General features: G+C 43.2%; 1 protein-coding gene across 1 annotated transcript; it reads left to right on the plus strand.

The window, feature by feature from the left end:
* The first annotated feature begins 40,121 nt into the window (after positions 1 to 40,121).
* LOC126455429 (cytochrome P450 6k1-like) lies at positions 40,122 to 82,723 on the plus strand. The gene is made up of 6 exons (XM_050091179.1): positions 40,122 to 40,241; positions 49,509 to 49,801; positions 60,701 to 60,882; positions 71,288 to 71,539; positions 75,079 to 75,330; positions 81,873 to 82,723. Exons 1-6 carry the CDS (start codon positions 40,122 to 40,124, stop codon positions 82,034 to 82,036), a joined length of 1,263 nt encoding a protein of 420 aa, XP_049947136.1. The 3' UTR covers positions 82,037 to 82,723.
* The last annotated feature ends 61,456 nt before the right edge of the window (positions 82,724 to 144,179 follow it).

Here is a 144,179-nt window from a genome sequence, read left to right on the forward strand (position 1 = left end):
TATGAGACAGCGGCTACCACCTGTTAAGTGAAGCCTGCCGGGGTGGCCGAGAGGTTCTAGGCGCTACAGTCTGGAACCGCGCGACGCTACGGTCGCAGGTTCGAATCCTGCCTCGGGCATGGATGTGTGTGATGTCCTTAGGTTAGTTAGGTTTAAGTAGTTCTAAGTTCTAGAGGACTGATGACCTAAGAAGTTAAGTCCCATAGTGCTCAGAGCAATTTGTTAAGTGAATCGTAGATGCTTCTACTTCAAGATGAACTGCAATTGCCGGCCGCTGTGGCCGTGCGGTTCTGGCGCTGCAGTCTGGAACCGCGGGACCGCTACAGTCGCAGGTTCGAATCCTGCCTCGGGCATGGGTGTGTGTGATGTCCTTGGGTTAGTTAGGTTTAAGTAGTTCTAAGTTCTGGGGGACTTATGACCTAAGATGTTGAGTCCCATAGTGCTCAGAGCCATTTGAACTGCAATTCGGTAATCACTCTCTGCCGTCGATGTGATGATATTGTCTCTTGCAACATGTTGGATATCAGCAAAATGACGATAACTGTTTTGATAATTAAATGAAGATCACAAACTGAAATAGAACATAATATACAGGTGCTCCGAAGTACTGTTTCTTGGCTAAGCACTCACTAACTTTACGAACTGCGAGACAGGTTGCATTGCGTCATTTTTGTGAAAACAGACTTTCAGTCTTCACAAGGACGACTGCTTGATCGAATATTTGACTAGCGTACTGCCAGTTTAGTAGTACTTTTAAATTAATTGTTCGGAATCTTGCCCTAACAGTATTGAGATAAGGTTTAAAACAAAATAGTCCAAAATTTAGTTACATACTCCACCTATTCACAGCACGAAGGCGAGTGATCTTTCTACACTTCCAAGACACATTTTAAACTACTTAAGCTTGGTAACCTGCACAGTCAGTCCTTCCTAACTCCTCCTTGTAGTCGTACTGCCAAGAAAGATTTATTTCTACAAAAATGTATTGCCTTTTCCACCAATTATTCAACATGTCACATTCGAACGTCTTTATATTGCTCAGTTCCGTTATGAATGCTGTCCTTATCAGCTGTGAAATTTTTACAGAGATGATATTATCCTTAATGGACGAAGGTCAGCAGAAAAAAGTGTTAGTCCACCTCTCGCCCATTTACATGCAGTTTTTCGGCTTGGCACCGATTGATAGGAATCAGCATGGCTTTCTAAAAGGACGATCGTGTGAAAACCAGCTCGCGCTATTTGTCGACGAGACTCAGAGGGCCATAGACACGGGTTCCCAAGTAGGTGCCGCATTTCTTGACTTCTGGAAGGCGTTTGATACAGTTCCCCCACAGTCGTTTAATGAACAAAGTAAGAGCATATGGACTATCAGAGCAATTGTGTGATTGTATTCAAAAGTTCCTAGCTAACAGAATGCAGCATGTCATTCTCATTGGAGAGAAGTATTCCGAAGTAAGAGGTGTACCGCAGGGGAGTGTCGTAGGACCGTTGCTATTCACAATATGTATAAATGACCTTGTGGATAACATCGGAAGCTCACTGAGGGTTTTTGCGGATGATGTAGTAGTATACCGAGAAGTTGTAACAATGGAAAATTGTACTGAAATACAGGAGGATCTGCAACGAATTGACGCATGGTGCAGGGAATGGCAGTTGAATCTCAATGTAGACAAGTGTAATGTGCTGCTAATAGATAGAAAGAAAGATCCTTTATCGTTTAGCTACAATATAGCGGGTCAGCAACTCGAAGCAGTTAATTCCATAAATTATGCATTAGGAGTGATTTGAAATGGAATGACCATATAAAATTAATCGTCGGTTAATCAGATGGCAGACTGAGATTCATTGGAAGAATCCTAAGGAAATACAGCCCGAAGACAAAGGAAGTAGGTTACAGTACACTTGTTCACCCACAGCTTAAATACTGCTCACCGGTGTGGGATCCGTATCAGATAGGGTTGATAGAAGAGATAGAGAAGATCCAACGGCGAGCAGGCTGCTTTGTTACAGGATCATTTAGTAATCGCGAAAGCGTTACGGAGATGATAGATAAACTCCAGTGGAAGACTCTGTAAGAGAGACGTTCAGTAGCTCGGTACGGGCGTTTGTTGGAGTTTCGAGAACATACGTTCACCGAGGAGTCAAGCAGTATATTGCTCCCTCCTACGTATATCTCGCGAAAAGACCATGAGGATAAAATCAGAGAGATTAGAACACACACAGAGACATACCGACAATCTTTCTTTCCACGAACAATACGTGACTGGAATAGAAGGGAGAATCGACAGAGGTAGTCAAGGTATTCTCCATCACACACCGTCAGGTGGCTTGAGGAGTATGGATGTAGATGTAGTTGATAGAGTTGTTGAATGTCCTGCTGAGGGATATCGTGCCAAATCCTGTCCAACTGGTACTTAAGACTGTTAAATTCCAAGCTAGTTAGTGAGCCCTAGCCATGCTGTTCCCAACTTTCTCAGTTGGACACAGATCCGGCGACCACGCTGGCCATGGCAGAGTTTGGGAAGCACGAAAAGAAGCAGTAGAAACTCTGGCCGTGTGCGGGCGGACACCATGCTGCTTGACTGTGGCGTCTCATGAAGGACAGCGAAACTGGGCGCGGAGTATCGTCGAGGTGTCGCTGCGCTATAAGACTGCCGCGAATGACAACAAAAGGGATGCCGCCGTCGAGCCATATGGCAGGCGACAGCTAGGTTGGTACTCCGCCTTCGCGGGCGTCTCCAGGCACGTGTTCGATCTGGAATCCCACTGACTGGAATAGAACTGTCTTCAGTGATGAGTCTCACTTCGAACTGAGCTCTGAAGATCAGCAAACACTTTTCCGGAGGCGTCTCGCACAGGCAGATTGGACAGAATTTGGCAAAACATCTCTCAGGAGGACATGCAACAACTCAGTCAATGAGTGCCAAACCGATCGACTGCTTACATAAGGGCCAGAAGTGGACCAGTGTGTTACTCACCTGATCAATTTGTGAAGATCTTCCTCTTGAATATATCAGCCAGTTTTTCTGACATTATAATTTGTTTGTGTGTAAATTCACACCACTTGCGCCACCTTCCGTCCTGTTAGGATGCCTCGTTTTTTTGTCTTAGAGGATATAAACACTGAAATAATGTAACCATGTAACAGAGTTAGACACCCAGAGACCAAAAATAAAGTAATAAAGTTCACAACGAAGAAAATAAAGAAGATATTTCCAATTTTAAGATCCTTCCTGCTAGATACTGAATTAGTGGGGAAGCTGTTATATAAATACCAATGGGAACTCATATTTGTTCATCTCAGTCTCTTCCACGGTGCAGATTCTCATTTCAGTACATTTCTACTAAGTTTCTCTTCATCAGTCAAGGAGTATTGAAATATGGACTGTTTGTTGATACACCAATGCACGAACTGATGAAGGATCGCGAATTTACGAATAGAAAGAATGTTATAGAAAATTTACGAGGAATACCTTTTGGCCTCTTACCGAAAACATTTTAGAAAATAAAAAAATTCTAATTACGTCAATATGTCTTAATCATGGTGCAAAATCTTAAGAAATCGCGTTTTATCATGAATATAAAAATCTGCTTCCTACGCTCACGTAATCCTTGACAATGTTGGGCATTATAGAGAAGAGCAAGGAGAACAAATGTTCAAATGTGTGTGAAATCTAAGGTCATCAGTCCCTAAGCTTACACACTACTTAACCTAAATTATCCTAAAGACAAACACACACACCCATGCCCGAGGGAGGACTCGAACCTCCGGCGGGATCAGCCGCACAGTCCGTGACTGCAGCGCCCAGACCGCTCGTCTACTCCTGCGCGGCCAAGAACACATCAACGAGGATATTTAGGAGCTAGACAAGAGGTACCAGGGAAAGTGTCATGAAAGTATGATGGCCTATTATTATTGGCTGTTGAAGAGGAACTGGAAAGGTGAATGTTTTATTAGGAAATAAAAAATGGAGTAGTTCGAAAATTAGATCTATCAGAGTATTTGTAATCTTGTTGAGGCAGCTGTCTGAGGTATTCTAAATGTGTCTTCGAAAAATAACACAATAATTACAGAAATGTAGACTTCGATTTTAATTTCATTTCAAAATTTGTGCTTAAATTACTACTCCGTTCTTCAGAAAAGTATCACGGCAGGTTCTTTTGTTTCTGAGTCTGCAGTACTACAAAGGAACAAACGTTGTTTTCATGTTACCTGGTATGTGTGCGTCCTTGAAACGATCTTGGCCATTTTTCTGCGCAAAGTCACTAGATGGCAGTCCTGGTCTGAACAACACACTGTTTGGGTTCATGGGGCATTAGATATGGTGACCCAATGGATGCTGGTTGTAAGCAAAGAGTGAACATTAAGTTCTGCGTTAAGCTCGGGAAAGCCCCTAATGAAACGTGGGCAACAACTGAGTATTCATATCAGGCAAGCATTAAGTCGTGTTTTCAAGTGGAACGAAAGGTTTCGTGAAGGCACTCACTCAGTCCAAGACGATCCCAGATACTGCAAGAAGACCGCCAAGTAACTGTGCGTGCGATATCAGAAAAACTTAATTTCAATCGTGATGTGTGTCATAAGATTTTAAGCGAAAGTTTAGCTAAACGGAAACTTGATGCAAAACTCGTTCCTCACAAACTAACAGACGAACTGAAAGAGGAAAGACGAAGAATTTATGCTGACCTACTGGATAGAGCCAGAGGTGATCCCATATTTCTGTCAAAGACTATTGCTGGGGATGAAAGTGCGTGCTACTAGTATGACCCTCGCAGGAAGCACCTCACATGACGCATCAAAGTGTTGAATGGCGGAATCCTGAATCAGTAGCGTCACGAAAAGGCAGACGACAGCCTTCGAGAACAAAGATAATTTTGGTCACATTCTTTGATAAAGTCCTCCAGATCAAACAGTGAACCAAACTCTTTACCTCGAAGACCTGAAACGTTTGCGATAAGCAATTCGACATCACCGCCCTATTTTGTGGCATCCTCACGACTGGTTCCTACTGCATTACAAAGCAATCCCCAAACTGCTTTATCTGTTACCGAGTATCTGACCAGACCTTCTGTTGTTGTCATCCCACATCCGCCATATTCTGAAAGGAAAGCTTCATCAAGATATCGCAGATAACCAATGGGCTGTTGCAGGTCAGCTTACAAGCATCGCAGTTGAAAATTTCCCTGCTTGTTTACAAGACTTCCACAAATGTTGGTAACTGTGTATAGATTGCCAAAGGAACTAGTTCGATAGAAGCTAGGATCATTACTTGGTAGAGCAATTTTCTATTTTTAAAGAACCTGTCTTAGAACTTTTCTCACAAAGGGAGTAAAATATTTAAAACTAGTGATATTATTTTGAGACAAAATCTTACAAGATAAAAGAAAATGAAAGACGTTTTCAAAACTGGCTTTAAAAATTGAGTCTAGAACACATTTTTTTTTTTGAGAAATCAACTGACAAATATTTTAAAAATGCATGCTGGTGCAAACTCTCGTTCCATTTGTTTTAATCCCGATAACTACAAAACTCCAAACAATGTATTCTACACTGAAGAGCCAAAGAAACTGCCTATTATCGTGTACGGACCATGCGAGCACGCCGAAGTGCAGCAACACGACGAGGCATGAACTCCACTAATGTCTGAAGCTGTGCTGGAGGGAACTGACACCATGAATCCTGAAGGGCTGTCCATAAAGTCGTAATAGTACGTGATGGTGGAGGTCTCTTCTGAACAGGACTCTCCAAGCCATCCCAGATATGCTCAATAATGTTCGCGTTTGGGGAGTTTGATTGTCAGCGGTAGTGTTTAAACTCAGAAGAGTGTTCCTGGAGCCCTTCTGTAGCAAATCCGGACGTGTGGGGTGTCGCATTATCTTGCTGGAATTTCCCAAGTCCGTCGGAATGCACAATGGACATGAATGGGTGCAGCTTATGAGATCGGATGCTTACGTACGTGTCACCTGTCAGATTGGCATCTAGACGTGTCAGGGGTTCCATATTACTCCACCTACACACGCCCCACACCATTAAAGAGCCTCCAACAGCTCGAACAGTCCCTTGCTGACATGCAGGGCCATGGATTCATGAGGTTGTCTCCACACCTGTACACGTCCATCCGTTCGATACAATTTGAAACGAGACTCGTCCGACCAGAAAAGATGTTTCTAGTCATCAACAGTCCAATGTGGATGTTGACGGGAACAGGCCAGTAGTAAAGTTTTTTGTCGTGCAGTCATCAAGGGTACATGGGTGGGCCTTCAGCTCCGAAAGGCCATGTAGATGATATTTCGTTGAGCGATTCGCAAGCTGACACTTGTTGATGGCCCAGCATTGAAATCTGCAGCATTTTCCGGAATGGTTGCACTTCCACCACTTTAAACGAATGGATTCAGTCGTCGTTGGGTCCGTTCTTGCAGGATCTTTGCTGGCCGCTGCGATGTCAGAGATTTGATGTTTGGAGGATTCGTGACATTCGTGGTGCATTCGTGAAACGGTCATACGGGAAAATCCCCACTTCATTGCTACCTCGGAGACGGGTTGTTACATCCCTCGTCCACCGACCGTAACAGCACGTTCAGACTCACTTAAATCTTGATAAAGTGCCATTGTAGTAGCAGTAACAGATCTAGCAACAGCGCCAGACACTTTTGGTCTTATATAGGCGTTGCCGACCGCAGAGCCGTATTCTGTCTGTTCACATAACTCTGTATACGCATGCCTGTACAGTTTCTTTGGCGCTTCATTGTAGTTAACATTGCTTATGACACTAAGCAGAATGAGAAGGATGTAGGTTGCAGTAGGTACTGGGAGATGAAGAAGCTTGCACAGGATAGAGAAGCGTGGAGAGCTGCATCAAACCAGCCTCAGGACTGAAGACCACAACAACAACAACAACAACATGACACTATCATTACGTGCCCAGATGCTTGCAACGCTAGGAAATTCCAATCGTACGAAGGGGTGGGAACTTACGTATCTAATAATACCCGTTTCAAACTCAAGTAACAGGGACTCCACTGAAGACGATGCCACTGCATGCGGTGTCCGTGAAGTGCGCAGCCTCCTCAAAACTTTGCCAGTTTCAAATTCGAGTTCCTTCCTTTCGCCAGGTGGGGGACCCGAGGAGCTGTCTACACATCTGCGCCAGCTATCGCGTCAGGTGCAGACGAGGCCGGTGGCCTTCAGCGCATGCGCGGTGTGCACAGTGGACGCCCGTCTCCTGGCGGGCTTCGCGGCCACTGTGCTCACCTACACCATCATACTGCTGCAGTTCGCTACGGGGACGAGCGACGCCGTCGAATATCACACGAACTGCGGCTCATCTGCTGCTCAGAGCAATGGCGGTGCACAACTATGACATCTTGCTGGATAAATGTTCTCAAATGCTCTCTCTTTCAAGAATAACGCGCTGCTGTGGTTTCTCTCAATCAGAAATACTACATGAAATAGCACAGTGTGTTTAAAAGTGAGAGTCGTTCTTACAAGGAGAACTGTTTGGAGAAGATCAATATTACTTTACTACTAACTCATGAGCTGGGTTTAAAGGCCCTTCATGTATAGCTCTCTTGCCAATATCATTTTCTTTGTTCTACGTAAAATATGAATTTTCATCGTAAGTTATCATTTTGTACTAAATACACTCTGAGACAAAAAAGCGACACACCGCGAAGGAGTATTGGGAATTGATCACAAACTGATATTGCCGGCCGGGGTGGCCGAGCGGTTCTAGTGGCTACAATCTGGAACCCCGCAACCGCTACGGTCGCAGGTTCGAATCCTGCTTCGGGCATGGATGTGTGTGATGTCCTTAGGTTAGTCCTTAGGTTAGCTAGGTTTAAGTAGTTCTCCGTTCTAGGCGACTGATGACTTCAGAAGTTAAGTCCCATACTTCTCAGAGCCATTTGAACCATTTGAAGAAACTGATATTCATCGATAGCGTGGGACGATGGATGAATGTGTGACGCTGCAGTACAGTTCCATCGCGCAATTGGCAAAGATAGTAAGCAGGGACAAATCGATACCAGGGCACAAAGATCTTCCGAAGTTCATTCCGTGTACTTAGTGGGGCAGTATCTACGCCTCGCAGGTAGATGCGTGAACAATACACGTAGATGCTAGCATTTGAGAGATTACGCGCAGCTGGACTCAAAAAAGTCGATTAGGGTAATCGGCGAATCGCTCGACATTTGAACTGGAGTAATGCCACTATTCGACGATGTTGGCTGAAAATTTGTACGTCAATCTGGTGATGCGACCTGCTGTGCTACCATTCACAAACAGCATTCCAGGGGGTGTTTTCCAACAGGATAACGCCTTCCCACATTCGTCTATTGTAACCCAACATGATCTATGGAGTGTCGGTATGTTGTCTTGGTCCGCTCGGTCACCAGATATGTCCCCAATCGAGCACATATGGTACATCATCGAACCACAATCGCAGCGTCAACCATGAATAGAATTAACCTTCCCTGTATTGACCAACCAAGTGTAACAGGCATGGAGCTCCATCGAAAAAAACTGACATCTACATCTACATATACATACATACTCCGCAATCCACCATACGGTGCGTGGCGGAGGGTACCTCGTACCACAACTAGCATCTTATCTCCCTGTTCCACTTACAAACAGAACGAGGGAAGAATGACTGCCTATATGCCTCTGTACGTGCCCTAACATCTCTTATCTTATCTTTGTGGTCTTTCCGCGAAATGTAAGTGGGCGGCAGTAACATCTGTACAACACAATGCATGCACGTTTGCATGCTTACATTCAACATTATAGGGGTTACACAGGCTGTTAATGTACCAGCATTTCACATTTGCAAAAAAATGGCTCTGAGCACTGTGGGACTTAACATCTGTCATCAGTCCCCTAGAACTTAGGACTACTTAAACCTAACTAAACTAAGGACATCACATCCATGCCCGAGGCAGAATTCGAAGCTGAATGGGTGAATCACGCCATAAGACAGGGTCAGGGAGGAAGCGGTCGAGCTATAGAGACGGTAGACCAATCAATCATCAGAGACGCTCTCAGAGACTCGGATTTATATTTATCGTAGATTCGAGGTGGAACTGGCGCTTCGGTGTTCACAAGGGCCATTAATAGGCGGTTCACAGAAAGGAGGCCGAGCTCATGGCGTACCCTATCATCGACTACTGTTCGCCTCTGTACACCAACAATCCCGTCTGCTGTGATGTCGAGTAAATTCGGCCCGAAGTCTCACTGGCTGGAGTAGAGTTGTTTTCAGCGATGAGTCACGCTTCGAACTGAGCCCGATGACTAGTGAAGAAGTGTTTGTAGACGACCACAAAGTAGTGGGACACCTTCCCGGCTGGCGACGACCATACGGACTGACAATCAGGAGTAATGTTCTGGGGTGCCTGCCATGTCATTTCATTGCTGGACGCCTTTCGTTGTCATCCACGGCAGCCTTACAGCTCACTGGTGCGTCGACGATATTCTACGACCCGTTTTGTTGCTCTTTATGGCGAGCCACATTGGGCTTACATTTCAGCAAGATAATACCTGCCGCAGAGAGCGAGAGGTTCTACTGCCTCTCTTCGTGCAGATCAATGTAAATTAATGCAGATCAGTTGGAAAAACAAATTCATAATGTTCGAATACAGCAGTAGTAGTGTGCTGATTGACACATTCATGTCGATTAAATAGCTTGGCGTAAATTGCAAAGCAATATGAAATGGAATGAGAATGTAAGGATTTTAGTGGGGAAGGTGAATGGTCAACTTCGATTTATTGGTAGAATTTCAGCAAAGTGCGGTTCAGATGTAAAGGAGACCGCATACAGGACATTATTGCGACCCATTGTTGATTACTGTTCCAGTATTTACGATCCGTACCATGCCAGATTAAGGAAAGACATTGAAGCAGTTCAGAGGTGGGCTGCTACATTTGTTACCAGTAGGTTCGATCAACACTCAAGTATTATAGATATGCTTCGGGAACTCGAATGGGAATCTCTGGAGTGAAGGCGACGTTCTTTTGGAGGAGCACTACTGAGAAAATTCAGAGAACCGGTATTTGAAGCTGCCTGCAGAACGATTCCACTGCCGCCAACGTACGCTACGCATAAGGACAACGAAGATAGGAAATTACTGTCTGTCACTTCCATCCGCTCTTCTTCCTATCGAAGAATAACCTTGTCGACATCGAGGCTGAAGCATAGGGGAACGGCACAATCAGACGCCTTCATTTAGTAGACTGGATTGTATTGGGTGACGTACGGATAGTATAAACTTAATATAGAAACTTACGGATGCAATTATGAACATTTTGTTTCAATATTGATCTTCAATATAATGATTCCTAGCATTCTTTGACTGTGTGCACTAGCTATTCCTTAAGTTAAATAACTAAATTACGATTTTACAAATGTTCGATTTATTTGTATGCGTTGATGAATAAATGACGCTTCACACTCTCATTCACCAAACCAATAAAAATACGATACAATGAAATTAAAAATTCATTTTAATATAACATCAGAAAATTATGGTATGTTATGGATTTTCTCTTGACCTACAATGCCACAAAACATCCACTGGTGGAAAAATTAGTGGTATAAGTTTTGTGAGTGAGTAATTTATGTTTACACTTAAACAGTAAGACGATATACGTTTGGAGTACATACTCTGCCAAAGTTCTTTCATTAGGACTGTTTTACGATGGATAGTCCTATTGCATAGACAGCAAACAACTGATGTGCACTGATCTGAGACGCTTTAGAATGAGATTTTCACTCTGCAGCGGACTGTGGCTGATATGAAACTTCCTGGAAGATTAAAACTGTGTGCCGGACCGAGACTCGAACTCGGAGTCTTTGGCATTTGCGGGCAAATGCTCGACCATCTGAGCTGCCCAAGCTCGACTCACGACCCGTCCCCACAGCTTCAATTTTGCAAGTACCTCGTCTCCTGCATTCCAAAATTCACAGAGGCTCTCCTGCGAACCTTGTAGAACTAGCACTCCTCGAAGAAAGTACATTGCGGAGACATGGCTTAGCCACAGCCTAAGGGATGTTTCCAGAATGAGATTTTCACTCTGCAGTGGAGTGTGCGCTGATATGAAACTTCCTGGCAGATTAAAACTGTGTGCCGGACCGAGACACGAAATCGGGACTTTTGCCTTTCGCGTTTTAGTTTGATACTGTGACAAATAAAGGACATTTTACAAATTTGTGAACCAAGCGATGAGATGTTTCCAGATGAAATGTATGAGCAAATATTCCCTTTAACGGAAACTTTTACTGCTTTCGAAATTAAGTGTATGAAGAAGAATTAAGTATAGATCAAATGCCACTATGGAACGATAAATGTGTCACAAAAAGATAAACGTTTCAGAATCAAAGGTTAGATAGCTCAGTTGGTAGAGCACTTGTCCGCAAAAGGCAATTGTCACAGGTTCGACTGCCGGTATGGCACACTGCTTTAATTTGCCTGGAAGTTTCAAAAGATAAGACACATTGGAAGCCATGAAATGCCCTCAGTCTGTAAATATTGCGCCATACCAACTCCAACAAAGTAAGTGGAACTCCTCACAAATTGGGCAGTGACCTCTAGAGGGAGACGCCAGAGAGTCCTCAGTTTGGTCCAACATGAGAAAATGTTTTAACTCAGTTACTCTTTCTAAACGTAAAATAACAGCAGGCTGTAAAACTATTTTGTAGAATCACGTGTTTACATGAAACAACAAACAAAAAAAGAACACTATCCGAACAAGCCTTGAAGCCCTAATGGTAGCGACCGGCCGCCGTGTCATCCTCAGCCCTTAGGCGTCACCGGATGCGGATACGGAGGGTCACGTGGGCAGCACACCTCTCACCCAGCCGTTGTCAGTCTTCGTGACCGGTGTCGCTTCTTCTCAGTCAGGTATCTCCTCAGTTGGCCTCACAAGGGCTGAGTGCACGTCGCCTGCCAAACGGCACTCGGCAGACCCGGACGCTGTCCCTTCCATGCTCTAACCAAGCTTCGGTAATCTGACGGGAACCGGTGTTACCATTGCGGTAAGACCGTTGGTATATACGTTTAATAACAGGTTTTCAATTCTTTTGGCTCACCTTCTTGTTTTTGTATCTCGTTTCTTGATCCGTGATATTGTCCATTTCTCCTCATCCCCGTCAGCCAGTTGGCTGTCCAATTTCCAGTATTAATAAGTTTTTCTTACAAAATCACAAAGTCACATTAGCTTTTGAAGCGTAACCATGGCGAAAGCAATACAAATAAACAATTAGTTTGGAAAGCAAAACATACATAACATTGAATGCTTACTTACTAACGTTCGGATCAGATCTCTTCCTTTAAACACCGAATTACTTAACATATTCACCAAGTTTAAGTAATCCTAACTGTGCATGGCATATACAGTTATGAAGAGCTTAGAAAAACATTTTTCGGCACCTCTGTATATTCAATGAGAACATTGCGTACTAATGTGCTTTTACTTCTAAAATTTTGTATTTCTTAGCTGCATGCAGTAAAACAGTTTTAAAATATATCATGAATTTAGGGGTTGGTTGCTGTTTCAAAACGTATCTTATACCGGGGCATTGTCACTGGCTTGTTACTGATTCCGAATAATGAAGGAATGACGAGAAGTCAGTGGCAAGATGAGGCCTTCATTGCACTGTCGTCGGAAGGCGAATTGCTTATTTCTAGTATTCGTCGGTTCGGCACATAGTCGTAACTTATATGTATCAATCGCATGTTCACAATGAAACTTCTAGAAGACGATCCTTTCAAGTGCAAAGTGTTTAAAAAAAGATTAATCTTCTGCATTAATGAAAATAAGAGATTGCCATGAATTTTATCTTACACACTAAACAGAGGCACAATCTCTGTTACAGATTGCATTCCCAACGGCTACAAGGGGAAACAAAGATATGATTTGCAGTATTTCACACAATTATTGACAGAATGTATAAACGTAAATACTATCATACCCCACTGATTAAGAGCTAGAGTCAGGTGGCTAAAATGAAGGGATAGCGATTTGCACGTACATAGATGGCGATAGTAATCGCGTACACAAAGTATAACACTGCAGCGCATTGGTGGAGCTGTCATTTTTACTCAGGTGATCTACGCGAAAAAGTTTCCGACGTGCTTATGGCCGGACGACGGGATTAACAGATTTTGAACGCGGAATGGTAGTTCGAACTATACTCATGTGATATTCCATGTCGGAAATCGGTAGGCACTTCAGTATTCGGAGATCTACAGTGTCAACAGAGTGCCAAGAACATTAAATTTCAGGCATTACTTCCCACCACTCTGGACTCTGACCACTATCTATTGGTTATGACCTGTAGATTAAAACTCAAGAAACTGCCAAAAGGAGGGAATTTAAGGAGATGCGACCTGGATAAACTAAAAGAACCAGAGGTTGTACAGAGATTCAGGGAGAGCATAAGGGAGCAATTGACAGGAATGGGGGAAACAAATACAGTAGAAGAAGAATGGGTAGCTTTGAGGGATGAAGTAGTGAAGGCTGCAGAGGATCAAGTAGGTAAAAAGACGAGGGCTAGTAGAAATCCTTGGGTAACAGAAGAAATATTGAATTTAATTGATGAAAGGAGAAAATATAAAAATGCAGTAAGTGAAACAGGCAAAAAGGAATACAAACGTCTCAAAAATGAGATCGACAGGAAGTGCAAAATGGCTAAGCAGGGATGGCTAGAGGACAAATGTAAGGATGTAGAGGCCTATCTCACTAGGGGTAAGATAGATACCGCCTACAGGAAAATTAAAGAGACCTTTGGAGATAAGAGAACGACTTGTATGAATGTCAAGAGCTCAGATGGAAACCCAGTTCTAAGCAAAGAAGGGAAAGCAGAAAAGTGGAAGGAGTATATAGAGGGTCTATACAAGGGCGATGTACTTGAGGACAATATTATGGAAATGGAAGAGGATGTAGATGAAGATGAAATGGGAGATATGACACTGCGTGAAGAGTTTGACAGAGCACTGAAAGACCTGAGTCGAAACAAGGCCCCCGGAGTAGACAATATTCCATTGGAACTACTGACGGCCGTGGGAGAGCCAGTCCTGACAAAACTCTACCATCTGGTGAGCAAGATGTATGAAACAGGCGAAATACCCTCAGACTACAAGAAGAATATAATAATTCCAATCCCAAAGAAAGCAGCTGTTGACAGATGTGAAAATTACCGAACTATCTTCTTAATAAGTCACAACTGCAAAATACTAACACGAATTCTTTACAGACGAATGGAAAAACTAGTAGAAGCCAACCTCGGGGAAGATCAGTTGCCCGCATCTCGTGGTCGTGCGGTAGCGTTCTCGCTTCCCACGCCCGGGTTCCCGGGTTCGATTCCCGGCGGGGTCAGGGATTTTCTCTGCCTCGTGATGGCTGGGTGTTGTGTGATGTCCTTAGGTTAGTTAGGTTTAAGTAGTTCTAAGTTCTAGGGGACTGATGACCATAGATATTAAGTCCCATAGTGCTCAGAGCCATTTGAACCATTTTGAAGATCAGTTTGGATTCCGTAGAAACACTGGAACACGTGAGGCAATACGGACCCTACGACTTATCTTAGAAGAATGATTAAGGAAAGGAAACCTACGTTTCTAGCATTTGTAGACTTAGAGAAAGCTTTTGACAATGTTGACTGGAATACTCTCTTTCAAATTCTAAAGGTGGCAGGGGTAAAATACAGGGAGCGAAAGGCTATTTACAATTTGTACAGAAACCAGATGGCAGTTATAAGAGTCGAGGGACATGAAAGGGAAGCAGTGGTTGGGAAGGGAGTAAGCAGGGTTGTAGTCTCTCCCCGATGTTGTTCAATCTGTATATTGAGCAAGCAGTAAAGTAAACAAAACAAAATTTCGGAGTAGGTATTAAAATTCATGAAGAAGAAATAAAAACTTTGAGGTTCGCAGATGACATTGTAATTCTGTCAGAGACAGCAAAGGACTTGGAAGAGCAGTTGAAGGGAATGGATAGTGTCTTGAAAGGAGGATATAAGATGAACATCAACAAAAGCAAAACAAGGATAATGGAATGTAGTCTAATTAAGTCGGGTGATGCTGAGGGAATTAGATTAGGAAATGAGGCACTTAAAGTAGTAAAGGAGTTTTGCTATTTGGGGAGCAAAATAACTGATGATGGTCGAAGTAGAGAGGATATAAAATGTAGGCTGGCAATGGCAAAGAAAGCGTTTCTGAAGAAGAGAAATTTGTTAACATCCAGTATTGATTTAAGTGTCAGGAAGTCATTTCTGAAAGTATTTGTATGGAGTGTAGCCATGTATGGAAGTGAAACATGGACGATAAATAGTTTGGACAAGAAGAGAATAGAAGCTTTCTAAATGTGGTGCTACAGAAGAATGCTGAAGATTAGATGGGTAGATCACATAACTAATGAGGAAGTATTGAATAGGATTGGGGAGAAGAGAAGTTTGTGGCACAACTTGACCAGAAGAAGGGATCGGTTGGTAGGACATGTTCTGAGGCATCAAGGGATCACCAATTTAGTATTGGAGGGCAGCGTGGAGGGTAAAAATCGTAGAGGGAGACCAAGAGATGAATACACTAAGCAGATTCAGAAGGATGTAGGTTACAGTAGATACTGGGAGATGAAAAAGCTTGCACAGGATAGAGTAGCATGGAGATCTGCATCAAACCAGTCTCAGGACTGAAGACCACAACAACAACAACAACTTCCCACCACAGACAACACAGTGGCTGGCGGCGTTAACTTAACGACCGAGAGCAGTTACGTTTGAGTAGAGTTGTCAGTCCTAACAGACAAGCACCACTGCTTGAAATAACCGTAGAAATCAATGTGGGACTTACGACGAATTTATCCGTCAGGACGGTGCGGCGAAATATGTCGTTGATGGGCTGTGGCAGCAGAAGAGCGACGCGAATGCCTTCGCTAACAGCACGACACCGCCTGCAGCGCCTGTCATGGGCTTGTCATCGTATCAGTTGGACCCTAGACGACTGGAAAACCTTGGCCTGATCAGACGGGACCAGATTTCAGTTGGAAAGAGCTGATGACAGGGTTCCAGTGTGGCGCAGAACCCAAGAAGGCGTGGACCGAAGTTGTCAACAAGGCATTGTGTAGGTTGGTGGTCACTCCATAATGGTGTGAGCTGCGTGTAAGTGGAACGGACTGGATCCTCTGATCCACCTGAAACGACAGTTGACTAGAAATGGTTATGTTTGGCTACCTGGAGACCATTTTCAGCCATCCCATGGAGTTCATGTTACGGACGCCAATGCTCCATGTCAACTGGACACAGCTGTTCGCAAAATCGTTTGCAGAACATTCTGGACAGTTCGAACGAATGATTTGGTCACTCAGATCGCCCGCCATGAATCCCATCGAACATTTATGGGACGTAATCTGGAGGTCATTTCGTGCACAAAATCCTGAACCGGCAATCCTTCCGCAAGTATGGGCGCCTATGAGGCAACATGGCTCAATATTTCTGCACAGGTGTTCCAACGACTTGATGCGTCCATCCCACGTCGAGTTACTGCACTTCGTCGGACAATAGGAGGCCGGGAACGATATTAGAAGGTCTCCCATGACATATGTCACCACAGAGTGTAATCATAGTTTGAAGGTTCAACACAATAAATCAAGTATTACAGTTACAGGTAGAATCTGTGTATATCTCTTGAGGCAACATGATATGTGACAGGGAAATTACCAGCGATAAATTTATCCATTATTTAAGAATCAGTGCACTTAACGACTTCCAGGAAACTTAACTCATAACTTGAAATATTTAATTAACTTTTCTCACTGTTACTCTCCCAACCCCAACACAAAAAAAGATGAAAGGAAGAATTTTATTGCTTACTTCATTTTATCTATTTATACAAGGACTATTCCGAAAGTAAGGTCAAATAGGTCGTAAAATGGAAACCACTGTAAGAATCAAAAATGTTTTATTTGCTACACTTAGCTACATCTTCCAGTTACTTCTCTTCATAGTCGCCGCTACGACTTACAGATTTGTCTTAGCGTTGTACCACCTTCCCAGTACCCTCGTCATAGAAGGCAGCCGCCTGTACATTCATCCAGTTCTCTACGGTTGTCTAAAGCTCGTTGACTGCGTCAGAAAGTTGTTTTTATAGCCAGCGGTTCATGTGAGCAGAGATGAAACTCAGGGGCATCTAGTTACGGGCTGTGTTGTGGGTGATCAAAAGCTTCCCAACCAAACCGCCGCATGAGCATCTTCATTGCCTCCGCAGAGTGCGGCCGAGAATTGTCATGAAGAAGGAACTGCATGACAGTTGTGTTACCTGGGCTGCATGACTTCAGGCGAAATCTCTAACTTGGCGGGGGGGGGGGGGGGGGGGGGGAGGGGGGGGGGGGACACTGTTTACCTAGGCATGTTTATGTGCTCACTGTGCGCCCAAAACCGAAAAGAGCGATGTGGCGCGATCGATGGGCATACTAGAGACACTGCCGAACACATCTTTGCAAAGCTGTATCGGATTTTCTCTGTGGTGTCCATCTCACGGCCGATCGAACCTTGCTTTCCGAAAAGCCCTCGTGTAGCGGTACTGCTGCAGCGGGTATGATGTTTTAATTCAGCACTAACTCTAACCAATAGGCAGTTTGCAGTGAATGTCAACAGATACCAGTGAATGTGCCTGCAAAGTTATGTAGTTGTGTAACACATCTTTTACAAGATATTACGTTTTATACACGGCAGTTGGATTCTTCAAAGAATCGAAGGTTGTGACTAAATACTTACCCTGGCTCCAGTTTTAAGTTTCCGGTACTGATCTGCGTGGCGCAACTAGTTCATCCGCTCGTACATTTTTCAATGTGCGTCGCGTCGAGTAAGTGATAACGTAAGAACGAAAGATGCTTGAAGAGGTGCAATTCAGTTACAACAGAGAGGCCTGGTTTCTGACGGGAGCGCCGCACTGCACCTCCTACAGCTGAAAGCATTCAACAACTACTGGTTGATCCAAACTACTGGTTGTTTACCCGAGGGAAAATGGGCAGGTCGCCACAGTGTTCGTAACTAAAGCGCGTTAATCAGTACTATGCACTTAGTCTGCCGTAGTCATTTCTTCGTACAGTCCGGGAGTTAGCCATTTTCCAAGTGTCGGCCTGGTGCGTATTGCAACTAAATTGCACCTGTTGAAACGGAGAACGCAAATCAGCCTTTCTTGTAATGTTATCGCCAGCTCGATTCGAAGGACGTTGTGTAATGAACGACCGAAGGAGCGAGGCAGCTGCATAAAACCGTCCTCGTTTCTCGTCGCGAAGCGCGTCAGGCGTGGTGTCCGCCGTGGTCGGTGCAAACTCCTAAACGACCTGCTACATCTCACGGAACGTGCTCGTCAACGTGATTTGTGACGTGAGCGCTCCTCCGCGGCCGCTCCCGCCTGCATCTGGAGCGCGAATCACACAGATTCTTTACGGAAACCGACGCATCTAAAATAGCAGCGTCAATTCTATTAGAGATTGTCATAGAAGAGCGGAAAAGATGGCAAAGAAGATTCTGGACCATGTTGTGCTGTACAGTGATCTGAGATACTTGCTACCAGAAGCTATACGTAAACGTTAACTCTACTGGATCTTCATCCCATTTTCAGTTTCAAATTGAGTGTAGTTAATCTACTGTCCGGTTGCGCGTTCACAATATCCGTACTCTCGATGTTCGTTTGACCACCATCAGCCTGGAGTAACGTACTCCATTACAGAGGGTCCAGGATCGACATCCTTCCGAATTTCATTTGAGTGGAAGAGTAGATGTCTTCGAATCAGCTCACACTCATTTAAAAAGATATCTCTTAAGATTTCTGGCCACTGTGGAAATAATAGTCGTTGGCTCTTGAAACAAGAACTGTCGCAAATACATATTTTGTACTAAATAACGTAGATTAGTGCAGATAATACTTCAATTAAATGAATTAGAAAGACCCATTAACTTTTACAAAAAATGGCTGAAAAATAAATTTGCGTAGTAAGCGAACACGAACCTACTGCTTTGTGAGGTATCCCTTATTTACAAATCACAGCGCATTTTACTTTATTTCCAATTTTGCTATTTTACACATGAAATGAATGGATCAGTGCTGCAGTACGTACGGTTCGCATAGTGGTTAGCAGAGGCGGTTGTCTATCTGGCGCTTTCAGAGCCAATGGAATGAGGTGCCGATGCAGAAATCGCTCGTGACGTCAGCAAAGAGATTTGTAGGGAAAGTACATTTATTCTCGCACGAATCAAGTAATTGATATCAATAAATATTTGCTAACAAAAGTTACTTTTGCCACTCAGATATTAGGAGAAGTCTACGTGTCATAAACACTATTTTTCAGTAATTTCACAAAGGCACGCATCGTTAATATTAAGAAATAAATGAATAATTTTAGCATAAGCGAAGATGTACGATCGGACACGAACTGTAGAAATTGTTCCTCAAATTTCAGACTGTGCAAGATAGTAGTGGTGTCCATAGGATGCCTTTCAGTCTAGTCGTGCTGCAGACAATGCTGTCGTACCATTAACAGTTAGCTTACAATCAGTGTGAAGAAGTTCATTTTACGGTGTTTCTTAAATAAGCGCACCGTAATGGGATCCCGCGTAAAAATTATTTGCACAAAAACTTCTTCCCGCTTGATTACATAAAACATAAACCACGGCCCATAGTACAGCACTTTGAGAATCCGACGGCGCTGCTGCAGCTCTACAAGGGGACCTAAAACTACGAAAGCATGTCCACATAACAGGTAGGAAGAATTCCTAGGTGGCGGGTCACAAAGCCAGCTCTAAGATGGACTGGCTTAATTATCACAAAACTCGACTGGGAAAGTGTGGCCAGATACACTGTACGCCCCTTATACCACCATCTATGGACTCACCGGCTAAACCGAGACATTTTTGGAGGTTTAGTACTAGTGGGGATTTCTTGCAACCTTCCATTTCCACATGATAGCTGATGACTTTATCAGCTACACTAAGGTTCGATACGGCACCTCTGCCGCCCTATGCGGGGTACGCTCGATAAAGACTGTATCTGCAAATGTCATTATTTGATCTTTAGCTACGACAGATTGTTCCAAAAGGAAACGCTTCTAATATGTCATCATTTTGCGTAGCATTTATATGGTATACTCTCATAGGACTGTAGTTATGACACTAAAAATATCAGACACGTGAAACCTAAACTACCGATATGTAGTTTGCTGTCACTTCATTGTAAGAAGTCGTGTCTCAAACGACTCGAGGAATCCTCAATTTGCTGACGCCTGGAGACAGAGTGTATTCATACCACATACCCTTTAAATAATACAAACTCCATACAATACGATTAACTCTATGATCTGTTTATGGCCTAAAAGCGATGTCGCCTTGGCCATGTTCCTCTCAACGAGGCAAACAAAATCTGACATGCCAGATTCCTCATTCCACGCTTTACAGTGTAGTGGAGCGTGGAATTCCACGCCAGCTCCTCGTCCATATGAGTTTTCACGTTCAAGATCCCGTACTGGCAACCAGATGAACTGAGAACTTACAGCTGACGCCAACACGCACTCTCAGTTTCGGTAAGTATGTTAAAATTCAGAAGAAGTTTTTATCATCAGCGATGCAGAAAACAGCTTATGAAATCAGATGAATTTTTGTTAAAACATCCTCGTCAGAAAATGTTCAGGTAGCAGCTGACATTCAGAATTTTACAATGTTTGAACAGCCGTTCCTATCTGTGCAATGTTTGGTTAGGGACCAGAGATAACGTTATCATAAGGACTTAAGCGGCCCTCACACGCTCAGAATTATTGACACAGTAACATTATGTCAGTGTAGAGATATTGCGTGAAAGTGCGAGATCTAGGAACCTACAATACTAGTGCGGCATATTTACGTCCGTGGTACTCCAGATAGAACTTGTTTTCACAGTGAACACATCGGCGCTCGACCATGTGAATGTGTACTGCAGGTGACTTGCTCGCCTAGGAAACACGAGCAGCAACTGCGCAGAACGGGTGAAACAGGTCTGAGAAGCTTTCTGTGAACATTTCAATGGATCAGAGACTCTTTCATGGAAGCCCCTGGATTCGTAAATCAAAACAACAAATGACTACAATGTGTCGTGTGCATGTGCTTTCTGTGTATTTCTCTATCACCCAGCTGTTGCAAACAAAATAAAACAATTACTCTTATGATGATTGATAGCTTACATGATCTTATGTCTCTGCTGTAATAAATGTTACAAGAAAAATAGTCAAGTGTGCTCGATGGACAGCCGACTTGATTGCATTCACCAGTTTTGAGAACTGCTACAAGCAAAGTAAACATTTCTCCTGACATGATACTGTGATCTTCAGCTAGGCTCCCTATCGTGGACAACGAAGTGTCTGGCGTGTCCTAATCAGTTAGGAAATTCGTTTCCTCAAATGGGTACTTGATCCTTTGATATACGTCGTCCAGCCCAGCGTATAATATTTTATCATTTCCATCTTTCAGTTCTTTGCGAAAAATCGTTCAGAGACAATTGAATGTCTGTTGTTCTCGGGAGGAACTGACGTGAATTGTGCAATACCGCCAGCACACGGCGCAATACATTGTGTAAAATATTGGACAATTGTCAACATCTTTAAATCACTCACCGCCATCTTGAACATAGATCGCTTTAAAACTAAGTACGCCACATTCTGAGAGGTGTCTGTATGAACCAACACGACGAAAAAAGTCGGGGTAAACATGGCCACCATGATTCAGAACGCGAGAGCAGCGAACACTTTTTCATTTTCGGTATTGCGAAACACATCTCCTTCACTGTAAGCTTTTCGCTACCATGAACGACCTAAAGGGTGCAGTAAACAAATGGGAACACATTATTCTGTTACTGTCAAACAGCAGAACTTACTATTACATGCGACCTGCACTTGGGGACGTCGCTAAAGCAGGTGCTCGATATGGTGTCTACTGATAGTAAGGTATGTTTCTGTCCGACTTCTTAGAGATTCACATACTCTCTGAAAAACTTCAGGTTAGTCACGGATGGGCTGGAAAACTAATGACGCGTTCCTCTGACATTTGTACATCATTAAAGGGGTTTACGCACACCAAAGCTTTCAACCGTCTCCACAACCAAAAAGCCAAGTGTTTTAAGATCAGAAGAACGAGCTGCCCAACGTAACGAACCTCCCCGACCAATACTGCTCATTTAACGTTCGTGTGAGGTGTTCTAGGACATTTTGGAGATACTGGGCTGGTGTTCTACCGTGCATAAATCGCATCTTCAGTTGGTATGATACCTACCCCGCACGGCAAGCAGCTCCTTCCATGCCTGTTCTCTTACAATTAATATATGCACTGCTCTTACCCAGAGCTGTAAATACGGTTTGAACAACATGACTAACAGATGTTTAGCGTTTCCTGTATCTGTGGTCAGCCAACAGCCTTGCAACAGTGGTAACACGAGTTCCCGTCAGATCACCGAATTTAAGCGCCGTCGGGCTGAGCTAACACTTGGATGGGTGGTCGTCCGGTCTCCTAAGCGTTGTTGGCAGGTGGGGTGCACTCAGCCCTTCTGAGGCAAACTGAAGAGCTACTTGATCGAGAAGTAGCGGCTCCTGCCACGAAAACTGACAGCGGCCGGGACAGCGGTGTGCTGACCACATGCCCCTTCATATCCGCATCCGGTGACGCCAGTGGGCTGAGGATGACACGGCGGTTGGTCGGTACCGTTGCACCTGCAGGGCCTGTTCGGATGAAGTTTAGAGTTTTAGTATCTATGGTCAAGTACAGGGGAATTTGTCGTTCGTAATAAGAAAATACCATGACATAATAAGGGAAATCAGAGCTGCTACGGAAAGATATTGGTGTTCATTCTTTCTGCGCGCTGTACGAGATTGGAATAATAGAGAATCCTGAAGGTGGGTTGACGAACCACGCACTTAAATATGATTTTCAGAGTATCCATGTAGATGCAGAGAGAGTTGGCATTAGAAGAGATGAGTGTTTCGCAGTAGTGAAGAAGAAAAAGTGCTCACAACTGTTAAAATATGCAATTTGGAGGCAATGTTTAATGGACATTTTTGTTTTGTTCTTTTCCATACTACGACCTCTCAAAATTTGTAATGTATTGCGCAATCCATCAACATCTGTATCAGGCGGCCGATGTAATTGCGCCGTATTGCGTATTGCGCAATGACACGCGCTATAGCGAGCACCGTCATGGTTACGCATCAGTACCTACCCCGCCCTCCCCCCCCCCCCCCCCCTCCCCTCTCTTCCACCAACTACATAACGCTCCACTGTGCGCGAACTTACAGTAGTATATAAAACAGCTGCACCATGCAAGCGGCAAGCGCATTCCATTCTGTTATATCTAGATATTGTAACGAGAGCGAATTTGCTTTCTGTTCAAACTGCGCTACGATCAGGCTAGCGTTATTCGTTTCGATCTACTCCTGAAGGTGAGTAATCCAATTACAAATTACTTATGTTTGATTTCTTTCACTTGCTCCATTACAAAGCGTAATACTACGTGTGTTAATTCATGTCATAATCGACCATTGCTCTAATACGAAACGGGTATTGGGAATATTAAATGGATTCTGGTACAGTTGTTCCTGTACCAGAATTAGTTTCGATTTTATTTTGAAACTTTGTGAGCGAGGTTAAATTTAATTGCCTCTAATACATGGATATGGACACATGGTATCGAGAGTTTTTCTTAATCTATGATGACAGGTATTCACTTTTTTGTGCCTTTGTAGTATCACTGTGAAGTTAGGAGATACTGGAAATTTAATAGTCAGTCATAGGTCCACTTTGGATCGTATTCTTCCGTAATCATTCGTTTTGGGGTCCGTTACCGTTCTTTCTGCCATACTTCCAGAGCTGTTATAACATGTTTCACGCAAGTAGTGGGACGTATGCTGCAGGAAACGTCCTCCTATTATCTACGTAGATGTCTCTTTGACGAAGTGCTCTGCCAGTTCGTTTCCGCACATGTCTGCATGACCTCTAATCCACCAGATGCCTGTAATCTACTTTTCATTTCGCAAGACATTAACAGTAATTCTTGTTTCTTTAAGTAAACTACACTCGATTCTTTGGATTCCCTCGAGAGTATATTGTTGTGTTACTACGGGAATTGCTGCCATTCTTTGTAAGCCAAGTAACGTGTTTTTTTATGAAAATTATTATGTATGATCATGTTCCTGCTGTTTTTCTCCCGTCTGTTAATACTCCTATCAAGTATTTCTTTTTACTACTACTATAGTTGACGAGGACGATATCTGCGCGAAGTGGCCAGTTTTTTCAATGTACAACAGTTTCCAATGTTTGTTTGGAATTTCTAGTTTTAGTTAGAGTGTATCTATTCAATATGTTCTTGGTTTCAATAGTTATTGGTATTGGGTTCGATAGAATACAAAGCGTGTCATTTAATAATGTTCTACGGGCTTTGGAAATCTTGATATTAATCACTCGCAGTAATGAGCTGTACCAACGAAAGTTGCACCGTCTTGTTAAAAACTTAAACCTTAGAAAGAATGCATTCGATAAGTAATATCGTTCTCGGTAGATGGCTACAGCAGCAAAATAGACATCTGTTTGTGAATTCAGTTGCTATCTCAGAATGGATTTTCACTCTGGGCGGTGTGTGCACTGATCGGAAACCTGCCGGTGGATTAAAATCGTGTGTTAGATGGACCGCTAGTCGAACCTGGTGTGACGTTCGCCTTATTTTGTACTTTTTATTTGCTAGTGTTAACACTGAATTGAAACGCTCAGTGTAATAACTAGCCTTCGTAAGCAGCAATGTAGAACGCTATAGGGATGAGTACAGGCCCCCGCAAACGATCAAACGTTTTTGACAAAATCGCCCTTATCTGGTCACAGATTTGAAGAAACAAGACCGTACACGTTCAAACAATGTTTGTCAGTTTAATCTCACTTTGAAGCAGACACTATTCGTATTCGTGAATAAACTCAGAGAAATGAGAACGGTCATAAATTTAGACAAAGCAGTCCTGCGTTGACTTCGCCACTGTGTTCAAAGAAGGAGAAGAAACCAAGCCTCTCATCCAGGGAACTTCTTGAAATGAGAGATTTACCCACAAAAATACGCTAAAGGAAATACTACTCTTAGAACCCTATGATTACATCAAATTTCTCCAAATGGACAATGAAACTTCTTAAAACTTATTAAGTCCCTCCTAAAAGAGCTATGAAGCTCGCTCTTATCATTCACTGATTTGTCAAGCAAGCCCGTACACGTACTAAGAAAGCTTGTCAATTTGACCTTACTTTTGAGCAGACACTTTCCGTGTATGCTGCATTTTGTTACTAGTGGGAATGGCTGCAAATGCAGATAAGGCATTTACAACACTGCCTATGGCACTCTGTTTAAAGAAGAAGAAAACATGAGGCTGGTTCGGGAATGGTTTCAAATGAGAAATATTCAGCTGAAAACCTGTTAATGGAAGTGTTTCACTCGGAATCCGATGATTAATTGAACTTTTTGCTGATAGACAGGGAAACGTTTAATAACTTATTTAACGTTACTTCGTCCTCACATTAAAAAAAAGGTTAAGATGACTCTAACCACTATGGGACTTAATATCTGAGCTCATCAGTCCCCTACACTTAGAACTACTTAAATCTAACTAACCTAAGGACATCACACACATCCATGCAACCGTAGCAGCACGCGGTTCCGGACTGAAGCGCATAGAACAGCTGGGCCACAGCGGCCGCCCTCATTGAAAAAGAAGAAACAAGTATGTGAAACATTATCTTCTACTTAGTATTCTAATGACAGGTCATTAAATTACCACAACTTGATAACATATAGCTCACATAGACCGTGGAAGAACCGGACGACTTCAATTTCTGTTACTTCATTGCTGTATGCGTAAGATATTTATTTTGTTCATAACTTCTTCATGCGTAATATATGGCTGGGAAAGAGATAGTACCTCTACCATTTAGATAATTGTCAGGGCTATTTTGTTTGTATATCTGATCGTAGTTTTCACAGAAGTGGAAACTCACCATGCAGTGAGATATATTTTTCACTAAGCATATGTGGCGAAACATCTACACAAACAACATCCGCCATCTTCTCAAACTTTTTGTCAATCAAAATTTCTCGCAAACACGTCAAACTGCATCGTACACGGTCGAATAGTTGCCAAGCGTAGCGGAGTTTGACAAAATGTTTGATCGTTTACAGTTGTCTTAACAAGCTATTCCGACTTTCGGAACTCAGGCAGCGAGCCTGGCGGCGCCATGTGCTACTGAAGAACGTCAGTGGTGCGATGAGCTGTGAGTAAGCCGCGAACGTTGATCCAATTCGGGGATTCTGAATGATGAGGTCCCACAAACATTTAGGCCCGAAATTAACACATTTCCTTTAACAAATGTTAATTGTTAGAGCCCACTTCTGGCGAAATAAGTGCTAGGGGGATACTAAGTGCAATTAAAGCTTTTCTACTAAATGCTGCCATGCAGTGAACTGATCTGAAGAGCCAAAGAAACTTGTACACCTGCCTAATATCGTGTAGAGCCCCCGCGACCTCGAAGAAGTGCCGCACACGACGGGGCATGGACTCGACTAGCGTCTGATGTGGTACTGGAGGCAATTGACTCCATGAATCATGCACGCCTGTCCATAAATCCGTAAGAGTACGAGAGGGTGAAGATCTCTTCTGAACAATGCGTTGCAAGGCACCCCAGATATCCTCAGTGATGTTCATGTCTGAGGAGTTTGGTGCCCAGCAGAATTGTTTAAACTCAGAAGAGTGTTCCTGGAGCCACGCTGTAGCAATGTCAAGTGTGGGATGTCACATTGTCCTGCTGCTCTTTCTCACGTCCGTCGGAATGCCCAATGGACATGAATGGATGCAGGTGATTAGACAGGATGTTTACGTACGTTTCACTTGTCAGAGTTGTATCTAGACGTATCAGGGGTTCCATATCACATTCACTGCACACGCCCCACACCATCACAGAGCCACCACTAGCTTGAACAGGCCTCTGCTCGTATGCAGGGTCCATGTTATCATGAGGTTGTCTGTATACCCGTATTGTATTGTAATAAACCGGGAACCTAGAAACGACGGAGAGGCTTCCCCGACGTAGCCCTCAGTGGTTCACAACCCCCAACAGGTCACATGAGTCAACCCACCCCACCGCCGCCTCACATCGAACCCAGGGTTATTGTGCGGTTCGGCCTCCAGTGGACCCAGCCCCCCCCCCCCCTCCCCCACCACACCAGACGAGTGTAACCCCAAATGTTTGCATGGTAGAGTAATTATGGTGTGCACGAATGTGGTAACAGTGACTGCGTACCAGTCGCCGACATAGTGTAGCTGAGACGGAATAAGGGGAACCAGCCCACATTCGCCGACGTGGATGAAAAACCGTCTTAAAAACCATCCACAGGCTGGCCTGCACACCGGCCCTCGACACTGTATCGCCCCCGCTAGAGGTTCCAGTCCTTACTCGGCAATGGGTCTGTGTGTTTTTTCTAGCATAAGTTAGTTTAAGTAGTGCGTAAGTTTAGGGACCGATTACCTCAACAGATTGGTCCCTTGGGAATTCACACACATTTGAACTAATCTTCCGAGCGGATACGTGCCGGAGACCGACACGCCTTCCCCTCTGAAAGAAGAGCATTAGACCTCGCGGCCAACCGGGCGGGCTATCTATACCCGTACACGTCCATTCTCTCGACACAATTTGAAACGAGACTCGTCCGAAGAGGCAACATGTTTCCAGACATCAACTGTCCAATGTCGGTGTTGACAGGACCAGGCGAGGCGTAAAGCTTTGTGTCGTGCAGTCGTCAAGGGTACACGAGTGGCCCTTCGGCTCCGAAAGCCCATATCTATGATGTTTCGGTGAATGGTTTGCACGCTGACACTTGTTGATGACCCAGCACTGGAAGCAATTTGAGGAAGGATTGCACTTCTGTCACTTTGAACGATTCTCTTCAGTCGCCTTTGGTCCCGTCCTTGGAGGCATTTTTTTCGGCCGCAGCGATGTCGGAGATTTGATGTTTTACCGGATTCCAGATATTCATGGTCAAAAGGAAAAGTTCCCGCTTCATCGCTACCTCGGATATGCTGTGTCTCATCGCTCGTGCGCCGACTTTAACACCACGTTCAAACTCACTCAAATTTTGATAACCTGCCATTGTAGCAGCGGTAACCGATCTAACAACTGCGCCGGACACTTTGTCTTATGCCGGCCGGAGTGGCCGAGCGGTTCTAGGCGCTTCAGTTTGGAACCGAGCGACCGCTACGGTCGCAGGTTCGAATACTGCCTCGGGCATGGATGTGTGTGCTGTCCTTAGGTTAGTTAGGTTTAAGTAGTTCTAAGTTCTATGGGACTGATGACTTCAGAAGTTAAGTCCCATAGTGCTCAGAGCCATTTGAACCATATGAACTTCGTCTTATATAGACGTTGCCGACCGCAGTGCCGTATTCTGCCTGTTTACATATCTCTGTATTTGAATACGCATCCCTATACCAGTTTCTCTGGCGGTTCAGTCTATTGAATGCTATTCGTGATTAACTCATCTAAATTTAACTAATTAATTTTAAAAGAAATCTGATACTTTAAATAAGTTACTGCCTCTCATTTATATTACATGGCCGGTTTTTATCTCTCACAAGTTGCTTCGTGTTTACTTGATTACTTAGATGTTAAAAAAGGTTTCCATCAAAATTAAATGCAGAGTCTTGCTTTTAATATACTTATACTTGTAATTCAGCTTGACGATCAACACTGCTGTTCTCCGTGTAGCTGAAAAATTTTTCAATCCTTGAATGTAGATAATGAGGTACCGATGAGCTATTTTTTTTATTTTCCTTTGAAGGCTTTCGAATCTTCCACATATCTGATGGAAACCTGATGCATACAATTGGATAAGAAATTAGACAAGCAGGCAGAAACCACGTGAAAATTATTTTTGGCTCTACCATTGTAACTATGTGCGTTACAGATTGTCTAAAACTGATTTTCATTATCAGCAACATAAAACGTTAACGAGGAAATACTCTGGACTGTAAGAATCCGAAGGTCCTTAAAAAGGCTTCTAAGAGATGTGCAGCTAGTTAATTTATGGAATATTCTCGCTGCTTGCCTTTGCTGAATATATACTTTAGGCAAACTGCACGTAAGGTAAATCCATATGTCAACCGGAAATGAATATATCAAACAGCACCGGTCAGCACAATGAGGCGCCCATCTAAGCATAAAACAGGCTTAACTTGAGGTTCCTTATTTAGTTTTGTCTTCCTTTTGGATTCATTTTAACTTGTCTTCACATTGGAACCTAAAGAATTTTATGCAGTCTTTCATTAAGTGTGCAGAACTAAACGGTCTACTGAATTGATAATAGTTTTCCCTATTATACAGACTTGGAAATAGGAATGACACTCGATTTCAACAAATAGTGATTGATTAAAACTGTGCCGAACCAGAACTCGAAACTGGGATATCTGCTTTTGGTATGGCAAAGGTCCTTCTACTAGATCCGTCCGTAGTACTAAACCTCCGTAGATAATTCTCACTCGAACCGCTTGTCAGTATAAATGGTGTAGGCTATGTAACTGATCGTTCATTCCAACTCACGACAACAGAAGTTCAATTAACCCTTTCCTGGATCTTCTTAGTGAACTGACGTTTAGAAATCCTCCTACCTGTTCCGTGTCTCGTTCTTGCTGACGTAATCCATTGAAGCAGTTCTCGTAGCGAATTGTATTCGTTCGGAGATGCAAACCACCTGTCTCCATTAAGTGGCTGTAAGTGCAAATGTGTGTAGGTAACTTACTTTAAACAAATTCCTACTATGCTTTTATTAACAAACACGCTAAGGTACTTCACAATTGCAGAGTTTGATACATGTCAAAAAAAATCTGAAAAATCGAATGCAATGGCGAGGCATAAAATAGATCTTCGTACATCCAAAGTTGAAATGGAGGACAGTGGGACGTCAGCTGGTATAAAATTATATTAAAGTGAAGAAATTCCTCCAGCTGTATTTAAGGTGTCGATTTTGTGTTGGCATATAGTTTCAACGTTGTAACAACGTCATCTTCAGACCCATACACTTGTTGATGTCAACTGCGTGCGGCTGATACTAGAAGTCAGTGTTGAGATACGGACGTGCTCCGTGTGGAAGGTGGTTAGTAAGTTAGTAGAAGTTCGACCTTGCCGTGGTGGGTGGGCTTTCCTAACTAACAGCGCTTGGGCTGTACAATGGCAAACTTGTGAAGTGATGCACAATGCACAGTACGGCTGGTTTCATATGCAAGCCACACCATAGCCGTCGTATTTTGATTTATCTGTTACTTATAGATGAACCCATTTACGTTACGACGGTTACAGTGCCGTCTAGTGGGAAAATTTTTTTTCCATGAAGTTTCCATCATCTTCGGTAATATTCCTGTCAAATTTGACGCCATTCTGAGCAGTGTCTTTTTTCAGCATCTTGAAATTGGAACTTTAATTATAATCATCCTATATATGTATACAAACGTGCAAACTGCATGGATTTTGCAGTTCGCCGGTTTTGCACCACTTATACTGCTGTGTTAAAGAGGAACATCCACTAAAAACAGTAAAAATTCTGGAGCACAATTACGGGATCTGCGTAATGTGGTCAACAATGCAATGTAGACGTTGAATACATTAGGAGCCTTCAAACTACCTAGCGACGGACTATTATTTTTATTCAGAGCTAGTGCCGCACGCCAATAACCCGTATTTCGCCCTTCGTCAACGTTGGCTTAGTTCGATGGTCATTCAGTGCTCCAGCGTTCAGCTGTGGTGACGTAATGCTTTGTTTACAGAGTCACAGTGGGTGTGTACCTGGACAGCTGGCTGCTGAAGCTGGCGCTCGCTTTGTCAACGCTGTTGCTGGCCGCCTACCTGAGCTTCCAGTGGAGATACCAGTACTGGAAGAAGAAGGGCGTCCCTTATCTGGAGCCGAGTTTTCCATTCGGTAACCTGGGGCACAGCCTTCTGGGCCAGAAGTTCTTTGGGGATGTTCTCCGTGAGCTGTACGAGAAGGCAAAAGGTGAGTGTCCCTTTATCGCTACGTTATTCAAGTGGGTTATGTTTTATTACTACTACTATTTTTATTATTATTATGTATTACTCAGACAGATTCATACTGCAGATGGTACATCTAATGATGATAACATATTTTGTAATTACATTCAGAGCACTCAGTAGCTGACAAATGGTAATAAGTACATAATCATTTTAATAGGAACTCAGCTCTCGTGGATTATTCAGAGAATAGTAAGATAAAGATTAAAATCAGTAGCTTGTTATGAAATAATTCAGCGATGCTATCTTCAGGTTGTACGACAGATTAAATTAGAGAAAAGTTCAATAATGCATAGATATAACACTATCGTGTTAAGTTTATGGACTGACACAACAGATATTCGGGGGACTCCACGTCAGCCAGTCTCATATTGCAGATGGTACGTTTGAGGACTAAAACGTAATTTGTAATTACTTCAGCGGACTCAGTGGCTGATAATAGGTGACATGTACATAATAATTTTAATAGGAACAAATTCTCTTGTCCTGGATTATTGAAAGAATAATAAGATAAAGATTTAAGTCACTAGCTTGTTCTGAAATGATTTAGCAAGGATACCTTCAGGTTGTACTATGGACTACATTAGAGAAAAGTTAAATAATTTCTATATGTAACACTAGCTTGCTAAGATCATGGAATGACACAACAGATCTTCGAGGAACTACACGGAGTTATGCGTTAAGTTCACAAAAATGTTTAAAAAATGGATGTTACACTCTTGGAGGAACTAGTACTGTTAAAAACTACAAACGTGGTCGTATAACCACATGTCCGGAAAAAAGTACACTATCTGATCAAAATTGGACACTGATACGAGCCGTGTCCACCATTTTCGTTCACGGAGGCGTGAACTCTGTTGGGGACACTTCCAGTGAGCTGTGGAGGAACAGCAGCCCATTCTTCCTCGAGAGCCGAAACCAGAGAAACTAGTGAGGTTGCGCGCTGCCGTGTGGCGCTTAGTCGACGTGGCCCATCCCAAAGGTGCCTCGTCGGTATCAGGTCTGGGCTCTGGACAGAGCAGTCCATTTCAGCGATGTCATCGTCCACGGCCCACTGCTGCACAGATCCTGCTTTATGGCGAGTTGTACTGTCGTGCTGATACAAACTATCGACTGCGACCAGTTGCTCTACTGTGAGCAGTACACAATGCTGTTCACACTCTTCCGACTTTAGCTCTTCTTAAGCGCAATAAGGGTATCACATCCTAAACGCGAAGAACACCCTCCCCCCCCCCCCCCCGCCCCAATTGTCCTTTACATATGCCACTATCAATGATATCAGGCAACTTTTCTAGGCATTCACCAAACCAAAATATTTCCATCGGGCTGCCACAGGGTATAGCGTGAATCATCGCTCCCAGTCATCGACTGTCACACTGACTACAGACGTGTGGCATATGTGGAGCTGCTCGACCACTGCACTCTATTCTAACGTACAGTCATGGCGCTGTCCACAGCTCGTGGTCTAGTGGTTACCGTTTCTGTCTCTGGATCACGGGGTCCTGGGTTCGATTCCGGGCTGGGTTGTGGATTTTCTCTGCCTAGAGACTGGGTGTTTGTGTTGTTCTCATCATTTCGTCATCATCATTCGTGACAGTAGTTAGACTGGAACGTGAAAAAATTGGACTGTGTGAAAATTGGGACTTTGTATGGGCGCTGATGACCGCGCAGTTGAGCGCCCAACAAACCAAACATCAACATCATCATCAGTCATGGCACTAGCTGTACTGCCGGTAGCGTTCTGGAACTGACGAGTGATTCTTTCCGCTCATTTCGTGCGATTTTTTACAACCACTCTCCGCAGTGCTCGACGATTCCCGTCCGTCAGCATATGCGGTCTGCCTGGTATTGGCTTGCTTGTCGTTGTTCTTTCGGTCACTCAGGTGACGTCCAGTGAGTGAGCCACTGTCCAAGTCGCTTAATGCTACTGACCGACACATCCCTACAACTCAATAATTCCTGCCTCCTTTTATACTGGCGAGTGCGCTTCTCGTGATATCTATTGATGAATTCCGCCTTCCATAGTGGTATCTGGGAAAGTTTCAGCAGATGGTATACTTCAGGCTCTCCTTCTCAAACAATGATGAGTTAGTGCGGACATACCTGTCTCTCTGCCCTCATATGTGGTCACATTTATGAAACTCACGGTCCTCTTAACCCTTAACCATTCACATATAATATCATTCACGGAAGTACCCATGAGTGGTCTGGGAGACCTCAAAAATATTTAATACCAAGAAATCAGATAACTGCCATGGAACTTCTCATCATTGATCTATTTATGCCTTAATGCATGTAACACGAATTACACCATTCCAACTTTTAAAAAAATTGACTACACACATATGAAAAAGCCCAATGCATTACGTTTTTAACGCTGCTCTTTGTTCATTATACATAGAAACTCTTAGTTTAGGAACACATTTATATAATTTAAATAAGAAGTTGAGAAGGAATATATTTATTCAAGAATACTGCTAGCAACATTTTACAACTATAAATTCAGTTGGTTGGATTTATTACATACTTTCATTATACTTAATTACAAGTCTTCTTCGCATTGCTTACCACACATACACAGATAGAGACATATCCTCATGTATGGTGACAATTCAGCAAACTTGTTACATTGCATACCTGAAATGACGGCTTCGCGCAACAACTGCACTTGTATTTCGTTTTCTTCTTTTGCTGGAAGGATACGTACAGCACACTTCCCACTCCTGAAGTTTCTCTTCAAAGCATGGTTGTTCTCCTAATAAAGTTTAGAGATTCAACGGTCAGATGTTTGTCAGTAACTCGAATTTCCGTAAATGGACTAACGAGCTCCATTTCAAGCACTTCCATGAAATCTAATCTAGAAACTGGGGAATTGCTTTTGTAAGAGCCGTAGATCACATATTCATATACTGCTGTAATGTCAAAGATTTCGTAAAAAAATGGGCACAGACCGTCACCGAGTTCAACGACAACAGCTATACTGAGTGCATTTTGCATCTTCATTATGGTCTCTCTCATCGTCGGTCAGCACCAGTTGAGATGCCCAATCATGATCAGTGTGTACAACGAATTCTTTGTTACAGTCACTTACTTCTTCCTCTAACCACTGCAGTATTTTGTGGTCAAAACCGGGATCATTCACCTTCAACCCTCGGGAAGGACCAGCCATCGATCACATAGCTGATACGCAGGTTTGGTCCCTCAGACCACGCGCAGAAAGTCGCAAGCCTCAAAGTTGCACCTAATAAGAAAACTGCAACGAAACAACCACACATGCACTAACCGACAACTGTGAAGGTATAAGTGTCCGCATAGTTCTGTAAGTATGTTAGTTTAAATGAAGCAACAAGTACTACCAAACTCTGAGGTGTGACAGACAACACGTGGGGATTAATGGTGTATACCACGTTGTCACTGGGTGTTCAAGGAACCAGTGCTTTTTAAATGACCTGTAGCCGCAAATATAAGGGATTAAATTAAGGTGAAGGGGAGACAATGCTAGTGTGTGTGCCCCACGTCTCCCAGCGCTCGGTATGTACTGCGCTACAAGGCGTAGAAAATTTGGCAGTGCACCATTGTGCAGCTCTATAATAACGCAGGTAATTTGAGGCGTAAAATTGGTAATGAAGAATATTTGTTAACGTGTCGAGTAAAGTTTACGCATGGCCCTTGAATCTGCCACCCAAAATTAACCACCCGTTGACACTAAAGAGAGGGCTTTAACGTCCCGTCGACGTCGAGGTCATTACAGTGCTCAACCGAAACAGGTGCTTTGTTCCACGATGTTCCGAAGATTTCTATCTGCCCACACGTGTTTATTCTGGTAATTCATCCACCCGATTATCCGTAAATGAATTAATTGTGGAATTCCAGCGCTCTGTTTTATAGCATCTATTAGCAGAACTGTAATCTGGCGAAGCGCTGTCGTAGTCGGACAGCTTTTCAAAATGAGTTACATTGGTAAAGTAATAGTGAGTGCAGAATTAAGTGTTTTATGCCTTGAACAGCTCCATTTCTCCGCATCCTCGGTTCAGGCTATACTTCCTTTCATCTCGACTCCTGCTTCTTCATATCTGGCGCCCGTGAACTGTGCGAAGTCTGTCTCGATCCCTCGATGATGCCTGCGGAAGATTCAGTAAGTCGCAGTTCGTGGCAGCTAGCAGCCGGTACCACATGGCAGCCCCGTGAACCGGCTTCCCCTGTCATTCGGAGCCCTTAGTCTTAAGATGCTCGTATAGAGCGAAACAGATTAACGGAATTAAAAACAAAACCAAAATGATGTGATCTAGACTGCTTTTTTAAATTATTAAGTACTACTGCTGTGCTTACACAATTACTCAGAAAATTATAGCAAAATATTCCACAGATATATTGCTGGCTGTTAGCGCCCAAAAAGCTCTATATTTCGCCGATCGATCGGCTATCGGCCGCGATGAAGAACTGACCGCCTGGACCACTGTGGAAGGGGAAGGCAGTGCTCACTCTCCCCCCCCCCCCCCCCACCCCTTCCTCTCCGCCGTCCATCCCTACGACGCTGTGGCAGTCGAGACGCCATCAGTGAAGTATCTCGAACAGAACAACCTCTCCAGTGCCAACCATTTGAAATCGAACTCACACTTTCCTCAAGCGACATCCTGAAAGCCATGGATCAAGGCAGTCGGGCTGATGGGCAAATTTTTCGATTTCAGAGAAGAATTTGACGCAGTACCACATCTACTCATATTATCAAAACAAGATCTTATGGAACATCAGGCGAAATTTGTGATTAGGTTGAGCATATCGGACGCAGAATGATATATTTAATGGACATCAACTAAGAGTGGTGGGTCCCTTTCTGTTCACGTTGTGTGTTTATGACCATGAGGACAATATTTATGATAATCTCAGATTCCTGTAGATGATGCAGTTACCTACAGCTAAGTACAGTCTGAACGAAGCTGCACAAATATTCGTTCAGATCTTGATAATATCTCACAGAGGTCCAAATAGAGCAATTTCATTTACATGTTCAGAAATGTGAAACTCCGCACGTCACAAAACAGAAAATCGTAGTACCCTATGAATATAATATCAGTGAGTCAGTTGAAATCGGTAAAGTCATACAAATACCTGGGTTTAACGCTACTAGGGACATGAAATGGAACGATCACATAGGCTCAGTCATGGGTAAAACCGGTGGCAGACTTCGTTTTGTTTGTAGAATATTAGGGAAATTCGGTCTTCAAAGTGATCCATCCTGGAGTATTGAGTAAGTGTATGGGACCTTAGCAAATTGGACCAACTGGGCGTATTGAACGTATATAGGAAAGAGCAACACGAATGGTCACAGGTTTGTCTGACACATGGGAGAGCGTCACGGAGATCTTGGATGAACTGAATGGCAGACTCTCGAAGAAAGACGGAAACTTTTCTGAGAAAGTCTACTAACAATGTTTCATGAACCAGCTTTAAATGATGACTCTACGAATATACTACAATACCTTGCATGTCGCTCTCACAGGGATTGTGAAAACAAGTTAGATTAGTTACAGCACACACAGAAGCATTTGAGCAATCTTTCTTCCTGCACTCCATATGTGAATGGAACGAGAAAAAAGCCGTAGTAACTGGTACAATGGGACGTAACCGACTGCCATGCACTTTGCTTAATTCGCAGAATGTAGATGTAGAATACCAGGAGTCACCTCCCTAGATTTGTTACAGGTTTCGTCCTCGGTCCCGATTAAACCAATATCGGTGTTCCGAGTTCTCCATAGGATGCCGTCAGTGTCACGATTCATAAATTGGTCCCTGATTTAAATGACAATGTATGGTTCAGTTTAGTTGGTACTGAAGACTTCGCATGAATCATAATTTCTCATCACGATTCCTAGTCCATTTTCCCATGCCGATTTGCACTGTGACATAACGTTCGAACTTTCACTACAAATTATATTAAAAACGACGTCATGCCTTTCTTCAAATTAATCAGACGCTCTCACTAGAATCGAATGCTCCAGTGCCATTATCGACAACGAATGAATCAACTCAGACAGGTACGTTTTGTTCTCTGCATTTTTCGAGACGTGGTATCTCACCTTGTCTGGCCTGTTTTTCTCCTACCTATGTGCATGATGGAAGGAGTTAGGATTACATAAAAATCAGTCTAGCACTGGCAGAAAGGACATTTCTGGCCAATAGGAGACTGCTAGTACCAAACAGAGGTCTTAATTTGTGGAAGAAATTTCTGAGAATGTACGTTTTGAACTCAGCATTGTATGCAAGTGAATCGTGGACAGTGGGAAAAACGGAACAGAAGAGAATCGAAACATTTGAGATGTGGTGCTACAACAGAATGTTGAGAATTTGGTGGACCGCTAAAATGAAGGATGAGGAGGTTCTCCGCAGAATTGGCTAGAAAAGGAACATATGGGGAATACTGACTAGAAGGAGGATTAGCATGATGCATCGTATGTTGCGAAGTCAGGGAGTAACCTTCGTCGTACTAGAGAGTTCTGTAGAGAGTAAAAACTGTAGGGAAAGACAGAAGTTTGAATACATCCAAGAAATAATTGAGGACGTTGTATACAAGTGCTTCTCTGAGAGATGGAAAGAAAAGCATAACATACTTCGATACCTGAAAAGCATAATGCAAGGAATAGAAATAAGAGCATGGTCAAAAGGATTTCTACTAAAATAATTAGGACGCAGGGGAACAGTAGCACAACTAAGACAATATTTTTATTAATTTTTCATAACTATAACGGCGTTCCGTTTCTAAAAGGATGAACGGCCTTGACCATGATGCAGAAATTTTAACACTAAAAGGTTTTTGTACTCAAACAAATGTTCTGTATAATTAAAAACTGTATAGAAAATCTAATCCAATGTCAACAGACAGTTTTTAAACATTATTAAGGAACTAGAGTGGCAGGATGTTCATAGTGCTGATAAGATAGATGACAAATACCGGGTGATCAAAAAGTCGGTATAAATCTGAAAACTTAATAAACCACGTAATAATGTAGATGGAGAGGTAAAAATAGACACACATGCTTGGAATGACATGTGGTTTTATTATAATAAAAAAAAGTATTACAAGACGCGTGAAATATCTCTTGAGCGCGTTGTTTGGTGATGATCGTGTGTTCAGCCGCCACTTTCGTCATGCTTCGCCTCCCTGGTCCCCAGACCTCAGTCCGTGCGATTATTGGCTTTGTTGTTACCTGAAGTCGCAAGTGTATCGTGATTGACCGACATCTCTAGGGATGCTGAAAGACAACATCCGACGCCAATGCCTCACCATAACTCCGGACATGCTTTACAGTGCTGTTCGCAACATTATTCCTAGACTACAGCTATTGTTGAGGAATGATGGTGGACATATTGAGCATTTCCTGTAAAGAACATCATCTTTGCTTTGTCTTACTTTGTTATGCTAATTATTGCTGTTCTGATCAGATGAAGCGCCATCTGTTCGACATTTTTTGAACTTTTGTATTTTTTTGGTTCTAATAAAACCCCATGTCATTCCAAGCATGTGTGTCAATTTGTACCTCTCTATCTACATTATTCCGTGATTTATTCAGTTTTCAAATTTATACTGACTTTTTGATCACCCAGTATAATGCTTTCCTTAACACATCTCTCACGCTCTTTGAAGTTGCTTTCCATTAGAACTTTCTAAATAGGGTAGTAGCAGTAAAAGGCAGCCTGAGTCTGTTTAGTTTGATAAGGATATTATGTAGAAGAAAGTGAGAATTACATGAAAATGTTAGAAGCAGTCACAATTGAGCTACAGCAGCCCATTACAAACACTACTGTTAGGTGCTTAAAATGTTATTTGGAAGGCACAGAGTATGTGGCATCCCAATAGAATAGCTAATTCTCAGGATACTTCCTTGGGGGACGCCAGATGTCACTACCGTTTTATTCAATGACCTTCCCTCAGTTACTACGAACTGTGGTCATCCTGACAGGATGTATAGTTGCACAACAGAGACGACACTCCATAGACACACAAATTGGTTAGACGCCCTTGTGCAACATGGAATCAATTTGAGATCCCCTGTCGATGGTGATTACTTCATGAGAATAAAGAATTATTTGTGTTGCTCAAGAACGATACTTTCTGAATTCCTAAGGGTTATCTATCAATAGATCTTTTTCTTCGAGATAATGTGTCATGTTCTAACACAGTATAATTATCTTACAAACTACTAATGCAAATGTAAAATAGTGATACGGGCTTGTAATTCAGGGGATCACTCATGTTTCTCTTCTTGATTACTAATGTCACCTGTGCAAATTTCCAGCCTTTAGGTATGGATCTTTCATCGAGTGAGCACGTGTATGTTGTTGCTAAATACTGTATGGAGCTATTATATCAGCTTATTTGGAAAGGAATCTGACTGATATATTGTCTGAACTGGAAGACTTTCCTTTATTCAGTCAACCGAGATGCTTCGCTACACCGAAGATATGTACTTCTAAGTTACTTATGTTAGCAGCAGTTCCTTATTCGGATCTGGAATATTTACTTCGTCTTCTCTGGTAAAGAAATTTAGGAAAACCACATTTAGGGACTCCACTTAAGTGGCCCTGACTTCGGTAACATTATCATCGCTATTTGCAATGGAGGTGTTTATTATATGCAGCCCATTGTGTCCTTTGCAAACGACCGAACCTCTTCCCATTTTCGACCATATTTCGAGACAGAGCTTCTAGTAAAAGTATCTAGCATTGAAGTCCATATCAAATTTATAGCTTCTGTAGAACTTAGCACATCCTGAGGATTTTGGGATCTTTTAAATTTGGCGTGCTTTTTCAATAGCTTCTGCAAGATGAAATGTATTTGCCCTTCGTGGCAAAAGTGGGTCGAATTGGTGGGTAATCACTCAGTATTTTATTTCCATAATTTTAGGAAAACGATTCATTGGTCTCTACTCGATACTCCGTCCTGTGCTTCTCGTACGGGATCCTGAGACTGTTCGCCACATTCTGATAAAGGACTTCGCTTCGTTCCGTGAGCGGGGGATCTTCATGGACGACGAGGAGCCACTCAACAGGCACTTGTTCTGGCTGCCTGCTCAGGAGTGGCACCATCGCAGGGCCAAACTGACGCCTGCATTCAGCTCCGGCAAACTGAAAGGCCTGTTCCAGGTGAGTTGAATAATGATAATGGTATATACACTACAGAGTTACGTACTTATTTAGTTCCGACTTAAACAGAACACTGCAAAGACATACAGCAATAATACGGAATGAGTCCTACACTGACGGAAGAAAAACCCAAGACACCAAGAAGGAGTTGTGTAACATAAACAAAACTTGATAGGCTTGTTTCTACGTCTGATAGGTTATGACTATTCAAATTTTCGCCAGTCGCATAAGAGTGGCGCTGATAGCGCTAGGGTGAGAGTACGAATGAGGTTTACCCTAAGCAGACGCTGCAACGGTCATGAGCGTTAGTTATCTTAGAAGATTGGACACGATGACTTGATGTCACTTAAAAATGTCTTTAAAACGACAAACACGTCATTAACAACGCGTGACTGATTTTCAATAAGGATGTTGCATCTACAGTATTGCAGAAAGACTTGGCAGGAATATAGCCACCTTACACGGTTGCTGGCAGCGTAGCTCATGACAATGTTCGGTCGTAAGAAGATCGGGCTCTGGAGAGCCTGATGACACTACCGAGAGGGAAGACCGTCGTGCTGAGCGTGCATCGTACTGATTTTGCTGCAGCAATTAGAGCAGCAGTCGGCACAATGATGCAATCAACTGTTACAAGTCGTTTACTTCAAAGACATCTCAGAGCCAGACGCACTGTAGCGTACATTGCACTAACCCCAAACCGCCACCATATGCGACTTCAGTGAGGGCTAAGTGGAGGGTAGGGTGGAAGTCTGTTCTGTTTTCTGTTGAAAAGTGGTTCTGTCTTTGTGCCAGTGATACCTGTGTGTTGATTAGGAGGAAGCCGGTTGAGGGCCAGCAACCAACCCATCTGCATGCCAGACACACTAGAGCCAAACATGGATTTATGGTCTGGGGTGCAATTTCGTGTGACAATAGCAGCACCCTCGTGGTGATCTCACGCACGCTGACTGTAAATTTGTATGTCCATCTAGTGGATCGACCTGTTGTGCTGCCATTCATGAACAGTATTCCCAAGGGTGTTTCCCAACAGAATAATGCTCGCCCACAAACAGCAGTTGTAACCCAACATACTCTACAGAGTGTTGACCCATTGTCTTGGCGTGCTCGATCACTGGACCTGACACCATTCAAGCACATATGCAACATATTGGACAACTCCAGCTTTATCCACAACCAGCATTAACAGTATTTGTATTGTCCAACCAAGTGGAACAGTCATGGAACTCTATCCCATAACTGACATCTGGAACATGTACATCACAAAGCATTGGCATTGGAATACTTGCCTTCAACATTCATGCAGTTTACATCGGTTATTAATGTACCTACATTTCTCATTTTTAATGACTTATCTCACACTTACATTAACCACGATCTTGCAATGTTAATCAGTTAAATATGTTACCTAGACAAATATATTCAGAAAATTTCATTACTCTACATAAATATTTTGGTATTGCGAATTTTTTCTGTCAGTATATAATGGCTTGCCTAACACCATTCTTTTCATTTCCATTGAAATGCCACCAAAGCTTATGACAGCCGAAGTAAAGATTTAATCCTCGTAGTGGATGAACAACATTGGTAGATACGGAAAAAGATTACTTCTTTAGTACAAAGAAGAACATCATGGCCAGACAGGAAGTATCAATTGCACTATGTTTGATGTGAATTGAGACACACACAAGACATGGTCACATGTCAATATAACTTCGTAGATCTACACACTATCGGTTGCTATACAATGATTAGAGTGGCAATTATTCTCGGTGACAGGTAGAACAGTCACCTGACTGTATCACTGTTGTTCATGTTTAGCGTAGGGTATATAAGCAGGTAGGATATAAAGGGGCCGGGACACCTTCAGATGTTGAGTAATCACTGTGGAGGACAAGGGGATGTCGAGTACTCGTATGTGGCAGCGTTGTCAGCACCTTGTAGGTTTTTAAAGTGGCCTCATTGTGGGTGTCCACAATGCTCGAACAGTATAGTATCTATATTTGTGGGGAAATCCGATGTGACAGTGGCTCATTGTTGGACTGCATGAGAACGCAAAGGCAGGTGTACTCATGATGATGTTCGAATCGACTACATCTGCCTACAAAATTGATGGATCGCTGTATTGTGCACCAAGCATAGCTTCAACACATACACATGCGTGCCTGACATCTGAGAACAAATAACATGCTCCCTGTAACATTCTTGATCATAACATTACTTTGGCCAGTGGCTAGCAGCAGCCAGACGACCGAACGACCATCTCAGCATAAGTTGTTGGCAACACCACAATGCAAAGGGTTGAGTTTGGAATGATTCTGCGATTGGGAAACATGACTGACGAATGATCTGGCTCTGTGTTGAGTGAATGGTGTGCACTGCCCCAGATTGCCGTCTTCAGTGAGTGTAGTAGTGATGTGGGAGAGGTCTTGGAAAAGTGCAGTGGTGTTACTCCTGGATATCAAGAATCAGTGACAAAAGATGTGGGCCAGTTTATCTTAAGAGAGGATACAATGGCTTAATAACACCCCGTCTCAACCGAATTAGTGCATGCAACCACGCCTGAATGGGTGCAATGTCAACTGACAAGCACAAACTGCCAAGTACCAACCCCACAAAGTTTAATTTCGTTTACTCCTCCCCACCTCGATGCTATGCTTTTTCATTAGAGACTGTATAAAAATTACACACTATATTCTCACTTCAGCTATTGTTACAAAATTTGATTTACATAATCATCTACAAATTTCAGTTATATGAACAAAAATGAGAAAAAGTTTTCTATCTGGCCTTTGTGAGCCTGTCATAGTGTGGCATGACATATCGATACCACACCATGGGCATCACAACAATTGAATTGCAAGTCTATGGGAGACGCCGACAGCTGTCATGCAGGATGTAGCAGATTCACTGGGCCATTCCCACTATGATACACCTCCAGCAGCTCTGTACTCTGGGCGCCCTCTGCTGCCACAGTATAGGATGGCCGTCGGTAGCCACTCAACCCACTCACAATTGGCGCCCATTGCAGTAACACTGTAGTTCATGCGCAGTACAATGAGCTTCATCCTTGTTGATACTGTGATAGCTGTACTCCACTTCTTGCTGTATATTTGTAATGAGTCTACGTTTGTTTGGAGAAACAGAAGCTAAGTAAATCTTCCATTTGCTGTGTTTCTTGTTCCCTAACCATTTAGGCTTTTGGAATAAAGTGAAACACCTACAGCCATCATTATGATGTTCCAACACCTACAGGCCTTAGTTGATGCTGAAGGGGTTAACACCATCTGTGTACACGCTGTATTAGTGGACAACATCTATAACTGGTTTTCGCAGAGTAACTGTAGCCGCGATTTTGTCTCTCCAACCATCCACTATCAACTGTAGTTCCTAGTTGGAGAGACAACATCGCAGTTACAGGTAGTCTGCAAAAACCAGTTATAGTTGAAGGTTGGAGAGATAACATAGCAGTTACAGGTGGTCGGTGAAAACCAGTTAGGCTAACCACTGATGCATCGTGTATATGAATGGTGTTAACCCCCTCAGCATCAACTAATGAATGAAGACGGTGAACTGAAGCACCGAATCTGGTAGCCATACAATAAATGATGTCATAAGAACGGCTTTATTACCAAATTGAATGGCTGGAGGTAAAATAGTCCCCCATTCGAATCTCCGGGCGGGGACTACTCAAAAGGACGTCATTATCAGGAGAAAGAAACCTGGCATTCTACGGATCGGAGCGTGGAATGTCAGATCCCTTAATCGGGCAGGTAGGTTAGAAAATTTAGAAAGGGAAACGGATAGGTTACAGTTAGATTTGGTGGGAATTAGTGAAGTTCGGTGGCAGTAGGAACAAGACATTTGGCCAGGTGAATACAGGGTTATAAATACTAAATCAAATAGGTGTAATGCAGGAGTAGGTTTAATAATGAATAAAAAAAAACGGAGTATGGGTAAGCTACTACAAACAGCGTAGTGAACGCATTATTGTGGCCTAGATAGACACGAAGCCCACGCCTACTACAGTAGTACAAGTTTATATGTCAACTAGCTCCGCAGATGACGAAGAAATTGATCAAATGTATGATGAGCTAAAAGAAATTATTCAGGTAGTGACGGGAGACGAAAATTTAACAGTCATGGGGGACTGGAATTCGGGAGTAGGAAAAGGACGAGAAGGAAACATAGTAGGTGAATATGGATTGGGGCTAAGAAATGAAAGAGGAAGCCACCTGGTAGAATTTTGAGCAGAGCATAACTTAATCATAGCTGACACTTGGTTCAAGAGCCGGCCGCGGTGGTCTCGCGGTTCCAGGCGCGCAGTCCGGAACCGTGCAACTGCTACGGTCGCAGGTTCGAATCCTGCCTCGGGCATGGATGTGTGTGATATCACTAGGTTAGTTAGGTTTAAGTAGTTCTAAGTTCTAGGGGAATGATGACCACAGCAGTTGAGTCCCATAGTGCTCAGAGCCATTTCAACCATTTGGTTCAAGAATCATGTAAGAAGATTGTATACATGGAAGAACCCTGGAGATACTAAAAGGTATCAGATAGATTATATAATGGTAAGACAGAGATTTAGGAACCAGGGTTTAAATAGTAAGACATTTCCAGGGGCAGATGAGGAGTCTGACCACAATGTATTGGTTATGAACTATAGATTAAAACTCAAGAAACTGCAAAAAGGTGGGAATTTACGGAGCTGGGACCTGGATAAACTGAAAGAACCAGAGGTTGTACAGAGTTTCAGGGAGAGCATAAGGGAACAATTGACGGGAATGGGGGAAAGAAATACAGTAGAAGAAGAATGGGTAGCTTTGAGGAATGCAATAGTGAAGGCAGCAGAGGATCACATAGGTAAACAGACGAGGGCTAGTAGAACAAATATTGAATTTAATTGATGAAAGAAGAAAATATAAAAATGCAGTAAATGATGCAGGCAAAAAGGAATACATACGTCTCAAAAATGAGATCGACAGGAAGTGCATAATGGCTAAGCAGGGATGGCAAGAGGACAAAAGTAAGGATGTAGAGGCTTATCTCACTAGGGGTAAGATAGATACTGCCTGCAGGAAAATTAAAGAGAACTTTGGAGAAAGGAGAACCACTTCCATGAATATCAAGAGCTTTGATGGAAACCCAGTTCTAAGCAAAGAAGGGAAAGCAGAAAGGTGGAAGGAGTATTTAGAGGGTCTATACAAGGGCGATGTACTTGAGGACAATATTATGGAAATGGAAGAGGATGTAGATGAAGATGAAATGGGAGATATGATACTGCGTGAAGAGTTTGACAAAGCACTGAAAGACCTGAGCCGAAACAAGGCCCCGGGAGTAGACAACATTCCATTAGAACTAGTGGCAGCCTTTGGAGAGCCAGTCTTAACAAAAGTCTACCATCTGGTGAGCAAGGTGTATGAGACAGGCGTAATACCCTCAGACTTCAAGAAGAATATAATAATTCCAATCCCAAAGAAAGCAGGTGTTGACAGATGTGAAAATTACCGAACTATCAGTTTAATAAGTCACAGCTGCAAAATACTAACGCGAATCCTTTACAGACGAATGGAAAAACTGATAGAAGCCGACTTCGGGGAAGATCAGTTTGGATTCCGTAGAAATGTTGGAACATATGAGGCAATACTGACCCTACGACTTATCTTAGAAGCTAGATTAAGGAAAGGCAAACCTACGTTTCTAGCATTTGTAGACTTAGAGAAAGCTTTTGACACTGTTGATTGGAATACTCTCTTTTAAGTTCGGAAGGTGGCAGGGGTAAAATCCAGGGAGCGAAAGGCTATTTACAATTTGTACAGAAAGCAGATGGCAGTCATACGAGTCGAGGGGTATGAAAGGGAAGCAGTGGTTGGGAAGGGAGTGAGACAGTGTTGCAGCCTATCCCCGATACTATTCAATCTGTATATTGAGCAAGCAATAAAGGAAACAAAGAAATAGTTCGGAGTAGGTATTAAAATCCATGGGGAAGAAATAAAAACTTTGAGGTTCGCCGATGACATTGTAATTCTGTCAGAGATAGCAAAGGACTTGGAAGAGCAGTTGAACGGAATGGACAGTGTCTTGAAAGCAGGGTATAAGATGAACATCAACAAAAGTAAAACGATGATAATGGAATGTAGTCGAATTAAGTCGGGTGATGCAGAGGGAATTAGATTGGGAAATGAGACAATTAGAATAGTAAAGGAGTTTTGCTATTTGGGGAGCAAACTAACTGATGATGGTCGAAGTAGAGAGGATATAAAATGTAGACTGGCAATGGCAAGGAAAGCGTTTCAGAAGACGAAAAATTTGTTAACATCGAGTATAGATTTAAATGTCAGGAAGTCGTTTCTGAAAGTATTTGTATGGAGTGTGGCCATGTATGGAAGTGAAACTTGGACGATAAATAATTTAGACAAGAGGAAAAATGAAGCTTTCGAAATGTGGTGCTACAGAAGAATGCTGAAGATTAGATGGGTAGATCACATAACTAATGAGGAGATATTGAACCGAATTGGAGAGAAGAGGAGCTTGTGGCACAACTTGACTAGAAGGAGGGACCGGTTGGTAGGACATGTTCTGAGTCATCGAGGGATCACCACTTTAGTATTGGAGGGCAGCGTGGAGGGTAAAAGTCTTAGAGGGAGACCAAGAGATGAATACACTAAGCAGGTTCAGAAGGATGTAGGCTGCAGTAAGTACTGGGAGATGAAGAACCTTGCACAGGATAGAGTAGCATGGAGAGCTGCATCAAACCAGTCTCAGGACTGAAGACCACAACAACAACATGGCTGGAGTCCCCCAGACCTCCAATCACAACGATGTTGTTGTTGTGGTCTTCAGTCCTGAGACTGGTTTGATGCAGCTCTCCATGCTACTCTATCCTGTGCAAGCTTCTTCATCTCCCAGTACCTACTGCAACCTACATCTTTCTGAATCTGCTTAGTGTATTGATCTCTTGGTCTGCCTCTACGATTTTTACCCTCCACGCTGCCCTCCAATGCTAAATTTGTGATCCCTTGATGCCTCAAAACATGTCCTACCAACCGATCCCTTCTTCTAGTCAAGTTGTGCCACAAACTTCTCTTCTCCCCAATCCTATTCAATACCTCCTCATTAGTTACGTGATCTACCCACCTTATCTTCAGCATTCTTCTGTAGCACCACATTTCGAAAGCTTCTATTCTCTTCTTGTCCAAACTGGTTATCGTCCATGTTTCACTTCCATACATGGCTGTACTCCATACAAATACTTTCAGAAACGAATTCCAGACACTTAAATCTATACTCGATGTTAACAAATTTCTCTTCTTCAGAAAAGATTTCCTTGCCATTGCCAGTCTACATTTTATATCCTCTCTACTTCGACCATCATCAGTTATTTTACTCCCTAAATAGCAAAACTCCTTTACTACTTTAAGTGTCTCATTTCCTAATCTAATACCCTCAGCATCACCCGATTTAATTTGACTACATTCCATTATCCTCGTTTTGCTTTTGTTGATGTTCATCTTATATCCTCCTTTCAAGACACTGTCCATTCCGTTCAACTGCTCTTCCAAGTCCTTTGCTGTCTCTGACAGAATTACAATGTCATCGGCGAACATCAAAGTTTTTATTTCTTCTCCATGAATTTTAATACCTACTCCGAATTTTTCTTTTGTTTCCTTCACTGCTTGCTCAATATACAGATTGAATAACATCGGGGAGATGCTACAACCCTGTCTCACTCCTTTCCCAACCACTGCTTCCCTTTCATGCCCCTCGACTCTTATAACTGCCATCTGGTTTCTATACAAATTGTAAATAGCCTTTCGCTCCCTGTATTTTACCCCTGCGACCTTCAGAATTTGAAAGAGAGTATTCCAGTTAACGTTGTCAAAAGCTTTCTCTAAGTCTACAAATGCTAGAAACGTAGGTTTGCCTTTTCTTAATCTTTCTTCTAAGATAAGTCGTAAGGTTAGTATTGCCTCACGTGTTCCAACATTTCTACGGAATCAAAACTGATCTTCCCCGAGGTCCGCTTCTACCAGTTTTTCCATTCGTCTGTAAAGAATTCGCGTTAATATTTTGCAGCTGTGACTTATTAAACTGATTGTTCGGTAATTTTCACATCTGTCAACACCTGCTTTCTTTGGGATTGGAATTATTATATTCTTCTTGAAGTCTGTGGGTATTTCGCCTGTCTCATACATCTTGCTCACCAGATGGTAGAGTTTTGTCATGACTGGCTCTCCCAAGGCCATCAGTAGTTCTAATGGAATGTTGTCTACTCCCGGGGCCTTGTTTCGACTCAGGTCTTTCAGTGCTCTGTCAAACTCTTCACGCAATATCTTATCTCCCATTTCATCTTCATCTTCATCCTCTTCCATTTCCATAATATTGTCCTCAAGTACATCGCCCTTGTATAAACCCTCTATATACTCCTTCCACCTTTCTGCCTTCCCTTCTTTGCTTAGAACTGGGTTTCCATCTGAGCTCTTGATATTCATAGAAGTGGTTCTCTTCTCTCCAAAGGTCTCTTTAATTTTCCTGTAGGCAGTATCTATCTTACCCCTAGTGAGACAAGCCTCTACATCCTTACATTTGTCCTCTAGCCATCCCTGCTTAGTCATTTTGCACTTCCTGTCGATCTCATTTTTGAGACGTTTGTATACCTTCTTGCGTGCTTCATTTACTGCATTTTTATATTTTCTCCTCTCATCAATTAAATTCAATATTTCTTCTGTTACCCAAGGATTTCTATTAGCCCTCGTCTTTTTACCTACTTGATCCTCTGCTGCCTTCACTACTTCATCCCTCAGAGCTACCCATTCTTCTTCTACTGTATTTCTTTCCCCCATTCCTGTCAATTGTTCCCTTATGCTCTCCCTGAAACTCTGTACAACCTCTGGTTCTTTCAGTTTATCCAGGTCTCATCTCCTTAAATTCCTGCCTTTTTGCAGTTTCTTCAGTTTCAATCTGCAGTTCATAACCAATAGATTGACATAGGTGGGCATACAAAAATATTTGCTTCTATCCAGGTTGCCACACCATTCTGTAGCCCACCTCTCCTTGTATACAGGTATACAAACAATTCTTTAATTAATACATCCAACCTGTACTTTGAGGTACAAAGGTTGCCACATCCATAGCTCGGAATCATTCCTGTCAACATGAAGGATTTGTACTAAGAGCATGAACCTGTATCGCTCAGTCATATCTAAAATTTGTACGTTTCGATTCTACCAGCAATGTATGAGACTGAATCTTTACTTTGTGACTATTGTGAAGTATAGATTTCAAGTGGGCTGTGCTGAACAGCTGATCCAGGAATGCGGCCGAGAGCTGGCTGAAGTAGCGGCGGAGATGGCGAGTCGCGGAGACCCTGTGGAGGTGCGCGAGGTGGCGGCCCGCTTCACGACTGACGCCATCGTCTCGGTAGGCTTCGGCCTCTCGTCGGACTCCCAGCGAAACCCCAACTCCGTGTTCCGCGACTGGAGCAGCAGGGCGTTCGCAACCGGTCTCGTGTCGAGTCTCAGCGTCAGACTGAATTTCATGGCTCCACGGCTGGCCAGCTTACTGAGGCAAGTCCACTGGGTCATATCAAATGTCCGTGTATAGAATTATGCCTATAAAGTCATGGGAGTGGTGATTTATAGATCATAAAGCTTTACTGTAGTAATGAAACTGCTTAAATTATAATTGATTTGGAAGTTGAAGGAAATTTTTTTATTGTAAAAGCGGAGGATAATGTCAAATGCCTCCCCCCATGAACCATGGACCTTGCCGTTGGTGGGGAGGCTTGCGTGCCTCAACGATACAGATAGCCGTACCGTAGGTGCAACCACAACGGAGGGGTATCTGTGAGAGGCCAGACAAACGTGTGGCTCCTGAAGAGGGGCAGCAGCCTTTTCAGTAGTCGCAGGGGCAACAGTCTGGATGATTGACTGATCTGGCCTTGTAACACTAACCAAAATGGCCTTGCTGTTGTGGTACTGCGAACGGCTGAAAGCAAGAGGAAACTACAGCCGTAATTTTTCCCGAGGGCATGCAGCTTTACTGTATGCATGGAGAGCTGCATCAAACCAGTCTCAGGACTGAAGACCACAACAACAACAACAACAATGTCAGATGAATGTTTCCTCAACACCGTGCTCTCTGGATGCAGAGCGACGTGGATAGCAGTAAGGTCTAGCTTACGTAAGAATCGAAGAGGCACAGCAATGATGCGTCCCATGAATACCAGTTTATACGAGTGTCTTAAACCAATACGGCTGGCCATTTATACGGAAGTATAAGGGAGGATGGGAAATAACGTGACTGTAGCTACTTTGTGTGTTTGTGGGCCATGGGAAACAATACATCTTCTTTTTGTTATTACAAGGTACACCATATATTTATATCAATATAATTTATAGATAGTTGTTCTACACACGTTCCCTGTTCTCAAGAGCCAAACACAAGTTTATTTCTTAAAAAGTACATCACTGAAATGGTTTTCATCATTGGCGATGCGTTGCTGAAGACGTTCGTGTACCGCCACATTACTTTCTGAGTCAAGTCTTGAGAGAAACTCTCTGTCCCTCTGCCTCTGTCTCAGCATTGTGGACTCACACAGTGGCCCAGAATCCTGAAAACCAGATCAAAATTTCAGAACTGCTCCAATATGGCAAAAAAGGGCTATAATTGGATTTCTGACCCTCCTAATAACGATTTTATATTAAAATTGAAAAATTCAAAATGTTTTGTTTCCGTATGAAGAAAAGAATATGAAAAAAATTTATAAATTGAAAAAAGTTACCGGTGAAAATTTATAATTTTAAAAGTGCACTTTATTAAAAAACTGTCTTCATTACAGATGTGTATTAATAACAATAACTGAAAAGCTTTATAAGTCTTCTTAATGTTCTTCCTCGTTTGCTTCTTCTCCCCATTTGCGTTTCCCTCTTCATCTTCTTACTCACTAACATTTGTACCAGGTGTAGGTGTATGAAACTGGAATTTGTTTGCAATAATTACACGTCTGCTGTTTAAAACTGATAAACAATATTTTATTGAAAACAATCACCATTACTGTTATTTCTTAAAAAGTACATCACTGAAATGGTTTTCATCATTGGCGATGCGTTGCTAAAGACGTTCGTGTACCGCCACATTACTTTCTGAGTCAAGTCTTGAGAGAAACTCTCTGTCCCTCTGCCTCTGTCTCAGCATTCCCATATCTTCCACCTCTCCGGCAGGCTATGAATGCCACGCCAAAAACAGTTCTTCTTTTGAAGCGAACCAGTCATCGAGCCATTTTCGCACATTTTCATACAGATTAAAGCATTGTTAAGGAGTGTCCCAGTGATGCAAATAGACGATAATGGGACGGAGCAAAGTCTGGAGAATAAGCCGCATGCCCTTGTGTTTCCCAACTGAACCCCTCGATCCTTTCCCTGACCCGTTTTGCTGTGTGTGATGGGGCGTAATCATGCAGCAGTACGACTTTGTGCTGCCTTTTCCCATATTCCGGTAGTTCATTTGCTGTTGGTAGCAATCAGTGTTAACCGTTTCACCAGGTTTTAGCATCTCATAATAGATGACGACTCCCTTCTGATCCCAAAATAGTTCAAATGGCTCTGAGCACTATGGGACTTAACTTCTGAGGTCATCAGTCGCCTAGAACTTAGAACTACTTAAACCTAACTAACCTAAGGACATCACACACATCCATGCCCGAGACAGGATTCGAACTTGCGATCGTAGCAGTCGCGCAGTTCCAGACTGTAGTGCCTGTAACCGCGCGGCCACTTCGGCCGGCTTCTGATCCCACCAAACACGGAGCGTTCTTTCCAAAGCGATTTTGGTCTGGCAGTGAATATCATTAGTTTTCCTGGATTCACCCGTGATTTACGACGCTTAGGATTCTCCGAACATATCCACTTTTCATCACCTGTCACTGTTCGATGGACAACCAACTTTCTCTTGTATCTGGAGAGCAGCATTTCACAAGTCTGGCTTGCTGTCTTTCATTCAGTTCATGCTGAACCTATTTTCCAACTCACTGCACCTTTCCCATATCTTTCAACTGAAGAGAGGCGGCTTTCTGCGTTCCGCGAGTTTTTGTAGAGTTTGAATATCATCTTCACCTAATAAGGCCTGCAATTTGTTGTCTACGAACTTTTTCAGTGGTTTTCCGCCCTCGTCGTTCCTCACGTCAAAATGGTTCAAATGGCTCTGAGCACTATGGGACTCAACTGCTGAGGTCATTAGTCCCCTAGAACTGAGAACTAGTTAAACCTAACTAGCCTAAGGACATCACAAACATCCATGCCCGAGGCAGGATTCGAACCTGTGACCGTAGCGGTCTTGCGGTTCCAGACTGCAGCGCCATTAACCGCACGGCCACTTCGGCCGGCTCACGTCAAAATCCCCACTTTGGAATTTTTTGAACAAGTCGAAACACTGAGTTTTCCCAAGACCATGTTCGCCGAAAGCTTTGACAAGCATTCGATGTGATCCTGTAGTCGTTTTCTTTAAATAATAACAGGAAACCAATGCTGTCCCCAAATCGTAGTTCGTAGGCACAGAACTGAACAATTTTACGTGTCTGAAACAAATACTGATGTATGGAACTTAGGCTACTGTGTGTTCATATTCGTCGTCAGCCGTTACAGGAAGCAGTGGTGCTGCAGACTCGATCTCACGGGCCTTACACTGACGGCTAGTACCATCCATAGGGAAGTTCCGGTTTCACACCTCTGCATCTCATCATCCTCAGCATGTGATCCCTCGTAATCCTCTGTAGCAGGTACCAAGACGGCAACAGCTTCCGACGACAGAATTTCCACTTTCCTCGTAGATGGTTTCCGCAAAGAAGAAATATATTGATCTGTTGTTTCCAAAAGTCTCCGGAACACACCTTCTATATTTCTCACACAGGAGGACACTGGTGAAAAGCTTAGACATATTACTTTATTAACTTGTTTGTTGATTCCTGCGCATCTTCAGACTGCTGACCGACTGATAAAATTGTAGCAATTATATTTGTTTTTTTAAAATACGCTTAGTGCACTACTGGCCATTAAAATTGCTACACCACGAAGATAACGTGCTAAAGACGCGTAATTGAACCGACAGGAAGGAAATGGTGTGATGTGCAAATGATTAGCTTTTCAGAGCATTCACACAAGGTTGGCGCCAGTGGCGACACCTACAACGTGCTGACATGAGGAAAGTTTCCAACCGATTTCTCATACACAAACAGCAGTTGACCGGCGTTGCCTGGTGAAACGTTCTTGTGATGCCTCGTGTAAGGAGGAGAAATGCGTACCATCAAGTTTCCGACTTTGATAAAGGAAGGATTGTAGCGGTTTATCGTATGGCGACATTGCAGCTCACGTTGGTCGAAATCCAATGACTGTTAGCAGAATATGGAACCGGTCGGTTCAGGAGGGTAATACGGAACGCCGTGCTGGATCCCAACGGCCTCGTATCACTAGCAGTCGAGATGACAGCCATCTTATCCGCATGGCTGTAACGGATCGTGCAGCCACGTCTCGATCCCTGAGGCAACAGATGGGGACCTTTGCAAGACAACAACCATCTGCACGAACAGTTCGACGACGTTTGCAGCTGCATGGACTATCAGCTAGGAGACCATGGCTACGTTTACCCTTGACGCTCCATCACAGACAGAAAGCCTGCGATGGTGTACTCAACGACGAACCTGGGTGCACGAATGGCAAAACGTCATTTTTTCGGATGAACTCCGGGTTCTGTTTACAGCATCATGATGTTCGCATCCGTGTTTGGCGACATCGCGGTGACCGCACATTGGAAGCGTGTATTCGTAATCGCCATACTGGCGCATCACCCGGCGTGATGGTATGGGGTGCCATTGGTTACACGTCTCGGTCACCTCTTGTTCGCATTCACGGCACTTTGAACAGTTGACGTTACATTTAAGATGTGTTAAGACCTGTGGATCCCTGCGAAACCCTACATTTCAGTATGATATTACACGTTTGGATGGTGCAGGTCCTGTATGGGCTTTTCTGGATACAGAAAGTGTTCCACTGCTACCCTGGCCAGCACATTCACCAGATGTCTCACCAATTGTAAACGTCTGGACAATGGTGGCCGAGCAACTGGCTCGTCACAATACGCCAGTCACTACTCTTGATGAACTGTGATATCGTGTTGAAGCTGCATAGGCAGCTATACCTGTACACGCCATCCAAGCTCTGTTTGACTCAATGTCCAGGCGTATCAAGGCCGTTATTAATGCCAGAAGTGGTTGTTTTGGGTACTGATTTCTCAGGATCTATGCACCCAAATTGCGCGAAAATGTAATCACATGTCAGTTCTAGTATAATATATTTGTCCAATGAATAACCGTTCATCTTCTGCATTTCTTCTTGGTGTATCAATTTTAATGGCCAGTAGTGTAGCAATGTTATAGAAATAAGAATCCTATTATCACGTGTGCATATGTGTTTTATTGGTGTTTTACTAAAATTTTCTATTTTATTTTCTCATTGTAAATAACGGCATTTTGCTATTGTCGCTCAAAAAATGACTCAAAGCTCGAGATGGGGTTGGTAGCTGGATTTTAAGACTGATTCGAGAAGATACTAGTACACGCATAAGAACAGAATGAAACAAAGGGCGGGATTTTGAGGATTCTAAACCTTAGCTCTGCTTTTCTCTCGAGGTTTTACAAATTCTTTGATTGCATTCCGGCAAAAGTCAACTGACAAAAACCAGTTGCTAATAAAAGATCAGATAGTAAAATAAGAGTTGGTAATTAACTACTTACCTCCTGGAATACATTCCGTTTAAAACATTTGGGTCTGATTCCGCTGAACAAAAATATGTCATCCGAATGGCACAGTACTTCTCCAGGCCGGCTAGATAGGCGCGCGTCTCACAAATAAATGCCGAGTAGGATTTAAAATTCAGCTCCTAACTCCGAACCTTTTTTTACGTCCATTTTTTCAGCATTCTGGCCCACTTTGAGTCGCTGTAAAGAAACTTCGTGACTGAGATGATCCCACAGAACAAACTCAACGGTTGAAAGGTCAGGTGAGCCCGCCGGCCATGATTTGTGTCCAAAAAATTTCGACATCAAGCATCAACCATTAAGCTCCTTGAGATGAAAGTTTGCTTCTTCAGACATCACAGGATTTGTCTGAAATCTGTTATCCTGGTCGATTCAGTCCAGTAATGCACAAAAATTGCACCTACTCTCTTTATCTCGCAGCCGTAACTGTCGAGCTACTCGCAGAATGTAGGGATGAAACTTTAAATCCTCGTTCATAATCCCCTGCAAAGACCTGAGAGAGATTTTTAATATTCCGGAATGATGACTGGCAGGTCACGATGCACTTTTTTGTTGAAGTGCACGAAATCTTCGAATATTTTGAGGCGTAACGACGGCCATTTCAGGTACGTTATGCTTCACGCGGGTTACAGACACCGTCTCACACCGTTCTTTTATCCACATGGGTACACAGGGTGCCAAAATTTGAACACAGATCTACAATCTTTAGAAGCGACAATGACTCTTACCCAGCAAAGCATGGAGTCGAACTGAGCCTGGATGACGACATCAGTCACAGTGGCTAGTGACTGGTGGTATGACAGTCTCTCGGAAATCCGTGACCAGTAGTTTCCAACTAATTCCTAATTCATCATCATAGTTCCCCAGCTCCAGTTTCAGTGCTCGCCACCTCCTCCTGAACAGTGCTGTATGAGCCTTCCGCATGGTCTTTTACCTCAGACATTTATTTCATAATATGTACGGGCTGGTCTTTTCTCGCCCAATATCATAATGTGCCCACAAGACTGCAGTCTGCTTAACACGGAGAAATGTACTGAGAAGTGTCTCCGTTACTATCAGAAAGATTCGGGAACCATGTGATGTTGTACTGACGCACATGCAAAATTTATTTACACATAAAATCCGGTCCGAGATGCAAAGTTAGTGTTTCGTTATTTCAGTTTCACATAATTATACTCGTAGTATTTTACTGGCCCGTAAAGTTCTTTTCAGATGAGTGACATGTCCTGCTGTAGGAGGTAAAAGAAGGGAACCAGCGGGAAAATGCTCCTATTGAAGCAATATATGCTCGTATTTAAATGACTATGGCTGGAAAGTGGGGTACCAGCTAGCTAAATCTCCCTCAGCACATTTAAAAATTTCCCAAAGATTTTGGCATGCGAACATATTCGCCGTTTTTTATGCTGAGAGAGGAGACAGTGGCAGAGGGATAGAGAGGGAAAAGCAAGAAATTCTGCAAGCGTATACAGTGGTTGTAGTATAGAAAAAACATAGGAGCCAGTGACAGTGTGGGGGAGAGAGTGGGATACAGTGGCAGTGGAACATTGTTGACAATTACAGAACAGTGATAGGAAAAGATTGACGGAGACAGAGCTAATGGATGACGAATAAAGAGAAGGAAGAAATGAGTGAGAGCCAGTGATAGCGAGAGAGAATGACAACGGTGACGAGAGAGACTGTGACAGTGAGAACAGACTGCAGTAGTGCGAAGAAATGAAAGAGAGAGTAGCAGCAACAGAGAGCGAGAGGAGACAGTGGTGATTAGAGGAGACAGTAATAGGAGGACTGAACGAAGGAGACTGAGGTCGTGAGACAGGAGATAGTGACACAAAGACACAGAAATATGATGACAATGAGATCATCCGAATGAGCCAATGAGAATGCGCAATCGGAGGTGGATGGTTGTGAGCGACTCACTGTGATGGCCGAACTGTTAGAGCTTGTGAGAGTGAGCGGTGAGTAAAATGTCACAGAGAGCGCGAACATGTTCGCATGCCAGATGTTTGGGAAAATTTTGAAAGGTGGTGAGGGAGATAGAATGAGGCAGCTGGTACCCCACTTTTCAGTGAGGATCTTTAAGAGGAGCATACTCACCTATTTTAGGCTCCGGTAGAAATATTTTTCCACTGGTCTTTTCAAGGCCTCGCTATTTTGCGCATAAAACTTCACACTCGTGTGATATTTAACTATCGAAATGATTTTCTCCGAATCAAAAACAGAGAACAGAAGACGCTGAGAAAACAGAGGACGTCTCTAAATGATCATTCTTCCTGAACAAAACTTTAAAATGAAAAGGAAATTTGAAAAAAATCGGTCAAATATTTTGTGATATTATTCGTGTAAAGGTAAGAAATGAAACAGATTAGAGATTCATTGGAACCGCCTTCGAGTGATGGTCAAAGTCGGGGACAGCTAATGCAGTGCGTCAGATATTTCTCTAATCTATTTTGTTTCCTCCTTTAGATAAAACATTTCGCAAAACATTTGACCGAGCTATTTTTCACTTTTTAACATTATTATTATTCATATTTTGCCTAAACCTTTTGGGATCACTAATTTCGTAACTATTGTTGTAGTTGTTTTTGTGGTCTGCAGTCCTGAGACTCTCCATGCTACTCTATCCTGTGCAAGCTTCTTCATCTCCCAGTACCTACTGCAACCTACATCCTCCTGAATATGCTTATTGTATCCATCTCTTGGTCTCCCTCTACAATTTTTACCCTCCACGCTGCCCTCCAATACTAAATTGGTGATCACTTGATGCCTCAGAACATGTCCTACCAACCGATCCCTTCTTCTTGTCAAGTTGTGCCACAAACTCCTCTTCTCCCCAATTCTATTCAATACCTCCTCTTTAGTTACGTGATCTACCCATCTAATCTTCAGCATTCTTCTGTAGCATCACATTTCGAAAGCTTCTTTTCTCTTCTTGTCTAAACTATTTATCGTCCAAGTTTCACTTCCATACATGGCTGCACTCCATACAAATACTTTCAGAAATGACATCCGGACACTTAAATGTATACTCGATGTTAACAAATTTCTCTTCTTCAGAAACGCTTTCCTTGCTATTGCCAGTCTACATTTTATGTCCTCTCTATTTCGACCATCATAAGTTTTTTTGCTCCACAAATAGCAAACTCCTTTACTACTTTAAGTATCTCATATCCTAATGTTATTCCCTCAGCATCACCCGACTTAATTCGACTACATTTCATTATCCTCGTTTTGCTTTTGTTGATGTTCATTTTATATCCTCCCTTCAAGACACTGTCCATTCCGTTCAACTGCTCTTCCAAGTCCTTTGCTGTCTCTGACAGAATTACAATGTCAAACCTCAAGTTTTTATTTCTTCTCAATAGGTTTTTGATACCTATTCCGAATTTTTCTTTTGTAATTTTTTCTTTTGTAATTATTATATTATTTAATTTCAAGCTTTTGAACTGATAAATAATGAAATTATTTGATCTGCGCAGGTATGTTGTCTGAACAGGGTTCTAATTATATCCTCGTTCTACTATGCTTCTACGACACTGGTGTTTGCGTGCCTGTGTGCTCTTGTATTCAGTCAGTTATTCGAATATCAGTATCTTTTCCTTCTCCCGTAGTATTTGCTCAGAATTCTTTATGAAATGACAAATGTATCTTCAGCCTTCACCTCCTAGCTTTACTCTGATCCTTTAACGCACAATGGCACGATATGTCTCAGTCTCAATGCTGTTTTCCGGATATTGTTGTTTTTCATTATATTACACGTGGCACATATCTTCCATCTGTTGTTCTGCGTTTTGGTGACAAAGGTCTTCAGACAGCGGTATGCTCATATACCTCACATATCGGGTGCACAAGGCATAAAACGGCAGTTCTTTGGTGGCGCTGTCATTTGTACTGAGGTGATTCAGGTGAAAAGGTTTTCGACGTGAATCTGGCACGAATTAACAGATTTTGAATGCAGAATGGTACTAATTTGAGCTAGACGCATAGGATATCCAATTTAGGAAATCGTTAGGGCATTCAGTATTTCAGGATCCACAGTGTCAGTAGTGTGCTGAGAATACAAAAATTTCAGGTATTACTTCTCACCGAAGGTCTTCACTTAATGACTGAGAGCTATGGTGTTTGTTTAGAGTCGTTAGTGCTAATAGACAAGCAACACAACGTGAAATAATCGCAGAAATCAACGAGGGACGTACGATGAACGTATCGGTTAGAACAGTGCGGCGAAATTTGGCATTAATGGGCTATGGCATCAGACGTGCGACGCGAGTGCGTTTGCTGACTGCACGACGTCGCCTACAGCGCCTGTCCTGGGCTCTTGACCACATCGGTTGGACGTTGGACGACTGGGAGACCGTGTCCAGATCAGACGGTAAGAGCTGATGGTAGCATTCGAGTGTGACGGAGAGCTCACTAAGCCAGGGACCCAAGGTATCTGCAAGGCAGTGTGCAATCTGGTGGTGGGTCCATAGCGGTGTGGGCTGTGTTTACGTGGAATGGACTGGATGCTCCGGTCCAAATGAACCGATGATCGACTGAAAATGGTTGTGTTTGGCTACGTGGAGAACATTTGTAGCCACTCATGAGCTGGATGTTCCAAAACATGTAACCGGTCCCAATCGTTCACGATTGGTTTGAAATGCGTTGTCGATATTTCAAACGAATGATTTGACCACCCATACCGCCCGACATGAAGCCCATCGAATATGTATGAGACATAATCAAAATGCCAGTTCCGGCATAAAATCCTGGAGCGGTATTCCTTTCGAAATTATGGATGGCTGTACATGATGCAAGAGTCTGTATTTCTGCAGGGAGCTTCTTCCAACGACTTGTTGAATCCACGCACCGTCCAGTTGCTGCACTACGACTAGAAAAAGCAAGTCCACACGATATTAGGACGTACGCCATGACTTTTTTGACCTCTGTGTATTATCGCTAGAGGCCAATAGCGTAGCTTTGTATGTAGTTCTGAAAATATCCCATCTACTGAGGTTACCTGCACTGTCTACTTAAGCTTGTTAATATGTAATTTGGCTTGTTCCATATCCAAGGAAATTCTCCACAATGAACATATTTATGATACACGGTGTGTAAATTAATGAATTCATAGATTAGGGTTAATGTAGGGCAGCGACTTTGCGGTCCCATTTACAACAACAAACATTTAATGCTCTCTCTGTTTCGAATCTGCAGTTTCTAGCAGATAATTTCTCTTGGCTTTCATTCGCAACAGTTCAAATTTTGCGTTCTGCAATTAGAGTGACAGCGAACATTGATGCAGGAAACTTTTTTACTTTGATTCTCTGGCGTCATTTTGTTCAGTGAGCAAATAATTTAGTTCGTAACATAGTACTGTTGCCTCACTACTTTATGTGTTATATGTTAAAACTGTTGCCACGCGGGGTTAGCCGAGCGGTCTCAGGCGCTGCAGTCATGGACTGTGCGGTTGGTCCCGGCGGAGGTTCGAGTCCTCCCTCGGGCATGGGTGTATGTGCTTGTCCTTAGGATAATTTAGGTTAAGTAGTGTGTAAGCTTAGGGACTGATGACCTTAGCAGTTAAGTCCCATAAGATTTCACACACATCTGAATTTTTTTAACTATTTGCTGTGCAAAACGATCAATATCGTAATTGATATTAAGCATTTCTGCTTTTCAGGATAAAGGGTAGCTTCAAAGAAGCTAGCATCCCTTTTCGGAAAATGATAGCAGACAATGTAGAATACAGGGAGAAGAACAACGTGACCAGGAACGATTTTTTTAATCTTCTCATGCAAATTAAAAATAAAGGATTCGTTGATGGAGACAAACCGCAAATAGGAAAAAATACGGAACGAATCGGTGAGTTTATCTCTTATAAGTCTAAGTTGAATGACCGAAACAGTTATGTCGAAGATGGTGAAATAATAAGAGTGGGATTTTATTATTTTCTTTATTCTTGTCTTCCTAGAACATGTTGTTCAATCATCCATGTAGCTTAACGAATTTTATTCACTCCTTGAAATTGCCCTATGATATCCTCTATATAAAGTGAATAAATCCCGAAAGATAATAAGTTTATTATGCGATCTGACTGCCCTCAGGAATACTTCGTCACAGACACACATACTGTGCACAACGGCTAGAGGAATGGAGGAGGTTATGAAATACAGTTTTATGTAAATAACTTGTAGGATATTTATCCAAAAGAAAGTGTTTTAACATAGATTTATTGGAAATTAATCTCTTTCAATCACTGTCCAAATATATCTAATTCGTAAATACACTGCTGGCCACCGTAAATGCAACACCCTGAAGGAAGCATCCGAATCAAGTGAAATTTACACCATGGGTTTGCAGCGATGAGATATGCAACTGATTAGAATTTCAGCGCAGACGCACATCACGTACGCCTGTGGCGCCACCTCATAGCGCCATTTAAGGCTTGGCGATTTCGACGAGTGTACGTTCGGCACGTGTGTTTACCTTGTGGTTGATCCACAAGACGATCAGTTATGCCTCGTAGACAACAGCGAACATCTTTTGATCAAGTATCCGAGTTCGACAGAGGAAGGATAGTGGCTTACCGAGATTGTGGATTATCATACAGAGAAATCGCTAGTCGTGTTGGACGAAACCAAACAACTGTAATGCGGATATGTGACCGTTGGATGCAGGAGGGTACGACGGACCGACGTGGTCGATCGCATTCACCTCGGTGCACCACTGCACGTGCTGATAGGCAATGATGGATCGCTCAGTGACATCCCGAACCATAGCACAGCACATTGCGTCTGTAACGCATCATCCAGTGTCTGCGCGTACCATTCGACGCCGTTTACAGCAGAGTGGTCTGTCCGCAAGACGTCCATTGCTTCGTCTACCATTGACGCAGAACCACAGACGTCCCCGTCGCCAATGGTGTGATGACAGACGGATGTGGACGGCAGAATGGAATGACGTTGTCTTTACTGACGAGGCACGCTTCTGTCTGCAGCACCACGATGGTCGGAATCGAGTGTGGAGACACCGTGGAGAGAGGATGCTGGACAGCTGCATTATGCACCGCCACACTGGTCTTGCACCGGGTATTATGGTATGGGGCGGTATTGGATATTACTCTCGCACGCCTCTAGTACGCATTGCGGGTACTTTAAATAGCCGGCGCTACATATCCGAGGTGCTGGAGCCAGTTGTCCTTCCTTACGTTCAGGGCTCGGCCACAGCCATATTTCAACAGGATAATGCGCGACCACACGTGGCACGCATTGTCCAAAGGTTCTTCGTCAATAACCAGATTGAATTGCTTCCCTGGCCGGCTCGCTCTCCGGATCTTTCGCCGATAGAAAACATGTGGTCCATGGTTGCTCAACGAGTGACCCAGATTACATCCCCAGCTGCCACACCAGATGATCTTTGGCAACGTGTGGAAGCTGCCTGGGCTGCTGTACCCCAGGAACACATCCAACGTCTCTTTGACTCAATGCCGAGACGTGTGGCAGCGGTGATCTCCAACAATGGCGGCTACTCTGGCTACTGATTCTGGCAGGAACCACATGTCACAGACGTCTGTAAACGTAATCATTTGATACTTGGTCAACATGTTATCTACAAAATAAATCTTGTTGTGCTACCTCTTGTCTTTCTTGGTGTTGCATTTACTGTAGCCAGCAGTGTAAAATGTGTAAATTATTATAACGCGCGTTCACAAGGAAATGAGCCGGAGGCATAATTGCAGAAACCAGTACCTGTATGTTAGAGGTATTCACCTTGGCTGTTGAGACACTTGTCCCACTGTCACCCAAGGCGGTGAATGACTGTCACATACAATTCCCGGGGCTGCGATGTTAACCAGTTCCGCACGTACAGCTGGACGTCGTGTCTTCTTTGACCAAGACGGCTCCCTTCTGATTCACTTCCTGCAGCACGGGACAACCCTGACCACCCTTCACCAAGCGATCAAATCAAAACGACCCGGCAATCTCACACGCGGGGCCATTCTGCTCCACGACTCATACGGCCAACACAGTCGCGCCACTCCTGCAGAAATTCAAATGGGAGTTACTCGGCCACCGTCAATTCAGTCCGGACCTCTCTTCATGTGATAAGACCATTTTTGGTCCCCTTAAAAAGTCTCTGAGGAGCAAAGATTCACCTTGGACGACGTCCAGCTGTATGTGCGGAACTGGTTAACATCGCAGTCCGGAGAATTTTATGAGATAGCCATTCACCGCCTTGTGTCACAGTGGGAGAAGTGTCTCAACAGCCAGGGTCAATACTCATACAGGTACTGGTTTCTGCAATTATGCCTCCAACTCGTTTCTTTTTGAACGTCCCTTATATCAGAAAACTGAAGACAGAAAAATGTGAGGGTTATGGAATATCGACGGGGATATGGAACAGTAGAAACTGTAGTCAATGAAATGTTTTTTGAAGCACAAACATCATAAATATACTGATATTTACCACAACCGGGACACCTTAAATGCGCCTTCGCATTGTATTCGTTGTACCAGGTATTACCCACAACGTCGCGGGAAATTTTGCTTCACAAAAAGCATTCTGTATCTCCACTTCCTGTTGCAGAATGCATCCTGACCTCCTCTTTGTTAGTGGAGTCAAGCAGTTCCACTATGTCTGTATCACTGAAGTCAGTGGTTTGGGGCTATTTTCTCTTTTCAAGCTCCTTTGAGATTCTCTTTGCCCCAAAATCATTTCTGGGTGATGTCTATGGGCGTTTAGATCCTCTTGCTTCAAGTAAGGGTTCCATTTCTTTATAGGGAGAAATGTCAAAAAAATGGTTCAAATGGCTCTGAGCACTATGGGACTTAAAAGCTATGGTCATCACTCCCCTAGAACTTAGAACTACTTAAACCTAACTAACCTAAGTACAACATACAACACCCAGTCATCACGAGGCAGAGAAAATCCTTGACCCCAACGGAAATCGAACCCGGGACCCCGTGCTCGGGAAGCAAGAACGCTACCGCGAGACCACGAGCTGCGGACTGGAGAAATGTCAAGGCCTGCTCTGAATCTTTTGGTGTCTCGCAGTTTCATGTCGTCTTTGCTGTGTAGGCGCTATGTCACTGGAACTCCATAGTAACTGGGACAGCAGACGACTGTGGCAAACGGAAAATGCTGTGTCTTTATTCATGAAGTGTAGATTGTTTTGAGCAATGTAGAATAGCTTATCAAGGCTTTGTTTTAACAGGCAATAAATAATTCTAATTCTACTAACCTGCTATCGTTTCATGCGCATTCAGCACCGCTTGACTTTCTCACTCGACAGGACGTTGGGTAGCTCTATTCTCTCGACATCTATCGTTTTTAGCAACGAAGTCATGTTCTCTGAACACTTTTTTGTTGACAGGGAAACTGCTAGTGACCCTGAACCCACTGACAGGCTCGACCAAATTCTTCTGCAACATCAAATGGTCCCAGTGTTCTGTCTTGTGTCCATTCGCTGCAGTAGATCTTGAGGGATCCCATGATGGCTTTATCCGGTGGCTCAATCTCATGAGTGCAGTGAGGAGGGAGGTTAACTGGACGAACTATATGACTCCTAGGGAGTGCAATTACCTCAACGTTTTTGCTGTGACTGTAATGGCCATCTAGGACGAGAAGCACAAGGGACTCCTTACTCAGGTTTCGTAAATGAAATGTGCAAACCGCTACTTGAACAGATTTCTCTACTCAGCCACAGGAATGACAAGCAGAAATAGACGCAACTGATGCTCCTCTCATTAACTGCTGGTTCATTGTCTTCTTCAGGAAGATGATCATTGGAGGAAGAACCACCAGTGATCATCCGTACAATGACGCTCCTATCTGTCACTTCCTCTTATGGCGTACGATGTGGGGAAGTTTGCTTTGAACGACCGACAAACTTTTTCGTTACACTGAATAATCTTTCAGTAGGGAATCTGTGCTAAAGAAGCCGTTCATGAGGAATATCGAAAGATTATGAGATTCATTATCGGCTGATTCCAGAGCCAATGACCTGTGATATCCGAGTTGACTTCTGAACTGATAAAATGCTTATGTGCCTCCTGAAAAACTTTGTCAGCGAGTCCTCTCCTTCAATGAAACTGCTACCAAAATGATTGTTGATATCGTTCCTGATACCCAGCTGATATGCATCCGGAGAATTTCCCTTCTCTTTAACCTTTAGAAAAGATTTTCAGTAAGAAAAACAGTCTGAGTTCCAACATACACTGCTTTTCTTACTGAAAGTTCATCACTAAGGTTGCTACACAGTAGCCATGGAGAGGGAAGATTTCAGTAGAAAAGACACTTCATGTGTAGCCAGCAAACAACCGGCGTCTCTTCGAGATTCACCGGCAGCACAGTTGTATCTTCTAAATCTGCTGCAGTTGCATACTTTTCATGAGAAGTTTCAGATTTATCCAGACGAAAAAGTGTAGTCTGAGCAACATCAAATATTTTTGCAGCTTGGAAATGTGTCCCAGAATTTTCTCCGTTATTAAATTAATAGCTTTAGACATCTGCTCAGAATCCTGTTTCTTTCGTTGATTGAAGAAAAGTTTGACCACCTGCATCAGAGGGTCCTACACCTTGAAAATATCCTGTCAAAAGGTCAACAAATTCCTGTGTAAACACGCAATATTTAATGAAATACCAATGTCGTGCAATGGAGATATCTTATTGTCTCATACCTAATAGGGACGTGAAAATAAAGCACGAAAATATGGGCACTGCAACACACATGGATATGTTAATGAAGGAGCTCATCTACCTACAACAGAATCAAGTAGGCACTGTAACAATTTCCTTCATTACTATAAAGCATCACGCCGGCCACGGTGGCCGAGCGGTTCTAGGCGCTTCAGTCCGGAACCGCGCGACTGCTACGGTCGCAGGTTCGAATCCTGCCTCGGGCATGGATGTGTGTGATGTCCTTAGGTTAGCTAGGTTTAAGTAGTTCTAAGTTCTAGGGGACTGATGACCTCAGATGTTAAGTCCCATAGTGCTCAGAGCCATTTGAACCATTTTATAAAGCGTCAACACATGAATTACCCATTCAGATAAGTACATGAACATTTAGTGAATGGACAATGGATTGTAACTGTGAACTCTAACCTCAGCATATTTCGATGAGCACAATACATAAAACAGTAATCATGAGAATAAACCGTGGATATGGCCAGCGAATCCAAGAATGATTAATGGTTTCAAAAACTAACCCGGAAGTATAAATATGAACATCAGTAGAATCACTGAAGTGCGTGATTAAAGCAAGTAAGTGGCTGAAAATGTAAAAACTGTGCAGTACCTCCTGATGAAGCTTAACTAGCGCCACTTCCCCCTCTACTCGGTGACCGCATCGCCGGCTCTATCGTGCTACCCTTGTACGGTATGGAGGTGGAAGGCGACAGCAGCATGGCAGATCGGAGTCCCGCTCGCTCTCTGTACCAGGCAAGCCTCGTCTCATTGGTCATATGTCAGCAAGTCTTTACTCTTCCATCTCCCAGCAGCAAGAGTTGTATATCTGAACCCTGTGGAACTTTGCAGTTTTTGCCAGTGTAGCAATCGCACCAGCCAGCTGCAGTACACGTTACGAGTCTCAACCAGTAATAATTTTGTAAATAAGTACAACAAGCTCCTCCTTGTGCAGATTTTGTTGTCATCAACCAATTATGCTGTGCTATGGGGAGCAAAGCACAAAACCTCTCCCACTATATGACACGATTCTGAAACTGATAAATAAAAGGGCTTGCACGTAGATGTACATTCTGCAGAAATAAATATGAGCCTATCGGAAAACCCATTGCAAGGATTTTAATCAAACATTCCTGCAGTGGCGTCGCTTCTAAGGAAAATGACAGGTATCGTGCATGCTCTGCCGTCTCTGAAGGCTGCACCTGGCTGAGATTTTATATTTTCTAAAAGGATTCCTCTTAGTTTCTTGAAGAATACAGTTTTACCTATGGTAGTTGGATCTCCGGGCTTCCTGGTGTGCAGAGGTGCAACAAAGAGAATTCTGCTTCACCTACCTCATCTGAAGCAGAGCTTTCAACCCTAAACATGTTTGTGACTCTCCCTCGTCCTTTTAAGTAAACTCCCACGTTGCGAGCAAGCTAGAAAAGCTCTCCAAGGCTGCAGACAGTAACATGCCCCTCACAGAAGTAATTTGCGGTCTTCAGTTATTATGTAGCGTTAAATTGTCAACTACGTCGACCATGGTGACGTGCATACAACGTTATGAAACATATTGCGCGACAGTTTGGGTATACACTGCCGTATAACACGATGTCTCCTTCTGTACCCCTTCAGCTGTAACCCCAGGCATAGGTTCCGTTCTACTTCCCACGAAATTGAGTCCCTGCCTGAACTCAGCATTCTATCACTTCAACCTATTGATATGTAGGGTGTCCACGCCCGCCTCGTGGATGTGTCAGGCAGGAATCACTCAAGTGGCAGAACAGGAATAGTGGCTCTGCCCCTTGAGTCGTGTCAGTGGTTGTGTATGTTGTTAACAGTTGTGTATGTATGCCACAAGCAGAATCTTAGGTCACTCACCAAACGTACTTTAACCACGGCACTAGCAGTTCCCACACAATGCGGCATTCAGTAACAATTTGTAACGCTCAACTGGTTAAAACGTGCGTTACACAAAAACACGTCTATAGAGACAGTACTATCATTATCAGGTCGTCAATACTCGACTCGTACGGTTTAAAAACTAAAGCTCTAACAATCCATTGTGGGATTCATGAAATAACTTGAAGTAAAGACGCATTGCACTGTTGGCCCTGATTTAATTTTAAGATCGCCCATTTCGGTGCTTAACCATCGCTCACACTCTACAACCGAGGAAGAGGCCGTGTGCTCTTCAACTGTGGACAGCAACAGGGCCCAGCAGAAGCATCAGCAGCTGCTGTTCATTCACCACCTGTCCACATGTATCTGTACACCCCTACGACATGCGAGCTTGACCACTAGATCTTCCGAGAGGTGGACACACATGTTCAAACTGATGCACGAAGTAATGTATTGTCAGTACAGAATTACACTACTGGCCATTAAAATTGCTACACCAAGAAGAAATGCAGATGATAAACGGGTATTCATTGGACAGATATATTATACGAGAACTGACATGTGATTACATTTTATGGCAATTTGGGTGCATAGATCCTCAGAAATCAGTACCCAGAACAACCACCTCTGGCCGTAGTAACGGCCTTGATACGCCTGGGCATTGAGTCAAACAGAGCTTGGGTGGCGCGTGCAGGTACAGCTGCCCATGCAGTTTCAACACGATACCACAGTTCACCAAGAGTAATGACTGGCGTATTGTGACGAGCCAGTCGCTCGGCCACCATTGACCAGACGTTTTCAATTGGTGAGAGATCTGGAGAATGCGCGGGCCAGGGCAGCAGTCGAACATTTTCTGTATCCAGAAAGGCCCCTTACAGGACCTGCAACATGCAGTCGTGCATTATCCTGCTGAAATGTAGGGTTTCGCAGGGATCGAATGAAGAGTAGAGCCACGATTCGTAACACATCTGAAATGTAACGTCCACTGTTCAAAGTGCCGTCAATGCGAACAGCAGGTGACCGAGACGTGTAACCAATGGCACCCCATACCATCACGCCGCGTGATACGCCAGTATGGCGATGACGAATACACGCTTCCAATGTGCGTTCACTGCGATGTCACCAAACACGGATGCGGCCATCATGATGCTGTAAACAGAACCTGCATTCATCCGAAAATAATGACGTTTTGACATTCGTACACCCAGGTTCGTCGTTGAGTACACCATCGCAGGCGCTCCTGTCTGTAACGCAGCGTCAAGGGTAAACGCAGCCGTGGTCTCTGAGCTGCTGCTGCAAACGTCGTCGAACTGTTCGTGCAGATGGTTGTTGTCTTGCCAACGTCCCCATCTGTTGACTCAGAGTCGAGACGTGGCTGCACGATCCGTTACAGCCATGCGGATAAGCTACCTATTATCTCGACTGCTGGTGACACGAGGCTGTTGGGATCCAGCACGGCGTTCCGTATTACCCTCCTGAACCCACTGATTCCATATTCTGTTAACAGTCATTGGATCTCGACCAACGCGAGCAGCAATGTCACGAAACGATTAACCGCCGTCGCAATAGGCTACATTCCGACCTTTATCAAAGTCGGAAACGTGATGGTACGCATTTCTCCTCCTTACGCGAGGCATCACAACAACGTTTCACCAGGCAACGACGGTCAACTGCTGTTTGTGTATGAGAAGTCGGATGGAAACTTTCCTCATGTCAGCACGTTGTAGGTGTCGTCACCGGCACCAACCTTGAGTGAATGCTCTGAAAAGCTAATCATTTGCATATCACAGCATGTTCTTCCTGTCGGTTAAATTTCGCGTCTGTAGCACGTCATCTTCGAGGTGTACCAATTTTAATGGCGAGTAGTGTAGTAACAGCGAAATGGGTCGGTCAGCAGAGGTCATTGACTTCCAGCATACCACTGGATGTCATCTGAGAAACAAATGCACAAGAGACATTTCAGCGTTTCGGAAGCTGCTCAAGTTGACTGTTGGTGATATGATTCTGAACAGAGGACGCAAATAATCAGTCACAGATAAACAAAGACTAGTTATAATTGATGTACTGAGGGACAGGGACCGGCCAACATCGCGCAGGGTGGTTGTAGAAACGAGCAGGAGGAGAGTGGAACGAAATGCTCGAGAGTTCCGAAGTGCTATCAGCAGCCCAGCTAGGACAGTGACTCTGAGTAGGGAATTTAAAAGAACGGGTTATAAAAGTCAAGTAGCTCCTCATAACCCACACTTTTCTGTAGTAAAAGATAAGCGATACTGTAGGTGGTGTACAGTGGATGACTGGAAACGACTGATTTGGAACGATTAGTCACGCTAGACCATCTGAAAATCCGATGAATGGGTTTGGCGAAAGCCTGCATAATGTGACCTCCTTTCAAATATAGCGCCAACAGAGAAGCACATTGGAGGTGGTGTTACGGTATAGGGATGTTTTGCGTGTTTGGTATGTGTCCTCCTTATCGCGCTTTAAAACACTAAATCATGAAGGACATGAAGACAAAAACAGCATTGTGAACTGCGAACAATAGAGGAACTTTTTGGAGGCGATGATTTCGTCAGCATTGCAATGCAGACTGTCATAAACCTGTACCTGCGAGGAAATGACATAACATTCCAGAAGTATATTGAGTTGCCCAGATACCAGACCTGAACTCAATGCAACACCTTTAGGATGAGTTAGAATGTGGACGTCACTCCTTCGCCGCTACCTTCTCTGGCCTAGGCACCGGTGGAAAAATGGGCTGTCTTTGAGGGTGTCCACAGCAGGGATCAAGATTTCACCAAGTGGAAGGGTGCACACACCTTATATTATGTCCACTAACAGATGTACGGATACTATTAATCAGATAGCGTTCAGTTGTACCTCGTGTGTAGGAGACAGCAATAACATCCGGCGGACACTAGGTGAAGCATCAACTGGGGACTCCTAGAACCTACAGCTGAGATGGGCACGGCATTGTGCGTATATTCTGAGTGTGATGTCACAGTCAAGGACAGAAAGAAACGATCTTAAACGAGGATCTAGATAGATCCACAGCCCATTGCATTTTTATTTCATTTTACTTCCTGAACGCCGAAAATGTGGTGTTAGAGCTTTAGTGTTTTAACTGCGTGTGTTCAGTTTTGACAGTCAGATGACGAGAGCATTCTCTTCGTAATGTGCTCTGAACGTGTGTGAAACAACATTAAAGTGGGTGAATACTGCCCATTATTACTAATAAAATACAGCCGCTACATCACCTCCCAGAAGTAGGTAATATTAAGTGTGATCGCCGGCCGGGGTGGCCAAGCGGTTAAAGGCGCTAGAGTCTGGAACCGCGCGACCGCTACGGTCGCAGGTTCGAATCCTGCCTCGGGCATGGATGTGTGTGATGTCCTGAGGTTAGTTAGGTTTAAGTAGTTCTAAGTTCTAGGGGACTGATGACGTTAGAAGTTAAGTCCCATAGTGCTCATAGCCATTTGAACCATTTTCTTTTCTTTTTTTTTTTTTTTTTTTTTTTTTTTTTTTTTTTTTTTTTTTTTTTTTTTTTTTTTGTAAATGTGACATTGTCAGCGAAGAAAGATAACTTACCCATTTACACAGACAGGAGTCACTCAGGTAATGTTACGGCGCTATATCACAATACGACAGTAAATCAAAATCAATTCACCGTAGATTCACTAAAAGGTCGGTGTTTCTTCTTAATCAGTAACAGAATCAAAACATTACGCCACTACAGATTTTTCATTGGAGGACCTGGCGGCAGAATGTCTTGGCTTCTTCGCTGGGGGCTTCGAGACTTCGGCGTCCACAATCAGCTACAGTTTATACGAACTGGCGCTGCATGAGGACATCCAAAGTAATCTGCAGCTGGAGATAGACTCTGTGCTGCAGCGACATGACGGCAATATTACGTACGACGGCATAGCGGAGATGTCCTATCTGGACAAAGTGGTGTCTGGTAAGTTTCATAACTTTCTACCTTTATTCTGCAGTGACATGGACGCTAGAGTTAAAACGGGGACCATGTACAATTTTGTCATTTCTGAGTTTCACTTTGCTTCTTGTAGTCGAGACAGGTAACTGTCAGGAGAATAAACAGTCCATATCGTGCAATGTATATTCCCCCGACATCCGTTAACAGATTTGTGGATTTCTAAGAAGTGAGATCTCTGTGTTCAGTAATACGCACAAAGGAAGAAAAAAATAAAAGCGACGCACCACGAAGGAATTATGCGAAGGGGATGGAAATCGGTAGATGTTACGTACATGACAGGCAAACAAATGATTACAATTTCGGAAAGTTTGATGATTTATTCAAGAGAAAGATCTTCACAAATCAACAAGTCAATAAAGCGTTGGTCCACCTCTGGTCCTTGTGTAAGTTTGGTGCTGTTTGAAAGAGTTACTGGATGACCTCCTGAGGGATGTCGTATCAAATTCTGTCATATTGGTGCGTTAGGTCGTCAACATCCCGATCTGGTGGGAGGGCGCCTTCCGTTGTGCTCCAAACTTTCCCAATTGGAGAGAGATATGGTGACCTTGCTGCCCAAGATGGGGTTTGGCAGTCACGAAGACAAGCAGTACAAACGTTCGCTGTGTGCGAACGGGCCTTATCTTGCTGAAATGTAAGGCCAGGATGACTTGCCATGAAGTGCAACAAAACGGGGAGTAGCATACCGTCGACGTTGGGGCTCCTCCAGACACGTCTTCGCTGGTCTCACGGCTCAGTTCGAAGCGCGACTCATCACTGAATACACTTCTACTCCAGTCAATGAAATTCAGTCGAAGACGTGTCTCGAGACGGTCCAGTTAGTGGGTGGATACTAAACGGGCTGTGGTCTTCCATATGGGTAACGAGCTACAGTGACCAGGGTGCCGTTTCGTTTCGTAGCTGGACCCAGTTCGTTGTCATCCGCGGCAGCCTTACATACAGCACAGCAGTACCTCGGCGAGATTTACGCCCCGTTTGGTTGCCTTTATGGCAAGATATGGTGGCCTTATCTTTCAGCAACACAATGCCCGCTGGCAGACGACGAGAGTTTCCACTGCTTGTTTTCGTGCTTCACAAATCTCAAGTTGGGCAGCGAGGTCGTCAGATCTCTCAGTAATTGGGAAAATTTGGTGCATTATGGGTAGTGGCCTCTAACCAGGTCAGGATTTGTAAAACGTCAATTGGACGGAATTTTCCACGATATTCCTCAACAGGAGATCCAACCAGTCTATTGATGAATGCCAAGCCGAATAATCGCTCGCATAAGGCCCAGAGAAGGGCCAGCTCGTTATTGACTTGCTCAGTTTCTGAAGCTCTTTCTACTGAATAAATAATCTACTTTTTCTGTACTGAAATTGTTTGTCTGTACAAGTACATCTCATCTACCCATTTCGGTCCCATTCGGAAAATTCCTTCGTAGTGTGTGGTTTTTTCCCTTAGAGTGTCTACTTAGCATGTCCACTGAAAGTTAAGTGTGGCGAAGTGTGTTTCGAAGTCTCATATTTGTAGTACTTCCGGAAGTGATACAAGACAATCACTAATTTGTATGCATTCCAAGTTTTAAATTAATGTTTATGGTTTGTGTGATACTGGGTAGGAGTGTAATTTCAGCATTTAGTTTCACATTGAAATTGTCTGTATTGGTTTTTTTTTGTGAGAACATAATTACAGCCATTTCAGGAATGGGCATGACGACCAAGTTTTAATATATATTTAAACCTGTGTTCCCTTGTAACAAAAAAAGAGAATTGTCAAATATACATTAAATTTAAAACTGATAACCGGATTGCAAACCAAGAATGAAATTAAACACTGACAAACGCTCATGAGCTGCAAGAGGTAGCGAAAGGGGCCCTAGAAAAGCTAAATAACCACAAGAAACTTCCGCCTTGCATAGTGCTTGTGTACCGTACTTTCTGCCTGAATCCAAAATCGGAGAATACTTACGATCAAGAGTTTCTAAAGACGGAGATAGTGAACCAACATCTCCTGTGGAATAACGACGGGAATGCTTTGGTTTTTGTGAATATTTAGATATGTTATCCATATGAATTTAAACACTTCCGATGGCCACTCTCCAGTGAGCATATCTGGGATGCCTTGCAACGTACTGTTCAGAAGATATCTTCACCGCCTCGTACTCTTACGGGTTTATGGACTACCTTGCAGGATTCATGGTGTCAGCTCCCTCCAGCACTACTCCAGACATTAGTCGAGTCCATGCCACGTCGTGTTGCGGCACTTCTGTGCTCTCGCGGGGCCATAGATGATGTTAGACAGATTTGTCAGTTTCTTTGGCTCTTCTGTGTATCTTTCATTTTAGACAAATGTAAATTAGATGAGAATAAATGGAATAGAATTAAGCTGAAAAGGACGTCTCAAGTAGGATGGTAAATATTTACTAAACTGGCCTTTTGTGACAAGTTGAAGCTGTGTCAGTTTTAAAGCTGGTACCATTGAGTGATTCGAGGCCTCAACTGCAGATGTGAAGTGGAAACGGGCGCCTGCTGTAAGAGTTAATTTGGCGGAGTTGTCGCGTAAAACGGCAGGAATACCAGACGGACGGGATTGTGTTTCGAAGACAAGAAAGACGCTCTCTCGTACTTTCCTGGCCTGTAGTTGATCCAGTATTCTGCAGAAATGGAATGGCCACAACTCGAAACAGACGTGATAGTCGCCCGGTTGGCATGGTATGAAGCACGAGGGTATGATCTTGCCTTCACGTCTGTACTGGGTCAGTGCGGTGGATCCAAATGGCTGAAGGAGACTAGTCACATGGTCTCACCGCAGAACTGTTCAATATTTGAACTGAGATACTGACACACCGTCTAAAGGTTTGGGTGAAAATTTCGCTAAGCTACTGTACGTTTGTGATCTTCGTCCAGAGGAACTCGATTGATTTATGAAGGTCTCTTTCAATCGACGACAGCTAATTACAAGGGAAGTGAACTGTTTGAGCTGGACAAAAGTTTCGAATCTGAATTCTACTGCGGGACATCTGTTCACGAACGTTAATATTTTTACTTTAGGTTGACACCACAAAGCTCTCGAAATCTTCGGAGGGCTATAAGAGTTTGCGATTATCGGCGTATTTAGCTAGCTGATGTACGATGTTCCCAGCCCAATTTCTTCCATAGATTTAACATGATATGCATCTTAATTGAAAAGAACGCATACATGGTAAGCAATATTCTCAAGTTGTGGAATCTGATGGATATTGATACAGAGCTGTCCAAATTAGCTGCAAGACAGTAATTATTTGAACAGTTTGATACTGGTATACACACGTATGTACATTACTATCTTGTCCTACAGATTATTACGTATGAAAGAATATAGTATTCCGAAAGTTTAGCAGTCATAATAGTGAACCTTCGCCCATACTGTATGAGAACCAGATTGACCCCTCCAACAGGTGTCAGCCGGCGCTCCAGTGGTGAGTTGTGCTGCTTAGCTTTAGATGCCAGTAGCCTCTGACTCAGTGCCCTCTTCTTGCTTTCTGCCAGAGACGCTCAGGAAGTACCCTCCGCTGTCTTTCCTGAACCGCGACTGCGTGCAGCCCTACAGGATCCCGGACAGCAACGTCGTCGTGGACAGAGGAACGGGAATCCTCGTCAGCCTCTTCGGCCTCCACTACGATCCGGAGCACTTCCCTGACCCAGAGCGCTACGACCCCGAGAGGTTCTCAGAAGAGCAGAAGGCCAAGAGGAACCCTTACGTGTACCTGCCATTCGGGGACGGGCCTCACATCTGCATTGGTTTGTTGCCTACAGTTGTTCTATCATTGTTCATGATACAGATAAGTATACAACTATAGTTAGAAGTATCAGCACTGTAGACAATAAAACATAGATAAAGAAATTTACTCTACAGTTAAGTTTATTTTACGGGCTTTCAGGATGCTGGAGAAGCTTACGTCAGCAACTTCTGTTAATCAGTAGAAAGAAAAACCAGTCCGAGCTGCAAATTTTCACTTTTTATTCCTCCGATGACTAGTTTCGGACGGAGGCTCATTTTAAAATCATCATAACATTGTCGAAAATGCCATCTTCGAATATGTCAAAAAATGTAGAATGAACATTTACAGTGCATACAGGGAACAGTTACCTGTATGCACTGTAAATCTTCACTGCACATTTTTAAAATCTTCGAAACTGCCATTTTCGACAATGTTATGATGATTTGGAAGTGGGTCTCGGCCCGAAATTAATCGTCGAATGAATAAAAAGTAAATATTTGAAGCTTGGACTGGTTTTTCGTTCTCCCAAGTTTAGTTGGTTTGTTGTGTGTTTTCCTGGATCAGATACACTAGTTTGAAAGGTTTCCTCGAGTAGACTGTTTGCTGTATATTTACAGAGCTGCATTTATATCCACTTATCAGTGTTTATGACGAACTGAACTACTTCAAAGTTTACTACAGAGAATGAAGTATCATAGGTTAGAAATACTACCATGTAATAGAAAAAGTTTGAATCACATATTTTCTTTAGTTGTAATAGGCACACTGGATGAAAGGTACCAGACAAAGCAAGCACGCTCAGGGGAAACTCAGCTTGTTCTTTTCTCGCATGATATCCTGCAAACGAAGGATTAGGAGTAGTAGGTGGATTCCCTACTCCTAGATTTCCGCAAAGCGTTTAACACGGTGACCCACTACAGACGTTTAACGAAGGAACTAGTATCTGGAATAGGTGCCCAGACATGCGAGTGGCTGAAGGATTTTTAAGTGACAAAACTCAGTACGTTGTCCTCGGCGACCAGTCTTCATCGGAAACAGGGGTATTGTCATGTGTGCGCGGGGAAGTTGATAGACGGACAGGAAGAGCGGTTGTCTGAGGCTGTTTGCTGATGACGTTGTGTTGTAAGGCGTGAGGTGTCGTCGTCGAAAAACTATAGGAGCACACAATCGCTAATCGTTGTGATGAATGGCAGTTTGCTCTGAATATAGAGAAATGAAAGTTAATGCACATAATTAGGGAGAACAATCCCGTAATGTTCGGATACAACATTGGTAGTGTACTGCTTGACACAGTCCCATCGATTAAATATGTAGGTGTAGCGTTGCAAAGCGACCGGAAATGGAAAGATCACGTAAGGACGGTAGTAGGGAAGGCAAATGGTCGACCTCGGTTTATTGGGAGAATCTGACGAAAGTGTGGTTCATGTTTAAAGGGGACGCCAAATACACTTGATACATCAAAAAGACTCACTAGAGTCTAGTACACCTGCCTAATATCGTGTATGACTTCCACGAGCAAGCAAAAGTGCCGCAACACGACGTGGCATGGTCTCGACTAACATCTAAAGTAGTGCTGGAGGTAACAGACACCATGACCCGTGCAGATATCTTCTGAACAGCACGTTGCAAGGCATCCCAGACATGCTCAATAATGTTCATATATGGGAAGTCCGGTTGCCAGCGGAAATGTTTAGACTCAGAAGGTTTGACACCCACACATGAAGAAATTAATGCCATTAACTGAGGGTTGGAGCCAGTAATACTCTTAAATTTCAGGTAATTTCTACGTTTCGCCTGCTGTTCAAAACAGTCGCAGACTTTTGTATGACACTAAGTGCTTGGGAGATTGAACGGAGCAGTCGAGGTGTATTAGGATTCCTGAAAATCCAACAAAGGCGGAAAGTGTGTGTGTGGACCCGTCAACACGGCTATTGTCATCTTGGGGGACTGGAGAGTCCACAGCATACTATTAATGGACATGGACAAGGAACCGGAACAACTGATCACCGAGCAAGTTGAAATATACATCCTGGTTCAAACTCACGATATGCTATATTAGTGGGCCCAAGTCACAGTACGAAAAACAATCCCCAAAACTGTAGAACTACCTACTGCCTCTATATTCAGGGGCTTAAATGTTTCATTCGAAAGACTGTGTATTCGATTCCTTCCATCATTCAAAAGAGACATACTCGCGACCCGTCGGACCGCACTATTCTCCTCGAGTCAGCTGCTCACTAGTTTTCGTGTCATTTGGCACAATGAAGATGTTCAGCTTTACGTCACACTGTGAACAATGGGTCTATGCGGAGTATACGATTCCTAACGTCCTTTGCACGCCGTACCCTGTACGAAGACTGGACGAAATGGACCTGCAGTCATTGACAGCGGCAGTTCCAGTGAGTTTTGAAACTGCCAGTGACAAGTCGTGCCGATCGGTTGGTTCTTTGATTTGGGGGAGGGGACCAAACTGCCAGGTCATCGGTCCCATTGGATTAGGGCAGGATGGCGAAGTAAGTTGGCCGTTCCCTGTCGAAGAAACTATCCCAGCATTTGCCCGAAGCGGTTTAGGGAAATCACGGAAAACCTAAATGAGGATGGCCGGACGAGGGTTAGAACCGTCGTCCTCCCAAATGCGAGTCCAGTGTGCGCCACCTAGCTCAGTCCCGATCATAATGAAAGAAATGTTTGCTGCATTGGCCGCTTTTTATTTCTGCTTCATTTTTATTCTGTATACTATCAAGTTTGGGCTGTACAGCAGAACTGAGGCAAAATGTTTCACCCGTTAAACAAATATGTTTCGAAAAACTGGACATATTTGGCCCCGGGAGTTATCCGCGACCCTTATGTAACCAAAATAGGATTATTATATTCTGTCACTCGTTGTTTTTAATTCTGGTAATCTCTTCCATCACCTGATGTGCTCGATTTGAAAGCGCGTGATTACTGCTAAGATTTTTGAATTCCAGTAGTAGCTTATTGAAAATGGATGCAGCAGTATGCTGCACACCTTTCTGCACAAGAGTTAAGGAAGTCAGATCCAAATGCACTTTTGATTTCTGCCGAGTTTTAACTGAGTGAAAGCTGTTTATTCTTGAGAATAAGCTAATATTGTTAACAAGAAATGACGGTAAGGAATATATATATTGAGAGACCAGTGTCAAAATACCCAGAGTCGTGAACAGGGGTCGACAAGTGCTTGTGGACTTGCACCACTTATTGCCCGAACCACCCGTTTCTGAGCCAAAAATATCCTTTTAGAATCGGAAGAGTTACCCCGAAAAATAATACCATACGACATAAGCGTATGAAAATAAGCAAAGTAGACTAATTTTCGTGTCGAACGACGACTCGCTTCAGATACCGTTCGAATAGTAAAAACGGAAGCAATAAGTCTTTGAACAAGATCCTGGACGTGGGCTTTACACGACAGTTTACTAACTATCTGAACACCCAGAAATTTGAACTGTTCAGTTTCACTAATCATATGCCCATTCTGTGAAATTAAAAAGTCAGGTTCTGTTGAATTTTGTGTTAGAAACTGTAAAAACTGAACCTTACTGAGATTTAGCGTTAGTTTATTTTCTAAAAGCCATGAACTTAGGTCACGAACTGTTCTATGTGAAACCAAGCCTATGTCACACACAACATCTTTTAATACCAAGTTAGTGTCATCAGCAAACAGAAATATTTTAGAAGTTACCCATAATACTAGTGGGCACATCGATTATGTAAATATGGAACAGGAGTGGCCCCAACACTGATCCCTGGGGCATCCCCAATTGAGCATACCCCACTCAGACCCCACGTCACAGCCATTCTCGACATTGTGAGTAATGACTTTTTGCTGTCTGTTGCTAAAGTAAGAGCTCAACCAATTGTGAGCTATTCCCCGTATTCTATAATGGTTCAACTTCTGGAGCAATATTTTGTGATCAACACATTCAAATACCTTATTTAAATAAAAAAATATGCCAAGCTTTCGAAATCTTTTGTTTAACCCATCCAGTACCTCACAGAGAAAAGAGAATATAGCATTTTCAGTTGTTAAGCGGCTTCTAAAGCCGAACTTTAGAGTTGATAGCAAATCGTGTGACATAAAATGATCAATTATCCTTACATACACAGCCTTTTCAATAACTTTAGCAAAAAAGTGATGACATAGAAACTGATTTAAAATTGTCTACGTTATCCTTTTCTCCCTTTTTATAAAGCGGCTTTACCAACAAGTGCTTTAATCGTTCAGGAAACCAACCATTCCTCAAGGAAAAATTACAAATGTGGATAAATACAGGGCTAACGTTTGCAGCACAGTACTTTAATATTCTCCTACGCACTCCATCATGATCATGAGAGTACTTCAGTGAATTAATTATTAATTCAGTCTCCCCCTTGTCTTTATCGCACAGGAGTATTCCAGACATCAATCTCGGAAAGGCATTTGCCAACTGAGTTATATGATTCCCTGTAGAAGTTAAATTTTTATTTAATTCACCAGCTATGCTCAGAGTCTGTTCAGATTTCACTCCAGTCGCATTAGAGAGTGCTAGTAGCGCCACTACGACGATGAAGATCAGGTTTGCTTTAAATGCGCACTGTAACAGTCGTGAGTGTCAGTTACCTTTGAGGTTGGACGTGGTGGGTTGATGTTAGTCAAGTATGCCTTACAGGTGACAAAGACGCCGTTCTGAGCGCATCACTGAGTTTAAATGAGGCCGTGTAGTGGGGCTATGAAAAGCTGGGTGTTCCTTCTACGATATTGTAGAAAAACGTGACAGGAGTGTAGCCACGTTACATGATTGCTTGCAGCGGCGGTCACGAGAATGTACGGGCGCAAGGAGACCAAGCTCCAGAAGGCCATGTAGCACTACGCAGGGGGAAGACCATCGTGTTCACCGTATGGCTCTGGTGCATCATACTGTACCTGCAGCAGAAATCTGAGTAGCAGTTGCCATCACAGTGGCACAAAGAACTGTTACAAATCATTTTCTTCAAGGACAGACTCGAGCCAGACGCGGTGTAGCTTACGTTGCACTGACTCCAAATCGGCGCCACTTGTGGCTTCACTGGTGTCAATAGAGAGCTAATTCGAGGGCAGGGTAGAGGCCTGATGAAAGCTGATTCTGTATCGGTGCCATTGATGGCTGTTTCTATGTCGGAAGGAGACCAGTCGAGGATCTGCAACCAGCCTGTGCTGTACTTCGTGAGCAGCAGTCCACGAGGTTTTCAACTGGATACTATCGCTCACATACCGCTGCTGTAGCGCAACACGCTATATAGAGTGTCGACATGTTGCCCTGGCCTGCTCGATCACCAAATCTGTCTCGAACACAGCACATATGAGTCATCATCGAATAACTTCCGCGTTATCCACAAACAACATTAACCGTCCCTGCACTGTCAGTTCAAGCGCAACGGACATGGAAGTTAATAGCACAAACTGTCTCCGGCACCTGTACAACACAATACATGCATTCAACATTCTGACGGTTGCGCCGGGTATTATTGTACCAGCATTTCACATTTGCAGTGGCATATTTCTCGCTTATGTAAACGTGTGATCATGCAATGTTAATCACTTAAATACGTTACGTAGACAAATGTATTTCAAAAATTTCATTACTGTACATTAATTGTTTTTGGTGTTGTTATCTTTTCCGTCACTTTCGGGAGACGTACAGAAATCTGCATCTGGACGTGCGCATGTGTGTTTGAACCTTTCATCTGCACTGTGGCAGGATGCGAATATTTTCGAACGCCGTCCCCCTTGCCGCAAGGGCCCACCTATGCACGTAGTGGGCGGTAACCTCTTGTGCGAACTGTTTACAAGGGCTGGAGGTTGGCTCCTGATAGGCCTGCCATCACCTATAAACGACGAATGCGCAACAGCCTACTTCACCAAGCCCAATGGCTCCTCCACTGTTGGTCGTTATCAGTTGATTTGCTACTCTACGATCACTTACCTCAATAAATATTATTTCGGTTTTCAAACCAGTACTGACAGCGGAACCTTAGTGTATTTCGTGTCGGTGAATTTAGTATTTCAGCTTGTTCGGGGCCGACCTCCGTTTGTTTTTATGTTGACTGAGTAATCGCATTGGTCGAAAGGTTTAATGCTTTATCAACAACTTTCGATAGTTTCTGAACTCGTATACAAATGATGTCGTAGGAAAATCACCGGCAAGATCATGAGAATCTCTTCCTGTGAACTGTACCTAAGATTTAATCTACAACACGGGGCATAATATAATTCTAAGTTCCCAAAATCACGGATCATGCACATATCTGTAATTCTAATAACTTGCATTTTCCTGTACCTAATTTCTAGTTGCATGTTTGCTTCACTCACATTTATTCTTATTAGTTCTGCAATTTTCAGAATGATTAATGCACTTAAAAGTTGTACACATTTTCATATTTCTAAAGTACCTGAAGAGCAAAGGCAAAACATGTATTTGAATTATTTCATTGTCAAATCCCATGCGCTATCCAGATACCTGGAATCTTAATCCGACGTAAGTTACAGGCAAACAGATCTGACGTTCTCTTTTCACTTTGCAGGTAAGAGACTCGGTTTGCTGCAGACCAAAGTGGGACTTGTGAACATCCTGTCCAAGTGCAGCGTGCGACCTACGGAGAAGACGACCAGGCACGTCACCTACAACAGCAGAGGTGTAATGCTCGCGCCCACAAAGGAAATCGAACTGAAATTTGTGAAACGATGATTGGAAATTCAGTACCAGCCAGACAGAATCTTAAAGACACTCTGTGACTGAATCGTCTGATTACTTTGCAGCAGTACTGTTTTTAATAATAAAATACACTTACAAAACCATTTTCACACATTTATACCGAGAGATTTTTATTCAAGAAATACGTCGCGAAAGACTTCGTAGCCACACATTTATATTGTTCCTCCCATTACGGACCGAGTGTCGCCAAAGTTTACAGTGATTGCTGCACAGCGCTCAACGCAGGCTCAGCTCTCGTATTCAGATCACTGAACTTTCTCTCTGCCTCCACAAGCAGATTGTACCATTCTGGAAAGAAACCGTAACTTTTTGCATGAGTGCACAATGTTTTCAACTCACCTGTCCGTGACTAAAAATATTATTGGTTTAGTTAACTGCATCAGATAAGACTTCTGTATCCATCATTCAACCATACCAAGCTTTACCAGTGTAGCTTCTAACAACTACTTCTTATATAAGGGCAGTCCAATGAAAAGGTGAGAGGTTGAAAAAGTAAGTAAACTGTTTATTATTTCAAAATTAATGGCGATAACTGTTAATAAATTCATCACACTGTGAAACAAGGGGGTCAATACCCTCATTGAAAAATGTTTGCTGTTGCCTACGAAGCCCTGATTGAACCCAGGCGTCCACCACTCTGTCCGAAGCAAATCGCCGACGGCCACGAATGTCCTTCTCCCGGATTCAAAAATATGGAAATCGCACCGGGAGTGATCGGGACTGTATGGAAGTCGTTTAAGGGGTTTCCCAGCGAAACTTCTGCTGTGCAGTCGATACAGTCTTGGCAACATGTGAGCGGGTGTTATTAACCTGCAACATAATGGTGTCCGTCTACCACGTACCGCTGTGTGTTGATTGTTTCTCCATGTTCCAGAAAGTTAATCAGCAGTCGGTCGTGGTACCTAAAGAAAATAAATGGTCATCGTGAGTTTCTCGGACCAAGCATGCCTGCAGAAGTTTCGCTGGAAAGACCTTACACATTCGCCACACAATTATGATCTTTCCCTATGCGAGTGCTACACTTTTGGAGCCCTGAAGAATGACATTCGCGGCCGTCGATTTGCTTCGACGACGAGGCGCACGCCTGGGTGCAATTAAGATCTCTTGGGCAATCGCTAACATTTTTCCACGAAGGCGTTCACCGTCTTTTCTCACGGTTTGATAAATGTATTAACATCTAGGGTGATTGGTTATGAAATAGTAAACAATTTTCTTACTTTTTTTCCTTGTATCTAGTTTTCAGTCGTCTGCCCATTACATACATCTGTGACTCAGTAAAATGTGTGTGACCCATACAATAACTGTTATTGTAGGTAAAATGTTAATAATAACAGTGATAACAATAATAAACACAGCAGCTTGCCGTGGCGATCCGAGAGAGAATGTTAAGTATGCACACCAATGAGAAGCACCTTCTGAAAGTTTAAATGAATTACAGAAGCAGTAAAATGAGTATTTGGACCCATGAATTGAACACGCAATGACATGATGGAGGGACAGGATGGTGGGATGTGTGTTAAGAGGACAGGGAATAACTATCGTACGAAATTGGTGTAGTCTAGAATAATGTTTGTGGTTGAGAGAATGAAATTGTATTACTTTATTACGACTATTGCAGACAGTTGTAGAGGCAAGTTAACATAAGTCATATACGGAGAACATTGACAGACGCTCTTTAATAGCAGAGATGGAACATCACACCAAAGAAAACTTGTCAGTCTAAGGTGAATGTGTGCGCAGTCGATATTGATCGTTACGAACTCCCCATACTTCCGTGGTACTAGAAGGAGCTGCAGAGATTAAAAATTGTAGAGGAAGACAGAAACTGGAATACAGCCAACAAATACCTGAAGGCATAGGGCGCAATTGTTACTCTTAGTCGAAATACTTGGTTCACGAAAGGAATTCGTGCCGATCGTCATCGAACCAATCAGAAAGCTGAGGACTCAAAAAATAAATAAATAACTAAATAAAAGAAACTACAAATAAAGTTGAAAACTCAATACAGTTCCATTTATGTTGTTTTCTAGTTTCATACTTGATACCACACTCTACATTTGACACTTTTACAAAATGCTTTTTTGTTATTTGTTCTATTTCTTTACTCCTAGAATTAAAATCCATTCCTTCGTTTCCTTTCTGACAATGACAGCACTAATTACATGTCAATAGGACGTCCCATTCTGTAGTTACTTTAATGATATTTTTTTACTTTTGATCTACTGAATACATTTGTGTAACAGGTCGTGTCTAGAACACTTCCTTTTACAATTTACTAATTTTCAGCACAATAATAATTAGAATAAAGTAATAATAACAATGCCAATAGTCATAAGGATTAGTAACAGCAAAAATATTATGTGTTGGTGGCAATATTAATTGAGAGAATATTTGCGTGTGTATTCGGTAAAAAATAAAGAAAATATAAGTTTAAAAGAAGAAAATGAAAAACTGATTCTTTAATGTGTATTTACCATAATCCTTCAAATGTGACTTTGCATAACGGTCGTCACTTCATACAGAAGTGCATCGTCTGAAGTGATAGGTCGCTGCTCGTTGCTAGTGCTGCAATAGTGTTGTATGCATCAATGACTTCGGATGTGGGGTCAAATTCACCTATTACTGCAGCACCGAAACTAATGCCACCATCACATGACCCTAGATCTTTACAGCAAATAAAATTCCTTCACCATATCCGTCAGTTGTAACAGTCTGCAACATACTTCGTCTCATAGACAGGCGACTATGGCCTGGTGGTAATATTACAAGTAGCGGACTAGCTGTCAGTGGAACACACTGCAGACAGATCTGTATGGCCATCTCCTCATGGCGGAGTAGACCAGGCTGTTGCGATACCGTCATGTAGGGGTAGGACACTTACAAGTAACCTCTTGAATACGTGGTAGCAAAAGGCCAATCATCTATATGGCATTCGACGCCCCACATATTGTCTACCGCGAGACCACAATAATAGCCGATAATGACAGCAGGGGGTGGGACTGGAGGTATCCAATGGAGCACAACATGAAGCTACGGAGTGTTGTTGAATTGCTGATTCAACGAGTATCCCGCAACACTGCTACAGTACTAGTGGTGCTGATACAAAGTAGAGCAATGTCAACGATAAACAAAACATTACGTTATATCTGAAACAGAAGTAGCTGAAGTTGACAATTCGTCAGAAAGGAACCCAAGCAATTTCACAGAGTTATAAAGGAGTGACACATGAAATACTGGCTTTTCTACAAGACGAGTCAGTGAAATGTGTAGCGTCATACACAATCGATTGCGCGGACTATGTAGTAGCACAATGATGACGGTACGTGCTTAACAAGTGAAACTTATTTTGAAACAAGTGCCGAGCTCTGTAGTTCACCATCATCGTCTGACAAGGAGCCACATAACCCGTCATCAGTTGAACACTGTAAAGGGATATCGTTGTTGAGCACATGGAAGATCATTCGCAGCATAATAAAAAAAAACAATTATGAACAGATTTAGAATAAATCCGCAGCAGTAAGATCGTGTAGATCGTAAGAAAAACTATGGATATTCAGGGAGGACAAGGCGCAATTGTTACAAAAACGAGTTTCAAGGATGCTCGATGCAATTTACAGGATGTGCATGATAGTGACCTACTGCGTTATGTACAGTCGTGCTCAAAAGTATCCGAACGACCTGAATTGCATTTCGCCTTATTCGCCTGCAATCCGCATAACGCAGCTGTCTAGCAGGTCTTCTAATCGCTCCTGGGTAGTCGTTTGACTGTTGAAAATGGTTCCAACAAGTCACCACTAGAAAACACTGCTCTGAATGCAATAACTCAAGATGTAAAGTAATACCACGATACTACAAATATCAAGTAACACCTTATCACAGATAAGACTGTCCATAAGGCTTGTAAACTCACATTTATTACAATAAATGACTTTCCTGAAATGTTACCACTCCCATTATTACGTCAGATAGGTAATGCACGTAGTAAGTTCGTCGTATTCATGGTTTCCTCTTCAAAGTAACATACCGTGCTTATTATTTAACACCAAATGACATTCCCGAGCAGCTAGTTGAGAATATGTATGAGCTTCAAATGACACGACGAACCGTCTCGTTCTGCATATGGATTCAAACCCAGGTCATGCAGACTAATCAAAGATCTCGTGACTGACGGAAACTAACAGTCATTCCTGATTAGCCATACAGAGAGAGATATACTTCCATTTTAGACAGTATGCGTTACTAAATATCGACTTTAAATTACTAAACGTAAACATTTTTAACGGAAGGCAATTGCTACCTTGTTAACGAACTACGAGAGATGTTAAGTATTGCTTCTTCACAAGTAACTTACTTGAAATGCAGTGAGGTAAAGCTATGTGTTGGACAGGGATTCGAAACCAGAACCTAATCGGATTATTATAGAAGCGCAATCAACTGCGGCGTATCGGACTTTCTCGGCAATAGATAGATGTTTTAACTGAAATGACGAGACGAAACATTAATTTTTTCTTTCCCGCGACTCCAACCCGGCACATAGAGCTGTTACATTCTACAGAAACCGAACGTTAAATATGGGTTACACACCAGCGACATGTGAGCATGTTTGAACTAGAAATAATATGACGAAGAGTTCAGTGTTGACTGGGAATCGAACCCCACACATATCGTTGTTGACTGTTTCTCCACCAGCAGCTCGGAATAACATCCTTGAACTCACAGTGACCTCGCAAATAGTTCTGTGTCTCACTGGGAGTCAAAAACGTCAGATATCGTTAGTGGTGACAACGAATGAAAATACATTAAAAATCAAAATTATTATCCACCAGCAGATAGGTGTTCTCATGCTAGAGCTTGATAATACATAATGAAAACATTACTGCCGAGCCAGGATTCGAACCCATTCACGCGCATTGTGTGGAGATGTTGACGATTCTGCAGTTTTGAACAAAGAAAAATTGTAGTCGAGCTGTATTGTCGCGTTAAGGGCGGTTGCTTTCCCAGTTCAGAACCAGTTTTATCGACATACAGAAACTCAAATAAAAGATGTAATAAGTGTCCTGTGACCCTACATAGCGTTTGTTTCGTCACTAGAAAGAAATAACTAGTATAAGAAAGGTTACTGGTGATAGAGTTTCTATATGTCGCCACTCCTGACTTTATTGTGGTTCAACCTAACGTCTACATGGTAGAGAAGGAATATCATGTTTAATGTGAATTTCAGACCATAATATAAATAGACAGACAGACACACACACACACACACACACACACACACACACACACACACACGCACACAACCTTCATCGTTTGTCCCGCTCTTGCAGGATCTTTTTTCCGGCCGCAGCGATGCCGGAGATTTGATGTTTTATCTGATTCCTGATATTCACGGCACACTCGTGAAATGGTCGTACGGGAAAATCCCCACTTCATCGCTACCTCGGAGATGCTGTGTCCCATCGCTCGTGCGCCGACTGTAGCAGGACGTTAAAAACTCCCATAAATCTTGATAACCTGCGATTGTAGCAGCATTAAGCGATCTAATAACAGCGCCAGACATTTGTTGTCTTATATAGGCGTTGCCAACCGCAGTGCCGTATTCTGCCCGTTGCATATCTCTGTACTTGAATACGCATGCCTATACCAGTTTCTTTGGCGCTTCAGTGTATTATAAAGAGGTGATAGTAAAGTAGAAACAGTGTAAAAAATACTGAACATAAATAATTCCAACATGCATAACTGTAGACAAAAATGTTCTTCGTTTTCTTTCAGCTTAACGGATATGTATACACATTCCAACAACTGATTAACGTGGTCAGTATGGCGAGTGACCATCTTTGACAACAATACAGGCCTGAAAACCACTGAGCATGCTGTGAATGATGTCTTAAATTTCATGTTGAGGCAATAATGCCCATTCTTCCTGCAGAGCTGTTCGCAAGTCTTGCAGAGTGGTTGGTGGATGCTTACGTGATGCAACCTGCTTCCCGAGTGCATCCCAGAATGGAGTTCAAACCGGGAGAGCGAGCAGGCCACACAATGAGTTGCATTATGTTCTGTTTCCAAGAAAACATCAGCCATCCCGTAAGGCAGAGCGTTATTGTTCATCAGTACCAAGTCTGGTCCCACAGTACCTCGCGACAACCACATACGATATCCCAAGATTTCGTCACGTTACCTGACAGCAGTTAGACCTTGCCATTTCAGCTGCACTATCTCATGAAGAGGTGTTTGAGTGATCAACAGAACGCCTGCCAACACCATTAGGATCCTCCTCAATATCGGCCTCTTTCCACAATGTCTGCGTCCCAAACTCATGTTTCACGTTCTCTCCAGATGCGAATCTGTCGGGAATCACTCTCCAGACCAAACGGGGAATCATCCGTGAAAAAAGAACATTTGCCCACTGTTCGACCATGCAGATGGTACGTTGACAGCACCGCCCTTGACGTTCCCTTCTGTTAGGATGAGTCACAGATACACATACAGCTTGTCTCCGACAAAAAAGGCCACTCTGCCGAAGCCTTCTGTTCACCGTTGGCCTCGATTCAGAGTGTCAAGTGGAGGCAGCGAGGTCAGATGCCAGGTGCCGTGTAGTGGCAAGGCAGTACTGTCGCGTCCTTACAGCCAAATAACGGTTCTCTCTTTCTGATGTCACGTGGTCAGCCGTGCCCTGGTGTCAGGGATACAGTTTCGGTCTCCATAAACTGTGGGCACATCCTAGAAACAATAGAACGATTCACATTAAACGATCGGGCCACATCTGTTCTCGACTGCTGTGCTCTCTCATCCTTCCTGGGCGCTCCAGCACAGACAGTCTTGCAGGCGTCTTCTCTGAACCTTGCTGCACCATGTGTGACTGCGTACACAGTGAGTGTGGATGTGGGACTACCCGGCAAACACTATCCTGTTTACCCGGCAAACACTATCCTGTTTGCCAGACGCCCTGACGCCGCCGTTGGCGTGGTGTCCGTTGGCCAGAGTGCCATCTTCCGTGAAGAACACGGTCGTAGGGACATGTTTTGACAGTTTGTATGATTATATCCTAAATTAGACACGGGACAGGGAAGTAATGGTTTGTTTTTTTAATTTTGAACACCATTGTACGTTCGATAGCGCCGTGGAGCTAGGAACGCTTCCAAACAGTTTTTCCGGCAAACCACCTAAGCGAAAGGAGTCATCACATAGAGAAGCTATCGGAAACATTTGTTTGCACAGAAAAATACTAAATGTCGACATGAGTTAGGGAAAAAACAGTAGACCACACGCAACGTAAGAAATGCTGGAGGTGTCTTATGTGACGTTACGTACTCTGTGGCCAAATATTATCTCTATACTATGCACGATTATTCATACGTACCTCCAGGATTTCAGAAGACGGCTGCTAGTAAAGGACAAGACATACAGAATTGTGACACATGGTAGTGGACGGAGCATCTCTGCAAGTTTCAGTTCGTAGTAGGCGCCGTGGCATAGCTGCGCAAGGTTCAGACACGGCAGATCATGTAGCCAAATATAATTACGTGGGCTTCTAGCGGCAGAGTCTGCTGACATAAAACTTTTCCGCGTTTGGTAGCCCTTCATAAAGTAAAAAGTTATACTGGAGACACCAGTGGTTACATAGACCTTCTTCTGGGTTTAATAGAGTGTTTAGCTGTGCAGAGTCATTAGATTTCATTATTGCTGCACATTGAGCATGACATTACATCACAGTTCTAAAAGATCGTTGTTGCGATAGCTCTCTCAAACGGATGGAGCGGGAACTTTATTGTAATGTATTACTACGGTGGGCCAACCCACCGCAGAAGAACATACACTACTGGCCATTGCTACACCAAGAAGAAATGCAGACGATAAACGGATATTCATTGGACAAATATATTATACTAGAACTGACATGTGATTACATTTTCACGCAATTAGGGTGCATAGATCCTGACAAATCAGTACCCAGAACAACCACCTCTGGTCGTAGAAACGGCCTTCATACGCCTGGGCATTGAGTCAAACAGAGCTTGGATGGCCTGTACAGGTACCGCTGCCCATGCAGCTTCAACACGATACCACAGTTCATCAAGAGTAGTGACTGGCGTATTGTGACGAGCCAGTTGCTCGGCCACGATTGAGCAGACGTTTTCAGTTGGTGAGAGATCTGGAGAATGTGCTGGCCAAGGCAGCAGTCGAACATTTTCTGTATCCACAAAAGCCCGTACAGGACCTGCAACATTTGGTCGTGCATTATCTTGCTGAAATGTAGGGTTTCGCAGGGATCGAATGAAGGGTGGAGCCACGGGTCGTAACACATCTCAAATGTCCACTGTTCAAAGTGCCGTCAATGCGAACAAGAGGTGACCGAGACGTGTAACCAACGGCACCCATACCATCACGCCGGGTGATACGCCAGTATACACGCTCCCAACGTGCGTTCATCGTGATGTCGCCAAACACGGATGCGACCATCATGAACCTGTAAACAGAACCTGGATTCATCTGAAAAAATGACGTTTTGCCAATCGTGCACCCAGCTTCGTCGTTGAGTACACCATCGCAGGCGCTCCTGTCTGTGCTGCAGCGTCAAGGGTAACCGCAGCCATGGTCACCGAACTGATACTCCATGCTGCTGCAAACGTCGTCGAACTGTTCGTGCAGATAGTTGTTTTCTTACAAAAGGCCCCGTCTGTTGACCCAGGTATCGAGACGTGGCTGCACGATTCGTTATAGCGATGCGGATAAGCTGCCTGTCATCTCGACTGCTAATGATACGAGGCCGTTGGGATCCAGCACGGCGTTCCATATTACCCTCCTGAACCAACTGATTCCATATTCTGCTAACAGTCATTGGATCTCGACCAACGCGAGCAGCAATGTCGCGATACGATAAACCGCAATCACGATAGACTACAATCCGACCTTTATCAAAGTCGGAAACGTGATGGTACGCATTTCTCCTCCTTACTCGAGGCATCACAACAACGTTTCACCAGGCAACGCCGGTCAACTGCTGTGTGTGTATGAGAAATCGGTTAGAAACTTTCCACATGTCAGCACGTTGTAGGTGTCGCAACCGGCGCCAACCTTGTGTGAATGCTCTGAAAAGCTAATCATTTGCATATCACAGCACCTTGTTCTTGTCGCTTAAATTTCGCGTCATCTTCGAGGTGTAGCAATTTTAACGGTCAGTAGTGTAGTTATCCGATCCTCAGCGCCTAAGCGATGCTCAAAACAGAATACACGAGTTCAAAAGGGTACGTACAACTTTTCGAGCTAACGGTTACAGCCATAAATCGAAAGAGACGAACGAGTCAGCCAACAAAAGAAAGCAAACTAGGCAAAAAATTGAGAAACTGTGCCGGCCGGAGTGGCCGAGCGGTTCTAGGCGTTACAGTCTGGAACCGCGAGACCGCTACGGTCGCAGGTTCGAATCCTGCCTCGGGCAAGGATGTTTGTGATGTCCTTTGGTTAGTCATGTTTAAGTAGTTCCAAGTTTTAGGGGTAGAGTCTTTAATTCATAATCAAAACGTCTTCGGTCCCGGGTTCGATCCCCACCACTGCCTAAATTTTGATAAATAATCAGCATTGGCGGCCGAAGACTTCCGGCATAAGAAGTCAGCCTCATTCTGCCAACGGCCTTGTCAAAGAGAGCGGAGGAGCGGATAGAGGTTTAGGGCACTCTCTTGTCCTGGGGGTTGGAAATTTCCATTAAAGGCGGAAGAATCAGCAACGATCAACGACATGAGGATGCAGAAGGCAATGGAAACCACTGCATTAAAGACACGTAACGTTTATCCACAGGACATGTGGCCTGTAATTGAAGAAGTGTCATGATGATCTCTCCATTGGCAAAAGATTCCGGAATAGTCCCCCATTCGGATCTCCGGGAGAGGACTGCCAAGGGGTAGGTTACCATGAGAAAAAGATTGAATAATCAACGAAAGGATAACGTTCTACGAGTCGGGGCGTGGAATGTCAGAAGCTTGAACGTGGTAGGGAAACTAGAAAATCTGAAAAGGGAAATGCTAAGGCTCAATCTAGATATAGTAGGGGTCAGTGAAGTGAAGTGGAAGGAAGACAAGGATTTCTGGTCAGATGAGTATTGGGTAATATCAACAGCAGCAGAAAATGGAATAACCGGTGTAGGATTCGTTATGAATAGGAAGGTAGGGCAGAGGGTGTGTTTCTGTGAACAGTTCAGTGACCGGGTTGTTCTAATCAGAATCGACAGCAGACCAACACCGACAACGATAGTTCAGGTATACATGCCGACGTCGCAAGCTGCAGTATGTAAAGGGGGACGAAAATCTAATAGTCATGGGCGACTGGAATGCAGTTGTAGGGGAAGTAGTAGAAGAAAAGGTTACAGGAGAATATGGGCTTGACACAAGGAATGAAAGGGGAGAAAGACTAATTGAGTTCTGTAACAAGTTTCAGCTAGTAATAGCGAATACCCTGTTCAAGACTCACAAGAGGAGGAGGTATACTTGGAAAAGGCCGGGAGATACGGGAAGATTTCAATCAGATTACATCATGGTCAGACAGAGATTCCGAAATCAGATATTGGATTGTAAGGCGTACCCAGGTGCAGATATAGACTCAGATCACAATATGGTAGTGATGAAGAGTAGGCTGAAGTTGAAGACATTAGTCAGGAAGAATCAATACGCAAAGAAGTGGGATACGGAAGTACTAAGGAATGAGGAGATACGTTTGAAGTTCTCTAACGCTATAGATACAGCAATAAGGAATAGCGCAGTAGGCAGTACAGTTGAAGAGGAATGGACATCTCTAAAAGGGCCATCACAGAAGTTGGGAAGGAAAACATAGGTACAAAGAAGGTAGCGGCGAAGAAACCATGGGTAACAGAAGAAATACTTCAGTTGATTGATGAAAGGAGGAAGTACAAACAAGTTCGGGAAAATCAGGAATACAGAAATACAAGTCGCTGAGGAATGAAATAAATAGGAAGTGCAGGGAAGCTAAGGCGAAATGGCTGCAGGAAAAATGTGAAGACATCGAGAAAGATATGACTGTCGGAAGGACAGACTCGGCATACAGGAAGGTCAAAACAACCTTTGGTGACATTAAAAGCAACAGTGGTAAAATTAAGAGTGCAACGGGAATTCCACTGTTAAATACAGAAGAGAGAGCAGATAGGTGGAAAGAATACATGGAAAGCCTCTATGAGGGTGAAAAATGGCTCTGAGCACTATGGGACTTAACATCAGAGGTCATCAGTCCCCTAGAAAGAACCACTTAAACCTAACTAACCTAAGGACATCACACACATCCGTGCCCGAGCAGGATTCGAACCTGCGACCGTAGCAGTCGCGCGGTTCCAAACTGAAGCACCTAGAACCGCTCGGCCACCACGGCCGGCCTATGAGGGTGAAGATTTGTCTGATGTGATAGAAAAAGAAACAGGAGTCGATTTAGAAGAGATAGGGGATCCAGTATTAGAATCGGAATTTAAAAGAGCTTTGGAGGACTTACGGTCAAATGAGGCAGAAGGGATAGATAACATTCCATCAGAATTTCTAAAATCATTGGGGGAAGTGGCAACAAAACAACTATTCACGTTGGTGTGTAGAATATATGAGTCTGGCGACATACCATCTGACTTTCGGAAAAGCATCATCCACACAATTCCGAAGACGGCAAGAGCTGACAAGTGCGAGAATTATCGCACAATCAGCTTAACAGCTCATGCATCGAAGCTGCTTACAAGAATAATATACAGAAGAATGGAAAAGAAAATTGAGAATGCGCTAGGTGACGATCAGTTTGGCTTTAGGAAAAGTAAAGGGACGAGAGAGGCAATTCTGACGTTACGGCTAATAATGGAAGCAAGGCTAAAGAAAACTCAAGACACGTTCATAGGATTTGTCGACCTGGAAAAAGCGTTCGACAATATAAAATGGTGCAAGCTGTTCGATATTCTGAAAAAAGTAGGGGTAAGCTATAGGGAAAGACGTGTCATATACAATATGTACAACAACCAAGAGGGAATAATAAGAGTGGACGATCAAGAACGAAGTGCTCGTATTAAGAAAGGTGTAAGACAAGGCTGTAGCCTTTCGCCCCTACTCTTCAATCTGTACATCGAGGAAGCAATGATGGAAATAAAAGAAAGGTTCAGGAGTGGAATTAAAATACAAGGTGAAAGGATATCAATGATACGATTCGCTGATGACATTGCTATCCTGAGTGAAAGTGAAGAAGAATTAAATGATCTGCTGAATGGAAAGAACAGTCTAATGAGTACACAGTATGGTTTGAGAGTAAATCGGAGAAAGACGAAGGTAATGAGAAGTAGTATAAACGAGAACAGCGAGAAACTTAACATCAGGATTGATGGTCACGAAGTCAATGAAGTTAAGGAATTCTGCTACCTAGGCAGTAAAATAACCAATGACGGACGGAGCAAGGAAGACATCAAAAGCAGACTCGCTATGGCAAAAAAGGGCATTTCTGGCCAAGAGAAGTCTACTAATATCAAATACCGGCCTTAATTTGAGGAAGAAATTTCTGAGGATGTACGTCTGGAGTACAGCATTGTATGGTAGTGAAACATGCACTGTGAGAAAACCGGAACAGAAGAGACTCGAAGCACTTGAGATGTGGTGCTATAGACGAATGTTGAAAATTAGGTGGACTGATAAGGTAAGGAATGAGAAGGTTCTACGCAGAATCGGAGAGGAAAGGAATATGTGGAAAACACTGATAACGAGAAGGGACAGGATTTTAGGACATCTGCTAAGACATGAGGGAATGACTTCAATGGTACTAGAGGGAGCTGTAGAGGGCAAAAACTGTAGAGGAAGACAGAGATTGGAATACGTCAAGCAAATAATTGAAGCTGTAGGTTGCAAGTGGTACTCTGAGATGAAGAGGTTAGCACAAGAAAGGAATTCGTGGCGGGCCGCATCAAACCAGTCAGTAGACTGATGACCAAAAAAAAAAAAAAAAAAAAAAGAAAGTTGTAGGGGACTGATGACCTCAGATGTTAAGTCCCATAGTGCTCAGAGTCATTTGAACCATTTTTTTTCTTAGAAACTGTAGCCAGCAGCGCCTTTACCCATTGTGAAAAATTTCATACATTAGTGCAGTGTATGTGTTTGACAGTGTCAGTCAAGTTCGACGCGATGTTCCTTCAGACATATCTGCCTCCCTGTGAGGGCGTGGAGCAGTTCCACGAGCACTGCGAGAAGCAGACACTGGTACGTATGGAAGTCTGTGTCTGTCCCTGAAGCGTGCTAGGGTAGCTGGACGGTTCAAAATGGTTCAAATGGCTCTGAGTACTATGGGACTTATCTTCTAAGGTCATCAGTACCCTAGAACTTAGAGCTAATTAAATCTAACTAACCTACAGACATCACACACATCCATGCCCAAGGCAGGATTCGAACCTGCGACCGTAGCGGTCACGCGGTTCCAGACTGTAGCGCCTAGAACCGCACGGCCACTTCGGCCGGCCCGGAGGGGTTCAGACGACCACTCACATAAAGGGCGATATCCGGGTTCGTCTCCCGGTCCGATAGAAATATTCATTTGTTTAGTCAGTTGTACAGATATACTGGTAACGTATTAACAATTTGCGAATACATTTCATGATAAAAACATCTTACTGAGCGTACATCTTTGCCGGGAGGACGAACACCACCAGAATTGCGGCCTATAGCACTCCGTCTTCAGGCCACAAGTGGCCCACCGGGACCATCCCATCGCCGTGTCGTCGTCAGCCGAGGATGCGGATAGGAGGGTCGTGGGGTCAGCACACCGCTCTCCCGGCCGTTATGATGGTTTTCTTTGACGGGAGCCACTAGTATTCGGTCGAATAGCTCCTCAATTGGCATCACCAGGCTGAGTGCACCCAGCAAAACGGCAACAGTGCATGGCAGCCCGACAGCGCTTAACTTCGGTGATCTGACGGGAACCGGTGTATCCACTGCGGCAAGGCCGTTTCCACCGGAATTGCGGCAAGGAAATGAAATTTAAAAAAGACTTGCGTACTTGCAAAGCACCCTGGTTTGATAAATCGCAAGATCAGAAAAGTCAAACAAATATTAAACCATCGTAACAACATGGACAGAGAGGATGGATACAGGCTTGCCCCATCCTAACTTCCAGCCTCGCCTCATAATATAACAGACAGCACCAACAACGCGTGATGCGTCACGCAGGGGGAAAGCGGGAGCCCACGCATCATTCGCACACAATGGAAGGAGCAATAGACGGCAGCAGATCCCCACTGCCTCGACCATAGTAACCTGTTATAACAAGGTCCCCGCTCCTTGCCCCTCAGCAGACCAGTCACAATAGCGATGTTTTAAAACAGTGACGTAACGTCACGCTCAGTGAGCAGTAATAACAATAATATATGTGACTCTGTACAGCCAAATTACACTAGTAGATCCCGGAAATAGGCCACTGCAACCGCGGTCGAAACGTTGGTTTCTCCCGTATATTTTTTTACATTATGACGCGATACCACACTCAGAAATCTTCTGCTCCATACTGTCGCATCTAATTAATCTGCAACTGCAGACAGGCATCACAATGAACAGATCTCCGAAACAAGCTGTTGTCGCCCCTGAAACGTCCCCTTAGAAAAATTATAAATGACTGTGCTTATAAACCTCTTACATTATTTGATTTTCAAACAGCTGAGCAGAACTGAACGTACTCAGACATTTCGCTCTTTACCTATTCTGATCAACACTAAACTGACACACAACATTTTTAGCGCAACGCAATCTGACTTTGAAAAATCCCTACAAAAGAATGGCCCTGACTAACAATAACCTATGCCTTTCATGAATCACTTACCTCACAAAAATCTTCGTTACGCGAACTACTGCAATACAGCGAGCGCCAATACTGCCACCTAAATAAAAGATTCTAACTACTGAAGGCACTAACTACTGATAGGCATACTTAGCAAATGAAAGGTTTTGATAGAGAACAAACAATGTATTTACCTTAGTAGTGTTCAGAAGTCATAATCTATAAATATATTATTATTATCGGTGTTTTGCCCTTAAAGAGCGCATTTGGACTAAACTAGTAAACATTTGCTGCCTTCCTAGCTGCCCAAACATCCCTCATTCGCTCGCTGTGTTTCTGTTCCCGGTCCTCTGTCCATGCTGATATATATACACTCCTGGAAATTGAAATAAGAACACCGTGAATTCATTGTCCCAGGAAGGGGAAACTTTATTGACACATTCCTGGGGTCAGATACATCACATGATCACACTGACAGAACCACAGGTACATAGACACAGGCAACAGAGCATGCACAATGTCGGCACTAGTACAGTGTATATCCACCTTTCGCAGCAATGCAGGCTGCTATTCTCCCATGGAGACGATCGTAGAGATGCTGGATGTAGTCCTGTGGAACGGCTTGCCATGCCATTTCCACCTGGCGCCTCAGTTGGACCAGCGTTCGTGCTGGACGTGCAGACCGCGTGAGATGACGCTTCATTCAGTCCCAAACATGCTCAATGGGGGACAGATCCGGAGATCTTGCTGGACAGGGTAGTTGACTTACACCTTCTAGAGCACCTTGGGTGGCACAGGATACATGCGGACGTGCATTGTCCTGTTGGAACAGCAAGTTCCCTTGCCGGTCTAGGAATGGTAGAACGATGGGTTCGATGACGGTTTGGATGTACCGTGCACTATTCAGTGTCCCCTCGACGATCACCAGTGGTGTACGGCCAGTGTAGGAGATCGCTCCCCACACCATGATGCCGAGTGCTGGCCCTGTGTGCCTCGGTCGTATGCAGTCCTGATTGTGGCGCTCACCTGCACGGCGCCAAACACGCATACGACCATCATTGGCACCAAGGCAGAAGCGACTCTCATCGCTGAAGACGACACGTCTCCATTCGTCCCTCCATTCACGCCTGTCGCGACACCACTGGAGGCGGGCTGCGCGATGTTGGGGCGTGAGAGGAAGACGGCCTAACGGTGTGCGGGACCGTAGCCCAGCTTCATGGAGACGGTTGCGAATGGTCCTCGCCGATACCCCAGGAGCAACAGTGTCCCTAATTTGCTGGGAAGTGGCGGTGCGGTCCCCTACGGCACTGCGTAGGATCCTACGGTCTTGGCGTGCATCCGTGCGTCGCTGCGGTCCGGTCCCAGGTCGACGGGCACGTGCACCTTCCGCCGACCACTGGCGACAACATCGATGTACTGTGGAGACCTCACGCCCCACGTGTTGAGCAATTCGGCGGTACGTCCACCCGGCCTCCCGCATGCCCACTATACGCCCTCGCTCAAAGTCCGTCAACTGCACATACGGTTCACGTCCACGCTGTCGCGGCATGCTACCAGTGTTAAAGACTGCGATGGAGCTCCGTATGCCACGGCAAACTGGCTGACACTGACGGCGGCGGTGCACAAATGCTACGCAGCTAGCGCCATTCGACGGCCAACACCGCGGATCCTGGTGTGTCCGCTGTGTCGTGCGTGTGATCATTGCTTGTACAGCCCTCTCGCAGTGTCCGGAGCAAGTGTGGTGGGTCTGACACACCGGTGTCAATGTGTTCTTTGTTCCATTTCCAGGAGTGTATATATATATATATATATATATATATATATATATATATATATATATATATATATATATATCAGTTCATGACATCCAGTCTTACAAATTTACTGCCTCTGATGGACACACGTCCAGGTCATCCGCTCTCAAAACTCCGCCATCTCTCTCCCCACATCCACCACTGCTGGCAGCTCACCTCCAACTGCGCAATGCTACGCGCTGTTCACATCTAGCTGCCGAACACTACAATAGCAAACAACGACGCAAACCAGCCACAGACTGCACAGGGCACAGTGAGTGATTTTCATATAGAGCCCTACATGGCTTTACCAACATAAAAACCTAAACAGCCTACTTACACCCTGTTGTTGTTGTGGTCTTCAGTCCTGAGACTGGTTTGATGCAGCTCTCATACAGTAACCTATCCCGGGCAATTCGTCTCAATGAGTTACGTGTGAACTGCACACACTTATTGCCATTTGCCGCATTACAAACTCTACCGATACTTAGCACCTGTAATGTGAGTCAAGAACCAGGACAGGTGCCCTTTCACTGCGTTCTGTAGTTTTTCAGCAGCCGTCTCCTGTAAGCTCAAAGGCATTTCTCAACAGCACTCTATGTGTTATGCTCTAGATATCTCTCACTTGAACCTTCAGGACTTCTGCAGTTGCCTCATTTCAAAGCATGAAATTCCCCGTCGGACACTAAAAGGGAAATGCAGCACACAGCTCCAAAGATTACTTTCGGTTTCCACATCAGATTTGAAGCATTATCATTGAATTAGGCGTGGTTTGAATTTACATATGAGTGACGTAATGGACATACGCGACATCTCCTATCTTCTGAGTATCAAAACAGACCAATAGATTCATAGGTCCTAAATCGTGCAGTATGCACAGTACACCCCCACAAACGATTATAAAAGTCTGCTCCTTTATTTCATTTTTTTATGCACATGTTGTCGCGGATGACTTGAACTTCTTTCCCACATATGTATAAAACAAACTATATGTTCTGCCTCCCCATATTTGGTTCGGAACACTGGATAACAATTTAATCAGTAGTTTGTGACAATAGATTAAGTTACCTATTAGCATTTAAGAGACTAACTCTCTTTCGGCTGCCTTCATCCCGTGAACAAACTCGAAAAAATGAATAGTGCTCACGTTTAGAGCGAACTTCCAACAATAAAGGAGATACATGAGGGGTCCGGAATTCGGGAAATGGAAAAAAAGCAACATAAGTACTACGACAATTTTCGGTTCGAATTTTTGTTTTGTAGTTCCGTCAATTTGTTTAATCTGTAGAACCAACAAAATTTTCGAAACCAACATTTAACGACATTTCACTCTCAAAATGGGCAGCATGTTCTACCTTCTCCAGTTAATGTCTCGTCCAAAGCCTTCCTAATTAAATGATCGTATATGTTCTGCGAAGAAGGCAGTCGATGAAGTTGGTAACAAATCTTCAGTTTTTTGACATCTTCTCCCAGGTATAGCAGGTGACGTTCCAAAGGTAGCCACGAGATCTAAGTATGGCGTCTGGCCAGTTTTCTGATATAGTTTCATTTGTCTCTGCAAATACATTTTCACTTGGAGTTCGTTGTGGTGCAGCTGAGAAGAGAAATCTCTTCTTTTTTCAGTAAACCAATTCCTCATCACGGCTGACATTTGTATTGAAAACTAATCTTTCTGGAAGTAGATTAACTGCTCAGAATGTAGTTGTTACGCTGATTTCAATTTTAAATAATAACAGAAAACAGAATATTCCTTTTCCAGAAAAGTATTTGTATCTTCTTGGAAGGAGCAGTTCGCGTAATTTTTGAAGTCATATTTCCAGTTCGACAAATGTCGGATGCAAAATGAAAACGTGACATTTTGTATTTCAGTTGTGTAGTTGTTGGACAGGACTTTAACACTGCCCGTGACTGCCATTAACCAAGATATGTATCTTTAAAGGAAATTTTGTTAAGTAGATTTGCATAAATTAAAGTGTTCTGCGTGGAAAAATGTTAATGAATCAAAATATGTGCATTCATACGAACCTATTTCATTGCAAAATAGTTCTTCATTAAGCATGACAGTGCTAATTAACTCTGCAGCTGTGGAGTGAGAGACTGTTACCAGGAAAGCACTCTTGTACAAAAACATAATTCTGCTGATTATTTTCAATACAATCTTCGTGGAGTCAATGTTATCTCTATTAAAAAAAAGAAAGATTAAGTGCCTCACAACCTCGATGATTACTGTATGTGTAAGTACACATAGGAAGCTGACAGTCAGCATGCTGACTGGCTCACTGCGTTGCCCAGCACAGTTACATGAGCCTGGAGGAGCTCTCAGTGACCGCTGGTTATCCTGCTAGTCAAGGTGTAACAGTGCGACTACATCTATAATACCGCATGCACTACGACTACCCTGCAAATTTACTCAGATGATTTGTAAACAAACTGTCTGCTAAAACAAATTGAGTCTTTCAAATCTTGTAGTTTCATTCGTTAACTTTACGCTGAAGTGCGTATAATACGTTACTGTTCATAGTTTTTGTGATATTTCGCATTCATGTAACACACTAAGCAAAATTCGAATAGATTGCAACGAAAAGTAGAGTCACTATGAATTTATGTCAGGTGCATAACTGATACGAAATTTAGTTAACATACTGACATTTTCTTTATACTTGGAAGGAGGCTATGCAATAATGTAATTTTTAAGCGTCATCAACAGCCGATGAAGTGAAAATCAGTGTGTCTCTGCAACAGCAAAAGTTAGAAAGTACACATTTCTATTTCTAAGGAGAATATCCTTTTTCAGAAACTATTCATCTGACTTGCCCTTAGTATTCTTTTAATAATTAATTGTCCCGGGATTCTGTCACAATTGGACAGTTAGCGAGTTGAGGTGGCGTGCACATGGTTTTTTTTTTTAGGCTAGATAATAGTGCGAGGTGTCCTGATGAACACTCACCAGTCGACGTGCAGGCAGGAAAATCAGGACGCGCTCAGTGCAAAGACACTTCAGCTATCAAGGTATTACCAGTAAATTTTCAGAGTGTTCTGAATAAAGTTCCTGAATTTACTGCCCTCCAGGAAGCGTGTGGCGCGCGTTCTGAAATATTCAGTGAGGGTTGGAACGTGTATCGGAAAGACAGATTAGACAACGTAGGAGGTGGTGTCTTCATTGCAGTTGACAAAAATATTGTGTCTACTGAGGTCGAAGTACAGTGTGATTGTGAAGTTATCTGGACACATTTAACAGGGCTAGGGGAAATAAAGTTAATTGTGGGGTGTTATTACCGGCCACCAGGTTCCACCGTGACAATTCTAGAATCATTCAAAGGGAGTCCACATTCTGTATCGCAGAAGCACCCGGATCATGCTATATTAGTCGGAGGCGACTTCAACCTACCTAGTATACACTGGGAAGTCTATGGATTCATTACAGGTGGTACAGACAAGCCGTCGTGTGAATTACTTTTGAACACATTATCCGAAAACTGTCTTGAGCAGCTAAATCGACAGCCAACGCGTAATGGAAATATTTTAGATCTGGTAGCCACGAACAGACCAGACCTCATCGACGGTGTCAGTGTTGTGACAGGGATTAGTTGTCATTACGACTATGGTTACGAAAGTTAAAAAGTCGGTCAAGTAGGCTAGGAGGGTATTCTTACTAGAAAGAGCAGATAAGCAGTTGTTAGCATCCCACTTAGTAAATGAATCGACTTCATTTACTTCCGGTACGATGGACGTGGAAGAATTATGGGCAAATTTTAAACACATTGTATGTGCCGAAAAAGTGGGTTACGGACGGAAAAGACCACCCGTGGTTTAACAGTTCAATTCGGAGCATCCTCAGGAAGCAAAGACAGTTGCATTCGCGGTACAAGAAAGACCGGGAGAATGAGGACAGGCAGAAGTTAGTAGAGATTCGTGCTGCTGTAAAAAGAGCGATGCGCGAAGCATTCAACCACTACCACCGTCATACCTTAGCGAAAGATCTTGCTAAAAACCCAAGGAAATTCTGGTCTTGCGTTAAATCGGTAAGCGGGTCGAAGGCTTCCATCCAGTCACTCACTGATCAGTCTGGTCTGGCAACGGAAGACAGCAAAACGAAAGCTGACATTTTAAATTTAGCATTTGAGAAATCTTTCACGCAGGAGTATCGTACAAACATACCGCCGTTTGAGTCTCGTACAGATTCCCGTATGGAGGACATAGTGATAGACATCCCTGAGTTTGTGAAGCGGCTGAATGGGTTGAAAATTAATTAATCACCAGGTCCTGATGGGATTTAGTTTTACAGAGAGTATTCTATTGCATTGGCTCCTTACTTAGCTTGCATTTATCGCGAATCTCTTGCCCAACGTAAAGTCCCGAGCGACTGGAAAAAAGCGCTGGTGACGCCTATATATAAGAAGGGTAGAAGGACGGATCCTCAAAATTACAGACCAATATCGTTAACATCGGTTTGTTGCGGGATTCTCGAACATATTCTCAGTTCGAATATAATGAATTTCCTTGAGACAGAGAAGTTGCTGCACGGCTTTAGAAAGCATCGCTCCTGCGATACGCAACTCGCCCTTTTTTCACATGATATCTTGCGAACCAAGGATGAAGGGTATCAGACGGATGTCATATTCTTTGACTTCCGGAAAGCGTTTGACTCGGTGGCCCACTGCAGACTCCTAAGGTACGAGCATATGGGATTGGTTCCCAAGTATGTGAGTGACTCGAAGACTTCTTAAGTAATAGAACCCAGTACGTTGTCCTCGATGGTGAGTGTTCATCGGAGGTGAGGGTATCATCTGGAGAGCCCCAGGAAAGTGTGGTAGGTCCGCTGTTGTTTTCTATCTACATAAATGATCTTTTGGATAGGGTGGATAGCAATGTGCGGCTGTTTGCTGGTGATGCTGTGGTGTACGAGAAGGTGTCGTCGTTCAGTGACTGTAGGAGGATACAAGATGACTTGGACAGGATTTGTGATCGGTGTAAAGAATGGCTGCTAACTCTAAATATAGATAAATGTAAATTAATGCAGATGAATAGGAAAAAGAATCCTGTAATGTTTGCATACTCCATTAGTAGTGTAGCGCTTGACACAGTCACGTCGATTAAATATTTGGGCGTAACAGTGCAGAGCGATATGAAGTGGGACAAGCATGTAATGGCAGTTGTGGGGAAGGCGGATAGTCGTCTTCGGTTCATTGGTAGAATTTTGGGAAGATGTGATTCATCTATAAAGGAGACCACTTATAAAACACTAATACGACCTATTCTTGAGTACTGCTCGAGTGTTTGGGATCCCTATCAGGTCGGATTGAGGGAGGACATAGAAGCAATTCAGAGGCGGGCTGCAAGATTTGTTACTGGTAGGTTTGATCATCACGCGAGTGTCACGGAAATGCTTCAGGAACTCGGGTGGGAGTCTCTAGAGGAAAGGAGGCGTTCTTTTCGTGAATCGCTACTGAGGAGATTTAGAGAATCAGCATTTGAGGCTGACTGCAGTACCATTTTACTGCCGCCAACTTAAATTTCGCGGAAAGACCACAAAGATAAGATAAGAGAGATTAGGGCTCGTAAAGAGGCATATAGGCAGTCATTTTTCCCTCGTTCTGTTTGGGAGTGGAACAGGGAGAGAAGATGCTAGTTGTGGTACGAGGTACCCTCCGCCACGCACCGTATGGTGGATTGCGGAGAATGTATGTAGATGAATATTTAGATGTAGAGGTTGTGTGAACTCCGCTGTGTTTTGGCTGAAGAAGCAAATTTTGACATGGCAACAAGGGAAATTTAGATGTTACTCAAAATTCTCCACTGACGACCATAGAAAAAATCATAGGAACTGCTCCATGAAGCTGACGTACAAACCTCTCAGTAATGAAAGCCTTTAAACTTCAAACAATTTGTGTAAGAGCGTTTGAGAAAGTTGGCGATTCCGTCGTTTGGCTACCTGCCGTGCCGAGATTGAGAAAGAAGGTTTCGTTCATTATTGCTAGCCATTCAGCGCGTGTCCGCTGAGGTTTTATTTTCTTTTTTCTTTTTTTTCTCGTGACCTTCACGTATTTGAAAATTGCTTAGACTCGGTTTAGCGGCAGGGAAGGGCGGAAACAGTCAGCTTCCCGCTGGCGGTGACAAGATGGGTGGGGCGGAATTCCGAGGCCTGGCGTTGATGCCTCGCCTCTCACCCCCTCCCCCTCCCCCTCGCTTTACACTGTGCTGGTCCTACACGTGCTACTGGCCGTCTTCAGATATTATCTTTATATATGTATCATTTTTTGTTGAAACCTTACAACTTGCTACTCAAAAAAGAAAGAAACAAAACTTAGTCCCACATGGTTTCCACCAATTAAAGAAACAAACAAAAAAGAATTCATTTTCAGTCGGGGTCTGCAACAATGTTTGTTTATTTTTTATTAATTAATAAAAAAAATCATCTGTCTAAAAGCACACTTAAAAAGGGACCATGACGAAAACACCAAGAGCAGCTGTTAGTTCAACACTTTGTTTCATGTCCTTGTTTTTCTCTTGTTTTCCTTGTCAAGCTGAAGCAAGGTAACAGGAATGAAACATTATAATAGAAAAGGGATTCTACATTTCATCCATCTCTTTGACGATTGAAAACCAGACACAGCATATTCGCAAATGGCTCACGATAGCGTATCATCCTTCGCCATTTCCAATGGGCCGTAACGAAATTCTGGTAGACCGAGCGAGGTGGCGCAATGGCTAGCACACTGGACTCGCATTTGGGAGGACAACGCTTCAATCCCGAGTCCGGCCATCCTGAGTTAGGTTTCCGTGATTTCCCTAAATCGCTCCAGGCAAATGCCGGAATGGTTCCTTTGAAAGGGCACGGCCGGCTTCCTTCCGCGTCCTTCCCTAATCCGATGAGATCGATAACCTCGCTGTTTGGTCTCCTACCCCAAACAATCCAACCCCAGCCCCAATACTGGTAAAAGGTACAAGGGTCCGTGTCATACCGGCTCCCCACCATGTAATGACCGTAATACCCGACTAGCCACGTACCTGTATTTCTGGGGAAGGAAGCTGGATCGGGATGCTGGAGAATATCACTGGAGATTGCCGCTTCCGACGTCCTGGCAAGAAAGACTAACTGTCGGCGGAGCCAGTTCCAATGTCTGTGTCCGCAGGCGAGCAACATATGACATAATGTATCTGTTTCATGACAGCAACTGCATCGGTCTGTCTCACAAAGGCCAATGCAAAAAAGTCGAAAGGTCGTGGGAACAAAGTCTTGATCGACTTGGCGTCATGAGAACACCAGCCGGAAAAACAGATACGCTCTCGTTGGACGAAACAAGGGTCCAATCTGTCTCTGGTGACAGGGACCCCACAGAGGGAGGGCAATTTCAAAACTTTCACTAACACACCAGCTCATTTACAGAGAGATGCGGTTGGGAAAGAATATCAACCCTCAAATAATTGACATCAATAAAAAATATCCCTTAATTTATTTTTTATCCCAACAGGTTACGCTCGGTGCTGGCATCCAGCAGTCATGTGAGATGCCTCATTAAACAATACCTCAGGGCTACACAGGTAACACCAGCTCTCTTTGTGTATGTACCATCTGTCTGTACTATAGACATTAGGACATTCACTCCATATAAGTCATTTAAAGATTCTGTCAGTTTTAAGATTTTCATGTGCAGAATATGAAGCTCTAGCACACGCTTGCAGGACAGAACTTACACGTTGAGTGCGAGACGTGACTGTTTCAACACAGACAGTGAGAATGGTGTGGGTCTCATAAATATTTGAATCTATATCCTCGTGGAAGTTGTATTCGAATTCCGCCACCATTACATTCTTGAGTTACCTGAATCGTTCACGAAGAACCAGACACAAATTAACAAACTGAAACGAGACCACACTTGTTGTTAAACTGAGCTCTAGCTATGTACTAGGGGCGTTCAGTAACAATGCAGTAGAGAGGTGGAGGTAAGTTCCTGTGAGACCAAACTGCTGATTCCATCGGTTCCTAGGCTTACACACTACTTAATCTAACTTAAAACTAACTTACGCTAAGGACATCACGCACACCCATACCCGAGGGAGAACTCGAACCTCCAACGTGGGGAGCCGCGCGTGTAATGCAATACATTTATTTCATGAAAGCAGGATGGTTTTATTCAGGATTCCAGTTCACCGTATTATTCCCCACTCTCTTGGGTGGCGAAGCCCTATTTCTCAACATAATCTTCGTTCAATGCGACGGCCTTACTCCACCTAACTGGGAGAGCCTGTGTACCTACGTGGTACCACTGTACTGGCAGACGTCGGAGCTAGTGTCTTGATGGATTCATGAACTCACCGTCATCCACGTACTGTTTCCCACAGAGTGAGAGCACCCTTCACTGGGCCAGACAGATGGAAGTCGCAAGGTACGTGGTCTGGGCTGCAGGGGGGATGAGGAAGAACAGTCCAATGAAGTTTTTTGACCTCCTCTCGGGTGTACAGACTTTTGTGGGGCCTTGCGATGTCACGGAGAGGGAGAAGTTAGTTTCCGTTGTTGTGATGACGAACACTCTGAAGTCATATCTTCAGTTTCCTGCGGCTGTGTGCGGCCGGTCGGCACGCTGGAGATCGGACATGTTTGCGCGACCCTGTTGCAATGGGGACAGACGTCTCGCCCAACGTCTCACCCTGCTTTTGTTCACTGAAAGCTCTCCGTAGACATTTCGCAAGCGCCTCTGAATATCTGCGATGGAGCGTTTTCGCTAAAAAATCTTCAATTAAAGCTTTCTACTTGGATCGCACCCATGTTACAGACGTGTTGAGTGTTACGCGTAGCGGCGTCACCGATCTTAACTTCATGAAACTGTTGGAACTGAAGTGGGAATATTCCACGATGTCCCACAACAAATTCCGCACCTTTTCAACAGAAATTGGCCAAGAAAAAAAATGTGCTGCGTTATTTCTTGAGCGCCCCTCGGAACAGGTGTATTACTGAGGTGCTCAATTCATTAGTAATAGGTGATGATTCCAAAGTGACCTGCAAATATGAAGGACAGAGCTGAAGTGGAGAAGATTTTGGTCTTCAGGTTTTCTCGCTGTGCATATTTCTAAAGCACAATATCAACACTCTGAATATCAGCAAGCATTTTCATTATTTTTACAATAATGTCATGCAGGAAGCCTGAAATGCTGACAGTTATTGACGTAACGTGCAGGTAAGCACAGATAGCAGAGACCAGTGTTGTTCATCAGAATATGTTGCCCAGGAAGATAACTAAGGCAAAGAACTGTGGTCAGCACTGCTACGTAAAGAAACAGAGAAAAGGGAGGTTCGTGGGCACTACAACTGTATGCATACAGCAAATCCTGCACTAGCCCTGTGTGATTCACTGACATGAGAATCTGTGACATTTCCATGCTAGTAAAGACAGAGAATTAAGAAGTAACTGAGTTTCAATAGCAGCTGGCACATTAATCGAAGTTCCTCGCTAATGCCATTAAGAAACTTACGACCTGACGAATTTTCCCAGTCTGGCAGTGGGGCACAAGCAGATCAATATTTCATTAACGGAGTGTCTAAGTACATTGCTTCCAGTAGAGGATTAAATTAATTAGCACATACCTCCTATCCGAGGGTAAATGGCCAAACGAATTTTCAGATACATTACCAAATGAAATATTTGTGTGTGTGGTGTTCTTCAGCTTGCAAGCACTGCAAAATATTATGTTATTATAAATATAAGGTGTCCATAAATTATCATTACACCTTTATACACAAGTAGTATTCAAACTACACTCAATAATAACAGCTAGTTTTCAACATAGAACAAGATAACGCAACCAGCTTTTTATTTCTCCATTGCTAAAGACGGCAAGAATAATGTGGCTACCACAGGACTGAACTCATTGTTCATGGAGACAAAATCCGACACTAAATCACATCTAAACTTCTGGGGCACAGTGTTCATGGAAACCACCATCCCGAATAACTATTCGACCTTAGCTTAGGTGACTTAATGAAACAGGTAGTTTTCTACTTAAAATGGGGCGGATTGCCAACGTGGACAAGGTACGACATGCGTATGCAAGAAGTACGACAAAATCAGTGCAAGGAGCTAAAAATGCTGTGATTGTTAGTGTACAAAATCTGGTCATGTCTTAATGGCCGCAAGGTGCGTCTGTTTCACGCACTAAAGCCGATGGAGAAACACAGCACGAACCGTTTCTACATCTACATCTACATCCATACTCCGCAAGCAACCTGACGGTGTGTGGCGGAAGGTACCTTGAGTACCTCTATCGTTTCTCCCTTCTATTCCAGTCTCGTATTTTTCGTGGAAAGAAGGATTGTCGGTATGCCTCTGAGTGGGCTCTAATCTCTGATTTTATCCTCATGGTCTCTTCGCGAGATATACTTAGGAGGGAGCAATATACTGCTTGACTCCTCGGTGAAGGTATGTTCTCGAAACTTCAGCAAAAGCCCGTACCGAGCTACTGAGCGTCTCATTTGCAGTCTTCCACTGGAGTTTCTCTATCATCTCCGTAACGTTTTCGCGATTACTAAATGATCCTATAACGAAGGGCGCTGCTCTCCGTTGGATCTTCTCTATCTTTTCTATCAGCCCTATCTGGTACGGATCCCACACCGGTGAGCAGTATTCAAGCAGTGGGAGAGCAAGTGTACTGTAATCGACTTCCTTTGTTTTCGGATTGCATTTCCTTAGGATTCTATCATTGAATCTCAGTCTGGCATCTGCTTTACCGACGATGAACGTTATATGATCATTCCATTTTAAATCACTCGTAATGCATACTCCCAGATAATTTATGGAATTACCTGCTTCCAGTTGCTGACCTGCTATACTGTAGCTAAATGATAAGAGATCTTTCTTTCTATGTATTCGCAGCACATTACACTTGTCTACATTGAGATTCAATTGCCATTCCCTGCACCATGCGTCAATTCGCTGCAGATCCTCCTGCATTTCAATACAATTTTCTATTGTTACAACCTCTCGATATACCACAGCATCATCCGCAAAATGCCTCAGTGAACTTCCGATGTCATCCACAAGGTCATTTATGTATATTGTGAATAGCAACGGTCCTACGACACACCCTTGCGGCACACCTGAAATAATTCTTACTTCGGAAGACTTCTCTGCATTGAGAATGACATGCTGCGTTCTGATATCTAGGAACTCTTCAATACAATCACACAATTGCGTCTGATAGTCCATATTCTCTTACTTTGTTCATTAAACGACTGCGGGGAACTGTATCGAACGCCTTGCGGAAGTCAAGAAACACGGCATCTACCTGGGAACCCGTGTCTATGGCCCTCTGAGTCTCGTGGACGAATAGCGCGAGCTGGGTATCACACGATCGTCTTTTTCGAAATCCATGCTGGTTCCTACATAGTAGATTTCTAGTCTCCAGAAAAGTCATTATACTCGAACATAATAAGTGTTCCAAAATTCTACAAATGATCGACGTTAGAGATATAGGTCTATCGTTCTGCACATCTGCTCGACGTCCCTTCTTGAAAACGAGGATAACCTGTGCCCTTTTCCAATCCTTTGGAACGCTACCAGGTCTTCTAGAGAGCTACGGTACAGCACTGCAAGAAGAGGGGCAAGTTCCTTCGCGTACTCTGTGTAAAATCGAACTGGTATCCCATCAGGTCCAGCGGCCTTTCCTCTTTTGAGCGATTTTAATTGTTTCTCTATCCTCTGTCGTCTATTTCTATATCTACCAATTTGTCATCTGTGCGATAATCTAGAAAAAGGACTACAGTGCAGTCTTCTTCTGTGAAACAGCTTTGGAAAAAGACATTTAGTATTTCGGCCTTCAGTCTGTCATCCTCTGTTTCAGTACCATTTTGGTCACAGAGTGTCTGGACATTTTGTTTAGATCCACCTACCGCTTTGACATAGGACCAAAATTTCTTAGGATTTTCTGCCAAGTCCGTACATAGAACTTTATTTTCGAATTCATTGAACCTCTCTCGCATAGCCCTCCTCACACTACATTTCGCTTCGCGTAATTTTTGTTTGTCTGCAAGGCTTTGGCTATGTTTATGTTTGCTGTGAAGTTCCCTTTGCTTCCGCAGCAGTTTTCTAACTCGGTTGTTGTACCATGGTGGCTCTTTTCCATCTCTTACGATCTTGCTTGGCACATATTCATCTAATGCATATAGTACGATGGTTTTGAACTTTGTCCACTGATCCTCAACACTATCTGTACTTGAGACAAAACTTTTGTATTGAGCCGTCAGGTACTCCGTAATCTGCTTTTTGTCACTTTTGCTAAACAGAAAAATCTTCCTACCTTTTTTAATATTTCTATTTACGGCTGAAATCATCGATGCCGTAACCGCTTTATGATCCCTGCTTCCCTGTTCTGCGTTAACTGTTTCAAATAGTTCGGGTCTGTTTGTCACCAGAAGGTCTAATATGTTATCGCCACGAGTCGGTTCTCTGTTTAACTGCTCAAGGTAGTTTTCAGATAGAGCACTTAAGAAAATGTCACTGGATTCTTTGTTCCTGCCACCCGTTATGAACGTTTGAGTCTCCCGGTCTGTATCCGGCAAATTAAAATATCCACCCAGAACATGGTGGGGAAATCTACTCGAAATATTTTCCAAATTTTCCTTCAGGTGCTCTGCCACAACAGCTTCTGAGCCAGAGGGCCTATAGAGACATCCAATTACCATGTTTGAGCCTGCTTTAACCATGACCTTCACCCAAATTATTTCACATTTCGGATCTCCGTCAATACTATTGCACTTCTTATCGCTATAAACACGCCTCCCTCTTCACTGTCCAGCCTGTCTCTGCGGTATACATTCCAGTCTGAGCTTATAATTTCATTACTGTTTACATCTGGTTTCACCCAACTTTCTGTCCCTAGTACTATGTGGGCATTGTGACCGTTTATTAATGAGAGCAGTTCTGGGACCTTTCTATAGACGCTTCTGCAGTTTACTATTAGCACATTAATATTGTTACTCCTTGTTGCATTTTGCCTGCTCCTACCTTGCAACGTCTCAGGAGGCGTTTTGTCGGGCCTAGGGAGGGAATTCTCTAACCTAAAAAACCCACCTGTGCACTCCACACGTACTCCGCTACCCTTGTAGCCGCTTCTTGCGTGTAGTGCACGACTGACCTATTCAGGGGGTCCCTACATTTCTCCACCCCATAGCGCAAGTCGAGAAATTTGCACCCCAGATCTCCGCAGAATCGTCGGAGCCTCTGGTTTAAGCCTTCCACTCAGCTCCAAACCAGAGGACCGCGATCGGTTCTCGGAACGATACTACATATAGTTAGCTCAGATTCAACCCCGCGAGCGAGGCTTTCCGCCTTCACCAACTCCGCCAACCGCCTGCATGAACTGAGGATGACCTCTGAATCCAGACCGCAGGAGTCATTGGTGCCGACATGAGCAACAAATGGCTCTGAGCACTATGCGACTTAACTTCTGTGGTCATCAGTCGCCTAGAACTTAGGACTAATTAAACCTAACTAACATAAGGACATCACGCACATCCATGCCCGAGGCAGGATTCGAACCTGCGACCGTAGCTGTCGCTCGGCTCCAGACTGTAGCGCCTAGAACCGCACGGCCACTCCGGCCGGCATGAGCAACAATTTGCAGTCGGGTGCACCTAGTGCTCTCTATCGTCGCCGGCAGGGCCTCCTCCACATCTCGGTTGAGACCCCCCTCCCCCCCTCCGGCAAGAAGACAGAGTGAACACTGGTTTTCTTCCCCGACCTTGCCGGCCGCGGTGGTCGTGCGGTTCTAGGCGCTGCAGTCCGGAACCGCGGGACAGCTACGGTCGCAGGTTCGAATCCTGCCTCGGGCATGGATGTGTGTGATGTCCTTAGGTTAGTTAGGTTTAAGTAGTTCTAAGTTCTAGGGGACTGATGACCTAAGATGTTAAGTCCCATAGTGCTCAGAGCCATTTGAACCATTTTTTCCCCGACCTTTCCGCTATTTCCCTAAGGGGCTCCATCACTCGTCTAACGTTGGAGCTCCCAATCACCAATAAACCCCTCCCCCCGTGTGCCTGCTCGGATCTTGTTGAAGGAGCGGCCACATGTCCACTCACAGGCAGAGCGGGCGATGCCACACGGCCAGCCTCCACATTGACCCTCCGCCTCGTGCGCCGCGAACGCTGCTGAACCCGCCACTCCCCTTGGGGAGAGGGTGGCCCAACCGCGCCCGGTACCCGCGGAGATGTCTCGACAGCAGGGACAGTGGGTGAAGCATGTAACACCTGGGGTGTACCATGCGACGCACCAGACTCCCCACTGCCGCTACACTCCGAGGCAGCAGCCTGAAGACGGCTGACCGCGACCATCAACATGTTCAGCTGTTCGCGAACAGTGGCCAGCTCCTCCTGCGTCCGTACACAGCAGTCACACATCCTATCCGTCCTAAGAAATCAATTTACTCTAGAGAGTTAATCAACTTTTAACTAGACTGCTAATTCACTAAAGGCGGCTGATAATTGACTAAACTGTGGTTACTAGACACTTCTTATAGAAAACAATGAAAATAGCACTACCTGTCTCTGAACTGGATTCAAAACAAACACTAGCACTACTGGCACTATGTCTGACTAAAGGGGCTCTCTCTGACTGTATCCAAAACAAACACGAAATCTATGGAACACTTTTACTAGCACTCGACAATTAAAGCTTCCTAAAAGCAAAACCACACGGAAGAAAAAGTGACAAGTAAGAAAAATACAGTTAATACTTAAATTAACGTAGCTCGCTGCATAGCAGACGTGACGTTTGAAGTGGATGTGGTAGCCAACATTAAAGCAAACAAAATTTTCATTTTTCTGATGCGTCAACGTTTCATGTAGGCCTATCTAGAAAAGCTGGATCGTCCTAACGTGTGTATCTACGATTATTCAAGGTGCTCGAAGCGGAAAGGGACAGTCCCAAGGTCAGTGTGTGGTATGAAGTTATGCACAAGTGCAACACGGGGTTCTCATTTCGTTGAGTCTACCGTCAACACAGATGTTTATCTGTATATATCACAGGATTTTGCCGTGCCACAATTGGAACACCTTCCACCCCACGTCATATTTTAGCAGCATTCTGTCCCATGTTATTCACCCCTAACTATCTATCGGCTTCTGAAGAGAAAGTGTCCGAATAATTCGAATGGAAGAGATGGTTCGATTTGGTGGCCAGAAAGGTTGCCTGACTTCACACCACTAGACTTTTACCTATGGCGTTGTGTAAACGATCAGATGTCCAAAACTAAGGACTTCCTAGGGCGTACGTGGAGAGCAACAGAATACAAAATGGGCGTTGTCCGTGTCACCGCTGGTGCATAGCTTGAATTATATGTATGAGGAAACAAAACTTTACGAGTTATATTGTCACATGTTGAAAAGCGATTGTTATTATCTAAATTGGTTCTTAAGGTATTAAGGTCTAAAATAATAAAGGTACTTCACACTCATCTTGTATATACACTTTTATACTTTCTTTATCTTGAAGTCACAAAATGAACAAAGTGCACCTAATCAGGATCTTCTCGAAAATATAGTCGAGAACTGCATAATTCAAAATAGTTCTTGCTATCCAAAATCACATAAAGCAGGATGTTTTCGGAATTGTTAACGAATACTAATGAAATATCCACTAAAGAAAGAAAAAGTAGCAGGTGAACTAGAAACTCTAGTAGAAGTAGCAAAACAGTTGTGGTCAATGAAATTTAGATAAAAGAACTATACTCGAATGAAAACAAATTTAAAGACGTCGATAGCATAGTAAAGCCACGCGATAACAATAAATCTCAAATCACTGTCACATCATATTCGGGAAAATTTGCAGATAAAAACAAATTTGAACTTGAAAGAATCGACCTGAACATGAGCTTAAGAACGCACAGCAATTTACGAGCACAACTTTGTCATTCCACTGAATAATCTAATAAATTTTCCTTTTGCAATGTTTATACGTTAAATTACACCGAGTATGAGAAAACATGTATCAGAGACACGGGAAGAAATCTGAAAGCAAGATTGAGAGAAAACTTGAATCTCATTGGCAGCGCCACATATTCATTTCTCTCGTAACTAAAAGAGAGGACACACACGTGACATAACGCAGTGCCCGTCAGTCATAATCACCGGTCATGGAAAAGACAGTCTATTATATATTTTAGAGGAAATAGGAATTTTCACATGCATGGTGTCACATCTTGACATTATTTTCAATGAACAGGGGCAACTAAAAACCAAAAATTGCCACGGGAAATTTAATCGCTATTCCCTTAGAATTTTTTTCATTAAGTACATTCCTAACCCACATAAAACAACCTAGAAATGAAATTATACACTCGATGTTGTTGTTGTTCTGGTCTTCAGTCCTGAGACTGGTTTGATGCAGCTCTCCATGCTACTCCATCCTGTGCATGCTTCTTCATCTCCCAGTACCTACTGCAACCTACATCCTTCTGAATCTGCTTAGTGTATTCATCTCTTGGTCTCCCTCTATGATTTTTACCCTGTACGCTGCCCTCCAATACTAAATTGGTGATCCCTTGATGCTTCAGAACATGTCCTACCAACCGATCCCTTCTTCTAATCAAGTTGTGCCACAAAATTCTCTTCTCCCCAATCCTATTCAATACCTCCTCATTAGTTATGTGATCTACCCATCTAATCTTCAGCATTCTTCTGTAGCACCATATTTCGAAAGCTTCTATTCTCATCTTGTCCAAACAATTTATCGTCCATGTTTCACTTCTATATATGGCTACACTCCATACAAATACTTTCAGAAATGACTTCCTCACACTTAAATCTATACTCAATGTTAACAAATTTTTCTTTATCAGAAACGCTTTCCTTCCCATTGCCAGTCTACATTCTACACTCCTGGAAATTGAAATAAGAACACCGTGAATTCATTGTCCCAGGAAGGGGAAACTTTATTGACACATTCCTGGGGTCAGATACATCACATGATCACACTGACAGAACCACAGGCACATAGACACAGGCAACAGAGCATGCACAATGTCGGCACTAGTACAGTGTATATCCACCTTTCGCAGCAATGCAGGCTACTATTCTCCCATGGAGACGATCGTAGAGATGCTGGATGTAGTCCTGTGGAACGGCTTGCATGCCACGTAGAGATGCTGGATGTAGTCCTGTGGAACGGCTTGCCATGCCATTTCCACCTGGCGCCTCAGTTGGACCAGCGTTCGTGCTGGACGTGCAGACCGCGTGAGACGACGCTTCATCCAGTCCCAAACATGCTCAATGGGGGACAGATCCGGAGATCTTGCTGGCCAGGGTAGTTGACTTACACCTTCTAGAACACGTTGTGTGGCACGGGATACATGCGGACGTGCATTGTCCTGTTGGAACAGCAAGTTCCCTTGCCGGTCTAGGAATGGTAGAACGATGAGTTCGATGACGGTTTGGATGTACCGTGCACTATTCAGTGTCCCCTCGACGATCACCAGTGGTGTACGGCCAGTGTAGGAGATCGCTTCCCACACCATGATGCCGGGTGTTGGCCCTGTGTGCCTCGGTCGTATGCAGTCCTGATTGTGGCGCTCACCTGCACGGCGCCAAACACGCATACGACCATCATTGGCACCAAGGCAGAAGCGACTCTCATCGCTGAAGACGACACGTCTCCATTCGTCCCTCTATTCACGCCTGTCGCGACACCACTGGAGGCGGGCTGCACGATGTTGGGGCGTGAGCGGAAGACGGCCTAACGGTGTGCGGGACCGTAGCCCAGCTTCATGGAGACGGTTGCGAATGGTCCTCGCCGATACCCCAGGAGCAACAGTGTCCTTGATTTGCTGGGAAGTGGCGGTGCGGTCCCCTACGGCACTGCGTAGGATCCTACGGTCTTGGCGTGCATCCGTGCGTCGCTGCGGTCCGGTCCCAGGTCGACGGGCACGTGCACCTTCCGCCGACCACTGGCGACAACATCGATGTACTGTGGAGACCTCACGCCCCACGTGTTGAGCAATTCGGCGGTACGTCCACCCGGCCTCCCGCATGCCCACTATACGCCCTCGCTCAAAGTCCGTCAACTGCACATACGGTTCACGTCCACGCTGTCGCGGCATGCTACCAGTGTTAAAGACTGCGATGGAGCTCCGTATGCCACGGCAAACTGGCTGACACTGACGGCGGCGGTGCACAAATGCTGCGCAGCTATCGCCATTCGACGCCCAACACCGCGGTTCCTGGTGTTTCCGCTGTGCCGTGCGTGTGATCATTGCTTGTACAGCCCTCTCGCAGTGTCCCGAGCAAGTATGGTGGGTCTGACACACCGGTGTCAATGTGTTCTTTTTTCCATTTCCAGGAGTGTATATCCTCTCTACTTCGACTATCATCAGTTACTTTGCTCCCCAAATAGCAAAACTCCTTTACTACTTTAAGTGTCTCATTTCCAAACTAATTCCCTCAGCATCACCCTTCTTAATTCGACTACATTCCATTATCCTCGTTTTGCTTTTGTTGATGTTCATCTTATATCCTCTTTTCAAGACACTATCCATTCCGCTCAACTGCTCTTCCAAGTCCTTTGCTGTCTCTGACAGAATTACAATGTCATCGGTGAACCTCAAAGTTTTATTTCTTGTCCATGGATTTTAATACCTACTCCGAATTTTTCTATTGTTTCCTTCACTGCTTGCTCAATATACAGATTGAATAGCATCGGGGATAGGCTACAACCCTGTCTCACTCCCTTCCCAACCACTGATTCCCTTTCGTGTCCCTCGACTCTTATAACTGCCATTTGGCTTCTGTACAAATTGTAAATAGCCTTTCGCTCCCTGTATTTTACCCCTGCCACCTTCAGAATTTGAAAGAGAGTATTCCAGTCCACATTGTCGAAAGCTTTCTCTAAGTCTACAAATGCTAGAAGCGTAGGTTTGCCCTTCCTTAATCTAGCTTCTAAGATAAGTCGTAGGGTCAGTATTGCCTCACGTGTTCCAACATTTCTACGGAATCCAAACTGATCTTCCCCGAGGTCGGCTTCTACTAGTTTTTCCATTCGTCTGTAAAGAATTCGCGTTAGTATTTTGCAGCTGTGACTTATTAAACTGATAATAGTGTATATAAGGCAAGTACGATTATGATATGTGTAACGACAACAGGCGCATTAACTCTTATGAAACACTATTCGCTATAAATAAGCATGTTGTCGAACGCATTTTCTCTTATGTAATAAAGATGCAGATGAAGAGGGGCGTTGCCCCGATTCTAATCTGGCAAGTAAATAAAGAAAATAGAAGGTACACTATATTAGGCACCTTAAGTTATTGTAAATACCTAATAAAATATTCTTGATTTTCATTCAACATCAACACCGTTCCTGTGGACAATTTCCTGAGTTATAAATAGGATTGTTCCATCACCATAATGAACGTCAGAGGCAAAACAAGATACCACATAAAAATCTAGGTTAAAATAGGAGTGATCCGCAAATGGTGAAAGCAACAGCACTGACAATTCGCTATTATGCCTTGTAATATTCGTGTCTCGTCTTGCATAAATATGTCCACGGTAAGTACTATGATGTCACACAAAAGGAAACGTACATCTTCATTAACTGCTGTCTTAAACGTACTCCCTCAAATACTCTCCACCACCTTCAGAAAATGGCTTCAACGACAAGTAGACAGTCCGTGACTGCCCACAGAGAGACTATGAAGTTCACGTCCAATCAAACGGCATTTGACCGGTTACCCAGCGGTAAAAATCAAGAAACACCTTCAACAGAACACACCAGAACAACGAACACTAAATTGAAGTTGAGATGTGGTCAAGTTCAGAAGACCTTTTCTGCATGGAACGATCCGTGAAATAGCCCCTGGCTATCAAAAAATCTTTAAAGTAATGAAATTTTGCAGATGGGAACAACATCGAAAATACCCAGTACTGCGATTGTGATGAGCTTCGTACAACCCAAGAGATGGGTTTTTGTGCAGCAAACTACCCTCAATGGAATGTTTGTTCTATATATTTACTTACTTTTTACAATAATTACTGTTTGCTCCAGGTGTCCATGTTTGTTCTACTCCAATTACTTGTACTTCATCAGCCTCCTCCTGTTCTCAGGGCATGCACACCTCTTTTATGAACATGTAATTGACACATTCCTATGATCTGACTACCTATAAAATGCGTTACGCAATACAAATTGGTGCAAGACGTTCGAAATTCCCAGGAAAATGGGTGTAATCTACGGGGAAAAAACGAGTGATATGCAACACGTACAAGAACGAAGAGGAAACAATAAAAATATAAGACCAAAATCGCAGTGTTCAGTCTAAAAAGGGTGCAGGCCAGGTATATAGCCTTTCGCTCCTGAAGTTCACTCGATACATCTAAGAAGCAATGACGTATGTAAAGTTGCTGGTGTGGAACGAAAACTCAGGGTGACAGCTTTAAATGTTAAGACTGGCACATGGCACCGCTACACTCGTTGAAAGTCACGAAGAATTGCAGGACATACTGAATGGAGCACTCACAAGGCATTGACAATAAACCGAAGGAAGATAGAAGTAGTCAGAAATATGTGAAATGTGACACAATAAACTTAACATAAGAATTGGGAATACGAATCGAAGAAATTAAGCTACCTTGGAAGCAAGGTAAGACTCGATGGACGAAACAAAGAAGGCATAAAAGAACACTAGGGCATTTCTGGCCAAATGATGTCTACTAGTATCATACTTCATGCTTAATCGGAGGGCGAAAGTTCTGAGAAAGTACGTTTGGATTCCTGGATTGTGTGCAAGTGAGTCATGGACTGTGGGAAAGCCACAAAAGAAGAGATCTGACGCGTCTGAGATGTGGTTCTGTAGAAATATGTCGTAAATTATGTGTACTAATTAGGTAGACTGCTGGTTATGGACAGATTTAACAATTTTAAGTTGTTCATTGAAACAATATTAAATTGTGCTCGTAGATACACCATTAATTTGCTTAAATTTTAAAACCGTTCACACATGCAAGACTCATCCAAAAATACTCGTATATATTGCGCGACTCACTATCCTCCATGGATCCGCTTTATTCAGAAGTACCAAGTAGTGACTGTGACTCACAATACCCTGAAATGTGTTGTATAAGAAATATATGTTTCGAACATTATATAAATATTTCACGATTTGTAACAGCTACAAGAAATAAACATTGCAAACTTTTGTATGTTTTCTTCATCTTCTGCACTCAGTACGACTTTGGATGGTACCTTACAGATAAAACACAAATGGCGTTTCTCTATAGGTACACAAATTTAGTAATCACGTGGTTATGTGTTGAAAATAAACGTTCCAGTAGTAGTCATGAAATTTATAGCAGAATAAATGCTATTCAGCTCGACATTATCATGTACTACCTTAAGAGTATAATTTGTCTTTCACACACGCATTTCAACAGAATACAATGCATGAGTAACTCTTGACAGACCATTTTCGCTATACTCAGTATTTAAAAAAAATTCGACACGGTAATGTACATTAACAGCTCTTTACACAAAGTAGATAGAAATGTCCTATACAGCAAGCTGAATTTCAACAAAGTTAGACATCTGAATTATTTACATTTGTCTCAATAATTAAAATTATCACAAATGCTGCAAATTGTGCATATCATGATAAATTCATGCAAAAGTTAAAATATTTTGGAACTGATACACAATAGGTCCAGCTTTTTGTCGTTACTGACTGACAGAAATTAATGTCTCTCAGTTCAGTTGTTATCACACAAGCATATGGACTCATGCACTGAAGTCATTTAACGTGTTATACCATATATTTGTGCTTAGGATATTTTGTTGTTTCTCAGACACATCCATGATCTTCAGTTTGAATCCATAGAACACAACAAATACTATAATTCTGCACGTCATACATTATAATATAGTTCCAGTCCTTTTACAAAAATGGCAACTATTGAAGTATTTGAGAACATCGACATATATTTCAAAGAAAATAGAACGTCATTGCATTTTGAGAAGACTCAGTTCATGTAGTAATTCACTATACCTCCAAGAACTCTATAACGTATAAAAATAATCTACGTTGTGAAATATAGGTAATGGGAAGCTAAATTTGAGGCTACAGAGGGATCGCAATCATAACTGAAGAAACCACACAATAGAATTAATGAAGTACTTTAGTTCAACCACATTTGAAGCATGACTATAGGCCGTTTAGAAACAACGAAACATGTTTTCTTTGCCTATTTTCGCACAGTTATGAAATATGGCATAATTTTTTTGGAGAAACTCAACTTAGGGGATGTCATTTTTAAAGGACAGTCGCTTTCCATGAGCATTATAGTTTTTGTATTTGTAGAGTCTTAAAAAACTTACAGCTCTCTATTCAATAGTGTTCTTTGCAATTCTTAAATTTATGTTTTTTTAAAGAAATATTGCAAAGCATGTACTTAACACCACGACCAAAAGCGGCCTCTACACTGACTTTAAGTGAAAACATTCAGGCAGGAAAGCGCGAGATACATTGTTACACAAGTGCTCACTAACTCTCCAAGATATTTTAAATGTCGTACGAGATAGGTGGTGATTTGTAATTCCATGTTAAAGAACCCTCTGTTGGCAAAGTCCTCGTACTTAATTGAAGAATATTTTCCCAGAAATTATGCAGATTAATGTTTTAGTTTATATTATAACTAATACGATAGCTGTAATGCAATATTATCTGTAAAACATGTTCATTGGTTTAACATCCTCATACAGTGGTAGGTAACTGCCAAATATTCACGGAACAGTGTACTAGTCACAAATATTGTAATCAAAGTTCGTCTAGTAAATTTGGTGAACAACCACACAAATATGAGAAAACAGGAGATACACATAAAATACGATTATTGGACAGGGAATGTCTTTAGCATTATGAAGCCAGTAAAACTGGCAGTGAAGGCCTCTGTCGATACCAATTAAAGCAGTGACGCTGGCAATATTGAACAATTCGTATCGTGAGACGGACGAGTATCAAATAAGAAAAATCTAGTGACAGCAATCTCACCAACACACGTAATTTGAGCTTCGTGGGTAGTGTTTGAGAACTTTATGTAAGTAACTTGGCCTCTGTTACAAGTTATCTGGGTTCGCTTATACTGTACCAATTCTTTGGCGGAACAGGGTCTGCATGACTATCCATGGAAACTAGAGAGTGGCTCTTACTGCTGGCCCTTTCTTTTGAAAGTCTGCATCATTGACAGTCCATCACCTTCAGTGTAGGTATGTGGTTTCAGCAATGACTTGTGGAAAGAGTTGTGAGTAACTTCACATTTGAATGTGACTATGTTTGACTAGTAAGTGTTCTGCTTCTATTATTGAGACTTCCGGATGGAACGTTGTTTGTTGTCGTGGTCTTCAGTCCTGACATTGGTTTGATGCAGCTCTCCATGCTACTCTATCCTGTACAAGCTTCTTCATCTCCCAGTACCTACTGCAACCTACATCCTTCTGAATCTGCTTAGTGTACTCATCTCTTTGTCTCAATCTACGATTTTTATCCTCCACGCTGCCCTCCAATACTAAATTGGTGATCTCTTGATGCCTCACAACATGTCCTAACAACCGATCCCTTCTTATAGTCAAGTTGTGCCACAAAATTCTCTTCTCCCCAATCCTATTCAATACCTCCTCATTAGTTATGCGATCTACCCATCTAATCTTCAGCATTCTTCTGTAGCACCACATTTCGAAAGCTTCTATTCTCTTCTTGTCCAAACAATTTATCGTCCATGTTTCACTTCCATACATGGCTACACTCCATACAAATACTTTAAAAAACGACTTCCTAGCACTTAAATCTATACTCGATGTTAACAAATTTCTTTCATTCAGAAACGCTTTCCTTGCCATTGCCAGTCTACATTTTATACCTTTTCTACTTCGACCATCGTCAGTTATTTTGCTCACCAAATAACAAAACTCCTTTACTACATTAAGTTCACATTTCCTAATCTAATTCCCTCGGCATCACTCGACTTAATTTGACTACATTCCATTATCCTCGTTTTGCTTTTGTTGATGTTCACCTTATATCCTCCTTTGAAGACATTATCTACTCCGTTAAACTGCTCTTCCAAGTCCTGTATTGTCTCTGACAGAATTACAATGTCACCGGCGAACCTTAAAGTTTTTATTTCCTCTCCATGTATTTTAATACCTACTCCGATTTTTTCTTTTGTTTCCTTCACTGCTTGCTCAATATATAGATTGAATAACATCGGCGAAAGGCTACAACCCTGTCTCACTCCCTTCCCAACCACTGCTTCCCTCTCATGTCCCTCGACTCTTATAACTGCCGTCTGGTTTCTGTACAAATTGTAAATAGCCTTTCGCTCCCTGTATTTTACCCCTGACACCTTCAGAATGGATGGAACGTAATCTACTGAAAATAAAAATGAGACCAACATGTATAGGCAGCTGTGCAGTGAGGTCGTGTTGATCGCCCACTTTAGTCCATATTTAATTGTTATCATGATCTGGAAGTAATATGTAAATGAAATCATTTATTATGATGAATTCCTTTCATCGCCCGTTTTGTGAGCTACGAATCTGGCACAGATTTTTGCTTACTTCGCTGTCAACTTCAGCGACTTTTGCTGATTTTGTGAAAGCGTCTGCCACTTTTGTGTGAGTTTTGCATGACGTTTTGCTCTTCAGTGGTGAATGTGAATATTTTTCTTTAGTTCCAAAACTTACGCTGTCATGCCACATCTTCTAATAACGGTGATAAAATTTTTTACTAGTTTTGGACTATATAAAATGAAACAGGTGAGACTAAAAATTAATTCAGAAACTCCAGATGCTAATGAGAGGACAAATTAGTATTTCGGTTTTATGTGATGAGAGCGTGGCGTGAGATAACAGACAGATACCGATGATTCATGCGCACTAGAGAATTACTAATTATTGTCAAGATGAAGATTCCCATGAAAAACAAGTCTTTGTAGGAACTTGAAAACTTCCAACCTCTGCGTCAAAAGTCCCATAGATTAGGCGGGATGTTGTATCATTATTCCAAGTTCTGAAGCCTCAGCAGTTCAAAGAAGATTACCGCTTTTCGACGAGCAGACTGTTTGAGCACCTAGTTACTCGCTCATCGCGACCGCTTTTTTAGTAAATATCACGATACTAGCTCAGACTTACGGCCTCAGCTGAGCGTCGAAGTCATCCATGCTGCCGCTCAGGTATCACGAAAAGCTATGCCACCGTAGCAATATTTCAGAGTTCCACCCTCTCGCAGGAATTCATTTTCTCGCAAATTTCAGTATTTATTAGAGGGCAATTTTCTCCAGTTGACCAAGGCAGCGCAATGACCAGTTGAATCTGTATAGTTTAAGCACGCTTTGCCACTCACTTCAGTACCAGCGTATTAATTCATCAATTGAACATCTTGTGCCTCTATGTGGTAGTTTCAGTCAATATACAGGGTATTTCAAATACACATATAATTGAATACAATTTACATATATTACGCGCTATTTTCTAATGGTTTTATGTTCGGTCTCAGCGTCTGTGTTGTGAAAGCAGTGTTCATGGTATTGCAAACGTGTGGGGCCGAATTCAGGAGCAGGTAATGTGCTTACATGTTGTAAAAGGGCACTGACACCCACCGTAGGATACTCCAAAAATATATTATATGAAATTAACTATAGGAACCAATTATACTTACGTGAGAAACGAGAAATTTTTCATTCACGGCGACAATAAACGATACCAGATTGCTGTGCAAAAAGATAAATAGTAATAATGCAAAGCTCTTCAAAAAAATTTGCAACGTAGAGTGTTGTTTTGACCATGTAAGGAAACCTTATCAACTTAATAATATAAGAGGTAAATAAAGCTTCAATACCACTTAAAATGTTTTACCAATGCTCAATAAACATACTGTGTAGTACACGTCATGCTGTAAAAGTGATTACATAAAAAAGACTGTGTTCTTTGTTTTCGTACTAATTTAGCTGCTCAATTAAATCTTACCTTAATAGTTAACAATCTTTGGAATGTAAAGAACTGTATGTGAAAAGCTGATGCGATGATGCTGTGTTTACTCTTACGATCTGTGCGCCACGCAAGGATATATTAAGCAAAAACTAAGTAAACACATCAGGGAGATTATTTACACATACAAGTCACTTCAGATGAACACTACAGTAGGTCAAGTAGATTTGGACAGGGATAAATTTCGTTACATAGCCTCACTGGTACATTGACCAAACAGACGGCGTCACACTTCAAACGTAATCTATAAGTAAAATAATATAAACGTAACTCCAATGTACCTGAAGATGTGAAGGCAGCATCCTGCCGCAACGTAAGAGTTGGTTAGAAACATTATATGTGTGAGAGTCACTATTTTTCGATATTTGTAAATCTCATGACGTTCCTGCATGGTATCATGCACTGAGAAACGAGCTTCCTCACTATGTTCCACTGTTTCATTCTATTTTTTCGACACAAGGTGATACATGAATTTGTATGCATTTAAAAAACTTTTTGCACATTCAACTAAGTTCTTACACGCCACTTACCATTTCGCGTTTTCCTACAGATACGTCGTCGGCGACCTCATTGCTTGAACTGAGTCAGCATGACGAGATAGGTTACAGTGACAGCGAGGGCAGAGACGAGAAGGCTTCGGTCGATCGTGAGGAATCCAGCGGCCGAGAACCGGATGGGATGTGTGAGCACCACCTGCTGAAGCAGCTGCTTCAAGTGGCTGTGAGCTACCTGCGCCTGGCTGCCTCCCAGCTGCGTGTGAGGTGAGCGGTACCGTCTCAGCTGGGTGTGAGGTGAATGGTAACGTCCCAGCTGATTGTGAGGAGCATGGAAATCACGTAGCGCTGTCGCCCTCACGAGGATGTCTCGCGTGGCTGAAGCCTGCTCGGCCGCAGCAGAACAACACGTCGCCAGCAGCGTCAGCTTCCCGACGTTGTAGAGCAGCCACAGAGGGATCGCATACGTCGACCATCTGGTAAGAGCGTTCACGTCCCAGTTTCCTTCAAGTATGACCATTAGCGACTGGAACGAAACATACACTGTTGAACCAACTGCAAAACCAATCTCGAAGAACATTGTCATACCGAAGTGTGTTTGTAAGGCTCCTGCTGCTTGGTGCAAAAGAATATGTGCCTCCTGTATGTGAGACACCGAAACAGGAAACGGGGTGCTCGGATAATTCTCTGCTCCGATAAGAGCAGCGAGGTACAAGTCTGAACCTGGCACAGCTAAGCCGAGGAGATCAATGTTCAACCTTTTAAATCTTGCCCACAGTTCCAAAACAGAAGTAACATACTGCAGGAATATTAAGATGTCAAAGATCGAAATGTATGAATAGAACGCAACCCCCGTGAAATAGGTGACACCATGCGAATTTCTAAAGCGAAAATGCGAAAGAAGAAAGCTAACACCAATAAGCAAAGCTAATAAGGCCAGCAGCCATCTCATTAGCCAGGTAGTACCAGGTCCCCTTCTTGAAAGAAGAACGTCTGCTTCATTTATAGCTTTTACAAATAGTTTATAATTCTTATGTTCGCTGAAGGATGTCGTGGCTAGCATGCAAATTATTTTACCTCTTCCAATTATAAATGTAAGTGTAAAAGCCAGTGAACCCAGTACAGATTCGTTACGAAACGTAGAATTATGAACAAACCCCTTCATTGTGAGAATAACGACTGAGGCGAAAAACCAGAAACTAGGAACACTAAATATTTTCTTGCTGTACCACTTTCCACGAGACGTATTACACAATGCCGTGTCATTAATTGTTCCCATCGGTGCTAGACCAAACAACTGCCACAGTTTATACAGTGGTGACCGTATTACGATATTCATTTCGGCGTTCGTCATGATTCCAGCCACTAATGTAGCTGCGCTTCACACCAACTGAGGCAAACACTTGTTAACGGCACTGCGAAGGAGGTATAACGCGAAACAACATTGACACAGAGTGTTTATATTCGCTATGTGTTATTTTATCTCTTTCTGTCGTCTTAAAAATGCCATGCAGTAGCCGGAAATTACAAACGTTTTTGTGCCATTGATTCGGGCAGACTAACAAGTGTCAGGATGAAATGAAATGAAATGGGAGGACACGCAACGGGAAACACATTCACGAAATTATAGCGCCATGTTCATTTACTAATGTTCGAATGGCTTTCTATTGATTGTAGCCCAAGTTCATCATAAAATGTGAGAAATACAAGATACAGTTTTACTGAGACATAATTATTACTGTCCGTAGTTCAGCAGGGTTCTTTACGATACCAAGATGCAAATAAAGTGTAATTAATCCTTTTCACTCCTTTGTTCTCAATAGAGTAATTATTCCACTAGGCATTATTCTGGCCAACCCTAGATCTACACGGTTTCTTACAGTAGCAAAAAGCAAATAAATTGCAATGTAGTAAATCTTCCTTAATCTACTGTTCCCGGTATAACAGTTGTTTTCGTAGCAGATGCTCAATACTGAAACGGGTTGTAAGAAAATTCACAACAACAATTAACTTAATTGTCTCCAAGTTATTTAGTATATTTCATTTTTTGTCCTCCTCAGTTCGTACCAAGTGTAACGCCATTAACACATTTCACTACTCTCATAGGGTGATGACTCTATAAACTTGAATTAAATGAGAAGAAATTTTGATTATACAGCAATATTACACCGTTTGATAATGGACATATAACTGAAATTTCAATAGTGTGAGGAAATAACTTCTACGGTCAAACTTTACAATATTTGACATGGCTGTGAACACCAACCATAAGAAGTTAATCAGTAGTTACAAGAGTGGAAGGACAAGAAGTCAGTGATACAGAACTGTGGCGCAACTGCTGCGTTACTCCATGCCTACAATGAACCAGCAGTAAAAGTAACCAAAGCAAATTTAGGAATGGAAAATAAGTACAAGGAGAATAAATAAAATGTTTTAGATAAATGTCGTATTTCAGCCACTGAGAGCTGATCATAAACAGTTCTTGATGTAAAACTGGGTTTGATCTTCAAATCATCTTCACTTGACGCAGGATGACTAATGTTATTTGGGCCACAGTTCTAGTTTTTCCGTGTAAGCTATTGTAAATAGCTTGAAGGTTCCTCAGGATATCGATTGTGAACAATGAATTATTTATCAGCACCTTTCGGTGTCTGAAATATTTTTTTTTAAATTACTGTTTTCCGGTAAAAGCCGGCCGGAGTGGCCGAGCGGTTCTAGGCGCTACAGTCTGGAACCGCGCGACCGCTACGGTCGCAGGTTGGAATCCTGCCTAAGGCATGGATGTGTGTGATGTCCTTACGTTAGTTAGGTTTAATTAGTTCTAAGTTCTAGGAGACTGATGACCTCAGAAGTTAAGTCCCATAGTGCTCAGAACCACTTGAACCAGTAACGCAGTAATTGTGCCGCAGACTTCAAAGCACCTTAGAGATTACCTGAATGTAATGTGCAGCGTCTTAAAAAGAGATTGTAAAGTGAAAATCAACGAAAATAAAAATGTTGTGAAATTAAGTCAGATGACGCCTAGGGAATTACATTAGGAGATGAGACGTTGAAAGAAGAGTGAATGGGTTTTGCCACTTGGACATCAGAAAATAAGGCTCGATCAAAAAGTTTCCGTTTGAGGGCGATTTTGCAGAGTATATGCAACAGAACGCGATTCCGAAGCTGGTAGATAAGCATCTACATGCAGGCAAGAGATTAGTGTGGGTTTCGTGTGTTTTCCATGTCCCTGCGGTGAATGCTGAAACATGAACCATGGCGACACTATTACCAAATGCGTGCAGACAGGACCAATATGCTTGTGTTCTTTCGTTGGCTGCCAAAGGGGAAACACCTGTAGATATCCAAAGAAGAAAGAAGAATATGCACGGGGCAGCTTGTCTGTCGATAACCACTGCTCGGTGCTGGTCGAGGTTCGATACAAGGCGCCGTTCGACCTGGGAGGAGAGCTTCATTAGTTACCCTTGAAGCCAACTCAAGTGACAGACACTGGAGTAGCTGACGTAGTCGTGATCCCTCCCGAAGCTATTATTACGTATTCAGTCTCTTTAAAAAAGGCCTCGAAGGGTCGTCTATTCTCGCGAGACATGGATGTGATAAGAGACTATTTCACACAGCAGTACACTTCGTTTTAGCAAACGAGTGTCTTCAACCGGGTGCGTCAGTAGGATGATGGCCCCAGTGCTCATGCCGAATTTGTCTCTGACGACAACACATGTGGAATGTACAGAAAATACAGACTGGCAATAGCAAGAAATAGTTTCTCGAAAAGAGAAATATTTTAACGTCTGATAAAAAAGTGAGGGTAAAGAAGGGTTTTCTGATAGCATTTGTCTAGAGTGCTGCCTTATACGGAAGTAGGACGTAGACAATGAACAGTATAGACAAGAAGAGCATAGCAGCTTTTGAAGTTTTTTGCTACAGAAGAATGATGAAGACGGTATGGACAATTAGAAAAACTAATGGACAGGTGCTGAATCGAGTTCAGGAGAAAAGAACCGAGCGAGGTGGCGCAGTGGTTAGACACTGGACTCGCATTCGGGAGGACGACGGTTCAATCCCGCGTCCGGCAATCCTGATTTAGGTTTTCCGTGATTTCCCTAAATCACTCCAGGTAAATGCCGGGATGGTTCCTCTGAAAGGGCACGGCCGACTTCCTTCCCCATCCTTCCCTAATCCGATGAGACCGATGACCTCGCTGTCTGGTCTGCTTCCCCAAAAAACAACAACAACCAACAGGAGAAAAGGGCGTTATTCCAAAACTCCACCAAAAGAAGGGATCAATTGATGGAATACGTACTCAGGAGTAGTCAGCTTAGTATTAGAAAGAAGGGTAAAGTTAACAATTGCTAGAGAGATCTAAACTTGATTACACTCAGCTGTTTTAAGTGTGTGCAGATGTAATACAGGGTTTCCAGAAAAGGACTCCCTGATTTCAAAATTAAATATCTCGGAAACAAAGATCGATAGAGGAATGCAGTAAACGGTATGTTTATTGTGAAAGCTCTAAGAAGTTTATACAGCAGTTTGAAAGAATAGTTACAAAAGCTGCTAACAGATGGCACTGTAATCGCCATACGTAATGCCTACTATAAATAGTGATCCGAAGCCCAGAGCGATCAGTTCCACTATTGAAACGTGAAAGGAGGTTAGCGTGCCGAAGGAAGAAATTAAAACCATGTACTCCATTGAACAACGCGTTTTTCTGGTGCTAGAGTACCACAGGTTAGAAGAGAGTCCTACGGCAACAAGGCGAAGTTTTCAAGCACGATGTTCCAAAAGGACCCGATGCGAAAACCATTCGTACGCTCTTCGCAAAATTTCAACGAACAGGCAGCGTAACTAATGATCTAGTGGGGCATGTTGGCCGCAAGCAAACCGCAATTACGACTGAAAATATCGCCACAGTTTCTGGAATTATTCAGCGAAATCCAATGTCATCCGTCCGTAGAATTGCATCTGAGACTAGTTTGAAGCGTTCCAGCACGCAGAAAATACTGAGAAAGAGCCTACACATGTTTCCATTCAAAATTCAAACGCACCAGGCCATACCCGTACGAGCTGTGCAACAAAGGGTTGCCTTTGCTAATCAGATGCTCACAATGATTGATAGTGAAGGATTTGATGTTGGTTGCATCTGGTTAACAGATGAAGCACACTTCCACCTGAATGGATACGTGAAGAAGCAGAACTGGCGATTTTGGGGTTCCGAAAAGCCATATTGGTGTGAAGCGAAACCCCTGTATTCTCCTAAAGTTACTGTGTGGGCTGCAGTATGCAGCAGAGGCATTATTGGCCCTTTTTTCATTCGAGAAACGGTCACTGGTGCACGTTACGTTGCAATTTTGGAACAGTTTGTCGCCACACAGCAAGCGTTAGAGGATCGACCAGGTACTGAATGGTTTATGCAAGATGGAGCCCGACCACATCGTACCGAACAAGTGTTTCGCTTTCTTGAGGAATACTTCGGGAATCGAGTCAGTGCTTTGGAATACACCAAATTTACTGGTGCGGGCATGGATTGGCCTCCATATTCGCCGCATTTGACTCCCTGTGACATTTTTTTGTGGGGCACAGTGAAAGACATGGTCTACCCGAAGCATCCCGCCACGCTGAACGAGCTTGAATCGGCGATCTCTGTGGCATGTGAATCCATTTCGGTTGAGACACTACGAAATGTGATAGCGAATTTCATTCTTCGTTTGCGCCACCTCTGTAGTGCCAATGGTGAACATTTTGAAAACATTGTGATGTGATTGTTTGCAAAGATTGTTTTCATACGATTATTTCACTTATGTATGCTGATATGAGCTGTACAGCGTACAGCGCCATCTGTTAGCAGTTTTTGTAACTATTCTTTCAAACTGCTGTATAAACTTCTTACAGCTTTCACAATAAACATACCGTTTACTTCATTCCTCTATCGATCTTTGTTTTCGAGATATTTAATTTTGAAATCAGGGAGTCCTTTTTTGGACACCCTGTAGCTATACAGACACGAAGAAGTCTGCACAGCGTGGAGCCTAGTATGGAGAGCTGAATCAAACTAGTTTTCGGATTGAAAACCACGACCGACAACCAGTTTGTAGCGACGGTTCAAACAACGTATGTCGTACAACGTACAAACATCACCCAAGCTTCCTTCACACCGTCGTCACCTTGTCGATTCACTTGTTCCTGAGAAACAACTGTCAGCTTGTCCTAAACGTGTCTTTTGTCTTTATGCGTACACAATACATAGGCGAGTGACGAAAGACTGGATACGGCCCACAGTACCTGCTTTGTAAGCCGATCAGCAGATACGCTGTGTGTTTGCAGCGTTCTCATCGACATGCTTACACCCTGCATACTGTACGCTGTAAGATGGAGTAATTTAGAGTGACTATTGCTTCAGTCGTTCGTTTGCGGTGTTGTTCAAGATTTCCAAGAATGTTGCGTCTAATTTTTCTCTATAATCATTATCTTTCTCAACTGAATCAAGCACAGCATGCATCTACAATACTGCAACTCATGCTGAGTCAAAGGTCAGAACCCACAGCGGAAATGCAAAGTAATGCACACTCATGCATTGTGAAAGTCGCTGTCACAGCATGTCGCTATTTGCTGCTATTCTGAAGAGAAATTCCATTTGTAATACACTGTTCTACAGTTCACGTCTTAACACCCATATATGATGGAGCCTTTGCATTTGAACATGCGAAGCCATGACCTTTCCCAACGAGTAAATTAATTGCTTACAATTCTCGACGTTTCTAGCACGTAACAGGCGTGTTTCCCACAACAACGTTGGAAAAATCACTGCGACCGAGGTGGTGCTGTGGAGGTACACAGGAATCGCATTCGGGAGGAGTCCGCTTCAGACCGCCGTACGATCATTCACATCTTCGTTTTCATTGGTTTCCCTAAATCACTTAAGGCAAATGTCGTGAGGTTCTTTGAAAATGACATTGTAGATTTCTTTTCCCTCGCTCCCAGATCCGAGACTCTCCTTTCTCTCATGACCCCGACGTCGAAGGAGATAAATCCATAGCTTCCTTCCTTGAAATTTCAGTGCACAACAAAGTTTCATGACAGCTAGAAAGTTTCACTGTAGAATGTTTCCTTACTGATTGCAATGATGTAATATAGTCTAGTGAGCGCGGATGGTGGACAATATTTTTCACCTTGGTACTCCAGTTAGAGTAATTTTTAAGAAAGAATGTATGAGTGGGAAGAATAACCTCACCCATTGATGCTTCGCTCTTCTTTTAACAGACGCCTTAATCTGATTAACATCTTGATTCAGAGCTAGGGGCTGGTTTTCCAGATGAAAAATTAGTTATGTTAATATCTTCACATTATTTGTGAATATTTGTTTTCTTAATAAATATTGTTTTGTGTTTTCGGCGATTTTTGTAACCGTAATGAGCAATAAGTCTCCAATCAAAGCCGCATAGACAAAAATAAAAGTTCAAAATGATTTTTCATTTGGCAGTGTTTTCTAATTAGAAACAATCTGGAAGATTAAAACTGTATGTTGCGCGAGGACTCGAACCATAAACCTTTTCCTTTCGAGGGCAACTGATCCACCGACTGACCTGTGCGAACAAAACTCCCGACACGGCACGCAGTTTTAACGGGTGAAGAACCTTCACATCGGCGTAGTGTGAAAATTCATTTTGGAAACATTACCTTGGAAAGCGGCTAAGCCATTTCTTCGCAGTTTCGTATCTGCCAGTATAGGAGAACCCCTGATTAGTTTGGAAGGCAGGGGAGAGGGTGGCTGCGAGTCATGCCTGGATAGCCCAGCAGGTAGAGCGAATGTCCGAATGTCCACGAAAGGCAAGAGTTACACCTCTGAGTATCCGTTGTGACTTGTGTCTCCTGTTGTGAGCTAGTTTCCTTTTCTTCAGCTTTCGTATATCTTTCTGTTAAATGGAACCTGAAAGATGCAAGTGGTGTGACTGTGTAAACGCCATCGGTAAAAAGAGTCGCAAAATCGAACTGAAACTGCATAACTATATTGCAATTAACTTTTACGAAAAAAGTTAGAAAGAGTAGAACTGTATACTAAATAAGAAGGCTTGTGAGATTCTCTATCGCAGTGCAGTAAACGGTGCTAGAATTCGTGACGGTACCGTAAGTGACTTTCAGTTCCAAAACATAAATCTCAAATACGAGGGTTGCCCAGAAAGAAATGCGCCGCATTTTCTTTCTCTGCTGAAAACAATGCTGCGAATGCGAAACGTTTCGAATTTATAATTTGAAGTCTCCTGAGTTTCCGTCAAATCCGACAGATAGCGTAGCTGCAGGACAGTTTCAAAATGGCGTCTGCATGTGACGTACGTTACAAGCAACGCGCTGTCAGTGAATTTCTCACTGCAGAGAAAGAAACTGTGGAGAACATTCACAAACACTGTGCAAAGTCTATGGAGCATCAGCTGTCGACAGAAGTACAGTTAGTCGCTGGCCTCAGATGGAGAGGTCATCAGAAGGCGGTTCGGTGGTGGTCCACGATTTGCAGCAGCTGGGGAGACCATCCACGGCTGTCACACCTGACACAGTTCCCTCGGACTTCCACTTGTTTAGGCCATTAAAGGATTCCATTCTTGGAAGACGTTTTGTGGACGATGAGGAGGTGATTCACACAGTGAAGCACTGACTCCGCCACCGGGACAAAGATTGGTACCGACAGGGCATACACGCCCTTGTTTCGCGCCAAAGGAAGGCCATAAAACGTGATGGAGATTACGTGAAATAATTGGGTGTGTAGATAAAACACCATTCTTTCGCGCCTGTCATTCACATTATGTTCAATAAAGAATTGTTGAAGAAAAAGAACGCGGTGCATTACTTTCTGGGCAAGCCTCGTATCTATAAAAAGTTATAAAAGAAATTGTGAAAATATAAATGTCGAAAATGCTTTATTCCCTGTAGGTTTACGTGTGCGAACTGACTAAATGAAATTTTCAAATATTAAATGATACACTCGCAAATCCCTCCCGCCGGAGGTTCGAGTCCTCCTTCAGGCTTGGGTGTGTGTGTTGTCCTTAGCGTAAGTTAGTTTAAGTACCGTGTAAGTCTAGGGACCGATGACCTTAGCAGTTTGGTCCCTTAGGAATTCACACACATTTGAACATTTGAACACTCGCAAATACAACACCGCAATGGAAAAGTAAGACTCTCTGATCAAGAAAAGAATTAAATTTTATCTATATTGAACCAGATAATAATTTTGAAATCCAAAGCCCAAATGTAAATGACCTTATTGTTTCCCGAATGTAATGTTAAACTGCCCCTAACGTATTTCCATGGCCTGCCTGCGGCAACGGACACGAGGTGCTGCGATAGTGGTGAACATCAAAAAACCGCACAGCATCAAACCATCTGAAGAAGAGAAAAGACTCAGGCAAGTATAACGCAAGAACGTGCAGATGTGCCGAGCAGGTGATGTTTAATTTAGAATAGCTGTGTTCCGCTCAGTGCAATACGGCGACACACGATTAGAAAATAAAACTTTGGTGAGGAGACGGTGGAAGGTACTGCGTTTACTGAAAGACGTAGAAGAGAGACTGGCATTCAGAAACTCTAATGAAACTCTGATTCTTACACAATTACAATCATCTTAAAAAAATTACTTGTTATTTAAAAAATACTATTGAGCCATGAGATTAGTCACTGTAATGGTAAAGAAATGATACATCTGTAACTGTGAGTTATATAACAGATAAGTGTGTTTCTTCACCTCTGGACAATCAAATTAACTAACCCAAAATCAAAATCTCCGAAAATTTGCTCTTTACAATGGCATCATAAATTACATACGAGCAAGCAATGCAACAACAACGTTACCTGAAAATCTTCACACTTCTTAAAGCATGCTTTATTAAATCATATTTCCAAATAGCAACATTCTCTGAATTTGTATCTCTGTCCTCTGGCAGTTATTTTCGGATCTTTCCGTGGCGCAACCGACACCCGACTCCCTCACGCACTCCTCACTGAATGCTGCTGGCAACGGCAATTCTAATGACAGCCAAAGATCACATTTCTTAGAACCTCTGTGGCGTAACATATCGACTACTGAAGACTAATATTCAGTGTACAAACATGAAGTGTTATTCATCGAATAAAATCAGAGCTCACATCACTTTCACTTAATACCAAAAAATAAGCTAGTAACCTTACACGGTCCGAAACGCAGTTTTAATGTCAGGTTATTCGCTCTGAGCACTATGGGAGTTAACATCTGAGGTCATCAGTCCCCTAGAACTTAGAACTACTTAAACCTAACTAACCTAAGGACACCACACACATCCATGCCCGAGGCAGGATTCGAACCTACGACCGCAGCGGTCGCGCGGTTCCAGACTCAAGCGCCTAGAACCGCTCGGCCACACCAGCCGGCTAATATCAGGTTATTTCAAACATAAAACTTTTTGTGACTTCTCAGACTTTCCCGGTGGATCTGTTGCTAATACACGCCTCGGCCTTGTCAACAAATAATATTATGCGAGTCTCCCAAAATGTTATCGAAGCAACTGTTCGATATCTTCTGGTGATCGCTGTACTTACCGCTGCAAGACGCGACTGGGGATACGCACGCGTCTGCGTCCGGAGCATTTGGGCTACGAGTGCGTAAACGACCAGGTGCCGAAAAGCTCTTTCAGTTGGACGAAAATACTGCTAATAGCGCCCTCTGGTGGGAACCGAACGCAAGGCAGCTGCACGTGCACCATGGACGATAGCCATGCCGCCTGCGTTACTGTGGCTACAAACTGAATTGAATTTTAGAAATTAAGTGCGTTTTTCGGCCACAGGAAAAAGAGAGGAATCCTTTATGTTCCGTCAGTTATAATATTGACGTCACAGCTCGTTTTGTAAGTGAGATTCCATGTCAGTGTGGGGCATTGTTCAAGGACACTTTGGTACACGACTGGCTCAACCTGACAAATCAGCAATAGCGAAACATTTTTTTAAACACAACACAAAATGGAAATCGCGTCTTCGTCACAGTCTGGCAATAACTGTGAAAACATGTTTCGTTTGCTGTCTTTTTAGTGATGTTAGATAACACTTGCTGTACATGTCTCATTGTTTGTAATTACGTCAGCAAAGAAAGGTTTTCATTTACTAAAAGGATATGATTTTTCTGAGTAATGTAATTTCAGTTGTCAGATGGTTTGAAAAGCCAAACTTAACTTCGAGTATAACTTCACTATTGAAAAATCCATTGTTAGTCATTCACGCAAATGACTACCGCCTCTCTGTCCAGGTCATACGTTTTCAAAGACATTGAACTTCTCTTAAATGTTTTCATTTATCAGCCCAAAGAATTTCGTGTATATTTCGAAGTATTACGTGCAACATTGCACACCGCTGAGTCGGTAGCTAGAATAATTTATTCTTCGTGAGAGAGCAGAATATAACGCAATCAACCGTTGCTACTTTAGAAGTAAGACAATTTAATTTATTTGTTATGTGAAGAAAGACCAAGGTTATCAGTTTCGAACAAGGCCAGATGATTCAGGGCTGAATGTATTTTGCAGTGACTGTATTTCTCTTTTGGTATTGGGAGCTGCATTGCCCAATCAGTCCGACACAGGGTAAGCACACCACTAACAGCTACAACACGCTACACGATAACTCGAGCTTTGTATGCATTCCCAGTTCAGGCATTATTAAATAATTCAAAGAACGTTACATGATGTATCAATTAATTGGCTATATCGAGGTTCGCGTTAACAAGAGTCAACTGTAGGTGAAAGCTGTTTATAGACCTAACTGTTCAGTAACCAATTTTATTGTAAAACATATTGTATTTGTAGACTCTATTAAAAAGGTGCTAAAATACACTTGAGCAAGGAAGGTGATTTCAGAAGATTTCTTGTGGCTGACGTAAACAGGTGCAACACTACACATATCATTTACGTCAAACGCTGCGTTTTCTGCTGCCTACAGTTGTTAGTGACCGGATAGCATTTAATACCAGTCAACGAATTTTTGTTCCTATCATTTCGGGTACACCCAACTGTCACCTCATCTGGATTTCTCAGAGTGCACGCGTAGTACGAGGGGTACTCAGTAGGTAATGCAACAGATTTTTTTTCATAAAGCAAGTTGGTTTTATTCAGGAATCCAGTGTGTAACACTCCCGCGAGTACTAATGGGGGTGGGGGACCCTTAAACTGGTTGTCGCTTCTGCTTTCCTAGACCATGCGCCCTGTCCACACACCACGTACCTGATAATCCCGTGGCGGTCGCACTATTCTGCTCCACACTGCTGCTGGCTTGCCTGAAATTATCTATCTAAATACGCAAGCGGGTTTAGAGGAGCCACTCAACGTCAAGCACAACACTGTCCCACGTCTGGTATGATCATCTGTATTCTGAGACGATAAGAAATCACAGGTTACACTGCTTACAGTCTAAGTCATGAGTTTCGATGTCAACTTGTAGGTGACCGCCTGTGCACCATATCACTTGGACGAACGTACGCGCAACCGAACGCGGCGCGGACGATTGTTGATGATGCGAAAGCCGAATAATCGAATGGAAAGTTCTTACGCTCGCCACACATACATAGATTTTTGGTACCAGTCCTCCTTGACACTAGTAATAAATTTTAACACTGTTCACAAAGTTAAATTTAGAGTTCACAGTTCTCAGTTGTACGAGCGTGCGCGTAACCGTCGCGGCGCGGCTGATTGTTGATGATGCGGAAACGCGATGACGGAAAGCACGTTCTCACGCTCGCTACAAGACACTGGCACTTGGTTGCACTCTTTTGTGGTAACTAATATTTGCTGATTCACATTAGTTTATTCTGAAAAACCGAACATGGCACGGATGATTGATACTGTACGGTACGACACGCAACGAGAGGATACACAAATACTCCATCAGCCGCACTGCTCATTTTTAAATCACTTCTAGACGCACTTTCCTCTCAATCACTTGCATATTTTATCACTTTGCTGTAATAACACTTGTAGCAACACTTCAACTTCCATACTAACAATGCTTCATACATGTAGAGCTACACACTACACAACATAACAGTTCCGTGTCCCGCTCTCGACTCTGCAGACGCGGCTGCCCGCAAACATACTCCACAACTAAGTGCGCCATACTATTGCCACACTCCTGGCTGCAACACCCCGTTTTTGAATGCCTGTATCCCCGCGTGGTGCCACATAACGTGTCGACCTCGGAGCCGACGCCTTGCTGCGTTAATACCCTCCCCATTACCCATGTTGTGCTTCTCGCGCAGTGCATCCTTCGTTCGGCCAAACAGATGGAACTCAGAAGGTGCGACGTGGCGTGGCGCCACTTCATAAATTGCCGTTTTGTTTCCGATTCGATGCCGTTAACTCGTGTTTCATCGCCTGTGACGACGTTCGAGAAAGAAATTGTCACTTTCAGCCTCGTAATGCGGAAGCGGCTCCGTCGATCACCTCGAATGAGAGTGTCCGCACGTTCCGTCATTGCAGAAGTCACAGCTGGGTGCGGTCGCCCGGCACAGGCGATATGGGACAGCTTTGCGCGACTTTGTAGAATTGATGACAGACGCCTCGCCCAACGACTCACTGCGCTTTTGTTCGTTGCCATATCCCCGTAGCATTCTGCAAGCGTCAATGAATACTGCTATTCTCTTGTTTTCCGCCAAAATAAATTAAATTACAGCTCTCTGCTTGGAACGCCCCTTTGTTACAGACGCCATTTTGAAGGTTAAGCATAGCACCACCACCTACAGAAACTTAATCAAACTACAGGAGCTGAAGCAGAAATATCACATGATGTCCCAAAACAACTTCTGCATTTTTCAACTGAAATTGGCCGAGAAAACAATGTGTTGGATTACTTATTGAACGTCCCACGTACTTAGCTTCTCACCGTACTAATGGTGACAAACACAGACATCATGTAATATTTTTTCCTGAAAGGAGGAAGGAAGAAGGAAAGATTAGTTTAACATCCCGTCGACAACGAAGTCATTACAGTCGGAACACAAGCTTGGATTTCCAAAAGATGTGGAAGAAAACCGACCGTGTCAAGGAACCGTGCCGCTGTTTGGCTTAAGCGATTGACGGAAGTCACGGGAAACCTAAATCTGGATGCCCGGACACCGATTTAATCCTCCCGACAGCGAGTCCAGTGAGGTGATCATCCCGCAACTTCGGTCGGTAATCTTCCTACAAAAATAGTCTCGTTTCTGGAAGCATAAATGCGCAGTACGTCAAGCTGTATATTTATGGCGTTAAAACTGCGGGCGAGTCTGGACTGCAATTCGCTATAAATGCTGTTCCGTACGAGTCACTCGCACCCTCCTCAGTAAACCCGTTTGAACAACAGTATTTTCGTTTGTTAGCCCTCTGTTTCGTTTCACTGCCACGTTGTCAATGGCAAATACATTTCATCCATATTGGGAGGTTTTGGGATCACTTCCCCAATTAATTAGTTTTTCTGGTTCTTCTTTCCGTAGTGCTTTGAAATTTCTTGACGCCAAACATTGTTTCTGTGTTGGCTGCATATATAAATTAATGAGTATTTACGTTAATCACCATTGGTCAGTTTCGGCTGTGCAGCCATTGTAGTCCACCAATGCTGTACATGTAAAACGGCATCCTAACAACCAAACTTTTCTTCGGGCACTGGCAACATAGTCGGTTGACGTATTACCTGAGAGAGAACTAAACTGTCCCTGGTTACTTGTTTCCTTTTGTTATGAAGCCTAAACTAGTCAGACTGGCGTTATTTGGCATCAAGCCTGCGAGACAAGCTATCCTGTAACCATAAAATAGTCATTCAGTCTACGTATGAAACTTCCTGGCAGATTAGAACTGTGGACGGACTGAGACTCGAATTCGGGATCTTTGCCTTTAGCGAGCAAGGGCTCCACCGTCTGAGCTACCCAAGCACGACGTCCTCACAGCTGCTCGAATTGGCTACCACTGGCATGTACGCAAGCAGTGCGTGGTCGGATCATTGATTGTCTTGTCTGTTTCAAGATTTCTCCTCAGTTGCGTGTAATACTACGGTATATTGATAATTTTTACTTTATGGGCCGTCCATCGGCGTATAGGTAAACTAAAAGAGACAGAACTACATCAAAAAGAAAAATATGCTCTTGGAAAACGGGTCGAAACACTGTACTAATAGCAAAGTGAACAATCAACACATAGAAAAACTCATAGCAGAAACTGAACACATCCTTAGGCGTGAATAACAACAAAATAATTGTGAAATAAGCATAGGACTGCCAAGAGAACTAGTAAAAGAAGAAATAAAATTCATAATAAAACAAATACAGCAGACTCACAACAAGAACTACCAAACAGATGCAGCCACCATGAAAAGGTTAAAACAAAAGTTAACAAACAACAACATATTAATAACAAGAGAAGACAATGGAAATGTAACAGTTGTCATGGATAAAGAGCAATACATCATAAAAACAAAGAAATACATAAACACCAACACCATACAAAAACTGAAGGTAGGCCTAATTACACGATTCCAGGCAAATGTGAAACGAGCACTGAAAAACATTGAACACACACTCACAGACAAGCAGAATTACTACACAACACAGAAAAACCCACAAGCACCAACACTTCGGAGTCACCCAAAGGTACATGAAGATGAAATGCCAATGACAGCTGTTATCAAGATAGCCCCAACATTCCACATAGCCAAACATCTCCAAAAGTTAGTTACAAAACACTATAAAGTAGAAAACAACAGAACAGTGATAAACACAGGAAACTTAATAGAACACATACAGAACATACAGGTAGCACACACAGCATCGCCGATTTCATTCGACATAAAAATATGTCTACCTCCATCCCTATCACAGAAACAACAGAAATTATAGAACAAAATCTCTCATCCCATAGGAACCTCAACACAGAATAAATAAAAGAAATAACAAATATGCTCAGACTGACAACTGGACAAAACTACTTTCAGTGCGAGAATAAATATTATCTACAAAGTGATGGACTGCCCTTGAGATCCCCAATATGAGGAACATTGCAAACATTTTCATCCGTCATCTAGAAAATCAAATATTTTATAGATAACCACTAATAAAAGTTTCAAAATCATTTATTGGCACAGATATGTGGATGACATTATTTGTCTGGTAGATGAGCGAAGTGAGAAAATAGATAAACTCCATTCAGAAATGAACTAAGGTCATCAGAATATAAAATGCACACTCGAAAAAGAAAAAGAAAATCAAATAAATTTTCTTGACATTACAACAAAAAAGGAAAGGGGCAAACATACATTTAACATCTTTAGAAAACCAACAGTTACAGACACAACAATACATTCCACGTCTAACCATCCCCACACCAGAAACTTGCAGCACTAAGACATATGTTAAATAGATTAAATAGGATCCCACTCAACAAGAGAAACTGTGAAAAAGAAATGAGTACAATCATAAAAATAGCTAGGAACAATGGGTATGACACATATGTAGTACACAGACTCAATCAAAAAATAAAAACACAAATACAAAAGAAACACAACATTTCCAAATACAAGAGACACAAAAGCTGAAAACTTACAAACACACTCAACGAACACACACAATGCGAACACAACACAGGAAAGAACAATATGGTTCACCATGACTTACATAAACTAACACACAGTGTTGCAAACATCGTAAAGAGACAAGGCTTCCAAATAGCATATAAGACTGGCCAAACCCTCCAGTCACACCTAAGCCAATCAGCTACCAAGGGGGACAAATTTCAACAATCAGGAATATATAAACTTGAGTGTCAAAGTTGTGATTCAGTATACATATGCATGACATGCAAGAATTTTAAAACACGACGCAAAAATCATATCAGGTGTAGGAAGTACGAAACAAACCATTCACATTTGCAGAATATTTAAAACACCATAACCACCATCCTACATACGTGGAAAAAGAAATGAAAATAATGAGAACAAGCAACCATGACAAAGATCTTATAAAACACAAGAAAACTCTCACATTCAGAAAGCCATCGCTGAAAACAAAAATGTGATAAATGAACAAACACACACCAGCGCAGGCTCCCTACTACACTCAATAAAAGAAATGATACGATAAAAATCTTCCCTCTCATACAGTCAGGAAAAAAAATCTTCCCAACCTCCCCTCCCCCCACATCCTTCGCCTTCTGGACACACGCACACACACACACACACACACACACACACACACACATGCACACACAAACATATCACAGATAGTTCAATAGTTACTCTCGAAGGTTGTCTCTAACCAATAACATTCAATCTTTGGCAACAACATCTGGCAGTCGGCAACACAAACCAAAACATTGCGTCGAAACAAGTGTTCAGTTCATAGTGCTGTGAAATGTGGGGAAAAAACCACAAATTGGCATTTATGAGAAAAAGAACAACACCAAAAATGCAACAGGATCGTAATATGTAGAAACGCGTCCACACAGCCTGGAACTACAGTCCAAAATATTACTTGACAATATCAAAACCAACCTCCAGAACTTTTTATAACATATAGGTACAGAGATCAAACTGTAAACTATATAGCAAACATATGTACATATTCCAGGCCACTGAAGATGCCTTGCAGAAAATAAACACGAAACGTGTATGGCACTAAAATTGTGTTTCATTGAGCTGCTGTCAGACGGTCCATAAAGTAAAAATTATCAATATACCGTAAGGTCTTCTTCTGTTTCCACAACGTTTTCATACACCAGCTGCTTCATACGTTTCCCAGAGGAAGAAATCCAGACACATGACGTCAGGTGACCTGGATGTCCAGACCACAGGGCCACCTCGGCAGATCCATTGACTCCTGAAGGCGGCTTTGAGAAGATTTCTCATAGCAGTACTGATGTGTGTTGGCGTCCCATGGCGCTAGAAGTACGTCCTCAGTGTAACATTCAGAGGTACATCCTCCAGCGTTTCTGGCATCAGATGTTCCACGAAGATGCAATACCTCCGTCCGTTGAGGCGCAATGGAAGAATGTACGGTCCAGTCAACCTATAACCGAGAATGGCAGCCGACTCGTTAACACCGAATCTCTGCTGATGGACACGAGGTCGAATACTGTGTGCATGCACATGCTCCCAAACATGCGGATTGTGCATAATGTCATAGCACGTTCCCATTCAACGAAACCGACACAATAGCTACGCCAGCACCACAAATTGGAATACCAAGAAATACACTATTGGCCATTAAAATTGCGACACCACGAAGATTACGTGCTACAGACGCGAAATTTAATCAACAGGAAGAAGATGCTGTGATATGCAAATGATTAGCTCTTCAGAGCATTCACACAATGTTAACGCTAGTGGCGATACCTACAACGTGCTGACATGAGGGAAGTTTCCAATCGCGTTCTCATACACAAACAGCAGTTGATCGGCGTTGCCTGGTGAAACGTTGTGATGCCTCGTGTAACGAGGAGAAATGCGTACCATCACGTTTCCGACTTTGATAAAGGTCGGATTGTAGCCTATCGCGATTGTGGTTTATCGAATCGCGACATTGCTGCTAGCGTTGGTCGAGTTCCAATGACTGTTAGCAGAATATGGAATCAGTGGGTTCGGGAGGGTAATACGGAACGCCGCGCTAAATCTCAACGGCCTCGTATCACTAGCAGTCGAGATGACAGGCATCTTATCCGCATGGCTGTAACGGACCGGGCTGCCACGTCTCGATCCCTGTGTCAACAGATGGGGACGTTTGCAAGACAACAACCATCTGCACGAACAGATCGACAACGTTTACAGCAGCATGGACTATCAGCTCGGAGACCATGGCTGCGGTTACCCTTGACGCTGCATCACAGACAGGAGCGCCTGCGATGGTGTACTCAACGACGAACCTGGGTGCACGAATGGCAAAACGTCATTTTTTCAGATGAATCCAGGTTTACAGCATCATGATGGTCGCATCCGTGTTTGGCGACATCGCGGTCAATGCACATTGGAAGCATGTATTCGTCATCGCCATACTGGCGTATGACCCGGCGTTATGGAATGGGGT

This window comes from Schistocerca serialis, chromosome 2, assembly GCF_023864345.2.
Source record: "Schistocerca serialis cubense isolate TAMUIC-IGC-003099 chromosome 2, iqSchSeri2.2, whole genome shotgun sequence".
NCBI lineage: Eukaryota > Metazoa > Arthropoda > Insecta > Orthoptera > Acrididae > Schistocerca > Schistocerca serialis.

Bases quoted from the DNA above. Each gene is read 5' to 3' on its own strand.
- LOC126455429 (XM_050091179.1), top strand. From the start codon at position 40,122: ATGGACGACGAGGAGCCACTCAACAGGCACTTGTTCTGGCTGCCTGCT. The intron at 60,883-71,287 runs GTGAGTTTATCT...CTTCTTAATCAG, and splicing joins AAAAAATACGGAACGAATCG to TAACAGAATCAAAACATTAC. The intron at 75,331-81,872 runs GTTTGTTGCCTA...TTCACTTTGCAG, and splicing joins CGGGCCTCACATCTGCATTG to GTAAGAGACTCGGTTTGCTG.